General features: G+C 39.0%; 6 protein-coding genes across 9 annotated transcripts; 4 read left to right on the forward strand and 2 right to left on the reverse strand.

The window, feature by feature from the left end:
• Positions 1–30047: 30047 nt before the first annotated feature.
• Positions 30048–31147, forward strand: LOC138888460 (uncharacterized). Its single transcript, XM_070170326.1, has 2 exons — positions 30048–30268; positions 30877–31147. The coding sequence occupies exons 1-2, from the start codon at positions 30048–30050 to the stop codon at positions 31145–31147; spliced, it is 492 nt and encodes a 163-aa protein (XP_070026427.1).
• Positions 31148–36743: 5596 nt separating this feature from the next.
• LOC104234203 (kelch repeat-containing protein At3g27220) lies at positions 36744–41597 on the forward strand. Its single transcript, XM_009787739.2, has 7 exons — positions 36744–37128; positions 37200–37379; positions 37508–37737; positions 37911–38081; positions 39088–39193; positions 40023–40229; positions 41150–41597. The coding sequence occupies exons 1-7, from the start codon at positions 36934–36936 to the stop codon at positions 41315–41317; spliced, it is 1257 nt and encodes a 418-aa protein (XP_009786041.2). The 5' UTR covers positions 36744–36933; the 3' UTR covers positions 41318–41597.
• Positions 41598–42086: 489 nt separating this feature from the next.
• On the reverse strand, positions 42087–48803 carry LOC104234217 (uncharacterized). 4 transcript variants are annotated; one of them, XM_009787751.2, is made up of 9 exons: positions 48492–48802; positions 47925–48125; positions 47721–47823; positions 46197–46276; positions 46037–46114; positions 45358–45449; positions 42883–42994; positions 42592–42717; positions 42087–42500 (listed from the first exon to the last, which is right to left on the reverse strand). In XM_009787751.2, exons 1-9 carry the CDS (start codon positions 48741–48743, stop codon positions 42384–42386), a joined length of 1161 nt encoding a protein of 386 aa, XP_009786053.1. In that variant the 5' UTR covers positions 48744–48802; the 3' UTR covers positions 42087–42383. The 4 variants fall into 4 exon arrangements, 3 of the variants coding, with proteins under 3 accessions (XP_009786053.1, XP_070027358.1, XP_070027357.1); XM_070171257.1 differs by having other exon boundaries at positions 47925–48115; positions 48492–48746; XM_070171256.1 differs by having other exon boundaries at positions 47925–48120; positions 48492–48711.
• Positions 48804–54119: 5316 nt separating this feature from the next.
• LOC138888461 (uncharacterized) lies at positions 54120–61620 on the forward strand. The gene is made up of 2 exons (XM_070170327.1): positions 54120–54666; positions 61604–61620. The coding sequence occupies exons 1-2, from the start codon at positions 54120–54122 to the stop codon at positions 61618–61620; spliced, it is 564 nt and encodes a 187-aa protein (XP_070026428.1).
• A 5022-nt stretch (positions 61621–66642) lies between these two features.
• Positions 66643–69515, forward strand: LOC104234222 (beta-glucuronosyltransferase GlcAT14C-like). The gene is made up of 4 exons (XM_009787757.2): positions 66643–67310; positions 68115–68193; positions 68579–68694; positions 68805–69515. The coding sequence occupies exons 1-4, from the start codon at positions 66728–66730 to the stop codon at positions 69308–69310; spliced, it is 1284 nt and encodes a 427-aa protein (XP_009786059.1). The 5' UTR covers positions 66643–66727; the 3' UTR covers positions 69311–69515.
• A 36443-nt stretch (positions 69516–105958) lies between these two features.
• LOC138888462 (acetyl-coenzyme A carboxylase carboxyl transferase subunit beta, chloroplastic-like) lies at positions 105959–108182 on the reverse strand. The gene is made up of 3 exons (XM_070170328.1): positions 108113–108182; positions 107236–107602; positions 105959–107138 (listed from the first exon to the last, which is right to left on the reverse strand). Exons 1-3 carry the CDS (start codon positions 108180–108182, stop codon positions 106439–106441), a joined length of 1137 nt encoding a protein of 378 aa, XP_070026429.1. The 3' UTR covers positions 105959–106438.
• Between the last annotated feature and the right edge of the window lie 35997 nt (positions 108183–144179).

The following is a 144179-nucleotide window of genomic DNA, read 5'->3' on the forward strand; positions in this document are numbered from 1 at the left end:
ACCCAAACCGATGGACCGCGACGGGCACCCGGTACCTTACTCAACCGAGTACCAACATAATGTATCTTTCTTATTACATCATCATATACATATGACATACGGCCTAATAGGCCAACATAATCATTTATAAACTCAAACCATAGGCCGAAAAGGCCGTACAATCTTTCACGTACACGATATATGTTTACAAGCCTCTAAGAGTACATAAATGCCATAAAGGTCAGGACAAAGTCCCGTCATACTAAACAATACACATCTAAATCATACTAAGCAAACAAGCAACTCCAAAGCAAATGGAGCGCGCCAACATCTTCCGCTGAGATGATAGCCTACTTGGAGGGCTCTCGACCTGTCTATCAGAACCTACAGGCATGAAACGCAACGTCCCCAGGAAAAAGGGACGTCAGTACAAAATAATGTACCGAGTATGTAAGGCAATATACTGAAAGCTGAAACTGAATTGATAATATAATAACGGAGAGATACTGGGGGTCAAAGAAAATCTGAAGATATGCTCATCTGTTGATACCGACTCAACTCTCTCAATATAGTGCATAAAATAGTTGTCTGGCCCTATAAGGCTTGGTATATATATATATATATATATATATATATATATATATATATATATATATATATATATATATATATATATATATATATATATATATATATATATCGGCCATACTCTGCCGTAGTAAGCTCGCTCATAGGTGCTCGACCATACTAGGCTCTGTATCTCGACCAACTGGGGTCGCTCATAGGCACTCGACCACAGTAGGCTCCGTGATATCTTATCATCTGATCAGAGGTTGCCCAATAGGGGTTTGCCCATCGATTATAGCTCAATGGTAATGAAAATACTTTTAATACTATACATATGTAAAATCTCTGTTCTCTTGCACGGAAGAAGGAAATACTCAATTGAATATGAAGTCCCGATAAGGAGAATATCGTACTTACAAAACTAGAAAATATACGTAACTTGAGAGACTATCAAAATATACGTAAATTCCGGGATATAAATTTTTTTTTATGACTCGTTATCAAACTTGTGTAATTACGAGATCATGACAAATGAAAGAAGATCTTAGCCTTAACATACCTGAGTCAATTCTCTTGATAATACCTCTAATATACGTCAATTGCGATAACACATAACAGCAAGGTAAGAGTAGGAAAAAAACTGTATGATATTCTTTAGAAGGATTGCACCGTACTCCCTTAGAATCGCAAAATTCCGTTGTTGTTACGCAGCATAATTTCATATGAAATTTTTTATTAGAAAAATCTTGTCACTCTTATCTTACTTTATAGAAGAGTCTTATACAAGATATATGAAACGAGAGTAACTTTGTAAAATATCAATTGAGACATTTCACTGTAAGTATCTTGCTTACCAAATATATGAAAATCCATTGCCTTTTTGGATTGTGGCCTCACTTTTGGTGTTAACTTTATCCTAGTTTGTCCTACACATGCCTCCTACTATCAAGACCAAAGAGTCATTCCTATCTTATGTTAATTGTTGCCACGTAGGGATAGGAGTTATATTAGGCTTATCCACAAATTTAAATTAATTTGTTAACTTTCCACTCAAATCAATAATTAATCAATTATCCACATAGTTAAGAATTATCTCAAACTACTTAAAATGCTACTCACTTTTAACATACTTCATACACTTTAATATCATGGTCATATGGTACCTTCTATGGTACTAGTCCATAAATACCGGGTATTTTAGCTTGAGCCATATTTTATCCCAACATGCCAAACTTGGACAAAAATTCGTTTTCTTTGACTTGCTTCCCCTTTCACATTTATGAATTTACTTATTACTTGTTTGAAATAGCATAATCTTTATAATCTCCAAATAATCTTTTCCTTGGACTGATGTCAGTTACCCTATGACAAATTCAACATACAATACTACAGCGTGCAACATCGTCATAATATAGTACTGCGAGACATGATATCTCACTTCTGGCTCTCATTAATTTATTTATTGCGTATTTTCATGTACAAAAATATGGTGTGTAACATGCCAATTATACATACCTCTGTTACAATTGAAGGTACTCAAAATACTTATATTTCTCTGCTTGAATTGTATATACTGTTAATCTTCATTAACTGGGTATCTCGTACCCTTCTTCACTTGCTTCTTTTACTTGCTGAAACTTGTGTCTATCTTTTGATTCTCTTATTCCCTTTTACCATAAGAGTGGATAGACATTCTGGCCTTAGGTATCCTTATCAAGAAGCTTACACATCTTAGTATACACATGATCTAGTAAATACCTCATATTTATCCGTCGTAAGCATGATGCAAAATTGAGTTCCTCTGACTCAACTCTTCCACGACTATATCTCTTACCAACCGTCTTTCTGGATGTAGGCATCGTCGTATTATGAACAAGATAGAGTTTAGGAAATTGAGTTCTTACAACTGAGCTCTACCACATGATCTAGAGTAACAAGAAAGAGTGACAATCCTAAATTCCCTATAGCCTCCTGCTTATATGTGTGGTGCACAGCACACCAATAAACAAGACTCTACTAGACACGGCTTGTAGACTCCCTAGGACAGAACTGCTCTGATACTACTTTTGTCACGACCCAAACCGATGGGCTGCAACGGGCACCCGGTACCTTACTCAACCGAGTACCTACCATCATACTTGCCGACCATCGATGAACTGATCGGATTAACCAACTAAAGTTGGCTTCAGTCATTATGTATTGAACAGAAGCAAAAGCCTCAGTAACGGTCAGACGATAGTAAAAAGTCATAGCAAACCCAGTAGCTAACGTATCTTTCATATCATACTATCATAGGTAAATGAGCCAGAGCGGCTGTCATGAGATAAATACAATAAAACATGGAGAAATACTCGACAATGGACGATCCAACATGTAATCCAAACTTATATGTATAACGTACGGGTCTATAAGGCCAAAATAACCACTCATATACTAAACATAGGCCGACAAGGCCATACAATATTTTACGTACATGACATCTATCTACAAGCTTCTAAGGACACATAATTATCATAAAGGTCGGGATAGAGCCCCGCCATACTAAATAATACACATCTAAATCACACTGACCAAACAAGCAACTCCGGAGCAAATGGAGTGCACCAACATCTTCCGCTGAGCTGATCGCCTACTTGTAGGACTCTCGACCTGTCTATCGAGACCTGTGGGCATGAAATGCAGCATCCCCAGGCAAAGGGACGTCAGTACAAATAATGTACCGAATATGTAAGGAATGAAAATCAGTAAATAATAGACATGAGAGAAACATGGAGTAAAAGACTCAACATGTATATCTGGATAATTCTATAAATCATGAAATACTTATAGTGTCGTGCATATGAATGTCATGTCATGCATAGCTACATGTGTTCATAACATCATCAAGCCTCTGAGGGCATCCCATCATATCATCTCGGCCACTATGGGCAAAATCATCAACGTATACCAGCTGATCAGGTGGTGGTGTGTATATAATGTCATAACCTTTCCCATATCCCATATACATACATATATATATATATATACGCGTATATAACGCCATCTGGTCATTGGTTAATGTGCATGTATAAATGCATGAAGTGCATATGAAATACGTTAATAAAATCTCTCGGTACGTCATAAGACCATTATACCTTTGATTAATATCATGAAATAAACTTTATCAACTTACGTATTTTTTGAGACTCATGAATGAATGATAGAATAAAAATACATATAGGGAATCAAGAACATAGGAACCTCTAGTATTTCTATGAATAGAGTCATTTATGGAAGTTGTGCATTTGCTTGTTTCGTTTGTAACGTATGGATCATGACAAAAAGAAAGAAGGGATAACCTTAACATATCTGAGTCGATTCTCTTGACAATTCCTCTAATACACATCTTTTGCGGTACTCATGTAATGGCGGATCGAAGTAGGAGAAAATCCATATGATATTCTTGAGAAAGGTTGCATCGTACTCCCTTAGAATCACAAAATCCCAACATTGCTATTGTGCTAAGAAATCTTATTGGTTGAAAATATCACGTTGTAACATTAGAAGTGAAGAAATCACATCTGTTTGTAGTGCTTTTTGTAGGAATTTGTAGGAAATTAAGAAGAAATTACATTGTAACATTAGAAGTGAAGAAATCACATCTGGTTGTAGTACTTTTTGTAGGAATTTGTAGGAAATTAAGAAGAAATCATGTTGGCTAAGGTGCAAAGATTCACGTCTGAAAGTCTTAAGTGTTGTGTTTGAAAATCTTAGCTTTGAAGTATCTTGTAAGTAACATATTAGGTGGCTTATAATTAAAGTGTATTGTAACTAACCTATTATGGTGCCAGCTAATCTCAAATGACTAAGAGTCATTTGATTAGAAAGTGGCTTGGTGCCACCTAATCTCAAATGACTAAGAGTCATTTGATTAGAAAGTGGCTTACTGCTACACAGGGGTGGGGGAATTTAAATCTTTATCTACTAATTTATTAGGTAATGTCCCGTTACCCGGTAATTAATTAATTACCCATATAATTAAGAATCATCTCAAATTATTTAAAATACTACTCACTTTTAACACACCTTATACACCTTACTATTATAGTCATGTGGTACCTTGTATGGTACTAGTCCATAAATATCGGGTATTTTAGCTCAGGCCGTATTTTATCACAAAATATCAAAGTTCGACGAAATTAATTTTCTTCGATTTGCTTACCCTCTCACCTTCACGAATTTACTCATTAATTGTTTGAAATAGCATAAAATGCTTATAATCTTAAATCATCTCATTCATGAACTTACGTCGATTAACTTATGACGAAACTTTAATGTCCGAAAAATGCGGGGGTGTAATATGTCATTTCCAAGATTTCATCAGTTTACTTATGGCGTACTTTCACGTACGAAAATATGGGGTATAAAAATGGTGCACTTGGTTGGTCTTTTTGTTTAGCCTGCATGGCTGAAGTTCGTAATCGTAGTGATAACCCATTATACGAGTTGAAGTGTAGAAATGTGAAAATTGAGTTAACTTGTGAAATTCTTGGTATTTCTCTTTGTGATTGGTCTTGATATGTACAATGTTAGGATTGAGTTGCATGCCGCAATAGGAGGAATAAGGTAGGAAAGTAATTGTTTGGTGGGGACAGGTTGCACGCCGAACAAGGAGTAATAAGGGAGGACATGTGGGATCGGGTTGCGTGCCGCAACAAGGAGGGATAAGGGAGAGTGTTGATACTATTATTGTTGAATATTGATACTGTTATTGTTGAATTTTTGATACTGATGTTGTTTATATGGTGGGATTGGGATACGCGCCGCATCAGTTATGTTTCTAGGCATGTATTTCTGTTGAAAGTCTATTACTGAGATATTGAAAAGCTCCTAAGGATTGGTTATATCTGAAAAGTAGTAGTGGTACAGTTAGATTTCAGATTTATTTACTGTCAGTTATTATTTATGTACATTCTATATTTCCTTTCCATTTAGTATAAATTGTTATAGGTTGTATATGTTGTATGCCCGCCGTAGCCTCGTTACTATTTCGTCGAGGTTAGGCTCGGCACTTACCAGTACATGGGGTTGGTTGTACTGATACTGCACTCTGCACTTCCTGTGCAGATTTTGAAGCTAGTGGTTGATCAGAGTTCGAGGGTGCTACCTTCAGTTCAGGAGACCCAAGGTAGTCCTGTAGGCGTCCTTAGGTCCTGGCGTCCCCTTCTATCTTTACTATATTCTATTTTTACTTTTCCTTTAAAACAAATGTATATTTTTCTTTCAGACCATTATTTGTAGTAATCGTAGACAGTTCGTGAATTATGACTCCAGTTCTAGGTAGATGTTATTTCGGATTTTGTTAATGTTCAAGTTAAGCTTTTAAATTATTTCTTCCGCATTTATTTATGTTAATTCATCTTGCTAAGTCACTTATATTTGAAAGATAAAGAAAAAAAGTGTAATAAATTGTGACATTGGCTTGCCTAGCGAGTTCAATGTTATGCACCATCACAGCCCCGAAGGTGGGAAATTTGGGTCATGACAAGTTGGTATTAGAGTTCTAGGTTGTTAGGTCTCACAATTCATGGATAACCTAGGTAGAGTCTGAGAGATCGGTATGGAGACGTCTGTGTTTATCCCCCAAAGGCTACAGAGTTTAAGAAAACTTCACATCTATTCTTTCCTGTCGTGCGACTTGATTTCTCAATGCTAATTGAACTTCCACTCTGTTATTTCGTAGATGGTGAGAACATGTCCACTTTATCAGCTGATCAGCAGCCCAAGCCCCCAGCGGCAGCTCCTAAGAGGGGCAGAGGAAGAAGACGAGACTGTGCTAGAGGCCAAGGTAGGGGCAGGGCTTAGCCCAGATCTTGAGCAACAGCACCAGCGGTGGAGCCTCAAGTAGATTTTGAGGATGAGGTTGCGGCCCAGACAATTCCAGCAGGACCATCTCAGGTCCTAGAGGGGTTCATCGCCACCTCGGTACTCCAGGATGCTCTGGTCTGTCTAGTGGGCTTTACGGAGAGTGTCACCCAGGCAGTCTTACTTCCTGTAGCATCGACCATCTCTCAGGCTGGGGGAGGAGCACAGACTCCCGCCACCCGTACTCCAGAGCAGATAGCTCCTCAGTTTCAAACTCCAGCAGCTCAGCTAGTTGAAGCAGTTTAGCCGGGTGTGGTAGCTCAGACCGGTGATGGAACAGCTATGTCTGTTAATGCTTTGTGGAGGTTGGACAGGTTCACCAAGCTTTTTACTACTACCTATGGTGGTACATCTTCAGAGGAACCCCAGGACTATTTGGACAGTTGCCATGAGGTTCTTTGGAACATGGGGATAGTGGAGACCAATGGGGTCGACTTTACTTCTTTTTTCTTACCAGGTTCCGCCAAGAAATGGTGGAGGGATTTTTGTTTGGCTAGACCAGTTGGGTCACCTACTTTAACTTGGGATCAGTTTTTTCAGCTAATTCTGGAGAAGTTCCTTCCTGTCACTCAGCGGGAGAACTATCGGAGGCAGTTTGAGCGTCTCTAATAGGGTTCTATGACCGTCACTCAGTACGAGACCAAATTCATTGACTTGGCCCGTCATGCTCTTCTTACACTTCCCACCGAGAGAGAGAGGGTGAGGAGGTTCATTGAGGAACTCGCTCAGCCGATTCGATTGCAGATGACTAAGTAGACAGGGAGCGAGATTTCTTTTCAGGATGCGGCCATATGGCCCGACGAGTTGAGGCAGTTCTATCTTAGGGGAGTGGTCATGGGCCTGATAAGAGGCCTTGGCATTTGGGCAGGTTCAGTGGTGCCTCGTCTGGAGGCAGGGATTCTTTTGGTAGGGGCCATCCTCCCAGGCCATTTCACTCAGCACTTCAGGCATCTTATGGAGCTTCAGGGGACGTGATTCTTATGTACCTCCTTCAGGACAGCCAGCTCCTATCAAAGCACCTCCTCTTCAGAGCTATTACCATGGCCAGTCGGCCCGCCAGGGTCAGTCTCAGTTTCCTTAGCCGCATCATTCAGGTGGATATCTTAAGTGCGGTGAGTATGGTCATATCCGGAGGGCTTGTCCAAGATTAGTGGGTGTTTAGCCTCAGCAGCAGCAGAGTTATTGTGCCATGATTCCGGCACCACCCGCCCAGCCAGCTAGAGGCAGGGGTCAGGGAGAAAGAGGTAGAGTCAGCCCGCTAGAGGTGGAGGCCATGCTGTTAGAGGTAGAGGCCATGCTGCTAGAGGTGAAGGCCAGCCAGCAGGAGGTTGTCCTAGAGATATAGTTCAGGGAGGTGGGGCCCAGCCCCAGTGTTATGCTTTCCCAGCCAGGCTTGAGGCTGAGGCATCTGATGTCGTTATCACATGTACGGTTTCAGTATGCAGCAGAGATGCTTCAGTCTTATTTGATCCAGGGTCTACATACTCCTATGTGTCTTCTTATTTTGCTTTGTATTTAGTTGTGCCTAGTGATTCTTTGAGTGCTCCTATTTATGTGTCTACACCGGTGTCATACCTCCTCTTTACCAACCCCGGAAGGGGTATAAGGGAGTTTTTTTCCAATTTAAGTGATAATCGAAACGGGATTATTTATTTAAAATCAGAGTCGTCACTTGGGATAATTTATGGTGTCCCAAGTCACCGGTTTAAACTCCCGAATCGAGGAAGTTTGACTCTTATTTATGGTCTACCAATACATAAATTCGGGTAAGGAATTCTATTAATCTGGGAGAAGGTGTTAGGCATTTTCAGGTTCCGTGGTTCGAGCACGGTCGCTTAACTATTAATAATTGGCCTATTATCTGATTAATTACACATTTTTAAAACCTATTATGCATTTTAACTTTTTAACCGCTTTTAGTGTTCGAGGAATTATTTCAAGGTTATTTAAAACACATCGTAAGCCACGCTACATAAAATGCACCCGTGGTTCACGACACGTTCTATTTAACCTTGTTTGAAATTAGAATCGGGTCACATAAAATGTACACTCAGGTTTCAGTAATTAGAAATCACAACTACGTCACGGGAACCAATACCTGTAGCCATGATAATTATCTAATTGACGCGCCTAAAGCGAACTACGAAATTCATTCTTTTAGTATCTAAGTTACAAAATTAATATAAGGGTCATAGGTGATCTAATTAAGATGGCACACCTCACTCCATTTTTAAAGAACTGCACTTAATTGAGATGGCCTTATGATATCCTAATCTAGAATTGATACAAATTTAATGAGCAGCTATAGTAGTAAAGATTTTGAAGTACATGGTTGGGCCCTTAATTATTCGAAGCTTGATTTTGGGTTTGAGCTTAAACCAAGGAAATTATTCAAAGAGGGAAAAATTGGGCTCAAGAGAATGAGCCCCAGAAAAGTGACCGGGCAGACGCTTCTCCATTCCAAAAAGGGTCGCCGGTTCAGGCCTGATAGCACTCAAAGCGGGTTGTTTTTTGAAGCCCAGAAAATTCACATTGCAAGATTTAATAAAGCCCATTAGCATACAGATAAGTGATATGTTAGCCCAAACATCACAATACTTCGCTAGCCATGTTATACATCCTTTAAACAAATTGTTCTACTATTACTGCACCATATATATCTGAAGATTTAATGCTATTACCAATTTATTGCTGAAATCACACATGTAATTATTTGAACAGTATTGAAACTCTAAACACTTAGATTGAATATATACAATGGTGACGATGGATCCTAAATAAATCCAGGTGTTCAAAGCCAGTAGCTAAACCAACGAAATCATGATACGAATTTAAACCTGGACTAAATCCTTAATACTAACCTAAGCAATTTTAAACAAAATCAAATAAGAGATGTTCATCATCTAACCCCAATCCATACTACATGAAGTTTAAACAATATGCTGAATTCTGATGAATGTTTCAAAGTTTTTGGTGGAGAGAATGATGCTCAAAGTCTGTTTTGAGAGTGAAAGGCAGGGCACTACTTATAGGCCTCTAAGGCCATGTGCTCAAAACAGAATTGGGAATTATTCCCAGCCTGCAAAAGGCATCTTTCTTAACTAACTGGTACAGCTAGCTATCCCTTATTGGCTCAGCACATTTGTACTAACCAAATAGGGACAGCTGCCCCCTATTCTAGAAGCTTCTTGTAGGAATTTATCTGAAAGCCCTTGCCCTTATTTCCAACTTAACCCCCCTCCCTAAGTTCCTAGTTGTTCAATTAACCCCCTAAAGGTTTCTAACAATTAGCAAATTATGACAAACAAGAACAAAGCAGGAAATATTGAAGTAAAATCAAATAACATCAGAAATGCAGTTAGACCTTCAAACTAATCCTAAATTCGTTTAATCATGAACCAAATTAGCAATGAAACAGAAATAGAAATAACTCAAACCTAATACTCATATGAGCCTAGAACTAACAATGATGAACCATTATCTAAGAACTAACCCAAATTAACATACCAACATGCTAGGCCAAGGAATCACACTGATTTCAAAATAAAACTAATTAGGCGCGTACTAAACCGAATTAACAGGCCCTAACAAAACTACTGACTAAGTATGCACAATCAAGAAATAGAAAGAAAAAAAAGAAATGAAAACATAGCAAACCAGGATTATGGCTAACTAAACCTCCTCATTTTTCCGATCAAAGAAAGAGAAAACAAAAAGTAGAAGAAAAAAGAGTGATGCAACAGAGAAGAAGCTAAAGAAGAAAAGAAGGATGAGGAAATAGAAAGAGGAAAGAAGGATGGATATACCTACTGCATGAACGAACAGTGACTCCAGCGGGACCTATCCTTTTCCGATTTAAATCAAAAATAGATGTCAAATGACTATTCCCATTGAGAACAAACGAGTAACACCCATTTCCGACTGAAATCGTCTTGGAAGCTCATTTTAGGGTTTACATGTCCCCAGATTTGAAATTGGTGAAATTTGAGAGGGATTCGAGGGGATTGATTTGGGGATCTGGAAAGAAAAGGAGGTGAGGAGTGTTTGGTGTAATTTTGGAGTGATTTGGAGCGCCGGAATCGCCGTGAGGCAATTTCCGGTGGGTGGAATAAGGCAGAGACGGTGAGGATCTTAGGGCGGCAGCTAGGGTTTCTCATCTCTAAAGTTGAGAGACGAAAATGAGGGGGATTGGAATGGGGAGGGTTCTAATTCGGACAGTTAAACATAATATGGGTGCCTAATTCACAGTCGTTGGATCACATAAGATCAACGGCTGTGATGATAAAGACCTCAAAACGGTGTCGTTTGGTATGGGGTAAGGCTGGACCGGGTGAGATTTTTGGGTTGGGGGGTTGGAATGGGTAAGGGAAAATTTGGGCTTAACCTGAATTGGCCCAATTTCCGAATTTTAAAAACCCCATTCTCAATAAAACCTTAATTTCCTTTTCTTTTTCTTTTCCCTTTTTTATTAAAAAATCCTACATTAAAAGTCCTAAATTAATCTAAATTGCAAAACTAATCAGTTTCATATAATAAAAATCTTGATCCTAAATCAAAAGAGAAAAACTACTATTCTAAAATTAAAGCTAAAAATGCAACAATGGACCATTTTTGTTTGTTGATTTTCATTTTTTTAATAAAACAAGTAATTAACTAATTAACCTTAAAATATAACAAACACAACCTAAATGCAAATCATGGTATTGTTTTGCATTTTTATGATTTTAATGGAAATTAAATGTGCACAAAAATGCAAATAATTAATAAAATTTTACAAAAATCCTATAAAAGGGCAAATAACTGGAAAAAATTTATTTTCTTGGATTTTATAGGAATAATTCATATAGGGCAAAAATCACGTGCTCACAGCTGCCCCTCTTTGCTCGAAAACACGGAGAGTTTTGAGGCAAAGATAAAGTGAGCAGATACGAGCAATTTTTGCCCCTTTGAATACTCCGTGGGAAGAATTTTTGAAATATTTGACCGCACCTTGCTTCCGAGGTTGCCTACATATCCTTGGCTATAAAGGAATCAGGTCAGTGTAGTTCGGAAAGTTTTGGTAGCTGGGACTACGGGGAAACTGTGATTTCACTATTGCTGCTGCTATTACTGCTTGCTGAACTCCTTATTCCACCGAGGCAAAACAAAAAGAAGGTGGGCTAAACTATGATCTATGAACTACAAGAATCCTATCTACCATCTTCAAACTTGGTCTTGCTGCTTCTACAGTTTTGTTATGCGTCTTGAACTGTTGACCTGTACTCTCAAGGCAAATTTCTATTGTTGCTGACGCGAATTGAATTCTGAAATGGGTTCCCTTATTTTCCAGATGGGTGCCTGACTTTCGAAACTTGAACTGCATTCCCTTATTCTCCAGGTGGGTGCCTTATTGCCAAAACTTGAACTATATTCCCTTGTTCTCCAGGTGGGCGCCTGATTACCAAAACTTGAATTGTTTTCCCTTGTTCTCCAGGTGGGCGCCTGATTGCCAAAAACATGAAATATATTCCCTTGTTCTCCAGGTGGGCGCCTGATTGCCAAAACTTGAATTGTATTCCCTTGTTCTCCAGGTGGGCGCCTGATTGCCAAAAACTTGAACTGTATTCCCTTGTTCTACAGGTGGACGATTGATTGCCAAAACTTGAACTGTATTCCCTTGTTCTCCAGGTGGGCGCCTGATTGCCAAAACTTGAGCAAAGTTGGCCAAAACATACCAAAAATAGCATGATGCAAAGTGGAAAATAAGGTGTTAGTGAAAGTTCCATTGGTCGAGTGGTTTGGAAATTTTGTGGAGGATATAGAGGTTCGGATAGGAAGGACAGAAATGTAAAACAGCGGGTTGAGTGTAGAGCACTCGGGTCATTCAAGATCCCGTGGTTGAAATTCAGTCAGAAATGCAAACAATTCTTGGCCAGTTCAAGGCAGCCAGTCAAAACAAAGCACGGCAGTGAAAAGACAGCCTTTAGCAAGAATGCCGTAAACTAACCACCACATTTTTAAAACTAATAAAATTTTCTTTGATTGAAACAGGGGCAGGAAATTTTGTTTGTGCCGGAGGAATCCTCCATGAGGAAAGCATGTACCGGACAGGTTCGACCGTAAATCTTTAGGACCCTCCTAGATAATGAGATTTAATTTAAAAATTTTAGGGCCCTCCTGGATAATGGGATTTAATTTTAAAAGTTCTCAGGGGCTTCTGGATAATGAGACCTAGTTAAATTTCAAGACCTTCATAGATAACAAGGTTTAGCGTAAGTTTTACCTTTAGGAAATATAATTTAGCTTTAAAGTTGTCACTCTTAAGATGAGATTTAATTTGAAATTTTCAAGACCCTCCTGGGTAATGAGATTTAGCTTTTAAATCTTAGATATTTTAGGTAACATGATTCGATTAACACTCATAGATGCGCCCAGATACCAAACTGGGGCCGAAAAGTTTCTTTTGTTTTGTCTATTTTGTTGTAATGTCAGGCGCCCACCTGGAGAATAAGGGAATACAATTAAAGTTTTGGCAATCAGGCACCCACCTGGAGAACAAGGGAATACAGTTCAAGTTTTAGCAATCAAGCGCCCACCTGGAAAATAAGGGAATACAGTTCGAGTTTTGGTAATCAGGCACCCACGTGGAGAACAAGGGAATATAGTTCAAGTTTTAGCAATCAGGCACCCACCTAGAAAACAAGATAATACAGTTTAAGTTTTGGTAATCAGGTGCCCACCTGGAGAACAAGGGAATACAGTTCAAGTTTTGGCAATCAAGCGCCCACCTGGAAAACAAGGGAATACAGTTTGAGTTTTGGTAACCAGGTTCCCACCTGGAGAACAAGGGAATACAGTTTCAAGTTTTGGCAATCAGGCGCCAACTTGGAGAACAAGGGAATACAATTTCAAGTTTTGGCAATCAGGCGCCCACCTGGAGAACAAGGTAATACAGTTTCAAGTTTTGGCAATCAGGCGCCCACCTGGAGAACAAGGGAATACAGTTTCAAGTTTTGGCAATCAGGCGCCCAACTAGAGAACAAGGGAATACAACTCAAGTTTTGGCAATCAGACGCCCACCTGGAGAACAAGGGACTACAGTTCAAGTTTTGCCAATCAGGCACCCACCTAGAGAACAAGGGAATACAGTTCAAGTTATGGCAATCAGGCGCCCACCTGGAGAACAAGGGAATACAATTAAAGTTTTGGCAATCGGGCGCCCACCTAGAGAACAAGGGAATACAGTTTCAAGTTTTGGAAATCAGGCGCCCACATGGAGAACAAGGGAATACAGTTTCACGTTTTGGCAATCAGGCACCCACTTGGAGAACAAGGGAATACAGTTCAAGTTTTGGCAATCAGGCGCCCACCTGGAGAACAAGGGAATACAAGAGTCTGTGGTCACCATGGTGTTAGTTGACATTAGTTACAGTGCAAACATCTACCCTCTCTCTACTTTGAACAAGTTAAAAGTTGATAATGAGAGGATTCACAAGAACAACATATGCATCTGAGGTTTTGACGGGGGACGAAAGACTCTGTTGGCGACATCATGCTCGAGTTGACAATAAGACTAGTCGAATTCACCATAGAGTTCCAGGTACTGAATGTCACTGTTTCTTACAATTTGCTGTTGGGTAGGCCTTGGATATATGTTACCAAGGCGGTTCCGTCCACTTTACATCAGATGGTGAAGTTCGAATGGGATAGACAAGAAATCGTCGTGCATGGCGATGAGAATTTATGTGCTTTCAATGATACGTCTGTCCTGTTTATTGAAGCTGAAGAGGATAAGGGGTCGTGGGTCTATCAAATGTTTGAGACGGTGTTAGTTGAAAAAGTTCCGGAAGGGGAATATATCCCAGGTCCAAAGTTAGCGTCTGCAATCGTCATGGTAGCAACTGAGATGTTGAAAAATGGTTTTATGCCGGTCAAGGGTCTGGGTGCATCTCTGCAAGGTATCGTGCAACCAGTGTCCTTGCGTGAAAATTTGGGCACATTTAGTCTGGGGTTCAAGCCTACAGGGGATGATGTGAAGAAGACTCGAAAGCTGAAAAAGAAGGCATGGTCGCTCCCTAAGCCAGTCCCACGTCTCTCTAGGTCTTTCATCAAGGCAGGGGTTGTGAAGCGTCCAGTGTCAACAGTTCCAAGGCATGTGGTTGATTTTGATGAGGAATTGGTTAAAAGGTTCCAAAGTCTATTTGATGAGGTGAACATGGTAGAAATTGGGGAAGGTTCCAGCAAAATGAATGTATAGTTTATTGGGCCAAAAGTGAAGATTAACAATTGGGATGCCACTCCTCTCCCTACCCGGAAGGAGTTTTGGTAGTTTGCTTTTTTTTCCTTTCAGTTTATCTGGATTATTCTAGGGTTGTAATTCAAATTTTTATTTTCCGTCTATTTTGATGTACAAACCCTTCTATCCTTTATTTTAATGAAATGCAATTTCCCTTTTCCATTACCCCTGATAGTGTCATTTTCTCTTCTTTCTTTGTACAGTTCTTTTTATGCTGGTTTCAATGACATGACATGCATGAGGAATCTTCAGCCAAGTCTTAAAAGCCAATCTAACTCTGAAATAATAATCCAAGAGATAGAGTGTGATGATGAAATAGAATATGATGAAGAGGAAGCATTTGAGGAAATTAGTAAAGAGCTAAGTCACTCTGAAGAGAAACCCAAGCCTAATTTGAATGAAACTGAAGCAATCAATTTAGGGGATCCAGATAAAATCAGGGAGACCAAGATAAGTGTACACTTGGAACCACAAATCACGGAGGAAATAATCAAAGCGCTGTTCGAATATAAAGATATTTTTGCATGGTCATACGACGATATGCCGGGTCTAAGTACTGACTTGGTGGTTCACAAATTGCCCACTGACCCCACATTCCTTCCTGTTAAGCAGAAGTTGAGAAAGTTCAAAACTGACATGAGTGTGAAGATCAAGGAGGAAATCACAAAGCAGTTGAATGCAAAGGTCATTCGAGCCACGCGATACCCCACTTGGTTAGCTAATGTTGTGCCAGTGCCAAAGAAGGACGGCAAGACCAGGGTGTGCGTTGATTACCACGATCTGAACAAAGCAAGTCCAAAGGATAATTTTCCATTGCCAAATATCCACATTTTGATTGACAAATGCGCCAAACATGAAATCGGTTCTTTTGTGGATTGCTATGCGGGATACCACCAGATTTTGATGGAAGAAGAAGATGCAGAAAAGACAGCATTCATCACACCATGGGGAAATTATTGCTACTAGGTAATGCCATTTGGTTTGAAAAATGCCGAGGCAAATTACATGAGGGCAATGACTACTGTGTTCCATGGCATGATACACAAGGAAATTGAGGTTTATGTGGATGATATGATCATAAACACAAAGCAACAGGCCGACCATGCCGGAGATTTGAGGAAGTTTTTCCAGAGGCTCCGCAGGTACAATCTTAAGCTCACCCTGCCAAGTGTGTATTTGGTGTTCCATTCGGAAAACTTTTGGGATTTATAGTTAGTCGTCGAGGCATTGAGTTGGACCCATCAAAGATCAAGGCTATCTAAGAATTGCCACCTCCAAGGAACAAGACTGAGGTGATGAGTCTGCTCGTACGTTTAAACTACATCAACATGTTTATTGCTCAACTCACAACAACTTGTGAGCCCATATTTAAGTTGTTGAAGAAGGATGTTATGGTCAAATGGACTGATGAGTGCTAGGAGGCATTTGATAATATCAAGGGATACTTGTTAAACCCACCTGTGCTGGTCCCGCCGATACCTGGAAGGCCTTTAATTCTTTATTTGACAGTCTTAGACAATTCGTTCAGCTGTGTGTTGGATCAACATGACATCACTAGCAGGAAGGAGCAAGCCATATATTATCTCAGCAAGAATTTCACATCCTATGAGGTTAAGTATACTCCCCTTGAAAGGACATGTTGCGCCCTGACTTGGGTGGCACAAAAGTTGAAGCATTATCTGTCGTCATACACTACTTACCTCATTTCTCGCCTGGATCCTCTAAAGTATATCTTTCAGAAGCCTATGCCCACAAGAAGACTTGCAAAGTGGAAGATTTTGCTCACAGAGTTTGACATCATCTATGTGACTCGGACCGTGATGAAAGCCCAAGCATTGGCCGATCATTTGGCCGAGAATCTGATGGATGAAGAATATGAAAATTAAGAATGTATTTTCGCGATGAAGAGATTATGCATATTGACGAGGTGGATCAGGTCGAAAAACTAGATTGGAAACTTTTCTTTGATGGAGCCGCTAACATGAAAGGTGTCAGAATAAGGGTTGTGCTTATTTCTAAAACAGGGCATCACTACCCTGTTACAGCCCAGCTTCGTTTCTATTGTACCAACAACATGGCTAAGTACGAGGCATGAATTTTGGGATTGAGGTTAGAAGTAGATATGGGAGTTTAGTAAGTCTTGGTATTGGGAGACTCGGACCTTTTGGTGCACCAGATTTAAGGAGAATGGGAGACTTGGGATTTAAAGCTCATATCGTACCAGCAATGTTTGCATGATCTTTGTCAACGATTTCGATCAATAGAATTCAAGCATATCAAAGGATCCATAATGAGGTTGCCGATGATTTGGCTACCTTAGCATCAATGTTGAACCGTGGTTCCATGATATCAGGGAATACATTAGGATGAGGTATATCTGGTACAAGCCACAGGGGATCAAAAGAGAATAATTCGGCGTTTGGCTAGTGGATTTTTCTTGAGCGGGAGAATTTTGTACAAAAGAACTCCAGACCTTGGGTTGTTGAGGTGCATAGATGCTAAGCAATCCACAACTATAATGACTAAAGTACATTCCGGAGTTTGCGGGCCGCATATGAGTGGGTATGTTCTGGCAAAGAAAATTCTTAGAGCAGGGTATTACTGGCTCACAATGGAGAGAGATTGCATCAGCTTTGTGTGCAAGTATCATCAACGCCAAGTACACGGAGACTTGATCCATTCTCCGCCATCTGAGTTGCATACAATGTATACACTATGGCCTTTGTTTCGTGGGGCATGGATGTCATTGGACCAATTGAGCCCGCGACATCAAATGGACACAGGTTCATTCTGGTGGACATTGACTACTTCAATAAGTGGGTTGAAGCTAAAACTTTCAAATCTATGACCAAGAAGGCAGTGGTCGGTTTTGTTCATTCAAATATCATTTGTCGGTTCGGAATCCCAAAGGTAATCATCACAGACAATGGTGCTAATCTTAACAGTCATTTTATGAAAGAAGTATGTCAACAGTTTAAAATTACGCATCGAAATTCCACTCCATACCGCCCCAAGGCGAATGGAGCAGTCAAGGCAGCCAACAAGAACATAAAGTAGATACTTCGAAAAACGGTGCAAGGTTCCAGGCAATGTCATGAAAAGTTGCCCTTTGCTTTGCTGGGTTATCGCACTACTGTTCGCACTTCAGTATGTGCAACTCCTTATTTGTTGGTATATGGTACTGAAGCAGTGATACCCGCGGAAGTTGAAATTTCATCCCTTCGGATTGTTGCTAAAACCGAAATTGATGATGATGAGTGGGTCAAAACCCGTTTGGAGCAATTAAGTCTGATTGATGAGGGCTCAATTGTGTTCCGTACCCTCTAGAGGCAAATAGTCATTAGAGAATGTGACCCGTTTAGACTCAAATATCTTATTGACAATCTTCTCCACATGGTTCATAGCGATTTTGTCGGGGACATGAGCTTCGTTCAAAATCTTCATCAAGGCCCGGTGATGCTCATCTGAATGGATCAACAATGATAACAGGGAAATCTGAGTAGGAGTCTTTCTCAATTGTTCTATGACGGAGTAATCTTGTACCTTCATTTTTCTTAAAAACTCCTCCGCCTCTTCTTTAGTGACCGGCTTCTTCACTAGAACTGGATTGTCTCTAAATGTTTTAGCTTTCCTTAACTCTTCCGGGGCAAAGCATCTCCCCGAACAAGTTAAACCCTGGGCCTCAGTGACTTCTTCTTTCACTTCTTTCCCCTTATAGGTCACTATCACTCGCTCATAACTCTATGGGACAGTCTTGGTGTCAGCTACCGGTAGCTGGGTCACAGGTTTGATAATGATAGGGTCTGTGCAAGCACCTTCTACAATTATGACTCGTTTACTTGCAACCCCCGGTATGATCACCTTTGGCTTTTCTTACCTTGCTACAACATCACTTGGGGACCTCTTTTCAATTACAATAACTGGCTTATCATTTGGCATGCTCAACTTGTCCACCAATTCTTCAACTATCAAAGAGGTTGATTTTGTGACAACCCGGTCCTTGGCCGACTTACTTTCACTAGACCAGATCATCATGACAGATTGTGAAGGCTTCTTGGGCTTCCCATCTTTGTGCCCTATATCAATCATATGCATTTCAGCATGGCCGGCAATGGAATCTGATTGATGTTGGGTGCTTTTGGGCTCTGGACCACAATCTGGTTCGTATAAATGGGCTCTTGGATGGCGTTCTTCAAGTGACAACATTTTTCTATGTCGTGCCCTGGAGTATCAGAACAGTACATACATTTGAGAGAATAGTCTAGGTTCTTTAGATGCGGGTTTGGTAGGTTTTACTCAATAGGCCTCAGAACATCCAACTGCCTCAATCTTTGAAATAAGCTGGTATAAGATTCCCCAAGCGGGGTGAAGGTTTTCTTTCGTTGCAACCTTTCATTCCTGAATTCTGGCTTGGCTCGAAAATTTGGACCAGTGGGGTTTCGGTATGTTTGTAGTGGTGGGTAAGGGTTTCGTGGGGCTAGTGCATTCCATTGCGGGTGAGGAGGGGGTTGAGCATATGACTGTGCATGATGGACATGATATTGGAGTGGCCTGACGGAGTATTGAGGCTCTGGTGGTGGGAAGTAGTGCTGGGGTAGACTATATAGAGTTGGGGTATAGGTTTGAAGCTGGGTCGAGGTTGGGTGTAGTGGGTAGGAGAATCCCCTGGTTCGTGCCATGATCCTGAAACGACCATAGCGATATCCTATTTCTTCTTTTTCCCAAGAATGCCTCCGGTGCCATTCTGGATTGCCTGCGTAGTTGCTTTAATGGCAGAGTAGCTCATGATCTTGCTTGACTTGAGCCCTTCCTCTACCATACCTCCCATTTTTACTACTTCATTGAAGGACTTACCTATGGCCGAGATCAAATGACCAAAGTAAGTAGGCTCCAAGGCCTGAAGAAAGTATTCCACCATCTCGTTCTTCTCCATTTGAGGGTTAACCCTTGCTGCCTGTTCTCTCCAGAGAAAACTGTATTCCCTGAAACTTTCACTAGGCTTCTTCTCAATCTTAGTCAAAGACAAACGATCTAGAACGATCTCGATATTGTATTGGAAATGACGAGCGAATGCTTGGGACAAATCATCCCAGGTATACCATCTATTGTGATCCTGACGAGTGTACCACTCTAATGCTGCGCCACCCAGACTCTGGCTAAAGTATGCCATTAACAACTCATCTTTCCCACCGGCTCCTCTTATTTTACTGTAGAATCCCCTTAAGTGGGCCACGAGATCTATGTGCCCGTCATACAAGTCAAACTTGGGCATTTTGAACCCAACAGGTAGATGTACGTCAGGGAACAAACATAGATCTTTGTAGGATACACTTACTTGACCTCCCAACCCTTGAATGTTTTTGAGCAATTGTTCCAAGATTCTCACCTTCCTAAACATCTCCTCCTGTTCTGGGTTTTTAGGTGGTTTCTCAGTCTCAACGGGGAGGTCGAAATGAGGAGTGTATGAGTAATGATCTGGGGCCTTGAAAGTAGGATCTGGGGGATAGTACTTATTATCTTAGGTCTGGAATAATGACTCGCTGGAAAATCGATGGAGTGTAGCTGGTGGAGGTGCTACGAAAAAGGGGTATCTGGTGAGGGGGTATGGTGTTGTTTTGGCTGGTAGAGCTTGTATGGTTTTGGAAGTGGTGCCATGATAGTAGTGGTAAGCGGTGAAGTTTGGTGCATGTTGCGGGTATGAATCTGTAGTGGGAGGTTCTTGGGACTGAGCCAGCAGTAGGATGAAAGCGGGGTTGGCGAGGTATGATGGCGGGGGATGTCCTTTCATTCATGCCTGGTACATCTTTGCCATTTGGTGTTTCAACTTATGTAACTCCTCTTTCAGACCCGATTCAGTTTCCTCCACCTCCCTCAGTGGATCAATAATGCTTGCATCCAGTTCTTGGCCAGTCATGATCAACTTGTCTTTGGACCTAGTGTTGTACAGGTGAGTTGCCAAAAGGCCACACAAACTAACCACCTTCATGTACTTAATGACAACAGTGTACTTGTCAGTGTTAAAGATTTAACAGATAGGCAACCGCACATTTGGGATGCAATGCACCCAGATAGTTAAAGCTTCTATCGTGCATTTGAATGGCTGCATGCTTCATCCCTGCTTTTAACTAACTCTTCACATTTTGCTCTCTCTCTCATTTCTTCTTTTTTTTTTCTTTTCTTTTTGTTCTAATCCCTCTTTGATCACTATTGGCCTTTCCCACTTGTTTTTGTTACTTCCCTTTTATTTTGCGCTCGTTTTCTCTCTTGTTTTGCCATTACTTCCTTCCACTCAATTTTCTTTTCTTTTATTCCCTTTCCATTTTTCTCTTTTTTTTTCTCTTTTTCAGTTTTCCTTATTTTAGGGTTATGATCGAATCCTATGGGGATTACCCACGTATCATGATGCCACATGAATCAGATCATTACGTAGTTCAGGGGACAAGTGCGAAATAAAAGAAAGATACATTTTTTGGGTTTTTCAAATTTTCATAAAATAAATAAATAAAACATCCTGATTACAATGACTTCCCCTATAGATTCAAACATAAAAACTGATAGACTCAACAAGTGGACTCCAAAAAAAACTGAAAATATAGACTCGAAATGAACTAACAAACTCTAAGAAAAACTGACAATACAAACTTGAACAAATAAAATCAAGAATACATAAGTGCTTCAACTACTTCTCCAGGGGCCTGCGGGACATCAAACGGTCTCGTTGCGGGCGTATGCGCCATATCTTCTTGGAGGCAAAATAGGTCATCTATGATCTACCGGACAAAAATCATAATGGAAGCGAAGAACATGGACCTGGTCATGTCTTCACATTCGTTGCACTTCATCATAATGTAGTCCGCAATCCTCATAACCCTTTCCTTGATAATACCCTTCTCTCATAGCAACCGTCCGATCTGCTGAGATCTAGCCACCAAAACTTGTTCGGTTGTATGACTTTGCTTTTGAAGCTGCTGCGGGTCTTTTTCTAGCTGCGACATCAGGGCATAGCAGTTTTCTCTTTCTATTTCGAAGCTCTTTGTTTGTTTGGCCATCTCATTCTCGAGGGTAGTTAGATTTTTCTTCAAGTTGGTGGATTCTCCCTCATATTTCCTTTTCAATTACTGGACAAACTCTGCCCGTCCCTCTACGTTCTTCGCTAACTGTGCCCAGGATCTCGCCAGACTACCCTTGGATTTTCCAAATCATCCTCGTACTCAGCTATTTTCCTCCTAAGACCATTTATAAGTCTTTCATCCTTTCGGCTCCTTTCCTGATTCTCAGCAGCTATCTTTAATTTTTGGATTTGGGCTTGAAGGGCTTTATTTTCTTGGGCCAACTTTTTCTTCTCCCCTTCATCAGCAGCGGCCTGTACACTTTTGTCAAAATTAAGATCTCTAATTTTCCCCTTCAATTTGCTTATTGTGGCTCTATAGCTTGTCTCTTTTGCCAACCAATCCAATTGCTCTTGTGCCCCATTAGTGAATTGTTGAACATGAGGTCTTTTGGCGGGCCGTTCGGGCTTTTGATAGACTTGAGACCTTTTACCATACCAAGTTGTGTGACTAGACTCCAACTCGCCTTTGGATAGATCCCGTACTGAGTCTTTGGCTCCAGGAACCTACACTGATGCCAAATTCGGCGCACCTTTTCTTCTGAGAATACAGCTTTTGGCCCTAGTTCAATGACTTGTCGACTCAAATCTTCATCATGTGGGATTGTTTGGTACCTGCCTAGCTGGCGCAGAACCCTGTGTGGGGCATAAGGCTGAATGCTCCGGAGACCCATTAATAGAAGAAAGCACACTTCGGCCGGCATGTAAATGACTTCAGTAACCGGGAGCCACTCGAATGTCCACTCAATTTTGCTTGCGGTCAGAGAGCTCAAATGGGCAAACCATGCATCCGTACCTTCCGAAAACTCATGACCCTCCACCCGATTTTCATGTTCTTCAATGCATTTAAGACTGGTCATACCATAGTTCATGTACCCCGGACGATGACAGAGATGTTCTTCCATCCAAAGTTGTAAGAGCATGTTGCAACCTTTAAAAAAAATTCCCCCTCCTCGGCAAACAGTTAGAGCTTGATAAATCTCAGCTAGGATCATCTGTACAATGGTGCCATTAGCCTTTTTAGTCATGAAGTCGGCTATTCCCACAAGCCCCAACTCTATATTTCCATCCTTTCTTGGGCAAATTAAGATGCCCGGGAATGTCACTATAAAAGCCAGTACCCGTCGGGCTTCCCATTTACCTATGTTCCCTGAATGAGTTAGACCGGTATCTGGAGCCTCAAAACTATGGGGATCCCCGTAACGTCGGTACAAGAAGTAGAATGTGTAGATTCCCTCAACCAAATTTCCGTCTTTAACTTCCCGACTAATACTTAGAAGATCCAAAAAATTATTAGGAGTCACCGTTCTAGGTGCCACTAGGTATTGATTTCTGAGATTCCCACTAAAACCAGCATAGCCCGCTATTTCCTCAAGCGTAGGGGTTAGCTCAAAACCAGCAAAATGGAACACATTATGCGTCGGGTCCCAAAAAGGTATCAATGCCTCAATTATATCCAACCTCGGCTTAATCTTCAAAAGACTGATGAGACCGCCTAAAGCTTTTATCACAGTATCTCTGCTGACTTTCCCTAAATCATTCCACCACATATGGAGTTCTAACGGGATTTTCTCGAGGACTATGAAAGATTCATTTTCAATAGTCCTCATCCTGCACATTTATTTAAAGTGATCGGTTAAAAGACCATGATTTATTTTGACTCAAGAGAAAATTATCAATTTTTAAAAATTGCAATTTAAAACAAAACACCTTTGAAAATACGGCCCTTCAGCACCTCAGGAAAGAAGATTTTAGGGCTATGTTTGCTAATCGACCAAATATTTGAAAGAGGACCATAGGTGACTATTCTTGCAAAAACAGTCTTCCGGCGCCCCTTGGGGAATTTTGGCTATTTTAAACAAGAACGACATCACCTAATTTTATTTATGACAAAATAACAACACTTCATATTTTTGGGTTATTTTTGCGAAAATGGAATTGGATCCGGTAAGGGTTGCCTACATATCCCACATCCGGTGAGAATCAAACTTGTGTAGTTCGGTCGATTTTGACGCAACAGAAAAACATAAACATTTTGAAATAGCTTTTCCCATTTTTTCAAAAATTTCGGCAGAGTTTCGGGATATTTGGACACCAAGGTTTTTCACAGGCGGGTAATTTCCTCTCTCTTGCCTCAATTTGGTTTTTCTCAATTTTTCTTCCCTATTCTAGAAGCCGGTCAGCATGATTTTTGAGTCAAATAAATGTGCAAATATCAAGTAAAATGCATCAGGATGGTCTTTTGATTTCGGGTACACCTGTCCTAGACGGACCCAACCCCTGTGTTGAGTCCCCAAAGTCAAATGCACGTGATGCAAACAAGCGTTCCTACTAGGCATCCGGCATGAGGCTGTGTTATACTATATTTAAAACCTGAGTTTATTTGTTCTAGACCTAGCTTACCCGAGCGGACAGCTCGAGCCGGGAGGAGTGGGGCAGCGTACCGGGAATACAGAAGCTTCACCGGCTTTGCAACTTGTCTGAACCTCGTTCTAAAATTGGGATATGACTCTAACAGAAGAGAAGCTACACGAAGTGCAACCTTCCTAGATGATTTAGAAGACTCAGAGAGAGGAGGGTTTAGTAACAATTTATAAATAGAAGTTCTGGGTTCTTTTCCCCAGCAGAGTCACCAGAGTTGTCACAACTCCTCTTTACTACCCCCAGAAGGGGTATAAGGGAGATTTTTTCCAATTAAATGATAATCGAAATGAGATTATTTATTTAATATCATAGTCGCCACTTGGATAATTTATGGTGTCCCAAGTCACCGGTTTAAAATTCTAAATCGAGGAAGTTTGACTCTTATGTATGGTCTGCGAACACAAAAATCCGGATAAGAAATTCTGTTAACCCGGGAGAAGGTGTTAGGCATTCCCGGATTTCGTGGTTCGAGCACGGTCGTTTAACTATTAATAATTGACCTATTATCTGATTAACTACACATTTTTAAAACCTATAATTCATTTTTAGCTTTTTAACCACTTTTAGTGTTTGAGGAAGTATTTCAAGGTTATTTAAAACACATCGTAAGTCACGCTACATGAAATGCACCCGTGGTTCACAAAACGTTTTATTTATCCTTGTTGGAAATTAGAATGGGGTCACATGAAATGTACACCCGGGTTTTAGTAATTACAAATCACAACTACGTCACGGGAACCACTACACATAGCCATGATAATTATCTAATTAACGCGCCTAAAGCGAACTACGAAATTCATTCTTTTAGTATCTAAGTTACAAAATTAATATGAGGGCCATAGGTGATCTATTTAAGATGGAACACCTCACTCCATTTTTAAAGAACTGCACTTAATTGAGATAGCCTTATGATATCCTAATCTAGAATTGATACAAATTTAATGGGCAACTATAGTAGCAAAGAGTTTGAAGTACATGGTTGGGCCCTTAATTATTCGAAGCCCGATTTTGGGTTTGAGCTTAAACCAAGAAAATTATTCAAAGAGGGAAAAATTGGACTCAAGAGAATTAGCCCCAGAAAAGTGACCGGGCATATGCTTCTCCATTCCAAAAAGGTTTGTTGGTTTAGGCCCGATAGCACTCAAAGCGGGCTGTTTTCTTATGAAGCCCAGACAATTCACATTGCAAGATTTAATAAAGCCCATTAGTATACAGATAAGTGATATGTTAGCCCAAACATCACAATACTTAGCTAGACATGTTATACATCTTTTAAACAAATTGTTCTACTATTACTACACTATATATATATATATATATATATATATATATATATATATATATATATATATATATATATATATATATATATGAAGATTTAAAACTATTACCAATTTATTGCTGAATTCACACATGTAATTATCCGAACAGTATTGAAACTCTAAACTCTCATATTGAATATATACAATGGTGACGATGGATCCTAAATAAATCCAGGTGTTCAAAGCTAGTAGCTAAACCAATGAAATCATGATACGAATTAAAACCTGGACTAAATCCTTAATACTAACCTAAACAATTTTAAACAAAATCAAACAAGAGATGCTCATCATCTAACCCCAATCCATGCTACATGAAGTTTAAACAATATGCTTAACCAAGGACTTTCTAGCCAAATCACAAACTAACATAATAAGCTAAAATCCTAAACTAACCTTGACAATGATATACAACATCAGTAGTATGAATGAATGAAGAGAACACATAAAATAAAACTAAACTTAATACAGCAATTGGATAAACCTTTAAGAGAACACATGAAATAACATTTAGCAAACTAATATTAATCTTTAAATCTCCACACTTGTATACATGTTTCAAACTTGCACTTCACATATCATTCAAGGTCCAAAGGATATCTGTATGTCAAAATAATGCAAAACGAGAGTGAGGATTTTAGCAATAGCAAAACAACAGCCAAGCAGCAAATCAACAGCAGGACTCAACCCCTTTTAGACCCTCTTTAAACCCAGCAAAACAGAATTTCCATGAAGAGAAAGAATGCTCTTAAAGTTGTAGAAAGGAATCAGAAAAAAAAACTATCCAGTAATGCAGAAAACCATTTGTGTATTTTCTAGGGTATTTTCAGAATGCCAAATCTCCAATGAAGAAAGCAGTGCAGGAACTTTTCTTTTTTTCTTTTTTAAGGTCTGAATTCTGATGAATTTTTCAGAATTTTTGGTGCAGAGAATGATGCTCAAAGTATGTTTTGAGAGTGAAAGGCAGGGCACTACTTATAGGCCTCTAAAGCCATGTGCTCAAAACAGAATTGGAAATTATTCCCAGCCTGCAAAAGGCATCTTTCTTAACTAACTAGTACAGCTGGTTGTCCCTTATTGGCTCAGCACATTTGTGCTAACCAAATAGGGACAGCTGCCCCCTATTCTTGAAGTTTCTTGTAGGAATTTATCTGAAAGCCCTTGCCTTTATTTCCAACTTAAATCCCTCCCCCCCCCAAGTTCATAGTTATTCAATTAACCCCCTAAAGGTTTCTAACAATTAGCAAATTATGACAAATAAGAACAAAGCAGCAATATTGAAAAGCAAAATCAAATAACATCAGAAATGCAGTTAGACCTTCAGACTAATCCTAAAGTCATTTAATCATGAACCAAATTAGCAATGAAACAGTAATAGAAATAACTCAAACCTAATACTCACACGAGCCCAGAACTAACAATGATGAACCATTATTTAAGAACTAACCCAAATGAACATACCAACATGCTAGGCCAATGAATCACACTGATTTCAAAATTAAACTAATTAGATGCTAACTAAACCGAATTAACAGGCCCTAACAAAACTACTGACTAAGTATGCATAATCAAAAAAGGGAAAAACAAGAAACGAAAATTTAGCAAACTAGGATTATGGCTAACTAAACCTCATCATTTTTCCGGTCAAAGAAAGAGAAAATAAAAAGTAGAAGAAAACAGAGTGATGCAACAGAGAAGAAGTTAAAGAAGAAAAGAAGGATGTGGAAATAGAAAGAGGAAAGAAGGATGGATATACCTACTGCATGAACGAACAGTGGCTCCGGCGGGACCCATCCTTTTCCGATTTAAATCAAAAATAGGTGTCAAATTACTGTTCCCATTGAGAACAGACGAGTTACACCCATTTCCGGCTCAAATCGTCTTGGAAGCTCATATTTAGGGTTTGCATATCCCCATATTTGAAATTGGTGAAATTTGAGAGGGATTCGAAGATTGATTTGGGGATCTAGAAAGAAGAGGAGTTGAGGAGTGTTTGGTGTAATTTTGGAGTGATTTGGAGCACCGGAACCGCTGTGAGGCAATTTTCGGGTGGAATAAGGCGAAAACAGTGGGGATTTTAGGGCGGCGGCTAGGGTTTCTCATCTCTGAAGTTGAGTGATGAAAATGAGGGGGATTGGAATGGGGGGTTCTAATTCGGACAGTTAAATATAATATGGGTGCCTAGTTCACAGTCGTTGGATCATATAAGATCAACGGCTGTGATGATAAAGACCTCGAAACAGTGTCGTTTGGTATGGGGTAAGGCTAGACCGGGTGAGCTTATTGGGCTGGGGTTTGGAACGGGTAAGGGAAATTTGGGCTTAACCTGAATTGGCCCAATTTTCGAATTTTAAAAACCTCTATAATCCATAATTGTTGTCGTGGATTGACTCGCATTTGTATACGATGTAACACTGGAATTTAAATCTCAATTAAACCTTATTTTCCTTTTCTTTTTCTTTTCCCTTCTTTTCCGTTTTTTAAAATTAAAAATCCTAAATTAAAAGTCCTAAATTAATCTAAATTACAAAATTAATCAATTTCATAAAAATTATAAAAATTCCTTGATCCTAAATCAAAAGAGAAAAACTACTATTCTAAAATTAAAGCTAAAAATGCAATAATGGACCTTTTTTTCTTCATTTTTTTTAATAAAACAAGTAATTAACTAATTAACCTTAAAATGTAACAAACACAAACTAAATATAATGCATGGTATTTTTTGGCATTTTCATGATTTTCAATGGAAATTAAACATGCACAAAAATGCAAATAATTAATTAATTCTACAAAAATCCAATAAATGGGCAAATAACTGGAAAAAATTTACTTTCTTGGATTTTATAGGAGTAATTCATATAGGACAAAAATCATGTGCTCACAAACGGTAGGTGATTCTATTGTTGTAGATCGTGTCTATCGTTCATGCGTGGTTATTATTGGGGGGTTTTGAGACTCGTGTAGATCTCCTACTTCTCGATATGGTAGACTTTGATATCATTTTGGGGATGGATTGGTTATCCCCTTATCATGCTATCTTGGACTGTCATGCCAAGATTGTGACTTTAGCATTGTCGGGGTTGCCTCGTTTGGAGTAGAGAGGGACTCCTGGTCATTTTTTTTACCAGTAAAGTTATCTCATATATGAAGGCTCGGCGTATGGTTGAAAAAGGGTGTTTAGCCTATTTGGCATATGTTCATGATTCTAGTGCTAAGGTTCCTTCTATGGATTCCGTGCCCTTTGTTCGTGAGTTTCCAGAGTATTTTCTTCAAACCTGCCGAGGATTCCACCCGACAGGGATATTGACTTTTGCATTGATTTGGCTCCGGGCACTCAGCCCATTTTTATTCTGCCATACCATATTGCCTTGCCAGAGTTGAAAGAATTGAAAAAATAGTTGCAAGACCTGATTGATAAGGGCTTTATTAGACCTAGTGTCTCACCTTAGGGTGCGCCGATGTTGTTTGTCAAGAAGAAGGATGGATCGATGAGGATGTGTATATATTATCGGTAGCTGAACAAGGTCACCGTCAAGAACAAGTATCCATTGCCGAGGATTGATGATTTATTTGATCAGCTTCAGGGCGCCAAGGTATTTTTGAAGATTGATTTGACATCTAGATACCATCAGTTGAGGATTAGGGCGTCTGATGTCCCTAAGAAAGATTTTTGCACTCGGTACGGGCATTATGTGTTCTTAGTGATGTCATTTGGGCTGACAAATGCCCCAGCAACTTTTATGAATTTGATGAACTGGGTATTCAAGCCTTATTTGGATTCCTTTGTGATCGTCTTCATTGATGACATTTTAATCTACTCCCACAGTCGGGAGGAGCATGAGCAGCATCTTCGAGTCGTTCTTTGGACTTTGAGAGACAGTCAAGGACTAGCCTAAACCCACATCATCTACAGAGATCCAGAGTTTCTTGGTTTTGGCGGGTTATTACCGTTGGTTTGTGGAGGGGGTTTTCATCTATTGCAGCCCCGATGACCAGGTTGACCCAGAAGGGTGCCCAGTTCAGGTGATCGGACGAGCGTGAGGCGAGCTTTCAGAAGCTCAAGATAGCTTTGACTATGGCGTCAGTGTTGGTTTTGCCCACAGGTTCAGGGCTATATACAGTGTATTGTGATACATCTCGTATTGGACTTGGTGCGATGTTGATGCAAAATGGTAAGGTTATTGCATGTGCTTCGCAACAGTTGAAGATTCACGAGAAGAATTATCCAGTTCATGATTTGGAGCTAGCAGCCATTGTTCATGAGCTGAAGATTTGGAGGCATTATTTATATGGCGTGCCATGTGAGGTGTTCACGGATCACAAGAGGTTGCAGTATTTGTTCAAGCAAAAGGAGCTCAATTTGAGGTAGAGAAGGTGGTTGGAGCTATTGAAAGACTATGATATCACCATCTTGTATTATCCGGGGAAGGGCAATATAGTGGCTGATGCTTTGAGTAGGAAGTCAGCCAGTATGGGCAACCTTGCATATATTCCGGTCGGTGAGAGATCGCTTGCTTTGGATATTCAGGCTTTAGCTAATCAGTTTGTGAGGTTGGATGTTTCTGATCCCAGTCGTGCTTTAGCTTGCACAGTCACTTGGTCTTTATTATTTGAGAATATTAGAGATAGGCAGTATGATGACCCTCATTTGCTTGTCTTAGAGACACAGTGCGACACAGTGGTGACAAGCAGGTCATAGTTGGAGATGATGGAGTTTTGAGGATGTAGGGTCATATTTGTGTGCCTAATGTGGATGGACTGCGTGAGTTGTTTCTAGAGGAGGCCCATAATTCCTAGTATTCCATTCATCCGGGTGCCACTGAGATGTATCGGGACTTGCAACAACAGTATTGGTGGAGAAGGATGAAGAAGGATATTGTTGCGTATGTAGCTCGATGTTTGAATTGTCAGCAGGTAAAGTGCGAGCATCAGAGACCTGGTGGTTTGCTTCATAAGATTGAGATTCCTGAGTGGAAGTGGGAGCATATCACTATGGACTTTGTTGTTGGACTCCCACAGACTCAAAGGAAGTTCGATGTGGTATGGGTTATTGTTGATAAGCTGACCAAGTCAGCGCATTTCTTTCCTGTGGCAGTCTCCTATTTTTCAGAGAGGTTAGCCAACAAGTTCGTGAGGTTGGATGTTTCTAAGCCCAATCGTGTTTTAGCTTTAGCCAATCAGTTCGTGAGGTTGGATGTTTCTGAGCCCAGTCGTGTTTTAGCTTGCACAGTCGCTTGGCCTTCATTATTTGAGCATATCAGAGATCGGCAGTATGATGACCCTCATTTGCTTGTCCTCAGAGGCATAGTGCGGCACAGTGGTGCCAAGCAGGTCACAGTTGGAGATGATGAAGTTTTGAGGATGCAGGATCGTATTTGTATGCCTAATGTGGATGGACTTCGTGAGTTGTTTCTAGAGGAGGCTCATAGTTCCCGTTATTCCATTCATTCGGGAGCCACTGAGATGTATCGGGACTTGCGGCAACATTATTGGTGGAGGAGGATGAAGAAGGATATTATTGGTGGAGAAGGATATGTAGCTCGATGTTTGAATTGTCAGCAGTTAAAGTGAGAGCATCAGAGACCTGATGGTTTGCTTCAGAAGATTGAGATTCCTGAGTGGAAGTGGGAGCATATCACTATGGACTTCATTGTTGGACTCCCACGGACTCAAAGGAAGTTCGATGCGGTATGGGTTATTGTTGATAGGCTAACCAAGTCAGCGCATTTCATTCTTGTGGCAGTCTCCTATTTTTTGAGGTTAGCCAATCAGTTCGTGAGGTTGGATGTTTTTGGGCCCAGTCATATTTTAGCTTTAGCCAATCAGTTCGTGAGGTTGGATGTTTCTGAGCCCAGTCGTATTTTAGCTTGCACAGCCGCTTGGTCTTCATTATTTGAGCATATCAGAGATCGACAGTATGATGACCCTCATTTGCTTGTCCTCAGAGGCATAGTGCGGCTCAGTGGTGCCAAGCAGGTCACAGTTGGAGATGATGAAGTTTTGAGGATGCAGGATCGTATTTGTATGCCTAATGTGGATGGACTTCGTGAGTTTTTTCTAGAGGAGCCCATAGTTCCCGTTATTCCATTCATTCGGGAGCCACTGAGATGTATCGGGACTTGCGGCAACATTATTGGTGGAGGAGGATGAAGAAGGATATTGTTGCGTATGTAGCTCGGTGTTTGAATTGCCAACAGGTAAAGTGCGAGCATCAGAGACCTGGTGGTTTGCTTCAGAAGATTGAGATTCTTGAGTGGAAGTGGGAGCATATCACTATGGACTTCGTTGTTGGACTCCCACGGACTTAAAGGAAGTTCGATGTGGTATGGGTTATTGTTGATAGGCTGACCAAGTCAGCACATTTCATTCCTGTGGCAGTCTCCTATTTTTCAGAGAGGTTAGCTAAGATCTATATCCGGGAGATTGTTCGTCTTCATGGTGTGCCCGTGTCTATCATTTCCGACCAAGGTACGCAATTTACCTTACATTTCTAGAGAGCAGTTCAGCGTGAGTTGGGTACAGAGGTCGAGTTGAGCACAACATTTCATCCTCAGACAGACGGGCAGTCCGAGCATACTATTCAAATTTTGGAGGATATGATTCGAGCATGTGTTATTGACTTTGGAGGTTCTTGGGATCAGTTCTTGCCATTAGCGGAGTTTGCCTACAACAACAGTTATCAGTCGAGCATTCAGATGGCTCCCTATGAGGCACTATATGGTAGACGGTGTCGATCGCCGGTTGGGTGGTTCGAGCCGGGAGAGGCTCAGTTGTTGGGTATGGATTTGGTCTAGGATGCCTTGGACAAGGTTAAGATCATTCAGGATAGGCTTCGTGCGGCTCAGTCCAGGCAAAAGAGTTATGCCGATCATAAGGTTCGTGATGTGGCATTCATGATCGGAGAGCGAGTGTTGCTTTGGGTATCGCCCATAAAGGGCATGATGATATTTGGGAAGAAGGGCAAGCTAAGCCCTAGGTTTATCGGTTCTTTTGAGATTCTTGATCGAGGGGGAGATGTGGATTATAGACTTGCGTTGCCACTGGGTTTATCAGCTGTGCATCCAGTGTTTTATGTGTCCATGCTTTAGAAGTATCACGACGATCCATTCCACGTGTTAGGCTTCAGCACTGTCCAGTTGGACAAGGACTTGACCTATGAGGATGAGCCGGTGGCTAATCTAGACCGGCATGTTCATTAGTTGAGATCAAAGAGTTTCCCTTCAGTTCATATGCAGTGGAGAGGTCAGCCTATTGAGGCAGCGACCTGGGAGTCCGAGTCCGAGATGCGGAGCCATTATCCCCATCTTTTCACCAACTCAGGTACTTTTCTATGTCCGTTCGAGAACGAACGGTTATTTTAGAGGTGGAGAATGTGATGACCCTAAAGGTCATCTCTTGTTTCAGAAGTCAAAACTATGTTTCGAGGCCTTAAAAACCTTTTTTAGTCTCACCTCGATTTGCGTGCGCAGTCCGGACACGTTTTTGGAAAGCTTTTATGTGAAATTTTAGAAAATAATAAATTTGGCCCTTAAAATTGATTAAAGTTGACTTTAGTCAACATTCTTGGTAAACAGACCCGGACCCGGGATCCGGCGGTCCCCTAGGGTCCATAGTAAAATATGGGACTTAGGTGTATGTCCGGAATCGAATTCCGAGGTCCCAAGCCTGAGGAAAGAATTTTTAAAGAAAATTGTTTGCTGGAAAATATAAAAGCTTTTAGAAATGAAATGATGCATTTTCTTGATAGTATTGGGCCCATATATTGTTTTCGGAGCCCGATACAAGTTTAAAATAATAATTAAGTTGAATCTGTGGAATTTGGTAAAAATCGGAATTGGTTTGGAATAAATCGGACATATAGTTGAGAAAATAGAATTTTCAGTGTTCTTGGGTAATTTCATAAATTTGAGGTTTGATTCGTAGTTGTTGATGTTATTTTGATAATTTGATCGCATGAGCAAGTTCATATGATGTTTTTAGACTTGCGTGCATGTTTGATTTGGAGCCTCGAGGGCTCGGATGAGTTTTGAATAGGCCACAGAGTGAATTTAGACTTAGAAAAATAGCTGTTGCAGGCTCTGATCTCGCAATTGTGAGCCCAACAGGCTTGGCAATTGCGAGGGGCTGATCGCAATTGCGAAAAAATGCCCTGGCCATCCTTGCTCGCATTTCTTCACAAATGCGAAGTTCTCAGAAATTCCCAGCAGTCGCAAATGCGAAAGTAGCAGAAATTCTCAGGGTTTGCAATTGCGAACCCCTGGTCGCAACTGCGACATCTGCACTAGACAAGTGGGATTTTTGACGGGATTTCATTCAATTTTCAAACTCTTTCAAACCCTAAACTCTCTTGGGCGATTTTCCAAAGAAAGAATTTTATCCAAATCATTAGTAAGTAATTTCTAACTTATTTTCTTCAATCTATAACATCTTTTTACATGATTTCATTCCAAAATCAAGAGTTTTTCATGGGAAATTGTGTGTTTTTGGGTAGAAGTTAGGATTTTTAAATTTTGGGGATTTGGACCTCGATTTGAGGTTCGATTTCAAAACTAGTTGCATATTTGAGTTTGTGGGTCAATGGGTAGCCGGTTTTGGTTCGAACTTCGAGTTTTGACCAAGCGGGCCCGAGGGCGATTTTTGACCTTTTGGGAAAAACATTTGAGAATTCATATTCATGCATTAGAATTGGTTTATTTAGCATTTATTGATGTTATTGAATTAATTATGATTAGATACGAGTGAATTAGTGGTGGAATCGAGAGGTAAAGCGGTGGTTGAGTGTTGAATTACCCGTTGGCTTGAGGTAATTGTCTAACCTTGACTTGAGGGAATAAGAATCCCCGGCTTATTTGCTATGTGAAATTTCATATGTGTGGCGTATAGGTGTGGTGACGAGTACCTATGCGCCACCAAAATTATCATGTTTAGCTGTTTCCCTTCCCCGTTTCCTATTATATCATTCCTTGTCTTAATTGCTACCTACTTAACTGTTCTATGCTTTAATTGTTATTTGCCATAAATGTCTCCATGACTAATTGCTTTATATTAACTGTTGTCCTCGTACTTGGAGTGTTTAATTGTTTCATGGTTCCGCTTAGTTATATTGTTAGCTTGTGTTGAGTTGTTGGTGCCTTATGGTGAACTTGGTTGGTCTTGTTGTTTAGCCCACATGGGTGAAGTTCGTAATCGTAGTGATAACCCATTATACGAGTTGAATTGTAGAAATGTGAAAATTGGGTTAACTTGTGAAATTCTTAGTATTTCTCTTTGTGATTGGTCTTGATATGTACATATGTTGGGATCGGGTTGCACGCCGCAACAGAAGGAATAAGGGAGGAAAGTGATTGTCTGGTGGGATCGGGTTGCACGCCACAACAAGGAGTAATAAGAAAGGACAGTTGGGATCGGGTTGCGCGCCGCAACAAGGAGGAATAAAGGAGAGTGTTGGTATTATTATTGTTGAATATTGATACTGTTATTGTTGGATTTTTTATACTGATGTTGTTTATATGGTGGGATCGGGATACGCGCCGTATCAGTTATGTTTCTAGGCATGTATTTCTGTTGAAAGTCTATTAATGAGATATTGAAAAGCTCCTAAGGATTGGTTATAGCTGAAAAGTAGTAGTGGTACAGTTGGATTCCGGATTTATTTACTGTTAGTTTTTATTTATGTACATTCTGTATTTCCTTTTCGTTTAGTGTAAACAGTTGCAGGTCATATATGTTGTATGCCCGCCGTAGCCTAGTCACTACTTTATCGAGGTTAGGCTCGGCACTTACCAGTACATTGGGTCGGTTGTACTGATACTACACTTTGCACTTTCTGTACAGATTTCGGAGCTAGTGGCTGATCAGAGTTCGAGAGTGCTACATTCAGTTCAGGAGACCCAAGGTAGTCTTGCAGGCGTCCGCAGGTCTTAGCTTCCTCTTCTATCTTTACTGTATTCTGTTTTTATTTTTCCTTCGAAACAAATGTATATTTTTCTTTCAGACCATTATTTGTAGTAATCATAGACAGTTCGTGAATTGTAACTCCAGTTCTAGGTAGATGTTATTTCGGATTTTGTTAATGTTTAAGTTAAGCTTTTAAATTGTTTCTTCCGCATTTATTTCTGTTAATTCATCTTGCTAAGTCACTTATATCTTAAAGATAAAGGAAAAAGGTGTAATAAACTGTGACATTGGCTTGCCTAGCGAGTTCAATGTTAGGCGCCATCACGGGCCCGAAGGTGAAAAATTTGGATCGTGACACAATATCACACACACAAGAGTTATGCTCTTTAGGGGAGTGACGGGTTGAGACGCGGACTTTATATGGTAATGTATAGAAAATAAAGTATAAATAAAACTAGATATACGTACATAAACTCAATTCTAAAAGTGCTTACTGGTGTCCTAATTACAGTTATTACTGAAAAGGGTCATTTATGCCAGTGAACTATGCGAATTAGGACAGATATGCCCGTCGTTAATTGTTTGACACAGATATGCCCAATCCGTCCAATACTTGTTCATTTATGCTCTTAGTTTAACAGAACCACTCTTCTTAAATAATTAATAACCGGACCCAACCAAAATTTGTTGTCCCGATCCATTAGTACCCCGCACATCCTTATTTCAAAGATATTTTTTGATATATTATTTTTGTTTGATTGAGAGATTGTATGATAATCATATTTATTTATTTGAGTATTTGATAATCGATTTTTTTTGTTATACATTATTTCGGGAAGTAATCGTACTAAAAGTAGTAATATGATTGAAGAAAGCACAAACTAATTCGAATATTATATTATTAAAATAATAAATAAATATCGATTACTACTTTTACTAGGATTACTTTCCGAAATGATGTACTTGCTCAAATAAAAAAATATGATTATCACACAATTTCTCAATCAATCAAAAATAATATCTTTGAAATGAGGATAGGTCGGATCCTAACGGATCGGGTCAGCAGATTTTGGTTGGTTCCGATTATTAATTATATAAGAAAGACAAAATAGTGGTTCCGTTAAACTATGGGTATGAATGAGCAAGCATTGGATGGATTGGGTATATTTGTACCAAACTATTAAGGACGTTGATATTTGTCCTAATTTGCATCACTTACGTGACCCTTTTCCGTAATTATAAAGATACATATCTAGAGAGAGTAAATACAGTAAGAAAAAAAGAGTTAAAGAGGAGATGGCAGCGGTACTGAAGCCAAACAGAGCTCGTAAACATTTTACTTAAAAAAAAGGGGAGTGGCAGAGTGTGTCTGGAAGTAAAGTTGGGATTGGGGATCAAAAAATTGGGTGTGGTCAGTAGTGTCGTACCGAGAGGACAAGATCTGGGGATTGGGCAATGAAATGAGAATAGGGAAAGCAGCAGCTGGTTCTAAGAGTAGCACCACCACCAAATTGGTCTTTATTTGCGTGGCGCTGTTGGGGGGATTTCTTCTTGTAGATCTGCTCTGGGCTTCCTCTTCTTCTTCCTCTTCCTCCTTCAACTGGCCTCTCCCAACATCCAATGTCCTTGTCTTTCCTAATCAGACTCTCCCCAAGGTAAATCAACTGCGCATTCTTCACAGTTTCGTTTTCCCTTCAACTATCCTCTCAATTTTAATTATTATTAGGCGAAGAAAGACGGAGATGCCGGTCCCCAGAGGATATTATCAGCTACTTTTGCGGATTTGCCAGCCCCGCAATTGAAGTGGGAGAAGATGGCCACATCCCCTGTGCCTCGCCTTGATGGTGCTGCTCTCCAGATCAACGACCTTCTTTACGTCTTTGCTGGTTATGGAACCATTGATCATGTCCGCACATCACCCTAATAATTTTCCTTTGGCCGTCATTTTCTTTTTTATTACGCGAACTGCCGGATTTTCTCACCTTCTGTCTGTAATGAAATTAAATTGATTTCCCCCCCCCCCCTTTAAATTAGGTTCATTCGCATGTGGATATTTACAATTTCACGGCCAACTCATGGGGAGGGACATTTGATATGCCCAAAGAAATGGCTCATTCACACTTGGGTATGGTAACTGATGGCAGATACATTTACGTTGTTACTGGGCAATACGGTCCCCAGTGCAGGGGTCCTACTGCTCGCAATTTTGTTCTCGACACTGAGACGAAGCAATGGCAGGACTTGCCTCCTTTGCCAGTCCCAAGGTACTGAATTTATCGCCAGGCTTGCAGAAATGGCTCTTTCACACTTATGCTTTCTCTTTGCTTTCTGAATTTGAGTTTGATGTAAAATTCTATAAGCTTATTAATTAGGTCACTGTACTGTGTTTGAGTTTTATGTAAAACCATATAAGCTTATTAATGAGTCTGATTCTCAGGTATGCGCCTGCAACACAGCTTTGGAGAGGCAGGCTTCATGTAATGGGTGGGAGCAAAGAGAACAGACATACCCCAGGATTAGAGCATTGGAGTATTGCTGTTAAGAATGGAAAAGCTTTAGAAACAGAGTGGCGGACTGAGATACCCATTCCTCGTGGTGGACCTCACAGGTTTTCGACTGATTTCATGCAGATATTATTATAAGCATAATATAATATATGTGGCAGATTGCATAAGGCACTCTCAGAAGGAAAAGTCCGGAAAGGGAAATCTTGATGGGCAGTGTGAAGGGTTCATCTTAGAAGGAATGAATGAACACCTGATAGCAGCAATAATACTTTGCACAATCTAATTTAAGTTCAGTATAGAGCTGTTAGTGAATAGTAACTAGGGTCTAGGAGCTTTAAATTCAAAATAACAAAGATGAGAAATGAGTTTTTCCTACTAATCTTTCTAAGGTGATGAGAACTTTGGCAGTTTAGTGATTTGAAATTCACAAGAGTGCACAGTTATTTGGGGATAACATGGGATAAGGAGGGAAGTTGCATGCCCCGTTTTCTTTTCTATTCAGGGAGATGTTATGTCCATTTTGATGTTATAGTTTGTGGTGTTGTTTTTGTTCTCAAGCTTGTCCTTTCAGTTTCAACTGCATGATGCTTTCATTGTTCTTTTGGGTTTGAATTTGTATAAAGCGATTGTGGTACTGTGGAGAACTCTTTCGTGTATTCTAGCCTGGTTTTTTGGTGCTTGCGAGATACCCCTTTTGGTGTGCTTTGAACAGGAATAGATGTCTGCATATCGTTAAGGCAGAGGATGGGAAGAGAGAAAAAGAGGAGGAGAATATCTGTGCTGGTGATTCAATTAGTATTTTTTTCCTAGAATATACTCTTGTGGATGAGTGAACTGATTAACAAATTTGATAAATCACTATGCCCCAAGTCTTGGTTGCTGGACTCAAACCTTTTTCAACTAAACAGTTGGTATTTCTAAAGCTTTAGGTTTCAATTAGCAAGAGAATAATCAAATGCAAGTGACATATGTGGAATGTATATCCAAATTTGCTTTGTGTGATGTATTCAGAAGTTAGCCAGACATGTATGTTTATGTTAACCTGATAAGTTTTTAGGAGTGCATAATTGAATAAATTTTCTGCTTCTTGCTTGAACTTTCATGCAGGGCCTGTGTTGTGTTTGATGATCGACTTTATGTCTTTGGTGGTCAAGAGGGTGATTTTATGGCTAAACCTGGATCACCTATTTTCAAATGCTCGCGTAGAAACGAGGTAATCGGACTGTGACTTGGCTTCTGTAAGTCGTATATTTTTTTGATAAGATAAGGAAATTTCATTAATAAAGTACCAGTGAGGTAATACAAAAATACGAACAGGGGATTACAGCATTGCTGTTCCAGTTACATTCCCAGAAGTTCCTGAAAATTAAAATATTGAGACCAGTTTTCTATCATGTTACTCCTAAAACAAAAGTATAAATTCTGTTGGCGTCTCTTTTTTTTAAAAGGGAAATATGGTTTTTATTGCCCTTCAAAGCATCTCTTGTTCCTCTCCAACCAATGTGTAAGTCGTCTATTGGTTTAAAAAATTTTAAAAGTTATGTTCCAGTTAAGCTTTGGGCATTAATGACTTTTTATGGGATTTTATTTTGCTTTGCATGAAAAAATTTGGCCAGATTAAGACATGTATTTTTCTCACTTTGGGTGTAGACAGCTAGTCATTGTCCCAAAGGATCTTCCTGTTAGCTGAAATTTGCCAAATGGAAGGTCATATTTCCCTTTGTGGCATATTATTATTTAAAGAAAGAAGAGGTTCTTGACTAGTTGATTCTTTGGCTAAACCAGCAACAATTGAAGGATATTAGTGACATCAAGTTTATATGATCATTCTCATCTTTGTTCTCTACTATCCAGATCCTTTGCAAATTGAATAACAATATAGCTAAAAGATGAAAACTGGAAGAAGGGTGGGGGGTTGATAAAAGCAGATCAAGTCTCACACTCCCAAAAATACTGAGAATTGGAGCTGATGTAGGGGTTGAGAGTGTGTTTACTCTAATGTCGTTTTGGCTAAATCTAACAACGGAGCTTGGCTTTTACAGGTTGTATATGATGATGTTTACATGTTAGATGATGACATGAAATGGAAAGTGTTGCCTCCCATGCCAAAGCCAGATTCCCATATAGAGTTTGCTTGGGCTATTGTCAACAGATCTCTTGTAATTGTTGGAGGAACTACTGAGAAGCACCCAAATACCAAAAAGATGACCCTTGTTGGAGAAATATTCCAGTTTCAGTTTGATACACAGGTATTGTTTCTTGTCTTCGACAAATTGCAAAAAAGGTGTATTTGGTTTATCTTAGAATTTAATGATTCCTTATAACCTGTCACTTTAATCAGCTTCATTTAGCTTAGCAGATACGTCGATCTGCATGATGCACTTAAACGTATCCATTCATTTCAATTTATGTTCACTCTGCACAAAAGGTACACAAAGGATCTAGAGTGTCTTATTAGGATCTTATTGATACCCTCCCCTCTTTCCTCGCCCAACAGTCTCCTATAGGTCTGTTAGAGGGAAACTGTTCAAAAACATGGTGTAGCAGTTACAAGTTATCCTTTAGCCGACTCATAACTCATCAAAGATATGCCTGAATATGGCTATTATCTATTTCAATTCCACATTTCTCTATCACATAGATTCCACGGGGACAGAACAAATACAATGCAAATTTAGATCTCAACAATTCCTTTAATTTGGTCCTCAAATTTGACATTGCAAGGTTAAAATTGGCTATGCAAGTGAAGATTCTTATTTGTTTTTTTACAAGTACATGAACTTCTTTCTCCTTTTATCAATAATTTGAACTGTCTACGTGTTGGTGATGTGTCAAATACTCTGCCCTGGCATCTTAGCTTCACATCTTTACCTTATGATCATCACACTCAGTAAATCTCTTTGGTCACCTTGGTCATGCAGTTACCTTGCCTTGCTCCTACGTGTAGAAATCAGGTATCACCACAATAGAATGCATGCTTTTCACAACAATGATTGATGTTAGACAATTGATATTTTAACTCTCCACTTTACAATTGTGTCAAGTCAAAAGTGAAAAGGTAAATTAGGATGAATGGAATTAACGTGATGTGATTCTAGAAAACAACCTGTTTCTTATGTGCTGCTTTTTGTATTCTTGGTTTTTACCTGCTGGTTTTGATCCAAAGCAGAAATGGAAGGTTATTGGCAAACTTCCTTACCGTGTAAAGACAACTCTTGTTGGCTTCTGGAATGGATGGTTGTACTTCACATCAGGACAAAGAGACAAAGGACCGGATGATCCAGCGCCAAGGAAGGTCATTGGAGAGATGTGGAGAACTAAATTAAAGTTGTTATGAGCTCATATTTTTACCTAACCTTCTGCCCTCATAGAGAAATGTTATAGTGTAAATTAATGCGAGTGCTTTTGTTACTTTCTCTTTTTTATTTGTTTCCATGCGATTTATTTTGGTCCAACCTCATTTAGCCATGGGTGGAAACCAATTACACAGTGGAGAGTGGGCAGTGTTATATTCTTTTAGCTTCAATTTGTTTTTTTTCTTTCTGGAAATGGATACGTGTTAAAAAAAAAAAATCTCCTCTCCTCTGGTCTGGTGGTTCTACCACACGCCGTCATAACCTTGAGTTTCATTTTTTTTGGTGGGTGCTTGAAAGTGACAAGAAAGAAGGTTGTTTGTCAGTCTTTTCTGTAGAAGAGAAATCCTTTCAAATATCATCTCAATCCCAGTGCTTGCTATAGGTGGAGACGCCATTTTTTTTACTTTATATAGAATGTTCATCATCTGAAATGAAGTAGCCAATCTGACCAAACTTAAACCTTTGGTCTAGCGTAACAATTTCTTTCCCAAAGCTACATACCTTTTGGGCTCTCTCTCTCTCCGCAAGTAATTCTGACCAACACTTTGCAAGAACTATTCATTGGCCATGTTGGGGCCAGACCATACTTCAAAATTAGCCAATTGGCAATACATTCTTTCTTCTAAGTACAATTATGTGCATAGATCAAGACATGACTTTCATAACTAAAGTGCGCAATTTTACATTTTACTGGTTTCCAAGTCGGCAGTTCAATACGGTTCCAGGTACATGAATCATGAAGATACCTAATTTGCAAATAAAAGAGTGTATTGGCTTAATCTATACCAAAATATTTCAGATGCTTGGGAACCTCCATCTGCAATGAAACCATAGAATTAGGTGGACGGGTTACGTTTTCTGATAAATAAAATAAATAAAAACCTCACCCGCAAACACCCATAACCTTTGTAAGTTTTACAAGTTCATGCTTCCCCAGGAAAATTTAATGATCTCACAGTCTTGCAACACAACTATTCTAGCACACATGGCCATTTCACCTAGTTTTCTAACATCCTTGAGTTACAAACGCATTCCGTAATGGTAATTTCATTTCTCCATATTGTACAATCGACCTCCATTTACCAGTTTCCACAGTGCTGCTTTTGCTTCTTCTAGTGTTTCAACGGACTGACCTCCTTCAAAAGATATTCTCTGAATGTTTAACTGCAGGAAATTTTTAGTGAAAACACTTGGTTACAAGGGTAGAGGGCAAGGCAAAAGCCAATAACATAAACAAGTAGTACAGAGAAAGTACCTGTGCACCCTGGCGGACACGGATATCAGTTCCCTTGCTATCTACTGATATTATGGCAGCATCATCCACCTCAGCTTCTCGTGACAAAAGATCCTTTAGAGGCTTTGAAAAAATTGCATTTAGCTCCTATAAGAAAAAACAACTTGTTTTCAGACTTGCTCCGAAAAAAGGAAGGAGAAAGAGGAACTTATGAGCTGCTACTTCCACAAATACCTTCATACATATAGCTGCATAAAAACATTAATCTAGTAGCCTAAATGCCACCGATTTCTCGAAATGCCAAAAGCACACCTTAAGATTTTGTTCACCTCCATCAATAGCAATCTTGTCAGGCTGCAAAGTTTCATAATCCTTGACATCCACCCAAGCAACTGTTCCAAAGCCTCCAATGAAATATATATCACTGTTGTAGGTGACAAGGCAGGTTAGTGGTATTAGCTAGAGAATTACTAATCATCTTAGCAACAACACGAATCTTGATTTTCAAAAATACATTGACTAAAGGAACGTGAAACATGTGGATTGAATCTTCCTATTGATGTACTATGCTTTGCAACAAAATAATTGGCTGAGGAAAACAAAATGATGGGGCCAATATAGAAGCTCGCAGGGGGTAGCCTAAACCAACATCCACAACAAAATAAGTGATGTCGTGCGATAATTCCATGTATTTTGACGTTATTTGCCCTACTTGCTTGTTTTTTCGATGCTAATTTGTGTGACAATTGTGCTTAATAGAGCTTATTTCACGTGTTGGAATGCTTGGACATGAATTGAAGAAAAGTTGCACGAAATGGTACCTCAGAGCTACAAAATGGAGCAATAAAAGAAGACGTGCAAGGCAATGAAAAGTCATGGCCATAGACAGTGCAAGGCATTGTCCAGGGCACTGTCATTGGCACCCCAAACAGTGCCTCCCGCAGAAACATTGGCGCCATAGATATTGCCTCGCGCAGAAATATTGGTGCCCCAGACAGTGCCTCGTGCCGACGATGCTTTCCGAGCCAATTTTATTTCCTCCTTAGTTTTGGACGTGGACACGTTAACCCTAACTTATAAATACCTCTTAACGTTGTTTTTTAGAAGGGGAGGACACTATTGGAGAGTCAAGAAGGCTACGGGAACACTTGGAAGCAACAAACCACAAGAGTTTTCTCTTCCGTTCTTCCTTCATCTGTATTTTAATGCTTTCAATTATTATCATGATTGTTAGTATGGTTATGAGTAGCTAAACTTTCTTATCTAGGGTTTGATGGAACCTATTGGACGATAATTCTTCTTACGTTTTAATATAATTTTGCCTTTGAATATCTCTACTTGTTCAACTACGTGTATATTGTTGTTGACTGAATGACTATCATTTAACTGTGCCTATTTATTATGTATTGCTTGAGAAAGAATGCATATTTAGGTTTTTGTCAAACAACGTCACTCTCAAGGTATATGAGAGATCAATACGGCGGGTTTAAAAGTGGAATTAGAGATAACGAAGTTTTGACGTGATCATAGTGCGCGGTGAAAAAGTGCGAGCTAGCGTAGTTCGAGAGAATATGTCTAGTAAATTGTGGTAGTTGCTCGAGAGAGAATTACGATACCTGAAAAGCTCATGACCAGTGGGGAATACTTAGGCGATATTATAGAAGACGTAGTCGGAAGGATTCCGACAATTGGAGAAATCATAACTCTAGGTCTCCTTAATCTTGTTCCCAAAACCTTAGTATCTTTAGTTGTTAATTTACTATTTTAATTTGCTAGTTAATTAGTAAGAAAACAGAATCTTAATATTTATAAATTAGGAATTGTTCGAGCTTGCACTCTTAGTGATACTTAACAGTTACAGTAAAACCTTAGTTCTCTGTGGGATTCGACTCCGGACTCTTAGACCGGATTATATTTGCAGCGACCACTTATCCTTTTTAAGACTAGAGTTGGGCGTGATCAATAAGACAAGCCCTTAGAAGATCTTGTACACAGCCAAATAGTTAATAGTTCAGAGATCAATTGTATTGAAATTTGGCATATGCATACAAATTGAGGCATATAGAGTGCAAAAAGAACGGGTACGACTAAAAGTAACTTTTACATGGATGTTCTAAAGGAAATAGTTACCAGTAAAGTTGCTTAAGGCACGCAGATTATGACTATGTATACAAGAACAGTAAAAACACACTAAACGTGTAGCAACACATAATTATCTGATTTGAGATGCAAGAGACTCAACTGTTGGCAAGTGGGTAATGCCAACAGACAGAAAGATTCCTACTTTTCCCTAGCATTTTAGAATAAGCAACATCTCTATACTTGTACTATTTCTCAACATCAACATAATTCAAAACCACTTGGGTCAAAACTAGGTTTGCTAATGAGGAAATATTTGGCAGCAAAAGAACTCATTATAAGCGGTTACAGACAGTAAAGGATTTTCATGTAATAGAGCTGATATCATCCAAATTAAGCAGTACCCCTATACAAATAAAGACTTATATGAGACACCAAAAAGGTTGCATAAGAATGGAGGCTTACAAGTTACAACTAAGTATGAAAACTCTGAGTTCACAGAAACCTTTTTCTTTTCTTTTCTTTTTGTAGGTATTAGAAGGGCTGAAGATATCACACAATCCATTTTCTAATGAAGAATTTCCCCATATTGCCAGAATATGCAACTGGCAACTCAAGTCTCTCTAGGAGAAAATGCATTCAACAGTAGAACCAAAAGATAAAGATGCTATACGAGGAAAAAGCTACTCAAAGGAAAAAAGTGATAACCTTATATTTTGCATGCGAAAGTAATAAAAGTTTCCCCATTGTTGAGAAGCTCCTTGCTGATGTTTTGATATATACTGCTTATGTGCCCATTCCTGTGGAAACAACCGATATTGTTTTCGAAGATCACTCTAACATTTACAAATCGGAGATATTATTACCGAAAGTCAGAAGAAAGAACAAAATACAAAAAGGCATGTGCAGCTCTGAGCCTCTGATATTAAACACTAAAATTAGAGAAACCAACATGCCACTGAAATCTGAATGCAGGATCAAACAACAGAGAACACAATTAGTCCAAGTCAAGCACGATAAACCAACAGGGACAACAACTATTCCCTAGTCAAAAGGGAAACTGACGGAAATACATTGAGGCATAATGAAAGAAATTTTATGCTTCATCTGGATGTGCACCTCTCCCTCCCTCCCTCTCTCTCTTTCTCTCGACCCGATGCTTTTCTTCTTATTTTATGATTAATATCATACAGATTGTAAAGGAGATATACACAAGATAGTTAGGAGAAAGTCCAAATGTCTCCAGGGTCACGAGTCTATAAGCAACAGTAACAATTTCAGGACGTCAAAAGAAAGCCTTTATCTAACAAATTCCTGGTGCAGTAAGAACCAGTTTATTCGACAATAGTTTATGAATAAATCACTAAAATTTGAAGAAGGCAGCTACCTGCTGATCTTCTGGGAGAGGATAGACATCACCGAATATTGTTACCCTTGCATTAGATAAACAACTCCAACCCGGGATCTAAAAAGCAAAAGTTGAAGAAACTCAAAGGCAGAAGATTTCAGTCAAACATAAAGAATGATTGTGGAAATACAAGACTAACCTGTACAACCAGTGTGCATCTAGGGTCAGCTAGCAGGTTCCTTGTGTGTATAGCTAACGGTGAGAATGAAAATATTGGGTCTGAAAGTAGGACAGATCCATGTTGGAGCATTATTGGAAGATGGATTTGATGGAGATAACCTTGAACAAGTATTTCACACCAAGATTTTGCTTTTCTTTTTTTATTATTATTCTTTTTGTATTCCATGTTCAGCTTTTAAACAATGTCAGGAACATTAAACTAGCAGGATTATTTAATTTACTTTGAAATTTACCCGAATTTTATTAGGCGTGCTTTTTCAGGCAAAGTCTTGTCAAACAGTAGAAGCACTTGGATAAATTGTTTAGTGGTACTGATATGCTACAGTGAAACTCAAATCACCAAGATAAATACCTCTATGTCACAATTGTAACATTCAATTGTGTAATCGGTGCAGTCAAAGAGAAAAAAATACGAGAGGAACCTCCCATTATATCTTTTGTTTAGCATTCTGTTTATAATTTATACAATCAATTAGTAGTTAAGCCTGATGTTAAATTACAATCTGCTTGTTTAGCAAGCCTTCCTAGCCACCAAAAGTGCAATTTGTTTGCCAAGGACCATAAGTAACCCAATGCTCTGTACGGGAAAATGAAAGAAGAATTATTTCAGATCATTTGTGGTCTCCTCTTGGATCCTTATCGTATTTTCTCAATCACGGAACTTTGCCACTATCAGATAGGAACTAAAAAGATGCCTTTGCAGCAGGACAATATTTTTTAGCTTTTACAATAATCCTATTCGTAATAAACTAGAACAATGGATTTCTCACAGTCCATCACTATTCGTCAGAAACTAGAGTTTATTGACTATTGGTCAGAAACTAGATATAAGGAATTCAATATTTCAAATAATTAGGTTGGTTGCTGGCCATGGAAATTGATTTGGAAGGTTAAAATTCCTTATAAAGTGGTATGCTTTACATGACTGTTGGCAAAGGAGGCAGTCCTAACCTAGGATAAATCGGTAAGGAGAGGAGACCAGCTTTGTTCTAGATGTTACTTATGTGGAGAGGAGGCAAAGACAATCAGTCATCTTTTTCCGCATTGTAGGGTGACTTCAAAATTATGGAGGATGTTCATCAATTTGAGGGGATTATTGTGGGTTATGCCAAGAAGAATTCTTGAAGTTCTAGCATGCTGGAACAGAGAAGATAACCCTTCCAGTCATAAAGAAATATGGAAGATTCTTCCTACTTGCATCTGATGGACAATTTGGAAAGAAAGAAACCGTAGATGCTTTAAAGATAGATCCAGAAACATCCAGAAGATGAAAATGAAATGTTTAGTTCTTTTTTTATTTTTTGGTGCAAAGAAGAATACTTAGAAGATCATAAATCTACTATTGATGGATTAGAATCCTTATGAGAAGAAAAAGGATTAGGAGAGTTTCTCCTGCACTTCACCTTGTAATTATGGGTGACTCCACAGTTTCCTTATGTGTAGTCTTTTTATTTATAAAAAAACAAAGAGTTTAGTGACTTACGTCCCATGGCATCTGGTGCAAAATCTACGAGTGAGCCAAAGGGGTAACCTTCTCGTCGATGATGCATCCGAGACATAACGGTGCATAAATGAGCAAACCTAGCCTACAATGATGGATATACAGGGTGGAGGAAAAACTCAAGAAAGCTTTTAGCTTTACAAACTTGTGAGGAACACAACAAGATATCTGGTACATGGGAGTTACCTGCTCCATTAAGTTGCGAACAGCTAAGGCTGGTTTAGGTAGGCCATGAGCTGAGGTTGCACTTTGTACACCTCCAGATATGGGAGTTCGGAAAAGCCCAGCCCTTGTACCTCCACCAGTCGTGCTGAGATCAGGGGGTGTAACGGACTTTGTTGATTGATCCAAACTAACCTCATTTCCTTGTCTTTGATCTGAACTATCCTTTAGAATATGAGAGAGGCCATCACAATTCACAACAAAAATGAAGAAGCTATTTCGAATTTCCAGTTATGGACTATATGGTGGAAAGAGAAGCAAGATTCATCGTGCCAAAGACGAAGTGCATCTAAGGTGTTTAAATTAATAATACTGAATGATGTCAAAAAGTTCAAGGTCTATTGTCTATCTATATCACCTAATGTAAATCTGCCTCTGTCTCAATCTGAAAAATCTACCTTTATCCTTTTTCCCGATCTAATACTCCATTACAAGAATGAAAAAGAGTAAGAAAAGGAACAATTTTAGATGATGTACAAGGGAAAAGGTAGAATTTTTAGCACTATACTACGACAAGGCGAGTTTAGTTACCTGTGACAAAGAAAAAGTGCCTTCAGAAACTAGAAAACCATTATCATTGTCATCCTCTTGTTGGGCACGGGCAAGCGTCAGGTTGGGGAAGCGGCAGCCGAAGTAACTCGTTCGCAGAGACCCCGAACCAGGCTCGTTAGTTGGTCGAATGGATTGAAAAGCAGATGGAATAGTCTCTGAAAACCTAGAGAGAGAATGGGAGCTTGATAGGGCAGCATCCATTGATGAAGAGATAGAAACTGACGATGTCATCTTGTCTGTTGTTCTACTCAGTTGGAGGGAAGACGTTGACCGAAAAGCTACACTAGTACAGTATTTGTCGTATTTCAACAAGTTTTAGCATTAGCGGTAACATGAAATAGCACGGGGCTAGCCATTTTTTGAACCGATCATTAAAAAATAGTCGGTACTTGCAAAGTTATTGAAAAATAATTATTATTTTGCTGCAACAGGGATCGGTCCAGCATAATATACTGAAAATCGGTATATCTGTATATGAACTTCCAGCATATTATGCTGAAACTCCAACACGCGAAAAGTTCCAGCATAAGATACTAGAGATTGGAGTACGTGTGTATGAACTTGCATCATATTATACTGGAACTCCAGTATATTATGCTGGAGTTCTAATATATTTATGTTGGAACTCCATTATAATATATTGGAGTTCCAGTATACTTTTGCTGGAACTCCTGTATATTATGCTGGAGTATTTTTCGGATTTTGAATAGTGTTTTCGTTCAGATTTATCTTTACATGAAAAGTGGCTAAATTAATTACTTTTAAAATTATGGCTATTTTTGAATGACCACTTGTAAATTTAACTATTTTTGCATTTCTCGCGATTTTGATAGGATGGACAAAGTCCAGGCCTAGTCTCAGTTACGAGCCCAACTTATTTCCACAAAGACTTGATCCATTACACGTATTTTAACTTGTCCTTTAGTTCACGTTCATTGTATTATATTGGATCGGTATATTATATTGGAACTCTAATATATTATGCTGGAGTTCCAGTATACTTATGGTGGAACTCCATTATAATATATTGGATTTTCAGTATACTTTTGTTAGAACTCCGGTATATTATGCTGGAGTATTTTCCGGATTTTGAATAGTGTTTTCGTTTAGATTTATCTTTACATGAAAAATAGTTAAATTTCGATTACTTTTAAAACTGTGACTATTTTTGAATGATTACTTGTAAATCTGATTATTTTTGCATTTCTACCGAATTTGATAGGATGGACAAAGTCCATGCCTAGTCTCAGTTATATGCCCAACTTATTTCCACAAAGACTTGATCCATTACCCATATTTTAATTTGTCCTTTATTTCACGTTCATTGTATTGTAAACATATATAGTGACATATTGTATAGAATTTTTTGGACAAATCATTCTTTAAGAGAAATTTTCATAAAACACTATCTTTTAATGGTAATTAGCTATCTATAGATATCATTTGCTATAGTACGGATTGTAGATACATTTTCTGTTGTTATAAAATATCTTAAATGTGTTTAAGTTACTATATTCATGAATACGAGCAAAAATAGGCGTGAATTAGGGAAGTCCAGCTAATCAGTTGTTGTATTCGAGTGTATTCGACTGTATTCATGGCGTGAAACATGGGATTACAGCTGGACACATTCGATTGTATTCGACTGTATTCACGGTGTGAAACAGGGGATTACACTATTTTTAAACAGAAAGTGAATCAATTAACATAATAGACTCATAATATAACTCAACAAACTCAATTATAACACACAAAATTTGTATTTCCAGTTATAAAAAAGATTCTCAACCGAAAAATACTCCAAAAACATAGCAATCTTCAGAAAAATTATATAATACATATGAATACGTAAATTATATTAATTAAAAAAAACATATGACTACATTCATGGCATATAGCGAGACAATGAATACAATAAAATACATAGAATACAACGGGATAGATTGAAATACAATGAAAAAAAGATAGTGAATACAATGAAATACATGGAATACAACGAGATATATTGAATTACAATGAAAAAAAGACAATGAATACAATGAAATACATACAAATACATCGTGATACGTTGAAAATACATTGAAATATATTAACAGAAAATCAAGTTGCTTAGCCTCAAACTTCGTCGTCTTTGTTCAAGAACAAACCCTAATTTCCGGCGAATCTGCCGACGAGCAAAAACCCTCAACTCTTTCGCCTCTTTCTCTTCATCGAATATCCCTGTAACTCATTAGAACAAATGAAAAGAATGGAAAAACCCTAGCACACAACTAGAAATTAGAGGCACCGCACGATATAGACATAGTAATTCACATTATTCACTGACACCACCAAAAACACATCTGATTTTTCCTCATTACCACCATCGCCATTTTAACTCATAAATCTAATACAAACACTTTTCCTGTACAAATACAAACTGACGTCTTTAGTCAAAAAATTCCTCGGATTAGTAAAAGAAAAAAAAGGGTTCCGAGCGAACAAAGAGGGGTTTTAGTGCAGAGAGGGGGGGGGAGATTAGATAGAGTAGACGATAAGGTTTTGCACAAAATTGAGGGGAAAAGTCAGAGAAGTCTTCGTGGTATACTAGGCAAAATCACCATTTGTGACTATTGGTAGGTGATGTGAGTGAGAGGAATTTTGAGATTGAGCATCGTGTTTTCAGGGAATGGGGGAAGAGAATGACATATATCAAAGTAGAGAGATAACGAAAATAGTGTAACTGAATAACATATTTAGTGGCTTCGGTGTAGGAGCTAACCAAAATTAGATATTTTGCTATAAACATTAAAATGTTTCTATAGAATATAATTTTTTTAAATAGAATTTATTTAAAATAAATAAGGTGTTAACATTTGCTATATAGATCTTCTATCTTTGCGAGCACCGAATAATGTTAGGACTGCTGAAAAAAGAGTGGAAATGGTATTTGGGCCAATTTTAATAAACTAAGGAATTTTTACCTCCTATAGCATAGCTTTACACCTTATTTATTATAAATAAATGCCGTTTTATAAAATTATATCCTATAGTTACCTTTTAGGTTTTATAGCAAATTATCTATTTGTGGTCACTTCCTACTGTTAAGCCGTTAAATACGCTGTGAAATATTTTTCTCTCTCATACTTTCTATTCTCTCTCTCCCAATAACACCGGTATTGTATACAATTTTGTTAAACCCACGTTATCTCTCCACTATCTCTCTCCCAACCCAGTATCTTCCCCACGAATACAGCTTCCATTATCAACTGATTCATCTCCATTCTCTCTCTCAATTTTCAAAATTGTTTGCCCAAAAAAATTGTGGTAAGTGTTAAACTTGTTAGTTTTTCGCTGGAATATGTATTATTCTGTATAATTGTACTTTTTTTTAGAAACAATCACCATTGTTATCTTTTTACAAAAAACTCGAATTTTCTTCTTCAATGGCGGATTTAACTCCTTACAAGATGGTTATCCGAGGTATACCGACCAAAGCACTCAATTTCGAAGGGCCATCTTTCGATTTGCAAATCACTCAAGCAGAACATGTATTTGCAGGTTTAGCAGCAAATACAGTTGCAAAAAAGAGAACAAAAATATGCAATGACACATCGAAATAAGCCCAATTTGAGAAATTTCCGAAAGAATCAACACTTTCACTGTTTGTTTTTAGATGTATTTAAATGTATTTAGATATATTTGGGTGTATTTAGATGACTTTGCCTGTTGTACTTATGAATGTGTTATATATTTCAAATACACATATGTATTTTACTGATAAATAATTATTACAGTGTCTTTCACTGTTTGTTTTTAGATGTATTTAGTTGTATTAAGATGTATTTAGATGTATTTACAAGACTTCCATTGTTGTACTTATGAATATGTTATGTATTCCAAATACATGTATTCATCTAAAATGAGTACATGTTTTGAAAATCTACAAAATGATAGCAAAGAAAAATGAGGGATTGAAAATCTAGAGATTGCTCTGTTTTGTGGTCTTTTTTGCTTGGGAAATCTTTTTTTTTAATGTAAAATACAGATTGTGCGTGTTATAATTGAGTTAGTGGAGTTATATTAGGAGTCTATCGCGTTAATTGATTCATTTATTGTTTTAAACAGCTGAAAAGATCATTTTTACGAAGTTTACGTTACTGTATTCACAAATACAACTCGCGAATACAGTCGAATACAATCGAATATAACCGTTGCTTAGCTGGAATTTCCTGTTTCATGCCGAGTTTTGCTACTGTATTCATGAATACAGTAGCTTAAATACATCGAATACACTCTATAACAACTGAAAATATAGCTATAAGAAGTAATTTAGTAAATGGTAGTTATAGCTAGCTAATAACCACTAAAAATAGTGATTTGTGAAAATTTCTCATAAACTAAGTACATAACAATGCAGTAGTTTGAAGGGATTTTTACATTCCTATACACTATTTGAAACCTTATTACTATTATACCCCATAATATTCCGTCGATATTACGTCCTGCAGTATTATATTACGATGAGGTTACGCTTCGCAGTATTAAATTACAATGATATTACACCATGTAGTATTGTATGTTGAATTTGTCGTAAGGTAATTGACATCAGTCCAAGGAAAAGATTATTTGGAGATTATAAGGATTATGCTATTTCAAACACGTAATGAGTAAATTCGTGAAGATGAGAGGGGGAACAAGTAAAAGAAAATGATTTTCGTCCAAGTTTAGCATGTTGGGATAAAATATGGCCTGAGCTAAAATACTCGATATTTATGGGCTAGTGCCATACAAGGTACCATATGACCATAATAGTAAAGTGTATAAGGTATGTGAAAAGTAAGTAGTATTTTAAGTAATTTGAGGTAATTCTTAACTATGTGGGTGATTGGTTAATTATTGGATAATGGAATATTACCAAATTAATTAAGGAATTAATTATTGGATAATGGGATTCTTAATAATGGGATATTAGTCATCAATTATATTGCATGAGGGATAGATAGCCATCTTAGAGAGTCCGTGGTAGAGGTCAGACGGGTGAATGATAGACTAATGACTATTAAGTTGGTGGTAGGTGAGGGTACTTTAAATGTCGTTAGCACGTACGCACCGCAAGCAGGCTTGGATGAGGATATTAAGAGGTGCTTTTGGGAGGGATTGGATGAGATTGTTCGTAGTATACCGCCTTCTGAGAGGTTATTCATAGGAGGAGATTTCAATGGTCATATTGGGTCATCTGCAGGTGGGTACACTGAGGTGCATGGCGGCTTTGGTTTCGGAGAGCGGAACGGAGGGGGCATTGCGCTGTTGGACTTTGCCAAGGCTTTCGATCTAGTCATTGCGAACTCGAGTTTTACGAAGCGGGATGAACATTTGGTTACTTACCAAAGTTCGGTGGCGAAGACTCAGATTGACTATCTCCTCCTCAGGAGAAGCGACAGAAGGTTGTGCGACGACTGCAAGGTTATCCCAGGTGAGACCCTCTCAACGCAGCATAGGCTTTTAGTGATAGACATTTGTATTAGGATAAGGAGGAAGAAGAGGTCAGTACAAGGACGCCCCAGGATTAGGTGGGGCGCCTTAACTGAGGATAAAGCTAAGGAGTTGGAAGGAAGGTTATCGGCAATGGGAGCTTGGAGGAGTGGTGGGGACGCGAACACAATGTGGTCGACGACGACGGACTGTATAAGAAAGGCGGCAAGAGAGGTGTTAGGGATATCTACGGGCCTCAATGGTGGTCACAAAGGAGATTGGTGGTGGAATGCAGTTGTCCAAGGTAAAGTGGAAGCGAAGAAGGCGGCTTACCTGCGGTTAGTAGGGAGCACTAACGAGGAGGAGAAGCGAGAGAACAGTCAAAGATATAAGGTAGCTAGGAAGGAGGCAAAGATGGCAGTGACGGAGGCTAAGACGACAGCGTTTGCTCGTCTGTATGAGGAACTAAGGAACAAAGGTGGGGAGAAGAAGTTATTCCGACTCGCTAAGATGAGAGAGAGGACAACTCGAGATCTAGACCAGGTGAGGTGCATAAAAGATGACGACGGCAAAGTTTTGATGGGAGATGACCAGATTAAGAGGAGGTGGCAGACCTACTTTCATAAACTTCTAAGTGAAGAAGGAGATCAAGATATTAGACCTGGGGAATCGAGGAATGCCGATAGTCACCATGAATTAAGTAATTGTAGGGACATTGAGATCGATGAAGTCATAGAGGCAATGCGTAAGATGAGAAGGGGCAAAGCTACCGGGCCAGACGAAATTCCGGTGGAACTGTGGAGGTGTGTGGGTAGAGCAGGCTTGGAATGGCTTACTGTATTGTTTAGTGTTATATTCAAGACTAATAGGATGCCGGAAGTGTGGAGGTGGAGTACAATGGTCCAGTTGTATAAGAACAAAGGTGATGTCCAGAGCTGTAACAACTATAGGGGCATCAAATTACTAAGTCATACCATGAAATTTTGGGAGAGAGTGGTAGAAATGAGAGTGCGAAGGACGGTGTCTATTTCAGACAACCAGTTCGGGTTCATGCCGGGGCGATCTACCACAGAAGTTATCCACCTTATTAGGAGGTTGGTGGAACAGTACAGGGATAGGAAGAAGGACATTCACATGGTGTTTATTGATCTGGAGAAAGCATACGATAGGGTTCCTAGGGAGGTCTTATGGAGCTGCTTAGAGGATAAAGGGGTCCCGATTGACTATATTAGGGTGATTAAAGACATGTATGATGGAGCTAAGACTCGGGTTAGGACAGTAGGAGGCGACTCTGAACACTTTCCAGTTATTACGGGGTTGCACCAAGGGTCTGCGCTCAGCCCATTCCTATTTGCCCTGGTGATGGATGCACTGACTCATCATATTCAAGGGGAGGTGCCATGGTGCATGCTATTTGCTGATGACATTATTCTAATTGACGAGACACGAGGCGGCGTCAACGAGAGGCTAGAGATTTGGAGACATGCTCTTGAGTCTAAAGGTTTCAAGTTGAGCAGGACGAAGACGGAATACCTCGAGTGCAAATTTGGAGTTGAGCCGACGGAAGCGGGAGTTGAAGTGAGGCTTGACTCTCAAGTCATTCCCAAGAGGGGTAGTTTCAAGTACCTTGGATCGGTTATTCAGGGGATCGGGGAGATTGACGAGGATGTCACACACCGTATAGGGGTGGGGTGGATGAAGTGGAGGTTAGCGTCGGGAGTCTTGTGTGACAAGAAAGTGCCACCGTTACTAAAAGGTAAGTTTTATAGAGCAGTGGTTAGGCCTGCCATGTTATATGGAACTGAATGTTGGCCGGTAAAGAACTCACACATCCAGAAGATGAAAGTAGCAGAGATGAGGATGTTGAGGTGGATGTGCGGGCATACAAGAATGGATAAGATTAGGAATGAAGATATTCGAGAGAAGGTGGGCGTGGCCCCCATGGAGGACAAAATGCGGGAAGCAAGACTCAGATGGTTCGGGCACATTCAGAGGATGAGCACTGATGCACCGGTGATGAGGTGTGAGCGATTGGTTGTAGTGGGCACGCGGAGAGGTAGATAACGACCTAAGAAGTATTGGGGAGAGGTGATCAGACAGGACATGGCGCGACTTAGGATTACTGAGGACATGGCCCTTGACAGGGAATTATAGAGGTCGAGTATTAAGGTTGTAGGTTAGGGGAGAGTTGTGAATATTTCTACAGCACAATAGAGTGAGACTAGCCAGTTAGGAGTTGGACTAAGAATGTCATTGGTCGTCTATTGATGCAGGGCTTTACCTGCTAGTTTTACTATACCAGCCATCTTTTTCGTATTTTGTATTCTGTATTTCATATCTATTGTATTGCTGTTATTTTATTATGTATTTTTATTATGCATTTTTATTATGCATTTTTATGGTACTAATATATCGGCTTCTGTTGCTTTTGAGCCGAGGGTCTCCTGGAAACAGCCTCTCTACCCTTCGGGGTAGGGGTAAGTCTGCATACATATTACCCTCCCCAAACCCCACTTGTGGGATTATACTGGGTTGTTGTTGTTATTGTTGTTGTATATTGCATGAGGTGACATCCCCCCTGCAAATTGAAATGACTCATGTTATAACATGAAAGGTGGCATCTAAAGTGCCATAGGTATGACACTTACGTAAAAATCTACCAAGGCATAAAGGTTTGGATTGTGATCTTCATTAGACTTAAATTAATCAAAGTAAGCTTATAAGCTTCCTTGCTAAATCCAAGCCTTTTCAAGAACGGAAGGAAATCTCACTCTAACAAGAACGAATATTAATCTTGAAACAAAACAATTACAATAAGATTTCTTAGCACCGTAGCAACGTGAGATTTTGCTATTCTAAAGGAATATGGTGCAACCTTTTCCAAGAATATCATACAGATTTTCCCTACTCCAGGTATGTTAAGGCTATCCCTTTTTCTTTTTGGCATGATCCATACGATACAAATGAAACGAACAAATGCACAATTTCCATAAGTGACTCTATTCATAGAAATATTAGAGATACTTATGTTCTTGATTCCCCATGTGTCATATTATTCTATCATCTGTTCATGGGTCTCAGAAAATACGTAAGTTGATAAAGTTTACTTTAAGGTATTATTCAAAGGCAAAATGATTTTATGACACTCCGAAAGATTTTATTGACGTACTTCTCATGCATTGCATTCATATATATTGAACCATGACCAGATGGCGTTATATATGCGTATATATGTATATTATATGTATATGGGATATGGGAAAATGTTACTGCATTATATACGCACCACCACCTAATCAGTTGGTATACGTTGATGATTTGCCCATAGTAGCTGAAATGATATGATGGGATGCCCTTAGAGGCTTGATGATTTTATGAACGCATATACTCATGCATGGTATGCCATTTATACGCATATGCATGATATTATAAAAATGAAATGATTCACAAAGCTATGCAAAAGTACATGTCGAGTCTTTTACTCCATGTTTCTCTCATGTCTATTATTTACTGATTTTCATTCCTTACATACTCGGTACATTATTTGTATTGATGTCCATTTTTCCTAGGGACACTATGTTTTATGCCCGCAGGTCCCGATAGACAGGTCGAGAGCCCTCCAAGTAGGCTATCAGCTCAGCGGATGATGTTGATGCACTCCATTACTTCGGAGTTACTTGTTTGGTTAGTGTGCTTTAGATGTGTATTGTTTGGTATGGAGGGACTCTGTCCCGACCTTTATGAAAATTCTGTATTCTTAGAGGCTTGTAGACAGATGTCATGTACGTATAAAATTGTATGGCCTTGTCGGCCTATATTTAGTGTACGAGTAGTTATTTTGGCCTTATAGGCCCGTATGTATTATGTATAAGTTGGTATCACATGTTGTATTCTACTTATCTCACAGCAGCCTTTCGACTCAGTTATCTATGATAGTATGATATGAAAGATACGTTATGTTGGTACTCGGTTGAATAAGGTACCGGGTGCTCGTTGCGGCCTATCAGTTTGGATCTTGACAAAAGTGGTATCAGAGCAGTTCTGTCCTAGGGAGTCTACAAGTCGTGTCTACTAGAGTCTTGTTTATGGGTGTAATGTGCACCATACTTATTAGTAGGAGGCTACAGGGCATTTAGGACTATCACTTTTTCTTCTTACTCTAGATCTTGTGGTAGAGCTCAGTTTTAAGAATACAATTTCCTAAATTCGACCTTATTTGTAATATGGCGATGTCTACATTTAAAAATATGGTTGTTAAGAGATTGAATGTAGTTGTGAAAGAGTTGAGTCAGAAGAACCCAGTGAGCTTCTGGAAAAGGAGCCTTAAGGCAAGAATATCTATCCACCTTTATGGTGAAAGACAATGAGAGATTTAAAGATAAATACAAGTTTCAACAAGTAAAAGAAGCAAGGTAAAAGAGGATACGAGGTACCCAGCTAGGGAAGATTATCCTTATCTACTATTCAGGAAAAGAGATATAAGCATTTTGAGTTACCTTCAACAGTAACAGAGGTATGTATAATTGGCCACACCGGTCTAAGTTATGCTCTATGGGAGCTAACAAATATGGTTTAAGAGAAGAACATAATATCATGATCCGGCTAGGGTTGGAGTGACCCAAAATGGTGAATGAATTATTTGCATTAGTTCACATTGTCGAAGGATATTGCAAATGTGCTAATAGATCTCCTTGTGAGACACCCAGATGGTGCACTTTAGAATATTACAATTAGATGTAAATACTAGCATGATCAAAAAAAATTCAGAAGATAGGCATTGAAAGCCTGGAAGAGATAAATATTACCTTAGTGTGACTCTCGTCCCCAGTAGAGCGAGGATGTTGAGCAACCCGAAGAGCCGATGAATGAAGCAAGGCGAGCTAAATGCGAAAGAATATCATGTTGAAGTTTTCACAAGAAAGGGATGGGCAGAAATATTAGCAGAGTAATGAGAAGAGAGATAAGGAAGAATTATAAGTGAGATGTGATACATGGATGACAACGGTAGAGTGTTACAGAACCTATAATCAAATGAAGAAAGAGACGAAAGGTGATGGGCCTTAAGACAACAAAAGAGTATAGGCCATACATTCACATTCTCATTTCGAGAAACAAGTTCGCTGCTCTAACGTGATTAATAGAAGGAAAAGTTAGACCCCAGAGTAATAGAAATCAGTATGGACTGATGAACAAGATAAACTAAACATGAATTAGGAACTAAGTGATTTGATAATAGTCAGCATTATTAAAATTTCATATTGCATTCTGGCAATAATATAATGGACAATATAAGAAGATCCATGATGAATTCAGAGAATGGTCATTTAGGGATACGCTTCCCTAAAGCAAACAATATAAGCAAAGTTAAGCTTAAAGGACTGTATGTGCCAGTTACACTAAGTGTCACTATCGCGAGTAAGGAATTTTGTTATCCTTGGTATAGAAGGATTACTGCAAGGCAAGTAAGGGTCATTGATGATGTGAAAGGACACCAAAGATGAAGAGGAAAAACATCTATAGGCAGGTCGTCTAGCTCCAAGTCTTAGTACTCCCCTAAATGGGGGAATATGGAATGATAAAGGAAGAATGCAATAAAAAATGAGAAAGGGATGAGATTGCACTTATCTAAATGTTATATATATGCTATGATTCCAGAACGTTATGTAAGCACGACATCAAAGAAAAAAAGGGAGTAAGGGTTCTTGCCCCGGATGTTATTGATAGATAAGGAGCTAGTACGTGAGGTAAGTTAAGACAAGGAAATAACCCAAGAAATATTACGCGGAATATGGATATGAGAATGGGCCAACGAGTAGCTAGTAGTTGATTCAGGAAGAGCCTAGTCATGACTAGACAAAAAGTAACAGACAAATCAACAGATCATGCAAGATAAATGTAGTAAACCCCAACATGGAGAATTCCGCCTCGCAGTAATGTCATTATAATACTTGAGATATATTCAAATAGTAGTCGGGGTAGTTAAAGGTACCGTATGAGTGCTACGGGGATAAAAGAAAGTACCACTGGGAGGTAGTCAAAATATCAGTAACCCTACAAGTGCAAGGGCACAGAGGTAAGCAACTACGGATGATTATAGGCAAGGAAGGACATCAAAAGGTCCGTAATAAGCTCATAGCTTTACGAGACTCAAGAGTTCTCCCTCAGTACTACAATGAAAGACTAGATAAGGAAATAAGGAAGAAAGCTTCAACCTAAGCACAACGACCTAAAAAGGAAATGGTCGTGTAACAACAGTCTCACAACAACATTGTAAGCACTCCAAAGAAAAGTGGCACCTGATCGGGTCCAATCCTACACCACTACAAAGTGGAAAGAGCGGTCGAAACAGCTTTTACTCGAGATGGTCGGGATCGAATCCACAGGGAGCTAGATTGGTTGGGATTTCGATTCCTATCTAAACTAGCAGTGCGTAGTGCTCTTGATTAAACTTCCAATCATAATTGTTTGTTTGTTACGTCTAATTTTATACTAATGAGATGCTAAATTAAACTAAGAATAATTGCTTGTAAGGTTTTCTAAATGGATAACGAGGCACTAGAGAAGTGACTCTCTCCTAAGTGAATACTTGATGAGATATAAATCCTAAGGCAAAGTTGTTATATTGGGGATTGCGATATAGTCAATGCATGGAACTACTCACTCTATACCTCTCGGTAGCTTGAGTGACTTTTCCCTAATTGACTTTCTCAAGACCAATTGGGCATCCAAATTATGCAAGCAATTTAGGCTCAAGTCGGGTATTACTACCTCTAGGTTTAACCCTTTAATTGGTCTATCAATCTCTTGAATATACCCCAATTCCTTATTGGACTGATTTTCCTAGACTCAAACTCTCTCTCTCAAGAAGAGCCCAAGTCAAAAAGGCACAAATTAGTGTTTGCAACCACTAATTCAACATGGAAAACATAAATTAGTTCAAATATCAACTACCCATAAACATCTAAGCCTTAAAACAAAAGACTCATCAAATATCCACACTAGGGTTGAGCCACAACCCTAGCTAATGGGTCTAGCTACTCATAATAATGGAAGAAAACAAATAATTAGATGAAGAATAACCCATATAATATGTTTACAAGCTAAGAAATAAAGATTTAATGTTAAACTAGCCACAAAATTACTCAAAATAGGTAACGGCCTTCACGTGCTCAACTATGAATTAGATACCCTAAAAATCTGAAAAAGAACTATTTATACAATATCGAATTTTCTGGACAAAAATACCACTGATGGAGGCACCGCGGACCGTGGAAAATGCACCGCGTCCATGGTGAGGCTTTTTGGCTTGATTTCTCAGTTTCTGAATCTGGCCATCGCGGACCGCATAAAATGCACCGTGGCCGCAATGTCTTCACTGCGGTCCGCACAAAATGGACCGCAGACCGCAATGGCTTCCATCTTTAAAACTTCCAGCTCTCTGAATCCCCTCTCCGCGGACCGCATAAAATGGATTGCAGCCGCGAGAAATCCTCCGCAGACCGCACTGCTTGAAGCCCCCAAAAGTGCACATCCACCGCGGACCGCACTAAATGGTCTGCGGCGGCGGTGGGTCTGTTGCGGCTGCAGTTGATTTTATGCTGCAGCAGTGCCTTAACTTGCTCTTGGTACTTGTGCAGGTTTCACTCTTTTTTGAGCTGGTTTTGACTACTTGTCACTTTTTTTAACCAAACCCTGCAAAAAAGTACAACATGCAAGCCTTTGGGACTATTTTTTATACATTTTTAATTAAACTCAAGTAAAAAGGAGTGTAAAATAAACTAGAATCCCTAGTTATCAGCACCTACCGTGGCTAATAAACGGGAAGTAAAATTAAAAGTAACATTCGAGATCATATGAGTTGGCCGGAAACTCTGGCATGTGTGGGCACTAAGATAAGCTAAGTATGGATGCAACAAGGGGGTAGAAAGACCAGGAAAAGTAATAGCTTACATTGAAAGAAAGCTAAGATGGAACGAAAGAAACTATTTGATCAATGATCCAGAGTTGGTTACGTTATGAACGCACTTAAGGGTTCGGAGTTTTATACATGCATAATATACAACCTTAGAAGATTCTGGTATACGTTAAAAGAAAGAATTGAGCTCAGGTCATACCATGAACCACAGATCGAGAGATAACTTAAGCCGATATAAAGGCCGATCAGAAGAAGAAGGAAACTAAAAAGTTACATCAACAAAGTTAATCAGAAATCTGATTATTGGACTCAGAAAATTATAAACCTCGTGTGAGAACATTGCAGGATTACTCTTAATATCCGAGGTACAAGAGGGATAGTACAGTTGCCATATTCTATAACGGCCCTATATATGTTAAATTTAGCTAGTTAGAATAGTACTAGTCTCGTAAGAAGTCAACAAGAAGCTCCCACCGGATTGTGTATACACTAGAGGTGCAAGTATTATAATAGAGCTTCAAGTTATGGACGTGAATTATACCTATGCGGAAGGGAGATCATGAAAGAGATAGAAGATACGATACGCGATTTTAAGGTAAGGTAAAAGGTGAATAACGTATGGGATACTCAAATGCAGAAGGTTGTGAATAGTCCATACTTCGGATAAAAGGCTAGAAGCACTGGGATTCAGTATTGATAGTGGCGTCGCCAGTGGCATATCTTCCAACCTGCAGTTTCTCGGTATCGAGAAGGCTAATTAAGAGAGTAAAGAAGAGTTAGATGCGATGTGATGTCTCGCTTGATGTTCCATAATGACATAAGGAAATCTATGATGCAAGAAAGTTGAAGGAAGGTTGCGAGTAGTATAAATAGATATATGTAGGATGCAAGCTAAAGTATGGTAAAGCGACAAGGTTGTAGAAAGACAGGAATAAGGACAGGAAAGGGTGAGTGAGAAGGTGACGAGAAACGAATAAGTTCTCAGGATTAAACCCGTGAAAACAAGAGAGCTGATGATTTCTCGAAGTTATAGAAAGCTCAGTATAGCCCGAATAAACTCAAAGGAGTTACTCATCATAAGTAGCTTTTAAAAGTGATGAAATGTTGTCGTGATGGTAGAATAAGGGTATAATTGTGGTAGATAAAGGATGACGTTTGAGCCTTCGATTAAGTAATGATTTGAAGAATGGGATTTCATGAATTGTAAGGGACTAAAATACCCATATAAGGTGAGTCATATTGGGATGCTATAAAGTACGGTCATGGAAGTATAATATCACCCCTAGGTGGATCAATCTAATTACTCTAGATATCCCCGATGAGACGCGAGCCCTAGCAGCGGTGTTACATAAAAGATCAAGTTATCAGTGGTAGATGATGAATCAACAATAGATGGATAAAAGTTCGACAGTGTGAGATAAGATTAGACCATCAGTCTTAAGGATAAGCAACGAGAGTAACCTGAAGTTGGTCGCAGACCTCAGTAACGATAAATCGAAGTAAGAATTATGGTATAGCATGACCTACATAGATGCAGTAAAGTCATACGAATGGATAACCAGATCTATGAAATAAGATATGGCCATATTCGCAAGTTCTGCAAACTACCGAGCGAAGAACTTCAGTACACCAATAGATGCCCAGAGAGGCATCCTATTAAGCCTTGTATATGTTTACACTGTAAGGCCTAAAGATTGGCTAAAAGCTGGAGGAAAAAGGAGAGAAAAGTCGCATAGGCACACTTACAAGGTCAGTATTGTAGATGCTGCATGATAGAAGGTAGCAACAGTTCTGAGATTGCAAGGAATTCGATCACGAGTCATGGCGTGGGAAAGAGGCCTAAAGGGGGGAATGCCTTGGCCTTTGGATTTATTCACAAAATAACTGCCTAAATGGAAAGTGGAGTATTAAGGTATTCACAAGAGCTATAAGTTATGAAAATGATAAGAGCATCAGTCAACATTCGAGGACAAATGTTCCAAAGGGGGAATGATGTTACGCCCCGCAATATTACGTCGATATTACGTTGCGCAGTATTACATTACGATGATGTTACGCTTCGCATTATTAAATTACGACGATGTTGCACCTTGTAGTATTGTACGTTAAATTTGTCGTAAGGTAATTGACACCAGTCCAAGGAAAAGATTATTTGGAGATTATAAGGATTATGCTATTTCAAACAAGTAATGAGTTAATTCGTGAAGGTGAGAGGGGAAACAAGTCAAAGAAAATAAATTTTCGTCCAAGTTTGGCATGTTGGGATAAAATACTGCCCGAGCTAAAATACTCGGTACTTATGGACTAGTGTCATACAAGGTACCACATGACCATGATAGTAAGGTGTATAAGGTATGTGAAAAGTGAGTAATATTTTAAGTAATTTGAGGTAATTCTTAATTATGTGATTGATTGGTTAATTATTAGATAATGGGATATTACCCAATTAATTAAGAAATTAATTATTGAATAATGTGATTTTTAATAATGGGAAATTACTCATCAATTATATTGCATGAGGTGGTACCCCCCTCCTGCAAATTGAAATGACTCATGTTATAACATGAAAGGTGACATCTAAAGTGCCATAGGTATGACACTTACGTAAAAATCTACCTAAGGCATAAAAGTTTGGATTATGATCTTCAATAAACTTAAGTTAATCAAAGTAAGCTTATAAGTTTCCTTGCTAAATCCAAGCCTTTTCAAGAACGGAAGGAAATCTCACTCCAACAAGAACGAATATTAATCTTGAAACAAAACATCCAACAAGATTTCTTAGCACCGTAGCAACGTGAAATTTTGCGATTCTAAAGGAATACAATGCAACTTTTTCCAAGAATATCATACGGATTTTTTCCTACTCCAGGTATGTTAAGGCTATACCTTCTTTCTTTTTGGCATGATCCATACGATACGAACGAAATGAGCAAATGCACAACTTTCATAAATGACTCTATTCATAAAAATATTAGAGATGCTTATGTTCTTGATTCCCTATGTATCATATTATTCTATCATTTGTTCATGGGTCTCAGAAAATACGTAAGTTGATAAAGTTTACTTTAAGGTATTATTCAAAGGCAAAATGGTCTTATGACACTCCGAAAGATTTTATTAACGTACTTCTCATGCGTTGCATTAATGTACATTGACGCATGACCAGATGGCGTTAGACACGCATATATATATATATGTATATTATATGTATATGGGATATGAGAAAAGGTTACAGCGTTATATATGCACCACCACCTAATCAGCTGGTATACATTGATGATTTGCCCACAGTGGCTGAAATGATATGATGGGATGCCCTCAGAGGCTTGATGATGTTATGAACGCATATACCCATGCATGGTATGACATTTATACGCATATGCATGACATTATAAAAATGAAATGATTCACAGAGCTATGCAAAAGTACATGTCGAGTCTTTTACTCCATGTTTCTCTCATGTCTATTATTTACTGATTTTCATTCCTTACATACTCGGTACATTATTTGTCCTGACGTCCCTTTTGCTTGGGGACGCTGCGTTTCATGCCCGCAGGTCCCAATAGACATGTCGAGAGCCCTCCAAGTAGGCTATCAGCCCAGTGAAAGATGTTGGTGCGCTCCATTTGCTTCAGAGTTGCTTGTTTGGTTAATATGATTTAGATGTGTATTGTTTGCAGTGGCGGATCCAGAATTTTAAAGTTATGGGTGCTCGCCCATAAAAAATCCGAAAGAAGAGGAAAAAAGAGTTTAGTTGTGGGTGCTCATTCAATATTTATCTAAATATTTTTATAATTACGTATGCAAATTTACTAAATCGGGTCAAAAGTAATGGGTGCTCAAGCACCCACATGTGTTCATGTAAATCCGCCACTGATTGTTTGGTATAGCGGGACTCTGTCCCGAACTTTATGAAATTATGTATTCTTAGAGGCTTGTAGACAGATGTCATATACGTAAAAGATTGTATGGCCTTGTCGGCTTATGTTCAAAGTACGAGTGGTTATTTTGGCCTTATAGGCCCGTATGTTTTATGTATAAGTTGGTATCACATATTATATTCTACTTATCTCATAGCAGCCTTCCGGGCCAGTTATCTATGATAGTATGACATGAAAAGATACGTTATGTTGGTACTCGGTTGAGTCAGGTACCGGATGCCCGTCGCGGCCCATCAGTTTGAGTCGTGACAGTTACCCTCCCTACTCAAGTTTCAATTTAATTACATGGTCATATACAATTTACTAACTATATACAAATAAATTTGAAACGAGTGTATAGGAACGAAAAAATCCCCATTTTGAATCTATGTTTTTTGGGCCTAGAGGAGCACGTCCAAGTCGACGGTGGGAAATTCAAGGGTTACGTTCGAGAAGCAGATCTATACAGACTAGTTGATACTACTTGGTCCAGCTTGCTTCCCTTATCTTGGACCTTTTCCTTGCTCTTTTACTATTCCTTCACTTTAAAATTATTGCGTCCCGTCGTCTCTGAGTTCCTGTTTGAAATGGCTTTTACTTGTCATTAGAAAAAAACGCATATATTGAAGTTTGGTATTGTAGTTGTGGCGTAAGCTTTCATCCATTTTCTAATAATCATGTCACTCATAACCAAACTCATTTAATTTAAGATGTCACTCATGACCTGTTTGTTTGGTTTTGGTACCCTATTTTCCCCCAATGGGTCCCACAAACCAGCTTTTTTTACTAGTTCTGATAAGCAAATTACACCTCCCTCACTTCAAGCCTTTAATTTCTTTCCCAGAGATAGATAATTATACAATTAAATTAAGATCAAATCTTGCACTATTAAGCTCATCAAATATATTACTACGTTACTATCAAAGATGATGCTTAAGATGTTTATTTCCTGGAATTGGAGAAGTCGTCAAGGTATTCATCAACGGCTTTCTACTTTGGTTGCAGCAGCTTTGCTACTTTTAGTTGTAGGACTACTCTGCAGCAGATTTGAGTACAGTATGACGAATATTCCAGATCACACTACTACTATTGTAATCGATGATACATCAACACAGAGAATAAAGATAATTCATCCGTCAAAAGGGCCTGGTGACCCTCCAATCCTCGCGTATTGGATTTTTGGTTTTAGAGGGGAAAGTAAAAGAATGTTGAGACTGTTAAAAGCAGTGTATCACCCAAGAAATCAGTACCTTTTACACCTTCTCGATGGGGAAGACGAAGAGACGATGGAATTAGTTGTTTCTCTTGAATCTGAAAATGTGTTTAGGGCTTTTGGAAATGTGAACGTCGTCGGTAAAAGTTATGCAGTGAATTATCACTATATGGAATCGGGCGCCTCTGCTCTCGCTGCCATGCTTCACGCTGCCGCCTTGCTCCTTCGAATTAGTTCATTATGGGATTGGTTTTTCACCTTAAGCTCTTCCGACTACCCACTCTTTACTCAAGACGGTAATTTTCCTGATTAGTCGCTCCGTCTCTCTTTCATATGTTCCTTAAGAAATATTAATTAGGAAAGATATTTGACTATTCTATCTTTAATTATGTCATAAGATATAATTTTTCTTTATTTAATATTTATTTTATTTATGTGTTATCTGTTTGACTCAAAAGATTTTTAATTCTTTTTAAGCAAATCAATCAAAGATGAAGGGGTAAATCGTAATCGAAGATAATAAACTCTAGGATGATTGTAGTAGAGAGATAACAATAATGGAGAGAAGGAGAGATTGATAGAGAGATAATAAAACTAGAGAGAGATGATATTAATCTTGTATATTCCGAACTCTGTCTATTACAAAGCTAAAACCCCTCTTATATACTAAGAGGTTTCCCTTCATTATGAGGACGATAAATTAAGATATATCTGCCCTACCGGACCTAATGCTAATGCGACAACGTCTTTCCTTTCGCCTCTGGGTCATACCCTTGTGTCGACTCGTGGGTTTTCGGCCACTTATAATACTCGCTATAGGCCGCGATCAATCAAATTCGAACCCATACATTATCTTCATTTTCAAGAACAATTATTATTAAGGGTAAAAAAAGAAAAAAATAATTAATTTTATCTTAAATTTCTAAAATGATAAGTAATTTGAGATAATTATTTTTAGTAACCACAACAGTTAATATGAGACGGAGAGAGTACCAGTTAGCACAATAGTACTAATAAACTACTGTTAGAGTTTCCTTAAATTTTTGGCTGCTACTAGTTGATGATATAATAATTGCGCACTGCTTTACCATTAATTTCAGATATCTTGTTTGCTTTCACTTCCTTGCCAAGGGATCTCAATTTCGTCGGCTTCACCAATAGGACTACTGACCAAACGGGGTAAGGTGACCATTAATGTTTCTAGATAAATACAAATCTACATGCAATTGGCGGGGTGTTGCACATGTGAGTTCAAATTATAGGGTGGGCAAATTATTTACATATCTTTATATCATCATTGCATATAACTTAATTCCCGCACTCAATGACGTAGCCACATATAATGAATAATGATTAGTTTATTACCCTTTATCAAAAAATTATATCGTATATATAAGAAATTATATTGATATATGAATGAAAAATAACTTTTTATACACATATATTAAATCTTGAACACCTTTAATACAATTCTTGATTTCGCTATTGCCCACACTTAATCTACATTTTGACTAACTAAGACTGTGATTTTTAACGTTTTCCCAAAAATGTAATGTTATTGCAGGCAGCATAATTTCAATCGGATTGTTGTTGACCCCAGCCTATACTCAAAACGGGTTACTAACCTTCACTATGCTGTAGAGACTAGAGAATTGCCAACAAGCTTTGATATATTTGGAGGTAGGGTTCCAGCTTGCTTCTTAATTATATGGTAGTACATGTAAATTTAAAAAATGATCTTGTTTCTTGTGAAATTTGAATGGGTGAATGAATTTAATTTCAATTTCTAGGTTCCCCTTGGATGGTACTGAGCAGAGCCTTTATGGAACACTGCATCAAAGGTTGGGACAACTTTCCTCGGAAATTACTAATGTACTACGCCAATGTTGTCTCTCCTCTTGAATCATATTTTCAAACAGTGCTATGCAATTCCCCAGAATTTAGAAATACCATAGTAAACCAGGATCTCAGGTGCTCCGTGCCTATAAATGTCTCAAACTACGACAATCTTGTGCACAAAGTGAGGGCAATATTTGCTAGGCCATTTAAAGAAGGTGATCCTACTTTAGACAAGCTCGACAGGTATATCTTAAATCGCTCGCAGCAGGGGGTGGTGCCCGGGAAATGGTGCAACAATATAGAAAACTATTCTTCTTGTTCTAATTCTACTATTTGGGATGACATTGATTCATTGGACCCTGGATTTTATGGCCAAAAGCTTCAAAATATTCTGTCCAATTTTACTGCTGGAAAACGTCATATGGTAATCAATCATTGTCACGGTATTTCACATTAATGTACTCCATATTCTTCATTTCCAAAATGATGTCTCCTCTACTTTTTATTTTTTTTATTTTAATGATGAATAATTTTCAAATCTTAGAAATCCTAATATTGTATGTTTCGACTATTAAACCTTAGATTAATTTACCGTAGGCCCTTGTAAATTTTGTAAATACCAAACATTTCATGTTGCTTTCTATAGATATTCATTGATCGTATATGACGATGTCTTGTTTCTTTTTCCTGTTGGTACACTACTAGAAATCCGGTAAAAAGCGACCACAAAAAGCGACCAAAGTTGATTGCTTATAGGCCTAAAAGCGACCAAACATACCTGGTCGCAATATTGCTGGTCTCTTTATTTTAGGGACCAAAGTTGGTCGCTAATTAGCGACCAACTTTGGTCTCTAAGGTAAAAGGACCAAATATTCCGGGTAAAGACTATAACGACCAAATTTTAATAATATAATTTTGGCGACAAAAGTTGGTCTCTAATGTAAAATACGTTATTTATTTATCATAAAAAAGCGACCAACTTTGGTCTCTAATCCAAATATTATATTTTAAAATCTGAAAAATAGAGATCAATGTTGGTCGCTTTTTTATTAATTTTTTTTAAAAAATAAGCGACCAACTTTGGTCGCTATTTTCAAGATTTTTTTTAAAAAATATAAGCGACCAAAGTTGGTTGCTATATTTCCAGAAATTATTTTTTTTAATGGAATAGCGACCAAGGTTGGCCGCTTTTTGAGAATTCTGGGTAAAAAGCGACCAACTTTGGTCGCTATTGCCCAAAAAATTATTTTTTTAATAGAAAAGCGACCAAAAAGAGACCAAAGTTGGTCGCTTTTCTGGGTATTATTTTGGCAGAAACTGCCTGTTTTGGCAGCTACACCACCTGCCAGTCATACCAAATCCATATTACAAGCAACAACAACAACACAAAAACAACATTAAAACTAACATTAAAACTAACAAAGTTTAAAGTTCAATAGAACTACCACATTAAGCTAACCAAACTAAGTTAACTCTTATTACAAACCCATTCGAAAACCGATTCTATTTGTCTAGTTCAAAGTTTATAAAAGTCAATGAGTGTTGTGTACATCATTATCATCACCGTCTGATGAACTTTCATCACCATGACTGTATTCAGAAGGGTCTACTTGTCGAGGACGGGAAGAACGATCACGGGGAGGACGGGAGGAACGAGCACTTGGAGGACGGGAGGAACGAGTACGGGGAAGGCGCTCATCTGGCGATGACTCACGAGACCGGGGGATCGGAATACCTCCAGAAGCTAGGAGAGATTTGAGTTGCTCTTGCATTCCCTGGCACTGAGCGACCACGCCAATGTACTGAGCATCTCTAAGCTTTTCTCTTTCCTTGGATGCTTCTAACTCGGATGTGAACTTTGTCACAGTCTTTCGCATAGCGGAGAGGCTCTCCCCATCAAGTTGCTCGGCTTGCGAGGAAGTCCCTATTCCTTGCATTCCACACTTATAACGATGGAATTTCTTAGTAGGAAACCCGTATACCTTCCCCCATTTTGGACTGCCTGCAGCCTCCGTCCACATTCTTTCAGCATCCTCGTCCGAAGGTTGGATTGGCTCGCCCGACTCATTAGGTGGCTAACTGCGTATGAATTCCTCCACTTCAGTTGTGACGCGACCCTATAAGATAAATTACATTGAATTAGTATTTCAAAATTTATATAAAAGTAAATCAAAATACTTAATGAAAAGTGAAAACTTACATGTACAGTCGAGGCTCGTCCCTCGACCCACCTTTCTTGATCCGTCTCTTTCTTCTTCTTCACAATATGAGTCTCCTTGAATAGCTCATCTTGGTTCATCAGACGCCCCAATTTCTTTTCCTAAAAACTCATAAATTTTAGTTAATAAATAGAATAGATATACTTTGAAAATTAAAATAAATGAAGCAATTATATAATCTCTGTGATGGGTTTCCAGATTTTTTCAGGCAAACCACAAAATGCAATAGGCACTAAGGTCTCCATGAAAACATGACAGTCATGACTTTTTAAATGGCTCAACTTCCCTACCTCCATATCAACTTTTTCCCCAAAATTCGACGCATAACCCTCAGACATCTTCAATTTTGTTACCCAATCACAAATTTGCCGTCTTTCCTCCAAAGTGAATGTGTAACTTGCTTTGGGCTTGAATATATTACCATTGTTTGTTGTCTTCAAGTATAATTCAGGTCGCCTGCAATATTCTTGTAAGTCCATTCTAGCCTTCGGGTTATCCTTTGTCTTACCTTTAACATCCATCACTGTGTTGAACAAATTATCAAAATAATTCTTCTCAATATGTAAGACATCAAGGTTGTGACAGAGAAGATTATCCTTCCAATAAGGCAACTCCCAAAATATACTCTGTTTCGTCCAATTATGAGTAACACCGTATCCGGGGAATCTATAAGGTGGAGCTTCAGTAACTTTACTGAAGTTCTGGACCCTCTCCTAAATTTCCTCACCGGAAAGTATCGGAGGTGGAGAATCATATTCCATTTTATTCTTTTTGAATGCATTTTTCATCCTTCTAAACTCATGATCAGGAGGCAAGAATTGACGATGACAATCAAACCATGATTGCTTTCGGTCATGTTTCAAAGTGAACGCTTTACTATTTTCCATGTAGTAAGGACAAGCTAGCTTCCCAGCAGTCATCCACCCAGACAACATTCCATATGCAGGAAAATCATTAATTGTCCATATTAAATTAGCACACAAATTGAAATTCTGCTTGGTTGATATGTCATATGTTTCAACACAATCGTACCACAATTGTTTCAGCTCATCAATCAAAGGTTGCAAATATACATCTATCAAACTTTTCGGATTACGTGGACCGGGGATAATACAATTTAAGAATATATATGGACTAGTCATGCACAACTCGGGTGGTAGATTATAAGGTGTAATAAAGACAGGCCAACATGAATACGGTGTCGCAGATACAAAAAAAGGCGTGAAGCCATCCGCACACAGACCTAACTGAATGTTCCTTGGTTCACTAGCAAAATCTGGATATGTCCTATCAAAGTGCTTCCAAGCTTCTCCATCTGAAGGGTGACACATAACACCAGGTGGTCTTCTATTTTCAAAGTGTCATCTCATATGAGGAGCAGAACTTATCGACGTATATAACCTCTTTAGCCTAGGTATAAGAGGTAAATAATGCATCGCCTTGATAGCGACCATCTTCCTGCTGGAAAGCCTCTTGAAACGAGGCTTTTCGCAAAATTTACAACTGCTTAAATTTGCATCATCTTTATAATATAACATGCAACCATCTTCACAACAATCAATTCTCATTGACGAAAGTCCTAACTTAGAAACTAATCTCTTTGCCTTATAAAAATCACCAGGTAATTCGATATCAGGGTCAACTAGTTCACGCATAAGGTCAATGAAAGAGTCCATGGCTCCTTGAGAAATATTTCAATCAGATTTGATACTTAGTAATCTAATTGCAACAGACAACTCAGAGTGCAGACTTCCTTTACGTAGTGGACGACTAGCTTCCTCTAATCGTTCATAAAAACGTTTTGCATCATCATTAGGAGTTTGTTCAACATTTTCATTGGGCTCACCCCCTAAGTGCATTCCAAAAGCATCCGTAACCATATCATGAATTCTGGAATCATGATTTGTATTCTCCACCGACCTACTACTTTCATCCACAACCATGTTATGAAATATCCCATGGCTACCTTCGATCTCTCCATGATTAGTCCACATAAAGTAATTTGCTATAAACCCCTTACTATAAAGATGAAGCTTAACTTCCTCCGGTTTCCAAACTTCATACAATCGCACCTAACACAAGGGCACCTAATTACTCCTTCATTTTGGTATGGCGGAAGTGACATTGTATGTCTAATAAAGTCATCAATCCCTTCTACAAAATCCTCCCGCAATCTCCGCCGATTAGGATAATTCCTATTGTACATCCAAGTACGATGTTCCATCTATACAAATAAAATAAGAACAAATTAATTTAGTTAATTCATATCCTATTCTTTTTTTAGTTAATTAATTTCATATCTTAAAATTTCAATGCATATCCTAAATTTTCAATTTACAAACTAAAAGTTCAATTCATAAACTAAAAGTTCAATTCATATCCAAAAAATTCGATTCATACACTAAAATTTCAATTTATATCCAAAAAGTTCAATTCATAAACTAAAAGTCCAATTCATATCCTAAAATACTCAATTTATAAACTAAAAGTTCATTTCATATTCTAAAAGTTCAATTCATATGCTAAAATTTTAATTTATAAACTAAAAGTGCAATTCATATCCAAAAAGTTCAATTTATAAACTAAAAGTTCGATTCATAAACTAAAAGTTCAATTCATATCCAAAAAATTCAATTCATACACTAAAATTTCAATTCACATCCAAAAAGTTCAATTCATATTCTAAAAGTTCAATTCATATCTTAAATTTCAATTTATAAACTAAAAGTCCAATTCATATCCAAAAAGATCAAATTCATACATTAAAAGTTCAAAAATATCCTAAAATTATAATTTATAAACTACAAGTCCAATTCATAAACTAAAAGTCCAATTTATATCCTAAAATACTCAATTTATAAATTAAAAGTTCAATTCATAAACTAAAAGTTTAATTCATATCCGAAAGGTTAAATTCATATCCTAAACCCTAGATTCTAACTAAACTATCAAGACAATACAAAGTATAATTGAAACAAAAACTAGAAATAACAAAGATTCAACCCATACCCTAAAAGTTCGATTCACAAGAACAAATCATAAACCCTAGATTCTAACTAAACTATTCAAGACAACACATAACAAATTTAATAGGAATTAGTAGGGTTTAGGGTTTCTTCTCTTCAAACCATTTCTTCCCCAAATTAGTAGGTAAAACTAAATATTTTAGCTACTAACAATTATCATAGATTTAATTTAGCTAAGAACAATTAATTTTTACAAATCAAACTAGGAGAAATTAAACAAAATCAGTGTATTTCGGAAAAAAACAAAGAAAGGAGAGAGAAACATACCTGGGCAGTGGAGGACGCCGACGGTGGAGCTGATGCCGTCGGTGGCGTTGGTGGCGCCGCTGCTGCTAGGAGTCAGGGGGGGGGTTGAGTGTGAGAGAGAAAAGAGAGAGTTTGGGGAATTTTTTTGAAGAAACTAAGAGAATAGGAGGGGAAACCCGATTTTGACATTGTTTTTAGAAATAATGACCAACTTTGGTCGCTATTTTGGTAGCAAAATGAGTTTTGACTATTTTGACCAAAATAGCGACCAATGTTGGTCGCTAATTTCTGACCGTTTGACCAGAATAGCGACCAACGTTGGTCGATATTTCTAAAAAAAATTAAAACTTTTAATTCAATTTAAAATTATGTACGTATGTAGTATATTATAGTATAGTATAGTATATATATATATATATATATATATATATACACACACACACTATACTATATATATATATATATATACTAAAAGTTGGTCTCTATGTCGATGAATCAAATTACAAGTGTATCAATACCTAAAAGAACTTGTCCCTGTGTTCCGAGCGCTTCATGTTCTTATATATACATATATAGACACACATGCACGCTTCGTAGTACTGCTTAACTGCATATATAGCATGTTAGAGTATATTTTAGTCTATTCTTCCTTTGTATTACAAAAGTGTTAACGGGTTACATTTATATTATTTAGATAGTAAATACAAAAGTGATTTTTAATTTGGACCATTGTTGACCTGAAAAGAGACCAACTTTGGTCGCTAAATATACATAAATTTAAATTAGCGACCAAAGTTGGTCGCTAAATTTAAATCGGATTTATTTATATTTTATATAATATTTAAATAATAATATAATTGTTAAACGTTAGAACTGAGTCCCAGATTAGCGACCAAAGTTGGTCTCTATTTTTGTAAGCGACCAAAGTTTAAATTATATTTTTTATATTTTATAATTTTTTTAAATAAAAATATAATTATTAAAATTTTATAATTGGGTCCCATTTTAGAGACCAAAGTTGGTCGCTATCTGCTTACCCCTTAATTAGCGACCAACTTTGGTCGCTAATTTTAAATTATATTTATTTATATTTTATAATTATTTTTAAATAATATTATAATTATTATAATTTTATAAGTGGGTCCCCCTGTAGCGACCAACGTTGGTTGCTAATCTCAGTATACCTTTGACCAAGCAAGTTTGACCAGTCCGGTCAATATTTTGACAAAATTAGCGACCAAGTAGCGACCAACCTTGGTCGCTAATGTATATCAAATAATTATTTTATTATTTTCGCCAATTTAGCGACCAACTTTGGTCTTCTTGACAGACCAACTTTGGTTGCTAAAGTTTAGTCGTTTTTTTCCGGAATTCTAGTAGTGGTATTATTTAAAATTTAATGTGCCTTTTGAATATATAAGATTCTTGTTGATTTGTGAAATAGAACATAGCTACATAAATTTTTAAAATGTTCAATCTGTTTAATGTAAAAAGACATTAACTTTGGAACTTATCTAGTCATTAATAGAATATGTCAATTTTTTTTCTCCATCGGAATATGTCAATTGATTAATGTAAGAAATTGTTCATCTCTAGTTTTCCAACAGACATGCCATTAACAACATTTAATCGCCTATGCATCACTACATAAAATGTTTGTATTGATAGGTGATTAATGTTTTCCAATTCAATATTGAAAATAGCTACGAAGTATTTAAATTTATTAGACCACCGAGCCTGTGACGTAATAGTCATGTCTTGTTGTTGATCTTAGTCATAGTCATACCCAAAAAAAAAAAAAAAAAATCATCTGACCAACAGATCTTTCTAGGATTTAATTATTTAAGTTAATTTTAAATTCCTGGGCTGTCAATTTATGAATTTCTTTTATGGGGAGAGTTGACACTTGGAAGAATTTCGTGTATAATATTGCTCTAGTAAGATTATTGGCCGACTGTTCCATGTGGTAAACGCATCAATATTTGCTTAATGAATGAATTAGAATAAAATAAGAGTAATTGTACTGCCGTTATGTATATGCAGTGGAATAGAGGAGCCGAAAGAGTCGGAAAGGTTGAAGCCAACCGAAATACTGAATTAATTAGAGACCGAGGTGCTAGAAATTTATAATGATGTACTTGGAGAAAAGGAGGAGAGTTAATTAAGAAAATGATTTTTTAAAATATTTTATGTGTAAAGTAAATCTCCTATGTTAAAAAAAAAAGAGATAGAATCATAAAACTAAAGGCAAGTTTGTAAATAGCCAAAAAATTAATTGAGCCTCAAACATGTATTGTCATGTGATGACCCGCCATGTCATCATGCCACATAGGCACCATTTGATATATATTAATGCCATGTGGAAGCTTACATAAGAAGAATGCTAGCATTTGTGAGAAGATTCTAGAGAAGTATGTACATTTCTTTAGGAAGAACCTAGATCCTTATGGATTTGCTAGGAAAGCCCTTGGAATCTTCTAGGCTTGTAGAGAATTCTAGAGAAAACCCTTTATCTTGTAAATATTAAGGACTTCTGTAATAATTAATATTTACACACTAGCTCCTAGGAGACTAGTATATAAAGAGGGTCATTCATTTGTAATTCACCAAGAAAATAATTAAAGTTCTTTCTAATACAAAGCTTCCTTTAACAATTCTCTTGTGTTCTTTCTTCCATTCTTAGCGATCTTGAGTGTAGTAAGGCTAACTTGGCATAGCAAGAATGTGAACAAGTTGTGCAAGATAGTGAGCGAGTTGTCAAGTGCCGCACGTGTACTTAGTTAACAACTAAGAACGTGACAACGTGGTATCAGAGCGAAGGTTCAACTAAGGGAATGGTGAACGACTGAGAAATTAACGTTGCCAACACCCAAGCCAACATCATCCAGGATGCTGCTGGCAAGAGCGGCCGTAGCAAAAAGAGGAATGCTACCAATAAGAGCTAGGAGGTGCCGCCCGAGATTGTGCCAAACGAGGGGTTTACATCCCAAGAACCATCTGCCACTGAGGCGAGCGAGGGTGAAGTGGAGGTCCTTCTAGAGGACGTCTCGCTCGGTAAAGAGTGGGTGATGAAGATGAACGCAGGGATGGACACCGTGGAGATCTTTGGCCAACACTTGGGAAAGGTGGAAGGCACCCTTAGCGTTCTTGAGGGGCATACTCTTGAAGAAATTGGGAGTATCCGAAATGACATGGAGGGACGTACAAAGACTGAGATGGAACTAAGGCAAACCATCACTGCCTTAGAGTGCAGACTCATGGAGGCTTTGAATACTATCGATGCTATGAAGGCAAAGATGGAGTCACTCGAGGAGCATGTCGATGCTGGCATGACCGAGGTAGCCAAGAATGTTGTGGTGACGAGGGAGACCAAGATCGAGGCTCCCAAACCCCCGGTGTTCAAAGGTGTCCGTGATGCACAAGAAGTGGAAAACTTCCTTTGGCACTTGGAGAACTACTTCAGGCACGACAAAGTGAGGGACGACGAGGCCAAGATCAACACTGTTGTGTTGTATCTCTCAGAGACTGCCATGCTATGGTGGAGAAGGAATATGGCCGACGTGGATAAAGTTCTATGTACTATTAGCACGTGGGACCAGTTCAAAGCCGAGTTCAAGAGACAGTTCTTTCCAAACAATGTCTTGTACGAGGCAAGGTGCAAGCTTAGGGAGTTGAAGCAAACATGGAGCATACGTGACTATGTCAAGGAGTTCACCACCTTTATGCTTCAAATCCCTAACCTGACCAATGATGACTTGTTGTTCCACTTCATGGATAGGTTGCAAAATTGGGCTAAGCAAGAGTTGCAACGTTGGCAAGTCACAGATATAGACCAAGCCATAGTGGAGACCGAATCATTGGTAGATTTCAGGCATGACAAGCACAACAAAGGCAAAGGCAGGAGTCAAAAGTTAACAATGTCAAAGGTGGGGGAGACCGTGGAAAAGGCAAGGAGATAAAAAATCAATACTCCAAGACTCAAGATTCAAAAAAGTCGAGTGGCAGTCAGGGCTACACCGAGAAGAAGGCGTAGGTCGAGAAGAAGGGATGCTATATATGCGGAGGGCCACATGGCTTTAGGAATTGTCCTGACCTCAAGAGCCTCAATGCCATGGTCCATGAGCAGAAGGAGCAACCACAAGGAGAGAGTCCAGGAACCACACAGTTGGGTATGATCGGATTATGTGGTGCTATCACGAAGCAAGCTATCCAACCTACCGAGAATAGCAATCAGTACATGGATCTCACCATCAACAACAAGCTCGCTCATGCAATAGTGGATACTGGAGCAACTCATAATTTTGTGACTGAGGCTGCCGCAAAGAGACTAGAATTGAAGCTTGCTCCAACCAACTCTCGCGTCAAGACCGTGAATGCCGAGATACAGAATGCTCGTGGGGTAGTTAATGGAGTTGGTGTCAAATTCGGAACTTGGAAAGGTATGACAAACTTTACCATAACCGCTATGGATATCTTTGACATCATACTGGGGTAGGAGTTCTTTAGACATTTTCATACTTTAATCGATCCCTACCTCCAATGTCTCTTGGTTATGGAGCGAGAAGGAGCTTGCATGGTACCTACAATGACTATTCCACACGGACAGATCCAAGCACAACTCTCAGCTATGCAGGTTGTCAAGGGGATCAAGAAGGGAGAGCCGACGTTCATGGCAACCATTGAAAGTCTAGAGGAAGACAAGAATTTTCAAGAGATAGTGCCGCCTTGCATAGAGAAGTTGCTTGAGGAGAACAAAGATGTCATGCCCGAGGAGTTGCCTAAGCACTTGCCGCATAGGCAAAAGGTGGATCACAAGATTGAGTTGGAGCTAGGGGCTAATCCACCCGCATTTGCCCCATATCGTATGGTACCGCCCGAGCTAGAGGAGCTCAGGAAACAATTGAAAGAGCTCCTAGATACTAGTCACATTCACCTATAAAAGGCACCTTTTGGCGCACCAGTATTGTTCCAAAAGAAGAAGGATGGATCGTTACATTTGTGCATAAACTACCGAGCACTTAATAAGGTCACAGTGAAGAATAAGTACCCGATCCCGCTCATTTCTGACTTGTTCGATAGACTTAGGCAAGCCAAGTACTTTACCAAGGTGGATCTTCGAAAGGGCTATCACCAGGTTCGCATTGCGGAAGGGGATAAGCCAAAGACAGCATGTGTGACGAGATATGGAGCCTTTGAGTGGTTGGTAATGCCTTTCGGTTTAACCAATGCACCGGCCACATTTTGCACCCTTATGAACAAGATTTTCCATCCCTACCTTGATCAGTTCGTGGTAGTCTACCTAGACAACGTATCATCTACAACAACATCTTGTAGGAGCACATGGAACACTTAAGGAAGGTTTTCCAAGTCTTGCGGGAGAACGAGCTATACATCAAGAGGGAGAAATGTGAGTTCGCACAATCAAAGGTGCACTTCTTGGGCCATGTCATTAGCAATGGCGAGCTACGCATGGACGAGGCTAAGGTACGTGCTATCCAGGAGTGGGAGGCACCTATAAAGGTAAATGAGTTGAGATCCTTCCTTGGCCTTGTTAACCTATCGTCGGTTCATCAGTGGATACTCAGAAAATGCCGCACCATTGACTGAGTTGCTAAAGAAGAACAAGCCATGGGTTTGGGTGGAGCATTGTCAAAAGGCGTTTGAATGCCTTAAGGCAGCTGTAACAGAGGAGCCAGACTTGGCGTTACCTGACTTTGCCAAGACATTTGGGGTGCACACAGATGCCTCAGACTTCGCCATTGGGGGTGTCCTTATGTAGGATAAGCATCCCATAGCATTTGAGAACCGCAAGTTAAATAAGACGGAGCGGCATTACACGGTGCAAGAGAAGGAAATGACTGCCATTGTGCATTGCCTTCGTACATGGAGACATTATCTACTCGGGTCGAGGTTCGTGGTCAAGACTGATAATGTGGCTACTAGATACTTTCAGACACAGAAGAAGCTCACACCAAAGCAGGCTAGGTGGCAATTTGGCCGAGTTTGATTATGTGCTAGAGTATAAGCCGGGCAAAGGTAACGTTGTAGCCGATGCCTTGATTCGGAAAGCCGAGCTTGCTGCAATCACTTCAGCGAGATGGGACATTCGGGAGGCTATAAAAGAAGGCATGCAACATAATCCAGCAGCTAAATAGCTTATCGAGTTAGCCAACAAAGGCAAGACGAGACGGTTTTGGATAGAAGATGGCCTACTACTTTCCACAGGTCGGCGGGTCTACGTGCCTAAGTTTGGAGACATTAGACGACGGATCATAAGGGAGAGTCATGACACAATATGGGCTGGTCATCCAGGTCAACGTCGCACTAAGGCCTTGGTTGAGTCAGTCTACTATTGGCCACGCATGCGAGATGACATAGAGTACTATATGCAGACTTGTTTTGTCTGTCAACAGGACAAGGTAGAACAACAACAACCCGGAGGACTTTTGGAGCCACTACCAGTTGTAGAGCGTCTACGGGAGACCGTGATTATGGACTTTATCACTTGCCTACCGAAGTTCGACGGTTATGGTACTATTATGGTGGTCGTGGATAGATTTTCTAAATATGCCACCTTCATGCCCGCCTCACCGGGTTGCAAAGCTAAGGAAGCCGCCAAGCTATTCTTTAAGTATGTGGTAAAGTATTGGGGCTTACCAAGGCACATCATTAGTGATCGAGACCCCCCGCTTCACTGGAAACTTTTGGAGAGAGTTGTTCGACATACTTGGCACGGAACTGCACTTTTCTACTAGTTTCCACCCACAGATGGATGGACAAACGGAACGGGTCAATGCCTTACTAGAATGCTACTTGAGGCATTATGTAAGTGCGCATCAGAAAGATTGGGCTAGGCTCCTAGACATCGCCCAATTATCTTATAACTTGTAGTGGAGTGAGTCCATGGGGTGGACACCATTTGATATAGCCACGGGCCAACAACCACAAACTCTACATTCATTACCAGTCGCATTCGAGGGAAAGAGTTTGGGGGCTTATCATATGGACAAAGGATGGGAGGACCAGCTTGACACTGCTAAGTCCTACTTGGATAAGGTAGCTAAGAAGATGAAGAAGTTTGCGGACGGTAAGCGGTGTCCCACGGACTATAGAGTTGGGGACATGTTCATGGTGAAGTTTAACCCAAGACAGTTCAAGGCACTACGGGGCATGCATCAGAATCTGATTCGCAAGTATGAGGGGCCATTTAAGATCGTCGCCAAGGTAGGCAAGATCTCATACAAGATTGACATGCCATCGTATCTTAATATCTACCCTGTCTTCCATGCTAGCATGCTTAAGACATATCATGAAGATAAGAATGATCCGAGTAGGGGCCAATCAAGTCGAGCGCCAACGACTATCACCGCCTCGCATGATCGGGAGATTGAGGCTATCATAGATTACCAGGACAGGTGAAAACAAGGGCAAAAAGCCATCGCTATGTTCCTCATCCATTGGAAAGGGAAATCATTGGAGGAGGCCACGTGGGAACGATATGAAGACTTGTGGCAATTCAAAGATAAGATCCGAGAGTTTATGCAACAGCATTGTGCCGCGGTCGTATCAATATTAGGTGGGGGAGAGTGTGATGACCCTCCATGTAATCATGCCACATAGACACCATTTGGCATATATTAATGCCATGTGGAAGCTTACATAAGAAGAAGGCTAGCATTTGTGAGAAGATTCTAGAGAAGTATGGACATTTCCTTAGGAAGAACCTAGATCCTTATGGATTTGCTAGGAAAGTCCTTGGAATCTTCTAGGCTTGTAGAGAATTCTAGAGAAAGCCCTTATCTTGTAAATATTAAGGACTTGTGTAATAATTAATATTTACACACTAGCCCCTAGGAGACTAGTATATAAAGGGGGTCATTCATTTGTAATTCACCAAGAAAACAATTCAAGTTCTCTCTAATACAAAGCTTCCTTTAACAATTCTCTTGTGTTCTTTCTTCCATTCTCTTAGAGATCTTGAGTGTAGTAAGGCTGACTTGGCATAGCAAGAACGTGAGCAAGTTGTGCAAGATCGTGAACGAGTTGTCAAGTGTCGCACATGTACTTAATTAACAATTAAGGACGTGAAGTCATCTCTAAAACCCTAGGGGAATATGTCTTCCCATTCTAATGACTCGCTAGAAATAATCTTAAAATGTCACACTATCTAACAGAAATATAAAATAAAATAAATTACTCTTAAATTTTTTTAGGAGAACGGAAAAAGAAAAAGAAAAAAAGAGAGGAGAATATTCGGGATCAAGGAGAACTTTCATCCCAGCCTTCCTCCAACAACACTTGACGTCGTTGCTTGCTAGCTTTTATGAATCTTTGCAGCTTTACTTCAGTGGCTAGTATTAGCTTAGCTGGTCCACCAGAGATATGCTCCACACTCTTCACGGATTGCCACATCGAATGTGTCAATCTCAAACCAAACCAAAGACTCTACCGCAATGCACACTCGCAACAGCCAAACCCTCAATCGGTCCAAGCCAGTAGCGGAGGCAGGATTACCGTCAAGGGGTTCATAAAAAGGTAAAAGTTATAAAGGTTGTAGTTGGTGGGAATAGAACCAATGAACTTATAAAGATTTTAAACCCCCTTGATCACTAAATTATGCTTAAGTTATGTCAAGAGGATTCAAAACATAATATATAGAGGTGAAAAATAGATTTTGTCTTACATATACAATATGATTTTTCGGCGAAAGGGGTTCGGATGAACACCCTTTCGCCTCCTAAATCCTCCCCTGGTCCAAGCGTAAGGCCAAAGCATCACGCGTCATTCGTACTGCACTTTCCTCGTCGTACAACCCAAGCTTATTGCACCAATGTAGGAACACATCTTCCGTCCTCGAGTCTAATCTAGTAGTAAGAGCTCCATTTTTCAAAAATATGGATCGCCTTTGACTGGGCTTAGTGGATGAAGTGACTTCGCCGGAAGAAACATTGACGACGACCGATGAATCCCAAAAACTTCCAATGTGACGGCGACGATCGAAGTACTCTATTCTCTTTTGATTTGTAGAGGACTGTATGCAAGCGGAGGACGAGGAGGAGAGAGAATGAGCTGGTTTTGGGGAGCAAGAGCAGGAGTAATTTGCAGTAAGAGAGTTGTATTTAAGGCTGAGGGTAATACAGATATGGCAAACAACAAGGAAGTTAGCGCTATGGACCTTAGTATCGCAAGCGTAACATATGAAAGCACAATCGGAGGTACAAAAGACAATGGTGTGGGCATAACATAGCTCACAAAGCTTAGTATTATTAGGTTCAACTTCTTTCATTCTTGTATACACAGAAAATACGTATGTGATATACTTAGTATGAATTATTAAGAAGTTTGGTGTATAGTTGTGTGCTTTAGTGAATATAGACAGAGATGGCAGAAGAAGAAAGGAATTGTGGATCAAGATGATGGTACGTAAATGAAGCAGAATTTAAGAGTGATTCCTTTGTGAGGATAAAAGGTAATGGTGGGGATAGGAGAGAGAGAGAGTGAAGAATTTGCGGGGTTTTGTGGCTTGTAAAAGAGTAACAAAAATAATGTAAATTAAATTGGAGAGATTAGAGGAAAGCCAAGTGTTGCGCATTTGTGGACTTCTTAAAAACGTAAGTATTGGACTCCTTTCACAAACTTACGCACATATTGATATATCATACGATCTAATATGCGACATATGGCAACCTTCTTTTTTTTTTGAAAGATAACATATATATTACTAGTGAATATGTACAGAGAGTTGGGGCCTAACTGGCTCCTTATTACAAGCCATAGTTCTAGATCAAGCCATAAGTTACTACTACTATTTACAGTTGTCATGGTCATCCTATTGGGATTATCATCATGACAACTAATTACATCATAGGATAGTTGAGCCATGTTGCCACTATCATTATGCCAAGAATTTTGCTGGCCTGATTGACTCTGATCCATACAGGCCCTGTCTCTTTCAAAAACTGGTGCAACAAAAATGGGAACAGCTTCAAACACTCTTGGCAACCATGCATCTCCAAAATTGTGGCCTACTTTAGCTAGTTGGTCTGATACCATATTTTTCTCTCTGTACACATGTTTAACTGTTGGGTTACCTAGTAGGCCCAGATAGTACCTGCAATCAACAATTAAGTTAAAGAGGCCAAAATTTTCAGTATGAAGTAATAATATAATATCCTTTGCATCCACCTCCACCTCAAGAGGTGTGATATTTCTTTCATATGCATATCTCAAACCCTGCATCAAAGCATAAAGTTCTGAAAAAATGGCAGATTTACATGGAGCAGCTCCTGCAAAGCCCAAAATCCATTCAGCTTTAGAATTCCTAATGACCCCTCCTATACCTGCCTTAGTAAGTGAATAAGCCCTCTCTGTATTAAGCTTGTACAAATGTGCATTAGGAGGATTCCACTTGATATCCTTGTGCAGTTTGGTTGTGTAATTAGTCTTATGTGAATAGGCTATTAAAAAAGAATATTCAATTGCTTGTTGAGTAACTGTTTTTAGATGGATACTATCCCTGATCTTATTGTGAATGTTTTTATTACGAGTAATCCAAATGTTCCATAAGCTAAGTGGTAAGTATGTGTTAGGGTTAATATTAAAAGGAAGGTGAAAGTTCCTATAATTAATAAGATTATGAACCCAGGTATGTGTGCATGTGGAGTTCGTAATGTGACGAATAAGTTGCGCAGCTCCTAAGTCATTCCAGAATCTGCTAGCATTCTCACACTCCAGGAAGATGCGTTTAATTGATTCATTGTCCTTTTGACAATAAAAACAAGTAGCATCCGGAATGATGGTAGTTTTTTTTAAATAAAGTCTCGTTGGTAACCGGTGATGGCATAAGAGCCAAATAAAACTCTTAATTTTTGGATGGATAGGGAGCTCCAAATCCATAAAAAGTTTGTTGACTCATTTGTAGGTTGTTGAGCTCCCAACTCAAGAATATTATACATAGAATGCACAGTGAAATTTCCCCTTTGCGTTAAAACCCCAGTAAATGCAATACCCATGATTTTTCATTTGTGAAACATACGTAGCATTTATCATGCGAGTAATACTTTGTCCCAAATCAAAATTAATTAGTCCCGTATTCCAACCTGTGGTTCTAAGTAGTTGAGAAACTGTTAAATTATTTTGGTCCAAAGTTAACGGTCGTGAATCATCGAACGTAGTGTTGTGCCTGGCCGTAACCAAGGATCATTCCAAACACTAATATGCTTACCCTCTCCTATCCTCCATTGAAGTCCTAATTGGCAATGCTGCCAGCCTTTCAAAATGTTATCCCATGTATGTGAATTATTAGTAACATTGCATTTATGGAGGTATTTGTTAATGAGAATCCTTGACCACATAGTTTGTGGTGATTGAAAAATTCGCCAAGCAAGGCCTGCTAATAAAGCCTTATTCTTTGGCTTTAAGTTTTGAATTCCCAGCCCCCTTTATCTTTAGGGCTTGATACAATATTCCATTTAAGAATATCTAAAAAAGAAGATGAAGGGAATTTTCTCTCTCTTGTCGTGATAAAGAAGAAAAATAATCCGGTTAAAGCTAGAATGGCCAAAGTGTGCATATTGAATGTAAACCATGCTTAGGTCCACAAAATCTTGTTTCGCTCGAGCTACATAGTAATTAAGCATTTGAACATATACTCCCAATTTATCATTTAAGAAAAAAAGAATTTTTTGAGACTTATGATTTAAAACATAAAATAAATATTTGTTATGCTATTATTTGTCACGGCCCAAAATACTCACCATCGGGACCGTGATGGCGCCTAACATCTCACTTGCTAGGCAAGCCAACGTTAGAGTATTATTAAACAATTTCCTTTACGTTTCAATAATTAAGAGTAAACAAGTTAAAACAAGTAGAAATAATTACGGAAGTAAGTAAACATCCTCTATGTTCATATACTATTACTAATACTATTACCATTACTATCCAGAATCCGGTGTCATAATTCACGAACACACTATAATTTTCTACAAACATCAGTCTGAAAGAAATTACAACTGTTTTGAAAATAAAGAAAATAAGTAACGTAGAGATGTAGAAGGGGACGTCCAAACCGTGTAACCTGAAGCCAACCTCTCAATCAGCCACTACCTGCTCCAAAATCTGTACAGAAAGTGCAGAGTGCAGTATTAGTACAACCGACCCCATATACTAGTAAATGCCAAGCCTAACCTCGACGAGGTAGTGATGAGGCTACGACGGGGCAATTACAACATAACCTGCATATAGTGTATAATTAAAGCAGAAAGAAGAACGGAACAAAATGAAACAGTAACTTGCAAGGAATGAATATAGAACTCACGTGTCTTATCAGTATCCAGCTATAACCAATCCTTAAGTGAAGAGCAAAGCTACAGAATAACTTACACAGTAGAAGAAAGATACATAAACACTTAAACTGATGCGGCGCGCATCCCGATCCCATCATATAACAATATCCATATAAATATTCACCCTTATTACTCCATATCAATCCACCCTTAGTCCTCCTGTTGCGGCGCCGTACAATGGCATTTCACCCTTATTCCTCCTCAATATATCACCTTTATTCCTCATGTTGCGGCGCACAATCCGATCTCACTAAATAATAGCATTTTGCCCTTATTCCTCCTCAATGTATCACCTTTATTACTCCTATTGCAGCGTGCAACCCGATCCCACTATATCAGTACCAATTACACAATAAGAATAGAAATTTTACAATTTAATTCAAAATTCTCCACAATATTTAAACCTCAAACCAAAGCGAACGGAAAGCTTGTACATTATGAAACTTCACAAAAATAATACTACTGAGCGAAACCAATCTAAAATATACCATAAAATACCGATAAACCAGCTTATGCCAATAATCTGAGATAATGATACTATGAGATATCTAATACCTTCAACAACGAAAAATAATATCTGACAAGTAGCAATTAAACATGCAAATACCAGTAAAGCATGTAACAGTTAAGGCAGGGAAGATGATATAATAAGAATGGGAAGAAAACAGGCAAAACAGATAAATTGGCGGCGCATAGATACGCGTCACATCACCTATACGCCACTCACATGGATTTTTATATAGCAATTAAGTCAAGAATTCCTAATCCCTCGAGTCAAAGTTAGACACAATACTTACGTCGCTCCAACGGCCAACTCAAAGCTCAAACATCATTGTTCCCTTCACACAAGCCTCCAGACCAATAGAATCTAGCAAATCACCAACCAAACAATTTAATCTAAGCCTTAGGAACTATCCATGATTGCAAGGAATTCAATTTAGGTCATTTTTAAAAAGTCAACACCCGGGCCGGCTTGGTCCAAATCTGGATTTCGAACCAAAACCCGATTATCCATTCACCTCCGAGCCCGAATATATAATTGAGTTTGGAATCCGACCTCAATTTGAGGTTTAAATCCCCAAATTTCAAAATCCTTAGCTTCTATCCAAAAATTTTCAATTTCACCATGAAAATCTTAGATTCTAGATTGAAATCTTGTAAAAAGAGGTGAAATATTGAAAGAAACTAGTTAATTATCACTTACTTATGATTTGGGGAAGGAAAAGTCTTTGAAAAATCGCCTCTTGTGTTTTAGGTTTTTGAAAAATTTAAGAATGAATGAAAAATCACGTTTTTCAACTATTTGTTCAGTTGCAGATATCGCATTTGCGATATGGGGTTCGCAAATACGACCCCCACAAATGCGAATAATTACCTAGGCCTGCTATTGTCGCAAATGCGACCCCTGGTTCGCAAATGCGAACAGCCAGGATCGTAATTGCGATCAAAGTTTCACAATTGTGAAGCTGTCCCTCCCTTCCCATTGCTCGCAAATGCGATGCATTCTTTGTAAATGCGAGGCTCGCATTTACGAGCCTACCTGAAGCATACCAACAAAATTTTCTAAGTTCAAATCACTCTGTAGCCTACACGAAACTCACCCGAGCTCTCGGGGCTCCAAACCAAACATGCACACAAGTCTTAAAACATCATACGAATTTGCTCATGCGATCAAATCGCCAAAATAACACCTAAAACTACCAAATCACATGAAATTCTTAAGAACACTTTGAAATTCCCATTTTCACAACCAGTCATCCGAATCACGTCAAATCAGTTCCGTTTCTCACCAAATTCCACTGATAAGGTATAAATATTATTTTGGACCTGTACCGGACTCTAGAACCAAAATACAAGCCCGATACCAGCAAAATCAAACATTAACCAAATTCTTAAAACTATTTAATTTTCAGCTTTTAATTTTCATCAAAAATTCATTTCTCGAGGTAGGGACGTCAGAATTCGATTCCAGGCATCGCCCAGGTCCCATATTTCGGTACATACCCACCGAGACTATCAAAATACAAGTCCGAATCCGTTTACTCAAAATATTGACCGAAGTCAACTAAATAAACTTTTAAAGGCAATTTTTTCTTTTAATTTTTAATATAAAAGCTTCCCGAAAACATGCCCGGACTACACACACATATCGAGAAGGAATAAAATAAGGTTTTGAAGACCTCAGAACACGAAATCGAGTTCTAAAACATAAGATGACCTCTTGGATCATCACATTATTCATGTTGTGAACTCATTTATATCGTATTACTATTTGGATTTGTTTATTATGTTAAATTTGTTAGTTCATCTAGCTGGTGATTTCTTGAGTTGCCTTGATGCATAAGCAACCACCTTGTCACATTGCATTAGGACACATCTGTAACGACCTGGCCGGTCGTTTTTAGAATTAACGCCCCGATCCCCTAATAACTACATTCCCCATGCTTATTTCTACTATTGTAAGTTGACGGAAGGATTCGTTTTGATTTTCGGAGTGTTTTGGGATACTTAGTCCCTAAATGAGAGTTTAAGCTTTAGAATTTAGACCGTAGTCGAAGCAGTGTAAATACGGCCTCGAAATGGAATTTCGTTGGTTTTATTAGCTCCGTTGGATGATTTCAGGCTCAGGGGCGTATTCAGATTGTGTTTTGGAGGTCCATAGCTTATTTAGACTTGAAATGTTGAAAGTTGAATTTTTGAAGTTTCCCGATCAATAGTGAGACTTTGAAATCAGGGTCAGAATGAAATTCTGAAAGTTAGAGTAGGTCCATTGTGTCATTTGGGATGTGTGTGCAAAATTTCAGGTAATTTAGACGAGGTTTGATAGACTTTTTGATCAAAATCGGAAATTGGAAGTTTTGGAAATCCTTAGGCTTGGATTGGAGAGTGATTTGTGGTTTTAGCGTTGTTTGATGTGATTCGAGTGTGGGAATAATTCGTATGATGTTTTAGGATTGGTTGGCATGTTTGGTTGAGGTCTTGGGGGCCTCGGGTGAGTTTCGGGTGCTTAACGGAAGTTTATTTTGGTCTTAGGCAAAAATATGAGTGTTGAACCTGTCATAACCGCACCTCCGTATGTGGGACCGTAGGTTCGGCACCGCAGAAGTGGTTGGAGGACCGCAGGTGTGGTCTAAGGTGATTTGGGGTTTGGTCGCAGATGCGGCCCATTTACTGTAGAAGCGGCATCGCATCTGCGGACAAGAGATCACATGTGCAGAAGCTGGACTTTAATGAAAAGTCGTAGGTGCGGTCCATTTGTCGCAGAAGCCGGACCGTAGGTGCGGTCCCATGGCCGCAGAAGCGGATTCACTGATTAGAAAAAGGGCAGAATTGAGGGTTTGAACTCAAACTTTGGAAATTGACTTGGGAGCTCGGGGATTGGCGATTTTTGGAGAGATTTTCACCTGGGTGTTTTGGGTATGTAATTCGTATTCGGTTTTGACTAATTTCTACGAATCTATGCTTAAATTTATCTTTTAAATTCGAATTTGGGGTGAAAATTTGGAAAAGTTCTTAGGCCTAATTTTGGGGTTTGGATCAAGATTTTGATGTTGGATTGGAATAATTTTGGTATGTATGAACTCGTGAGAGTGTGAGGATTCTGACTTCGTAAATTTTACCGATTCCGAGACGTGGGCCCGTAGAGGATTTTTAGGTGTGTTCCTATTTTCTTGTCTTAGCTTCGTTTACTTTAGCTAAATTAGTTTTTAGTTGTATTTACACATTGGTATTAATTTGATTAGATTTGGGCCATCCGGAGTTGGATACTCGCGGCAAGAACGTGATTTCGAGTTGATTTTTGAGCTGGTTCGAGGTAAGTGTCTTGCCTAACCTTGTGTGGGGAACTCCCCTTAGGATTTGGTATTGTTGATATATGAAATGCCTTGTACGTGAGGTGACGAGTGCGTACATGTGCTAATTATTGAAAATGATGCTTTCATTAAGTAACCATAACCGTGTTTTTTCCCCTCTTTATACTATTTGCAATTTAAGTCTATTGTTAGCTTAGGGAAGCATGTCTAATTAAATTAATTATTTTACTTGCTCAAACTGCTTTATTTGAACTCTATGCAGCATGCTAGGTTAGAAATACATGTTTTACCTTGGTATGAAATTTGGATTGAACTGGATATTCTTTGTGTTGCTACTGTGTTTTTAATTTCGGACTACGGGTCGATATCCCGATAGATCCCCCTGCATGTTTACTTTGGGACTACAGATTTGTATTTCGGTAGATCTCCCCTGCACATTTATATTGGAACTACGGGACTGCACCCGGTAGATTCCCTTAGTACTGGGTATTTACATTTGGGACTACGGATCGGGATTCCGGTTGATCCCCATGCACTGTGAGTTGGAATATGGGACGACACCCAAGAGATCCACTGAATATTTATATTTGGGGACTACAAGACAGTATCCTGGGAGATCCCCGATTGCTATCTCTGTGTGGAGTTATATTCTTTCTATGATTTCTCTCTCTGTGTAGTTATTGTTATCCTTATTATCCTGTTACTTCTTACTGTTTCATTTCCTTATATATATATAACCGGTAGGGCCCTGACCTTCCTCGTCACTACTCGATCGAGATTAGGTTTGACACTTACTAGGCACCGATGTGGTGTACTCATGCCCTTTCTTGCACATGAAAATCCAGGTTTTTTGACTCGGCCCTACTATCCTTGAGGCAAGGCGATTCTTTAGAGACTTCGATGTATATCTGCTGCGTCCGCAGACCGATGAGTCCCTCTCCATTCTCTCTTATAGTTATAGCCCTTATGTATTATTTTAATTTAGATATTTGGAGTTAGAATGCTATGTAGTATCTATATCTTGTGATTTCATGAGATTCTAGGTTTTGGAAGTTGTTTCTGTTTGAGAAGTTATATATTGTATATGCCGAGCGACATCTTAAACGTTTTATTATGTTTTATCCCCAGTTTTTGACTAATTTTATTTATTATTCGTTCCTTTTCCGCAATTTGTTAGGCTTACCTAGTCGTAGAGACTAGGTGCCATCATGACATTTCATGTAGGGCTAACTGGGTTCATGACTAGTTGGTATTATAGCTCTAGGTTCATAGGAGTCATGAATCACTAGACGATTTATTAGAGTCTCGCGGATCGGTACAGAGACGTCTGTACTTATCTACGAGAGGCTATGTAACTGTTAGGAAAAATTCCACTTCATTGATTTTCTTGTCGTGCGAGATTTTTGATATCACAATTCTAAACTTGTGTCTTTTATTCTCTCACAGATGGTGAGGACACGTGCTACCAGAGATGATCAGGCACCCGCGCCCCTACTGGAGCCATTAGAGGTCGAGGCTGGGGTAGAGGCCGAAGATGTGCACGCAGTGCAGCCAGAGCACCCGCGCGAGCTGCCATCGAGGAGCCACCAGCAGCTCCTACCGGAGCCCGGGAACCTGATACACCTACTGCTACTACTACTCCATCTCTTCAGGAGACCCTTGCACAGTTCATGAGCATGTACACCACTCTGGCTCAGGCAGGGTTGCTTCCCCTTACTGCAGCCACATCTCAGGCTGGGGGAGGAGAACAAACTCCTGCCACCCGCACTCCTGAGTAGCAAGTGCATGTTGATCAGGTCCTAGAGATTATTCTAGTATAGCCTACAACCCTAGATCAGCCCGAGGATAGGGCAACGGTTTCCGAGGATGAGCAGCGGAGGCTTGAGAGGTTCAAGAAGTACAAGCCTCCTATATTCAGTGGTCTAACATCAGATGATGCTCTAGGATTTTTAGAGGAGTGCTACCGTATCCTCCATACCATGGGTATATCAGGATCGAGCGGGGTTTCCTTCACTACCTTCCAACTTCGAGGAGCCTCCTACGAGTGGTGGCGTACTTATGAGTTAGACAGTCCAGATGAGGCAGCTTCCCTGACTTGGACTCGATTTTTAGATATGTTCTTGAGAGAGTATGCTCCTTAGAGCCTCAAGGATGCATGTTGCGCAGAGTTTGAGCATTTACGCTAGGGTATTATGACTATCTCGGAGTATGCTGTCCGTTTCACTAGCTTGGCTAGACATGCACCAGCTTTAGTTTCTACTGTTCGCGAGAGGGTTCACCGGTTTATTGAAGGGCTCATTCTTAGCATCAGGTCTAGTATGGATCATGAGTTGGAGATGGATATTTCTTATCAGCAGGTGGTGAGCATTGCTAGGAGAGTGTTGGGTATGCATGCTCGGGATAGAGAGGAGAGGGAGGCCAAGAGGTCTCGAGATTCGAGCCATTATTCTGGTTCTCGTGCTCCAGCTGTAGTTCGTCACGGTAGGGGTTATATGAGTCACCTCATTCATTCAGCTCTTCTAGTAGCTAGTGGTATTCCAGCTCCTCCTAGACCTTAGAAGCCTTATTATGCATCTCTAGTATCTAGTGCGCCTCCTGCATGGGGTGCTTTCAGGGGTCAGTCCAGCACACCTGGCCCGAGCTAGTCACAACCACCACGTCCTACCAAAGCTTGTTTTGAGTGTGGTGACATGCGCCATATGGTGAGGAATTGCCCCAGACTTAGGAGGGGTGCACTTCCACAGACTTCTCAGCCACAGCGTGCTCCGCAGAGTTCTCAGGCTATGATCACAACACCAATTGCTACCCCACCTGCTCAGCCAACTAGAGGTGGAGGTTGGGGAGGTATAGGTCGCCCTAGAGGGGGAGGACAGGCCAGATATTATGCCCTTCCTGCCCGTACCGAGGCCGTCGCTTCCGATTTTGTCATCACATGTATTGTCCAGGTTTGTCATAGAGATGCAACGATTTTATTTGATCCAGGCTCCACCTATTCTTATGTGTCTTCTTATTTTTTCCCACATTTAGTGTATCTCGTGATTCTTTTAGTTCCCCTATTTATATTCTACTCTTGTGGGAGATTCTCTTGTTGTGGACCCGTGTTTATTGGTCGTGTTTGGTTGCTCTTAGTGGTTTTGAGACCAAAGCCGATTTATTATTGCTTAGCATAGTGGATTTTGATGTTATCTTGGGCATGGACTGGTTATCGCCCCATTATGCTATTCTTGATTGTCACGCCAAAATCATGACGCTGGCTATGGCGGGTGTACCGCGAGTAAAGTGGAAGGGTACCTTAGATCATACTTCCAGTAGAGTTATTTCATTCCTTAAGGCTCAACGTATGGTTGAGAATGGGTGTGAAGCATATCTAGCTTATGTGAGAGATGTCAGTATTGATACCCCTATAGTTGATTCAGTCCCAGTAGTACGAGATTTCTCTGATGTGTTTCCAGCTGATCTTCCAGGCATGCTGCCCAATAGAGATATTGATTTTGACATTGACCTGTTGCCGGACACTCATCCCATTTCTATTCTTCCATATCATATGGCCCCTCCTAAGTTGAAGGAGTTGAAGGATCAGTTACCGGAATTGCTTGATAATGGTTTTATTTGTCCTAGTGTATCACCTTGGGGTGCTCCTGTCTTGTTTGAGAAGAAAAAGGATGCTTCTATGCAAATTCGCATTGATTATCGCTAGTTGAACAAAGTTACAGTGAAGAACCGTTATCTTTTGCCTTGTATTGATGATTTGTTTGACCAGCTATAGGGTGCACGAGTGTTTTCTAAGATTGACTTGCATTCAGGTTACCATCAGTTGAAGATTCAGGAGCCAGATATCCCGAAGACTGCTTTCGGGACTCGGTGTGGTCATTACGAGTTCCTTGTTATGTCATTTGGGCTGACCAATGACCCAGCAGCCTTTATGCATTTGATGCACAGTGTGTTCCGGCCATATCTTGACCCGTTCGTCATTGTTTTTATTGATGATATTCTGGTATACTCCCAGAGTCAGGAAGATCATGAGCAACACCTGAGGACAATGCTTTAGACTTTGAGAGAAAAGAAGTTATATGCAAAGTTCTCGAAATATGAGTTTTGGTTGGATTTTGTGGCATTCTTGGGCCACGTGGTATTGAGTTAGGGTATATAGGTGGATCCGAAGAAAGTGTAAGCATTGTAGAGTTGGCCTAGACCATCCTCAGCTATAGAAATCCACAGTTTTCTTGGCTTGGCGAGTTATTACCATCGATTTGTTGAGGGGTTTTCATCCATTGCAGCACCTATGACCAGGCTAACCCAAAAGGGTGCTCCGTTCCAGTGGATGAAAGAGTGTGAGGCGAGCTTGTAGAAGCTTAAGACAACTTTGATTATAGCCCCACTTTTGATATTGTCTATAGGTTTAGGGACTTATACTATCTATTGTGATGCCTCGAGTATTGGCCTTGGAGTAGTATTGATGCAGGACGATAGGGTGATTGCCTACGCGTCCAGATAGTTGAAGGTACATGAGAAGAATTATCTTGTCCATGATCTCGAGTTAGCTGCTATTGTTCACACCTTGAAGATCTGGTGTCATTGTTTCTACGGTGTTCCTTGTGAGATCTATACTGATCACCGGAGTTTGCAGCATCTATTCAAGCGGAAAGACCTTAGTTTATGCCAAAGGAGGCGATTAGAGCTGCTGAAGGACTATGATATCACTATTTTGTATCACCCGGGCAAGGCCAATGTAGTGGCTGATGCTTTAAGTCGCCAGGCGGAGAGTTTAGGGAGTTTGGCTTATTTACCAGCAGCGAAGAGGCCCATGGCGATGGATGTTCAGGCCTTAGCCAGCCAGTTTGTGAGATTGGATCTTTCGGAGCCCAGTCGGATCCTTGCTTGTGTGGTTTCTCGGTTTTACTTGTTTGATTGTATCTGGGAGCGTCTGTTTGATGACCCTCATTTGCTTGTCCTCAAGGACAAGGTCCTGCATGGCGATGCCAGAGATGTGACTATTGGTGATGACGGGGTATTGAGGATGCAGGGTCGGATTTGTGTACCCAATGTTGATGGGCTTCGGAGGTTGATTCTAGAGGAGGCTCCTAGTTCGCGGTATTCCATTCATCTGGGTGCGGTGAAAATGTACCAGGATTTGAGACAACATTATTGGTGGAGGCGGATGAAGAAAGATATAGTTGGGTTTGTAGCTCGGTGCCTCAATTGTCAGCAAGTGAAGTACGAGCACCAGAGAGCAGGTGGGTTGCTTCAGCAAATAGAGATTTTGTTGTGGAAGTGGGAGAGGATCATCCATATTCGTAGTTGGACTCCCACGGACTTTGAGGAAGTTCGATGCCATTTGGGTGATTGTGGATCGGCTGACAACTCCCCACACTTTATTCCTGTGTGTACTACCTATTCTCTGGAGCGGTTAGTGGAGATTTATATCTGGGAGATTGTTCGTCTGCATGGTATTCCAGTTTCCATCATTTCAAATAGAGGTATTCAGTTCACATCACGGTTCTGGAGGGCCGTATAGCACGAGTTGGGTACTTGGGTGAAGTTGAGTACAACATTTCACCCCTAGACGGACGGAAGTCCGAGCGCACTATCCAGATTCTTGAGGATATGCTTCGTGCGTGTAATAGAGTTTGGAGGCTCTTGGGATCAATTCTTGCCATTGGAGGAGTTTGCCTACAAAAATAATTATTAGTCCAACATTCAGATGGCACCGTTTGAGGCCTTATATGGTAGGCGATATAGATCCCAGGTGGGTTAGTTTGAGCCGGGTGAGGCTAGATTATTGGGTACAGACTTGGTTCCTGATGCTTTGGAGAAGGTTAAGGTGATTCAGGATAGACTCTGTACAGCCCAGTCTAGACAGAAGAGTTACGCGGACCGGAAGGTTCGTGATGTTTCCTATATGATTGGAGAGTAGGTCTTGCTTCGGGTTTTGCCTATGAAGGGCGTTATGAGATTTAGGAAGAAAGGGAAATTGAGTCCGAGGTTTATTAGTCCTTTTGAGATACTGAAACGTGTTGGGGAGGTTGCTTACGAGCTTGCCTTACCTCCAGCTTGGCAGGAGTTCATCTGATATTTCATGTTTCGATGCTTCGAAGGTATCACGATGATCTGTCGCACGTGTTGGATTTCAGTTTAGTCCAGTTGGACAAGGATCTATCTTATGTTGAGGAGGCGGTGGCGATATTGGACAGGTAGGTCCGAAGGTCGAGGTCAAAGAACATTGCATCCGTGAAGGTTCAGTGGCGGGGTCATCCGGTTGAGGGGGTGACTTGGGAGACCGAGTAGGATATACGCAGCCATTACCCTCATCTTTTCTATGCTTCAGGTATGTCTCTATGCTCGTTGTCGCGCCCCCTTTTTCCTTACGGAGTCCGGGTTTCGACATTCATTAGGAACAACTCGTTTCCTTTTGGGAATTGGGTATTTGAAGAGTCGCCACCTAACGGATTAAGGTGCGCTAGGGCACCTAGAGCAATTAACTCCTGTAACCAGTTTGCATTACCAAAGATTAGGGTAAGGGCTTGAAATAACCTTGAGGGGAAGGTGTTAGGCACCCTCGCAGTCCACAACGGCGTGTCCCAGCCGAACTCAGTTATGTGCATTAGTCATTTAGCAGGTAAGCAGCCTAAGCACACATTTGCAAATAAGGGAAGTTTATGCAGTCTAAGCACACATATAAATTAAGAAAGTTTGGACAGTCTAAGCATACATACGTAAATTAAGGAAGGGAAGTCCTAAGTTGGTTAGCCTGTAGGATCACATATGTACAATACCCGGTAAACCTTTCTCAAATAGAGGGGTTACACATGGCATTAACGTACATGTCATAATAACCTTTTACTACCCATTACCCTCCCCTTAGTGGTTATATAAGCGAGTTTAATTAACAAACTCTAATCGTGCTTTACCTGTCCCTTCCTTGTGGTCCCGGAGGTGTTTAGGACCTCTATACTTAGGCAGTTCTAGACACTCCTAAGGTATTTAAAAGGTAAAATCTAAGCGACAACAAAGAACACGTAGGACTATCAAATAGGGAAGCAATTAGGGGCTCATGTTTACCTTCACACATAAACAAATATGTAGCACTTCTCAAACTACTGATTTTAAAGAATTTTAGAAGGCCCTAGAACATGATATCTAGATGAACATCACAAACACAGAATATGAAACATTTGTTTTAAGGCGAAGTGGCAGAACCCTTATTAGCTTGCCTACTGATTTTATAGCCTGTTAAACCTGGACAATTTCACGCATAAACAGAGCTTGATTTCATAGTTATAAGATCATTAATTACCTAAGGCTTGCCTAGGCGTGGGTCTGTATGCAATCATAATTCTGGGAATTGGTTAAGGCAACTTGAAGTCATTCAATCCTATAGGCATACTGATCTAGGCGATTAATGTTACAGAACTGATTTCATGCATGTTTACACTAGCACATGATATCTATGTGTTGGACTATTTTTAAACCTTTTTATAGATAGTTATTCATTTAAGCGATGTAGACATGATTTAGAGCCAATGCAAACCTAAATCAGGATTTCTAATGCACAGAGAGAGATGGTCATTTTATTAAGCATGATTACAGTAGTAGTTTAATGACATGATTTTCAGGTGATAACAACTTATGCAGAATCAGAGAAAGAAGTGATGAACTTATAACATGTTTCTAATATGGAAAATATAAACGTGAGCATCCTAAGGCATGGTTTCTAATGCAAACAACACGAACCTAATGCATGATTCCAATTTGCAGATGAGCACAACATAGTCCTAAAGCATGATTTCTATCATAATATAAACCTAAAGCAGGATTTCTTCTCGGCTTCCACACAAAAATCATATAGGAACCCTCCCCTTTTTACTAATTACCCAAATATCTGTTTACAAATAATATTATTACAGAGCAAGATCAAATAAATTACATAAGTAAATGAAACTATATTATAGGGAGCCTAAATCAGGCCTAAAGAATGCCATGCCTTCAATAGAGTCTCAGAAGCCAAAGATCTCACAACCAATAATGTATGTCTTGGTGTATCAGAGTTCCCTAAGGACCCAAAGGATCCCCGGCAGTGATCACACGAAGACCTTTCTCAAATGTGGATTGTTTATGTACAGTGTGGAAGGGCCAGCCCTGATGTGCTAGAGTTTAGAGGGATATCAAGGATCCCTAAGCAGTACACACACCAGAGGGGCAGAACTTAGTAGTCTAAGAGTAGGGTGAGAGTGTTTGACATAGTTTTGAAAGATCTAGTAAAACAGTGTAGAGAAAAGATTCAGAAAAGGAAAACAATTTTTAAATATGCTAGGAGTGACTAGTTTTGAGAAGAATACTAAGAGTAGGAGCAACAATTTTGAAATCATTTTTTGAGAAAAGCATACTCAGCAAACAACCCAATTAATCATAGAATACCCAGATTCACTTAACAAGTAGACTTACAAACAGGGGGTGAAGGGGATTGGGAACATATATGGTTGAAACCGCATAAACAGGGAAATATTTGATACAACAAATGTACAGAACAACTCTACTGAACAAGTTAGTCATGGTAATAGATAGTTAAGACATAGAGAAAGAATGTAGCAGGATCATGTTGAAGACAAAGATGTGTTGAACAGAATTGGACATACAATCAGGATCAATCGAATGCACTAGAAGACTAAGTAACTACCATGGTCATACCAATTGGGGGGGGGGGGTAAGGGAACTAAGTAAACATGCTATACAAGTATCAAAGAACCAAAAGTGCAATTTAGACATACTGATTACACTTTGAACATGAGAAGGTAGAATTTAGACATCCTGAAATAAGTAGTAAATATGAAAATAAATTGGATACATAGACAATTAAACTAGTGTAGGAATGGAACACATTGAGTTTCAAAATTTAACTTAGAGACATACCAGTTAAAGAATTAAGTGTAGAGTGTAAAATAGGTATAGTTCCAATGTCTAGCCCTGGCTTTCAGCCGGCTAGACCAATAATGATCACAAGTAGCAGAGAAGGAAGAAAGAGTTTGAGTGTGAGTGTGTGTTCTGAACTTAGTGTTCGTGTCGAAGGAGAAGAATGCGAGTGCTTATATAGCAGTTCAAGAGTAGAGCCAATAAGGTAAAAGAATCAGAAATCAGCAATTAAGGGAAATCAGAATCCAATCACATAAGGAGATCAGAATAGGCTCCTTTAATTAGGGGTAATTAGCAAAACTGTAATAATAAGGAGTCTAATTGAGGAAAGAAGTTCAAATGAAACCAAATAAAGGAGTCCAGAATAAAGTAATTAGGGTTCTAATTAAGGGAAGAATCATGTAAAGGAATTAGTAAATATACAGGTAATCAAATAAGGCAAGAATGACTAATTAAGGTCGTAAATAGGGAAACATGCAAGACTTAGGCATACAAATCTCTAACAGAGCAAATCAATCAGCCAAATTTCAAAGTAACAATGATTTTTGGAAAGAATATATCAACTCCCATAAATAGAAAATAAACTAAGTAAAAACTTCACAAAAATATAGAAATTAGCCAAAAAGGCAGATCTGAACCCTAATAGGGCTCAATTAGGGTAAAATTACAGAATACTAGATTTGACAAAGGAAAATCGTGTAACTCAAAAAATATAGGATGAGTTAATACGATTGGTAACACTAAAAGACTCAATATAGAAGCAAAAAATTAGAAGATCAACGTTTCACATAAAATCGACTATGGTTTAAGCATCTTTTGCACAAGTTAGTCAAGAAGATGAAAAAAGGATTGATTAAACATTAGAAGTCAGAAAACCTTTGGAAAACAACTCGTAATGAACCATAGCTTTAGGGAAAAGTAAGAATAGTCGATTAAAACCAGAAATTTTAAGAGAAAAACATGAAATAGTGCTCGATTCATCTCGGATCTATACAGATCTGGAAATTATCGAAGGCAATAGACTAGGGTTTTTAGAAAACATAACAAAGATGAGAGCATAGGTTTAGAAATCATAGATTCGTAACAAAACAAAGAGAAATCTCTTACTTGTGGTCGAACAATAGCCTGAGGCAGGCTAACAAGCAACGTTTTGAACCAGAACCAACTAGGTTCTTTGAGATCTTCTCAAGGATCCAAGAAATCAAGGAGCCATGGCGTGTAGGAGACCATGTCTGGTCGAAGAAGACATAGAAGCAATATAGGAGGGGTTCACGCCAGTGACGACATTTTAGGGTTAGGGTTGTTTCTCAGAGAGATGGAGAGGATTAAGGATTCTAGGGCAGCTGTTTGGTAAGAATGAAAGGGTTTAGGGGGTCGTTTGTGATTAATTTTGGTAAGAAAGGTTGTGGACTATTGATCTAAAAGTTCAACGGCCATGATCAAATGGGGCGTTAGGTCGGGTAGGTGCAGATTGGGCTTAGGTTTATTTGGGCTGATTTTAAAGGGGTTATTTGGGCTGGTCTGATGGTTTAGATCCGAAAATATTAGGGATCAAATAGGCTATTTGTTAAATACCAAACAATTGTAAAAAAAATATTTTATAAAATAACTTAACATATTATAAAAAATAATTTTCGTGTATACAAATGTTTTAAAACAATTACTATATATTTAGAAAATACAATGGGCTATTTCTGTTAAAATAATATAATAATGTACACATGGGTTATAATTGCAAAATTATTGTAATTGTAACCAAAAGGTATAAATCTGGCCATTTGTAAAATAATTTGAACTTAAATACGACCATAAATAGTAATATTAAATCATGGAATGTTATAAAGTCGTTTGTGATGCAATTTTGAAATTATTTATATAAATAAAATATTATAATAAATTAATTTTAAAAATATAGAAATTATGGAAAAATATCAATTGATGTTAATGCATAGTTTTGAAGGTATATATGCACTTAAGAAGTGTTATATTCGAGGACGAACGAATATTTTAAGAGAGGGAGGATGTAACGACCCGGCCAGTCATTTTTAGAATTAACGCCTTGATCCCCTAATAACTGCATTTCCCGTGCTTATTTCTACTATTGTGAGTTGTCGGAAGGATTCATTTTGAGTTTCGGAGTGTTTTGGGACACTTAGTACCTAAATGAGAGTTTAAGCTTTAGAATTTGGACCATAGTCGGAGCAGTGTGAAGACGGCCTCGGAATAGAATTCTGTTGGTTTTGTTAGCTCCGTTGGGTGATTTTGGGCTTAGGGGCATGTTCGGATTATGTTTTGGAGGTCCATAGCTTATTTAGGCTTGAAATGCCGAAAGTTGAATTTTTGAAGTTTCCAGATCGATAGTGAGATTTTGAAATCGATGTCGGAATGGAATTTTGGAAGTTGGAGTAGGTTTGTTGTGTCATTTGGGACGTGTGTGCAAAATTTCAGGTAATTCGGACGAGATTTGATAGACTTTTTGATCGAAAGCGAAAATTGAAAGTAGTGGAAATCCTTAGGCTTGGATTGGACAGTGATTTGTGGTTTTAAAGTTGTTTGATGTGATTCGAGGGTTGGAATAAGTTCGTATGATGTTTTAGGATTGGTTGGCATGTTTGGTTGAGGTCCCGGGGGCCTCGGGTGAGTTTCGAGTGCTTAACGGAAGTTGATTTTGGACTTGGGAAAAAATCTGAGTGCTGAACCTGTCATAATCGCACATGCGTGTGTGGGACCGCAGGTGTGGCACCACAGAAGCGGTTGGAGGACCGCAGGTGCGGTTTGAGGCGATTTGGGGGTTTGGTCGCAGATGCGACCCATTTATCGCAGAAGCGACATCGCATCTGCGGACAAGAGGTCGCAGGTGCGGAAGCTGGACTTTAATGAAAAGTCGCAGGTGCGGTCCATTTGTCACAGAAGCGGTACCGCAGGTGTGGTACCATGGCCGCAGAAACGGATTCACTATTTTTAAAAAGGGTAGAATCGAGGGTTTGATCTCAAACTTTGAAAATTGACTTGGGAGCTCGGGGATTGGCAATTTTTGGAGAGATTTTCACCTGGGTATTTTGGGTAAGTAATTCTTACTCAGTTTTGACTAATTTCCACGAATCTATGCTTAAATTCATCCCTTAAATTCAAATTTGGGTGAAACTTTGGAAAAGTTCTTAGGCCTAATTTTGGGGTTTGGATCAAAATTTTGATGTCGGATTGAAATAATTTTGGTATGTATGAACTCGTGAAAGTGTGAGGATTCTGAATTCGTAAATTTTACCGATTCCGAGACGTGCGTCCGGAGAGGATTTTTGGGTGTGTTCTTATTTTCTTATCTTAGCTTCGTTTCTTTTAGCTAAATTAGTTGTTTGTAGTTGTATTTTCGCATTGGTATTAATTTGATTAGATTTGGGCCACTCAGAGTTGGATACTTGTGGCAAGAACGTAATTTCGAGTTGATTTTTGAGCTAGTTCGAGGTAAGTGGCTTGTCTAACCTTGTGTGGGGGAACTCCCCTTAGGATTTGGTATTATTGATATATGAAATGCCTTGTACGTGAGGTGACGAGTGCATACATGTGCTAATTGTTGAAAATCCTGTTTTTATTAAGTAACTATAACTGTGTTTTCTTTCCTGTTTATACTACTTGCAATTTAAGCCTACTGTTAGCTTAGAGAAGCGTGTCTAATTGAATTAATTATTTTTTACTTGCTCAAACTGCTTTAGTTGAATTCTGTGCAGCATGCTAGGTTAGAAATACCTGTTTTACCTTGGTATGAAATTTGGATTGAACTGAATATTCTTCGTGTTGCTGTTGTGTGTTTACTTTGGGACTACAAGACGATATCCCAAGAGATCCCCCTGCTTGTTTACTTTGGGACTACGAATTTGTATTCTGGTATATCCTCCCTGCACATTTATATTAGAACTACGTGACTGCACCCGGTAGATTCCCCCAGTACTGGGTATTTATATTTGGGACTATGGATTGGAATTCCGGTAGATCCCCGCGTTCTGTGAGTTGGACTGCGGGACGACACCCGGGAGATCCATTAGATATTTACATTTGGGGACTATAGGACGGTATCCTGGTGGATCCTCGGTTGCTATCTGTGTGTGGAGTTATATTCTTTCTGTGATTTCTCTCTCTGTGTAGTTGTTGTTATCCTTATTATCCTGTATTACTTCTTACTGTTTCATTTCCTTATATATATATATATATATATATATATATATATATATATATATATATATGTGTGTGTGTGTGTGTGTGTGTGTGTAATCGGTAGGGCCCTGACCTTCCTCGTCACTACTCGAATGAGGTTAGGCTCACACTTACTGGGTACCGCCGTGGTGTACTCATGTCATTTCCTACACATGTTTTTCGTGTGCAGATATAGGTTCTTCGACTCAACCCTACTATCCTTGAGGCGAGGTGATTCTTCAGAGACTTCGAGGTATATCTGCCGTGTCCTCAGATCGAGAAGTCCCTCTCCATTCTCTCTTATAGTTATAGCCCTTCTGTATTTCTTTTGATTTAGACATTCTGGAGTTAGAACTCTATGTAGTATCTATAGCTTGTGATTTCATGAGATTCTGGGTTTTGGGAGTTGTTTCAGTTTGAGAGGTTATATATTGTATATGCCAAGCGGCTTCTTAAACGTTTTATTATGTTTTATCCGCAGTTTTTGACTAGTTTTATTTATTATTCGTTCTTTTTTCGCAATTTGTTAGGCTTACCTAGTCGTAGAGACTAGGTACCGTCACGATAGTTCACGAAGGGCGAACTGGGATCATGACAACATCCAAGTTAACTCTTGAAATATCACAATACAATACAAACTCACCCGCACCCTTTTATGATATCCTCAAGGGATGAAAGACTACATTGAACCGCACGATGAAGGATTGTGACACTCTTTAAAGCTAAAAATTCTTATTTATCGATCTTTTCCCTTGATCTTTTGCTTTTTCTAATTTTTGTGATGTTTTTGAAACTCCTACAATAACCTCATTAATCCTAAAGGTCACTATTAATAAAATAATTAAAGATAATTATACATGAAAGGAACTATGACAAAAGAAAGATAGTATAAAGGGCTAAATGTTCCCAAGTATAGCCCATATAAATGAAAAATGAGCATAGTTTGTGATGTACTTTTTTAAGAGTTCAAACATTTTTTTTTAAGAATACCATCATCATATACATCAAGGTATGCATAACCAGAGTTTAAAAAAATATGTATAACTAGAGATCAGCCTCCCCGGATGTAATTATTTAATTAAGAAAAAGTTTCATGTTTGAAAAATAGGGTCAAAGATGAGTGGTAAGACTTTATTAAATTATTATGGTTCCTGCTCACCTCCCCTGGTAAAGTCCATTCGTGGGAAGGGGTTACTAAGTGACGATTCAACTCTTTCCAACATAAACTCAAATTTTCATGCCTTTTTAAAACTTCAATGATGTAATTCAATTAGGGGTGGAACTGTATTTTGTTACTGTCAATTTTTTGGTAATAACATAACAACCACGCTTTCTTGTATATGTGATGGGCTCAGTGCTCATAAGAAATTACCTATAAGAAGAGAAATCAAAGAAGTATCTCTTATACTTAAAGTTAAAATATGGAAAGAAGATTGAAGAAGAGTAACAAAAAATGTAAAAGTTTTTACAAAAGATTAATTCAAACTTTCTAGGATGGTATTTGGGAATAGAGCTAAACTTCATTGTATTATATACAAAAAATTGAGCGAAAATTGGCAATCACTGACCATGTAAATTGAATTGTATTTTCTATTCTCTAGGACCTCTACAGGTATTAAGAGTAAATTGTCTTTAGGTGCTTCCCGAGAGTCATGACAGTGACCAAAATGGATGAAAGGATCATACATTAAGGATATCTGTTAGTATTTGTAAAATAATTTTGGAGAAAATAAAATAACATATAAACAGAAATATAAACGAAACATAAGTTAATCCGAGCCCACTGAATTCACAGTGTTTTCTTAAGGAATTTAACTCCCACCTAGTACCCAAGGTTGTGGATTATTTCCTCCCATGATAGAACAAATTACACACTGGTGTAGTAGTACTTCAAACCCCATTGTTTTAGCGAACATAAAGTTTGGTAGCAAATCACACTTACTGTTGCTTTCTTTCAAGTTAAAACAATGCAAAAGAAAGGAGGAGAACTCAGAAAATCGTATGGAAAATCTGAGAGAATGGACTGGTATTTATAGCCAATGTTGAGCTCAAAACTGAAGATGTGCAACTCTTCAGAATGGTTATTTATGTAAATAGCCATAACATAAATGGCTATTTACACAACAATAAACTGAAAATTGAAGAGGAGGCTAATTTTCAGTTACAAAATCATTAAGAATTTGAATTCTAATTACTAATAAGAAATTAAATAATATTTATTATTAATAGAATTTGAAAATTTTGAAATTCTTAGTATAGATCTAAGTATCTATATATCTTAATCTAACTGAGTAGGTATAATAAGTGCAAAGAGTGTAGAAGTGTAAAACAAAATAAATGGACTTATTCATCTCCTACATGAGAAAGATATGTATCATAATAAACTTTATTATTTTTCTTCATTTCTTTGTCTTTTGTTCTTGTCTTCTAATTTTCTAAAAATAGATAAAGAGTTTCTTACAGATTATCGAAAGATTCGTTCGAATCCGACCCAACATGAATTTTTAGCTAAAATGGTTTTTCGGGAGATAGAGAAAGATACAAAACTCTATTATCTATATTTGAATTTCAAATTATATACCTAAGACAAGAAGAAGAAATTCGTTTTATTTTCCTAATTTCACGAAAGGAAGAACTCACTCTTGTTGATAAAGGCTTCTTGATTCGTAATCAGGAATATAGGTCAAAAAAAGAGTTATCCTCAACTTTAGTTTTGATTCTTTCTACAATTAGATCTTCTATCACCAAAGAAAGCGCCATTATTATCTTATTTACTTTGATTCCGACAAACTAACTACTTTTTTGCTACAAACACAAATAAAATAATTGAACTTAGTGCTCTACTTGATTTTGCTTGACTTTTGATTCAAAGGAAAAAAGGCGTGGAGCTTAAATAACTCACTCAGAACGCTTTTTAAAAGATTACGTGGTACAATTAGGTCGAATAAACCCTTCTGGAATAAGTATTCAGCTGCTTGTGAACCTTCGGGTACTGTTTTATTCAATGTTTGTTCAATTACTCTTTTACCTGCAAATGCAATGTAGGCGTTGGGTTCGGCAATAATGATATCCCCCAACATACCAAAACTAGCTGTCACTCCACCAGTTGTCGGAGATGTAAGGATTGATACATAAAATAACTTTTTATTTAATTGATAATCATATAAAGCAGACGATATTTTAGCCATTTGCATCAAGCTCAAACTTCCTTCCTGCATGCGCGCCCCCCCAGAAGCACACACTATAATAAGGGGTAAAATTTGATTGGCAGCGTATTCAATCAAACGGGTGATTTTCTCTCCGACTACGGATCCCATACTACCCCCCATAAACTGAAAATCCATAACCCCAATTGCTACGGGAATGCCGTTTAGTTGGCCTATGCCTGTTTGAACAGCCTCGGTTAATCCTGTCTTTCTTTGATAAGAATCAATACGATCTTTATAAGGCTCCTCCTCCGAATGAAATTCAATGGGATCTAGAGAGACCATGTCTTCATCCATAGGATCCCAAGTACCCGGATCGATCAAAAGTTCAATTCTATTGTCATATATGACGAGATTTACCGTTATACATATTTCTCCCAGCCCTTCCAATTGTCACTTGACTATTGCAATGTATACATATTGGTGTCAACGGTTTGGGCCAAAATGGAATGTCTTCCAAGAAATTTCGGAGCCATTCAACCTCTTCACCGACTTTATCTAAGGTTATAAACTCAGACTCCATTGTAGAGTGGGCAATACAAGTTTGTTTGGACGACTTCCAAAATACCGCTCCTCCACCAATAATGAATACATATCCATTTGTGAATTTAAAATCAGTTGAACCGGTGATCCAATTTGCATCACAGTATCCCTCAATCATTACAAGATATATATTGTAGTGTAAAGCAAAGTCCTGGGTATGTTCTAAATATCCCAAAACTCGTTTCATTGCTATCCAATGAGATTGACCTGGATTGCTCGTGTAACGACTCAATTCACTTATAGCACAAGCTATATCTGGTAGTGTACAATTCATGATATACATTAAGCATCCCAACACACGAGCATAATCCAATTGTGATATGCTTTGGCCTTTGTTCTTTGCTAATGCAACATTCACATAAATTGGAGTCTTTGCAACTTTAAACCCTAAGTGCTTGAATTTTTCAAGTACCGTCTTAATATAATGAGATTGTGATAATGTCAGACCTTGAGAAGTCTTATGCATCTTAATCCCCAGAATTAAATCAACAACTCCCAAGTCCTTCATATCAAACTTGTGAGTTAGCATATGCTTAGTCGCATTTATGTTGGCAATGTCATTACTCATTATCAGCATATCATCCACATATAAGCAAACAATGACTATGTGATTTGGAACATTTTTAATTTATACACATTTGTCACATTCATTTATCTTAAAACCATTTGACAACATTATTTGGTCAAATTTTGCATGTCAATGTTTGGGTGCTTGTTTTAGTCCGTAAAGGGACTTAACAAGTCTACATACCTTCTTTTCTTTACCTGGAACCACAAACCCTTCAGGTTGTTCCATGTAAATTTCTTCCTCCAAATCTCCATTCAAGAAAGTCATCTTAACGCCCATTTGATGAATTTCAAGACCATACACTGCAGCTAATGCTACTAATATCCATATGGATGTAATTCTTATAACTGGAGAATATGTATCAAAGTATTCAAGACCTTCTCGTTATCTATACCCTTTGACTATAAGTCTTGCCGTAAATTTATCAATAGTGCCATCATCTTTCATTTTCCTCTTAAAAATTCATTTAGAACCCAAAGGTTTATTTCCAAGAGGAAGATCAACCAACTCACATGTATGGTTGTTCAATATGGATTCTATTTCACTATTGACCGCCTCTTTCCAAAACAATGATTCCGAAGAAGCAGAGCTTCTTTAAATGTTCGAGACTCATTTTCCAATAAGAAAGTCACAAAATCTGGTCCAAATGATGTAGACGTTCTTTGACGTTTACTACGTCTTAGATCCTCCTGATTAAATGTACTTTCTTTTGTTTCTTCCCAAGGTCGTTTAGATCCTTCACCAATCGACTAACATTCCTTTTTATACGGATATATATTTTTAAAGAACTCAACATTATCCGATTTTGTAACTGTATTATTATGAATTTTGGGATTTTCTGATTTATGAACAAGAAATCAATATGCTTTACTATTGGTCGCATATCCTATGAAAACAAAATCAACAATTTTCGGTCCTATTTTTATCCTTTTGGGTTTAGGAACTTGTACTTTTGCCAAACACCCCCACACTTTAAAATAATTCAAGTTAAGCTTCCTTCCTTTTCATTTTTCATATGGAATGTATTGTGTTTTGCTATGGGGTACTCGATTTAGTATCCGGTTAGCCGTAAGAACGGCTTCTCCCCACAACTTTTGTGGCAAACCAAAACTTAACAACAATGCATTCATCATCTTCTTTAATGAACGATTCTTTCTTTCCGCAATCCCGTTGGATTGGGGAATGTAAGGGGCCGTTGTTTGATGAATAATTCCATATTCTAAACATATTTCTTCAAAAAGAGATTCATATTCACCACCCTTATCACTTCTTATCATTTTGATTTTCTTGTTAAGTTGGGTTTCAACTTCATTTTTGTATTGCTTGAATGCGTCTATTGCTTCATCTTTACTATTAAGTAAGTAAATATAGCAATATCGAGTACTATTGTCAATAAAAGTTATGAAAGACTTCTTTCCACCATGAGATGGTATTGACTTCATGTCACAAATATCTGTGTGAATTAAGTCTAAAGGATTTGAATTCCTTTCAACTGACTTATAAGGATGTTTAACATACTTAGATTCTACATATTTGACATTTTGATTTGTCGCATTCAAACTTAGGCAATACTTCTAAGCTAATCATTTTCCGCATGGTTTTATAATTGACATGACCCAAACGTATATGCCATAATTCATTTGACTCAAGTAAGTAAGACGGAGCTGTAACGCCTCCTTTTTTACCTGAGGGCGGATATAAGAGAGTTTTTCCTTTAAGTGACATTAATCGAAATAGGATTATTTTATTCAATTCAGAGTCGCCACTTGGAATAATTTACGGTGTTCCAAGTCACCGGTTTATTTTTTAATATTACAAATCGAGGAAATTTGACTCCGTTCAAAGTCTGCAAAACCAGGAGACCGGGTAAGGAATTCTGTTAACCCGGAGAAGGTGTTAGGCATTCCCAAGTTTCGTGATTTTAGCACGGTCGCTCAACTATTATTAATTGGCCTAATTACCTGATTTATTACATATTTAAAGCCTATTGTGCATTTTGCCTTTTTAAACCGCTTTTAATTATCTATTAAACACTTTTCGGTATTTATAGGATTTATTTGAACAAGTCGCGATAATCGTACGCTTGTCGTTATGGTACACATTGCAAACCGCGCCACATGAAATGCATCCACGATTTACGACATGTTTCTTTTATTACTATTAAAAATTGTGGTCGGGTCACATGAAATGCACACCCGAATGGAATTTACGTATCATGACCATGCTACGTAAACCGTACCCATAGTTACGATAATTTGTTTATTTTAAGTGCCGAAAGTAACTAGCAATGTGAATTATCTAAAGACTATTTATGAAAGGAATATGGAGGGCATAAACAATAATTTTGATGGCATATTAATTCTTATCTAACAATCCAAATTATGTGTACTTTTACAGAAAAGATAAACTATTTAATATCTATGTATTTACTATTACCACTGGAGGGTTTGTCTTGAATTAGATATGCTAAATCACAAAGTCACAGTAACGTAAATCAATTAGCTCAGGAAAACCACAAGCAATTTTCAATTTGCAATCAAATAGCCATAGAGTAACGAATAACATTCTAGACCAAGTTAATTGCAAAACTCGTGGCCCGTTAAAGTTAATAATTTCAGATTCTTTCCACAATAAGGAAAATATTATTTTACTTAAAGAACTTAAGACCCAAAACAAAGGAAAAACTTTGTAAATCACATGAATTTTTAAAATCAACAGAAAGTATTCATAAAAAACAAAACAAGTTCATCTACATAACCAATAAATTCATAAATAAACAAATCATCAATCATAGGCGGTACAATCACAAGCATAATACAAATTGAAATAAACACTCAAAGTAGGAATTTCATTTGTTCAATATCAACAGTAGGATAACTTAAAGAAACACATAACAAAGGATAAACATGGAGAAATCCGACCTTTATTGATGAATTCAAATTGCAACTCATAAGACCAAACCGGAAAACGACCATAACCGGAACAGTAAACAGGGGCTCGACGACCTTCGAGGAACTTTGAGCTCGCCAAAAAATTTGAATTAAACTAAACTAAAGAAATCGAAGACCATCATGAGATTAGAAGTGCTTTCAATTTGTCCCACGTTGAGTCTGAGTTGCTCTCAGTGTAAGCAATTGCTGCTACATATGTAAATGAGGGGCTATTTCTTCACCCAATGAATCAGGATGCTTTTGGGCTTTTGCTTTTTTGGGAAATTTTGATTGAATGAAATGAAAATACTGATAATGAGTGAGCGGAGCGCTGTGTATGTATGTGGCGGTGACTTGAAGTGTGGGGCTGGCGGCGGCAGTAAGAGGGTGGAAAAATGGGTGATGTGGCCGGTGGTTGCTCCTTTTGAGTGTAGAAATTTTTGTTTTCGCTAGGTCTAGGTTTAGGAATTGAAAACTTACGGTAGAGTTTCTATAATTGAGTATTTTATATGGAGGTGGGAAAGGATGATGACCATTGGATTAGAAGGAAATAGATGGCTAGGATTAAATCTTGCACTTAAGTGGGCTAATGGATTGAGAAGAATAGGCTAAGAGTAATTGGGTTGGATCATGTCCTTTTGGGTTTGAAGTTAGGCTAAAAAGATCAAATAATACAATGTATCTATAAAAATGTAAAAATCACTCTAAATTAAAATAAATTAATATAAAACTAAATACTACGCGTGAAACTAATTTTTTTTTTATATTTTCAAATGTTATAATACTATAAATATAAATATATTAACTGACTTTAACCTAAAGATGAATATATATATATATATATATATTTAACTTTTTATTTTTTGTGATAAAAATAAAGTAAAGAAAGTGATATTAAACCTAAACTAAATATTTATGCTAAAATGTGTTAATCTTGGGGAGGGTCAAAAATTACATGTCTACAGCTTCCCCTCTTTGACTGGAAACGCGAAGAGTTTTCAGACAAAGAACGATGAGACAGGTTTTTTGACCCGACCCTTATTTAGAGAGACCAAAAACTAAGAGAAAGGAGAATATGACCGAGCCCTGGTATCTGAGCTGCCTACATATCCTTGACTATAAAGGAATTAGGCAACGTGTAGTTCAGAATTAGGAAGAGCGATGGAGTACCGAGGTGGATAGCCGATTGAGGTGATGTCGAGGTTCTGGTCCGTAGTCCTGTTATTACATCAAAATCAAAAATGAAAAAGACTAACTAAGCCTATCAGTTATGAGTTACAAGATTCCTATCTATGAGTCTTCTGAAGCATGATCTTGAGTCTTGGTTGGTTCTTCATGCGGACTCTGATCCGAATCTTGATGCTTGTTAGTTGCAGGTGTTGGTTCATTCCTTTTTCAACTTCTCGGATCAAGGCGAGATATGCAAAGTTTGTGATTTAAATCACGTCTTGAGCAGTCCACATCTTTTCTCCGTTTCTGCACTTTGAGTTCACTCCTTTTTCTTTTTCTTCTTTTTTCTTTTATTCTAGATTGAGACTCATTCTTTTGGTAGTCTCGAACCCCGTGCCTCGAGGTAAAACCTGCTCAGATACCAAAACAAACAAACGAACGAAATTTTTCTGCCCCAGTTTTCACTAGGAAAATTTCGTGAGTTATTGTAACAAAATTCTAAACTACTTCTTTATTGAAAGCAATAAAAGTAAGGATGGTGTATCCTTGGAAAAAAGAGATTAGGGAGTGAAGACCCTATATCTAAAATGAAATCAACTGGGGATTGAAGGCCCTAAGTTGGAAAGATTACTAGGTTATGCTGGTATCAACTAAGGAGTGAGACCATATATTGGAAAAAATTACCAGGTTATGCTGGCATCAACTAGGGAGTGGTGACCCTATATTGGAAAAGATTGTCAGGTTATGCTGACATTAGTTAGGAGTAGGACCCTATGTTAAAAAGGATTACCAGGTTATGCTGGCATCAACTAGGGAATGTGACCCTATTTTGGAAGAGAAGACTAGGGAGTGGAGACCCTATGTCTAAAATGAACCAAGAAATATTTCTTTTTTTTTGGAAGTTTTTTTTTGTGTTTGAGTAAATCATTGTTTTAAATAAATTGCTCAAACGTTTTTTTTCAAATGCATGAACAAATGACTTTTTTTTTCGAGACATCCTCTTTTTTTTTTTTAAGAAATTATTATCTTAGGAAAAAATTCATCAGAATAGGTTTTTTTTGTATCTTAGGAGAAAGATTCATCAGACTAAGATTCTTTTTTTTTGGTATCTTAGGAGAAAGATTCATCAGACTAAGATGTTTATCCTAAGAGAAAATTTATCAGACTAGGTTTTCTATCTTAGGAGAAAGATTCATTAGAGTAAGATTTCTATCCTAGGAGAAAATTCGTCAGACTAGGTTTTCTATCTTAGGAGAAAGATTCATCAGACTAAGATTTTGATCCTAGGAGAAAGTTCATCAGACTAGGTCTTCTATCTCAGGAGAAAGATTCATTAGACTAAGATTTTTATCCTAGGAGAAAATTCATCAGACTAGGTCCTTTTTTGTTATCTTAGGAGAAAGGTTCATCATACTAAGACTTGATTCTAGGAGGAAGTTCATCAGACTAGGTTTTCTTATCTTAGGAGAAAGATTCATCAGACTAAGATTTCTATCCTAGGAGAAAGTTCATCAGACTAGGTCTTCTATCTTAGAAGAAAGGTTCATCAGACTAAGATTTTGATCCTAGGAGAAAATTCATCAGACTAGGTCCTCTATCTTAGGAGAAAAATTCATCTGACTAAGATTTTATTGGGAAAAAATCCATCAGACTAGGGCTTTTTACCCTAGGAGGAAAAATGTGAGTGCAATCTCTTCTCTTCTTTTTTTTTTTCTTTCTTTTCTTCTTTTTTTTTGAACCACTTTCCTTGCACTGCTTTGTTCCTGTTTCACACAAAGAAAAATTTGTCGATTTTGAAAATGGTGGTCGGTTTGTGGCCTTGAGTCTTGGGCAGCTTGGCTTTTGCTCAATCAGCTTGAGTCGATTTCAAGAGACTTTTGCTCTGCATCAACCCTGATTGTTTCACACCCTGCACCATTTGTATTTGTGGCTCAATCAGCCTTATCTCAACTGGAGATCTTTGCTTAGGTGACCTTTTCTGATATCTTGAATGACTTCCTGCTTTTTGAGCAATTGGTATGTCAGAGAGAATCACAAGTTATCTTTCCTTGAGCCAAGTAGGCTGACAAAAAGTCTTTTGGGGGAGCCTTTTGCATGAATCCTCAAGGCACGTTGACAGTAACAACCGAATGTGCTGGCCAAATTTACTTTGTGCAACTGAAAAGCTGGTGGCAGATTTTAAAATCTTTTCTTGCTTGTTTTGACAAGGACTGATTCAGAGTGAAGGACACAATGATGCAAAGAAACAATATTAACAAGAAATGCCCCTGTCAAGAAGGATAGAAGGAAGGTTTTTTTTTTCAATAACTAGTATTAATGATCATGCCATGCATTTTGGACTTAACGGCATGATCTATCGAATTGATCTAATCTTCCCTTTTACCATTGTGAGCACGTGATTTTTGCCCTATATGAGAATCACTCCCAAAAAATCCAAAATAAAATAATTTTTCTTTGCGTACAGTTTTGAGAATTTTTGTGACATTTTGGATAATTATTTGTATTTGTCTGCGCACGTTTATTTGTTAAATTAATAAAAAATACAAAAAATATGTCGCATTTTGAATTTAGGATTTAATCCTACAATTGTTAGTAATTAAGTTTGTTTTACAAAAAATGAAAAAAAATCATAAAATAAATGTATGTTGCATGTTTAGCATTTAAACGTCAAAATTGTGCGATTTTTGTCGTTAATTGCTATTTAAATGTGCAATAATTATTTTTAGAGTTAATTAGTTTTTTTTAAGATAGTTTAGTTTATAATTTAATTTAGAATTTTATTTTTATTAATTAGGAAGTAAAAGAAAAGAGAGCAAAAAAAAATACAAAAAAATCGGAATTGGGCCTCTTTTTCAAATTCAAGCCACAAACCCAAAAAATACCCAATCTTCCCAAACGACCCAGTCTATTTCGAACTGGGTCGACCCAGTCCATAACCCAAAGAGACCCAAACCCCCTTTTCTTTCATTTTTCATAAAACAAAACAAAACAAAAAAAAAACCAAGAAAACCCTAAAACTAAGCTATCCGCCACCCCCCTCATTTTCCTTCTTCTTCCTCAAGCTCCCCTCCCCAGCAGCCATGGCTGCCCTACCCCTTCATCCCCACGACCACCCCCCTCACAACCGCCCCCTTCACACACACACGCATCAACACATACACACACATACACAACAACGCACACACTGTTGCGTCGTCTTCCTCATCGCCGACCACCTGAAGCGACCACCCTACTGCCATCACCACCTTCATCAACCTCCCCCCCCCCGTTTCCCGTCGTCATAACCAAATGACCGCTGGAGCAGCCTCACGTCCACCACTGTTGCTGCGTCTTCTTCTAGTCATTGTTGCTGCTACTGCTGTTCCTTCGTAGTCCATGGCTACCCTAGCTGCTCCCTCATCTCCGTCATTGCCCAGACGACCTCTAGGAGACGCAGCAGCAGCAAATGTTGTTGCTCCGGGTTGCTGTTGTCTGCTTCTTCTGCTCCTTCTGCTGTGAGCAAAATGACCCAACGCCATTGCTGCTCTTGTGAGCTTCTCGCATCTTAATGGATCTGATCTTCATCGTCGATCAAGGTTTTGTTGCTCTCTTCCTGTCACACCTCCTTTTTGCGCGCCCGGCCCCGAAGGGTTAAATGCGCGGGTGGAGTTTTTCCAATTTAAGTGACAATATTCGAAATGGGATTATTTATTTAATTCAGAGTCGCCACTTGGGAAAGGTTTGGCTTTTGGTGTCCCAAGTCACCGGTTTATCTTGAATCCCAAATCGAGGAAATTTTCGACTTTTCCAAATGAAGTCTGCGAACCAGAAATTCTAAGTAAGGAATTCTGTTGACCCGAGGGAAGGTGTTAGGCACCCTCGAATCCCGTGGTTCTAGCACGGTCGCTTAAATTGTTATAATGGCTAAATATCTGATTTAAATACATGTTGTGACTTATGTGCTTTTATTAAGTTTAAACCGCTTTTATTATTATCATTTATTTTTATAGAATTGCAACGTCGTGAAAATGCATCTCGAACCACGTCACAATCAATGCACCCGTAGTTGTTAACACATTTCGACTCCGTTGAGATTTGAATTTGGGTCACATAAATGCGCACCCGAATTTAAGAATGTAATTTAATTAAGTCGCGCCTAAAGAGTCTAACGCGTTATTATCTTTGGGGAAGGCAGTGAAATTCACTAAACAGCCTAGCCCGAATTCTAAATATTATGATTAGTTGTTGAAGGCCCCCGCAATTTGCATTTTTTTCTTTTATTTGGCGAGGCTCGTCTCATTATTTTAAAGAAATGGATAAAACCTATAATGACTACATTTCTTATTGTTTTCGTTTCCAGAAATAGAAGAAGGAAAGATGTATGCTAATTGAAATATATGTTTTGACCAAAAACGGATTACTATCAATTTCTAATCACTTATAAAATGAAAAGACGCCATACCTTATGAAATATTTTTGGTTGAACAAAGAAGCTATATGGAGGTGGATGGAATGCAATACTTAATCCGAACATTTTCTCGAATCGAGCTTAACTAGACTTATTTAAGCTAGGTTAAGGAAATTGAATGCTAGGCATTGTTACTAATGGGGATTCGAACATGTACCTATATGTTGCCTAACGGTCCTGATAAATGGAAAGAAAATAACACAGAACATTATTGTGTAGGTGGAAATATTCTATCCTATACATGTCATTAGTTGACGGGAATCCAGTCGAAAGTTCTATGCCAATTATCCACACCTTCTATATATTATACCATTACATCTTGTACTTAGCAAACAACTAGAAAATACGATGCAAAAAGCTAAACTTGATTAAGTATTGTCTAACTAATCTTTCACTACTGAATCACACTAATCAATTTATACAACAGAAATCAGTATATCACAAGCAGTACAAAACAGACATCTGAATCTTCTTCAAGAACTTCTTTCATTTCATGCTTTTGAACTGTTACAGTTAACACCAAAGTTGGATTTGAAATGTGTACCTGGAAAACACTGAATACTGAAATGCAAAGAAGAAGTGAAGCAGAAAGGTCAGCAGCAGCAGGAAACCAAATAGCAGCAGCAACAACAGGTAACCAAATAGAAAGCAAAATCCCAGTGCAAGATGCAGCTGGAACCAATGAAAGATGACAGAGTGTGGCAAGTTCCCAGTAATATGAATCAAAATTTAGGCAAAACAGATCTGGGGATGCACTGATGCTACACACAATTAAAAATCTCAAACAGAACTCAAAAGAAATCGATATGGAACAGAGAAATCCGGCCAGATGAGAATCAAGACAAAGAGGAAAGATGCAGTTCCTCTTTCCTGTGTTATCCTCCCTCTATCTATTTCTGTCTGTGTGTATATATCTGTATGTATTTCCACTCTCTCTTTCAAAAATTCCTCACAGTGTGTGTCTTTTCTCTTCTCAAATCTTCAGGGTTCTCTAGCCTCTAATCCTCCAGGTCCCCTCCAATTCTCTCCATGTGCCCCCTTTATAAGCCAAAACACTACTCCTTTTAACAACCTCTTTTTAATATCACATCACCCCTCCCATGTGCCCTTTTTCATTTTCAGATTCCAATTAGTTATTTAAATATTAACCCCCATCAACATTCCCTGGCAGACTTAACTTTTAAAAGGTTTAATACTTTTAAACTAAAGCAAGGTATGAGCAGTAGCATCTATCTAACAGCATATGCTGTCAAACTATTTAAATCTTAACAAAAACCTTTATGCAGGCCACAGGTTGTGCACAAAGCACATGAGGTGCACCACTGCATATGCTGTGCACGAGTGCACATGCCCTCCAATTCAGCATTTAAACCAAACATCCTTTTTACATTACTGATCCAAATCAAACAAAAATCAAACAGCTATAAGTAAACAAAACTGGTTCTTAATTGATTCAACAAATGCTTAGCAGAAGTAAGTCGATTTGTTATTGTTCGGACAGTTGAAACTAATTGACGACACATGTCGACTCGACTATATTAGCATTAACATACACAAGCGTAGCCAAAAATCAGACATTCAAAAGCATGGGACACATGACTCGACTGATACTGATTAAACAGAATTATACTTCAAGGAATCAGTTAGTCAGTACAAATTTGGAATACAACCAATGCACATGCCTTATCAGAATAGGAGGGGGGATTCAGACAAACACAGAGGTTCAAGTAAAATGGACAAACAGAAGTTGGTAAAAAATTCAAAGATACAAATTGAAACAAAACATGAACAGACATTTAATCACTCAAATGGACCAAACAGAAATAAAGAAAGCAAGCAAGACTTACCTCAAATCTTGAAAAATCAAAACCTTGACTCGGACTTGGACAGACTTTCTTAATTTGAAGATTCGAATCTTCCTCTAGGTCCTCGAATCTTCATTTGAAGATTCGAGTCAAAACTCGATCTACACCGTTTAACCCCAGCTTCACACCAGACACTCCCCAGACCCCCTTCGTGACCAAACCATACTTGGTTTGGTCCGAATCTGACCAGGGAAGCATGAATCCCGGATCTGAGTTTTGGAAATGTTGTAGTTCTTCGTCACTGGTTCATACCCGTTCGAGCCAAAGAAATTAAGGTCTAAGGGACCTTAATCGAAGTGTTTCTCATCTGAGAAACACTTCGATTAAGGTCCCTTAGACCTTAATTTCTTTGGCTCGAACGGGTATGAACCAGTGACGAAGAACTACAACATTTCCAAAACTCAGATCCGGGATTCATGCTTCCCTGGTCAGATTCGGACCAAACCAAGTATGGTTTGGTCACGAGGGGGGTCTGGGGAGTGTCTGGTGTGAAGCTGGGGTTAAACGGTGTAGATCGAGTTTTGACTCGAATCTTCAAATGAAGATTCGAGGACCTAGAGGATGATTCGAACTAAACGGTCAACAGGTCTATGTTCAGGGTGGTGAGGGGGTTCTATGGTGTTCAGGGCGAGGTCACCGGCGTTCATGCCGCCGGTTTTTCATGGTGAAGAGTACAGGGGCGGCTCTAGGGTTTGTGGGTTTGGGTGAAGACGACGAGGCTGGGGTATTGGATAGGGGGTAGGGTACGATTAGAGACTTATATAGTTAGTGGGTGGGCAGATCTCGACCGTTGGATCAACCGAAATCGATGGCTTGGATCTAAGGGTTTAGGGGAAACGGTGTCGTTTCAACTAATGGGGGTTTGGGTTGGTCTGGGTGGAAACGGGTCGGGTTTATTGGTGGATTATGGGGAATTGATCTTGGCCGTTGATCACTCTGAGATCAACGGCCCAGATCACACTGGACCAAAACGGTGTCGTTTGGATACCCTGGGTATCAGCTGGTGTTGGACCGGGCAGGCTTGGTTTTGGGCTGTTTGTTTGGGCCAATTTAACAAATTGGCCCAATTCCGGAAAGGAAAAAGGGACCTTTTCTTTTCTCTTTTTTTATTTATTATTTTTTATTTCTTTTCCTTATTTATTTTAAAAACAAAACTAAACAAAAAATCAAAAATTAAATACACACTCAATACAATTATTCGCACACACACTAAAATATTTCAAAACAAGTAAAATCAAACAAAACAAAATCACGGACAAAGATGCCTGTTTATGCCTTTCTATTTAAACCATGTTACGGTTCAGATTATGCATGACACGTACACATTTTTTTGAATTTTGTTTTAATAAAATAAATAAATAAAAATGGGCCAAAGTCACAAATAAATCAACAAAGTGCCGCACAAAAATCTAAAAATTGTACAGCAGGACAATTTTTATTCTTTTGGAGCGACTGTCGCGCAAAACAAAAATCACGTGCTCACAGCTGCCCCTCTTTGTTCGGAAACACGAAGGGTTTCCGTGCAAAGATTAAGTGAGCGTGTATGAGCGATTTTTGCCTATGGGCCACTTCGTATGAAGCATATTTTTTGAAAGATCTGACCGAATCTTGCTTCAAAGATTTCCTACATATCCTGGGCTAAACAGGAATCAGGTCAATGTAGTTCGAGAAGTTTTGGTAGCTGGGACTACCATGGAACTGCAATGCTTGCTGCTACTGCTGCTGCTGTTGTCACTGCTACGTTACTGACCGCCTTATTACAACCAAACGAAAATTGGAAACTGAACTAACTACTTATATGCATGTCAACTGCTAGTTACAAGATTCTTATCTATGATTCTTTTACGACTTGATCTTGGGTCTTAGCTGATTCTGCTTGTAGACTCCGATCTGAATCTTGATGCTTGCGAGTTGTGGCGACCTATTTAACCTCTGGGATACTGAGTGAGACGCGATTGGCAGGGTTTAGGACCTTAATCAAATGTTGGAGTCGATCTTCTCTCCATTCACTCTGATATCTCGGGATGTCTTCTTTTGTCTTTTTCTTCTTTGATTCTGAGTTGAGACTCATCTCGTGGGTCATTTCGATCCGTGTGGCTCGAGGTTAGATCTGCGGGAGAAAACAAACGGACGAAATTTTCTGCCCTAGTTTCACTAGGAAAATTTCGTTAATTATTCACCAGGAAGTTCATAAAATTGATGAAAGAGGATATGCATGCTCAGTTCAGGGTTGGAGCCCTAATACCGACTAGATGGGGAAAGGTTCAGTTTAGGGTTTAAAACCCTAATGCCGAACAAAGGAAGAGTTCAGTTTAGGGTTTAAAACCCTAATACTGATTAAAGGAAAAGTTCAGTTTAAGGTTTAAAACCCTAATGCTGATTGCATGGAAAAGCTCAGTTTAGGGTTTAAAACCCTAATGCTGATTGCATGAAAAAGCTCAGTTTAGAGTTTAAAACTCTAATGCTGGCTGAAAGGAAAAAGTTCAGTTTAGGGTTTAAAACCCTAATGCTGACTAAAAGAAAAATTCAGTTTAGGGTTTAAAACCCTAATGCTGATTGCATGAAAAAGCTCAGTTTAGAGTTTAAAACTCTAATGCTGGCTGAAAGGAAAAAGTTCAGTTTAGGGTTTAAAACCCTAATGCTGACTAAAAGGAAAATTCAGTTTAGGGTTTAAAACCCTAATGCTGATTGCATGAAAAAGCTCAGTTTAGAGTTTAAAACTCTAATGCTGGCTGAAAGGAAAAAGTTCAGTTTAGGGTTTAAAACCCTAATGCTGACTAAAAGGAAAATTCAGTTTAGGGTTTAAAACCCTAATGCTGATTGCATGGAAAAGCTCAGTTTAGAGTTTAAAACTCTAATGCTGGCTGGAAGGAAAAAGTTCAGTTTAGGGTTTAAAACCCTAATGCTGACTAAAAGGAAAATTCAGTTTAGGGTTTAAAACCCTAATGCTGATTGCATGGAAAAGCTCAGTTTAGAGTTTAAAACTCTAATGCTGGCTGAAAGGAAAAAGTTCAGTTTAGGGTTTAAAACCCTAATGCTGACTAAAAGGAAAATTCAGTTTAGGGTTTAAAACCCTAATGCTGATTGCATGAAAAAGCTCAGTTTAGAGTTTAAAACTCTAATGCTGGCTGAAAGGAAAAAGTTCAGTTTAGGGTTTAAAACCCTAATGCTGACTAAAAAAGGAAAATTCAGTTTAGGGTTTAAAACCATAATGCTGATTGCATGGACAAGCTCAGTTTAGAGTTTAAAACTCTAATGCTGGCTGAAAGGAAAAAGTTCAGTTTAGGATTTAAAACCCTAATGCTGACTAAAAGGAAAATTCAGTTTAGGGTTTAAAACCCTAATGCTGATTGCATGTAAAAGCTCAGTTTAGAGTTTAAAACTCTAATGCTGGCTGAAAGGAAAAAGTTCAGTTTAGGGTTTAAAACCCTAATGCTGACTAAAAAGGAAAATTCAGTTTAGGGTTTAAAACCCTAATGCTGATTGCATGGACAAGCTCAGTTTAGAGTTTAAAACTCTAATGCTGGCTGAAAGGAAAAAGTTCAGTTTAGGGTTTAAAACCCTAATGCTGACTAAAAGGAAAATTTAGTTTAGGGTTTAAAACCCTAATGCTGATTGCATGAAAAAGCTCAGTTTAGAGTTTAAAACTCTAATGCTGGCTGGAAGGAAAAAGTTCAGTTTAGGGTTTAAAACCCTAATGCTGACTAAAAGGAAAAAGTTCAGTTTAGGGTTTAAAACCCTAATGCTGATTGCATGAAAAAGCTCAGTTTAGAGTTTAAAACTCTAATGCTGGCTGAAAGGAAAAAGTCCAGTTTAGGGTTTAAAACCCTAATGCTGATTGCATGGAAAAGCTCAGTTTAGGGTTTAAAACCCTAATGCTGATTGCATGGAAAAGCTCAGTTTAGGGTTTAAAACCCTAATGCTGGCTGAAAGGAAAAAGTTCAGTTTAGGGTTTAAAACCCTAATGCTGACTAAAAGGAAAATTCAGTTTAGGGTTTAAAACCCTAATGCTGATTGCATGAAAAAGCTCAGTTTAGAGTTTAAAACTCTAATGCTGGCTGAAAGGAAAAAGTTCAGTTTAGGGTTTAAAACCCTAATGCTGACTAAAAGGAAAATTCAGTTTAGAGTTTAAAACCCTAATGCTGATTGCATGGAAAAGCTCAGTTTAGGGTTTAAAACCCTAATGCTGGCTGAAAGGAAAAAGTTCAGTTTAGGGTTTAAAACCCTAATGCTGACTAAAAGGAAAATTCAGTTTAGGGTTTAAAACCCTAATGATGATTGCTTATTGCCAAAATGTTTCTTGTACCCGTGTACCTTCTTCTTTGGGCGACAACCGCTTCTTGCATGGTTGTCTTGGATTATTCCTGTTTCAACTTTTCAGACAAAGAACAATTGTTAGTTCGGAAACGACGGTTGGTTCGGTGACCTTGATCGTTCCCAATTGCTTTGTTACGTCTCTATTTCTGTTGCGAAGTCCCGCCATTGATTTGATTCGAATGGCGAAACCTTTAGACTGCTCAGGCTTGTATTTCCGGATTCTGTGATGATTTGCCTCGTAAGGCCTCTTTTTTTTTCTTTTTGTCCCGTTTTGATTGAAGGTTCTCAATGGGGATTTTATTGGAGGTGTTCTGTGGGAACTTGTACAAAAGGAAGCTATGTGGGGGGAATATTTACAAAGTGGATTCTTTGTGCGGATTCTGTACAATGGGGTATGCTGGGTTTTTGTTTCAAAACGGGTTTCCCAGGGTTTGTTGGGGTAAGCTTGTTGGGGAATATTTACAAAAGGACTCGCTGGGGATGTGCTGATGAAATTCCAACGGGGATTTTTTTTATACTGGGGAGACTTTGTGGGAGATTGTACAAAAAGAGAAACTCTGTGGGGTTTTGTACAGGGGAAGACTCTGTGGGGATTTGTCCGAAGGTGGACTTGCTGGGGAAGATTTCAAGATTTCTCTCTTTCTTCTTTACTCCGAAACACCATCAAACGTCATGATTCATCATGCTTGGGTAATCATATCAACGAGATGAGGTGCTTTCCTTCATGAGACGGGATTCCGTGCAAACAAACCTGCCACCTGTCCTTTCCGGTGTGTCCTGAACTCGGGGTTAAAATGCAAAAGGGATTCGGGAAGAAACAAAGAAAGGGGAAAACAAATCGGAAAAGGAATACCCTTTTCGGGACGAGAGAGACTTATCTGAGGAAGATAACACTGGCTTTAAATGACATGACATGCTCTTTGGACTGGACGTCTGACCTTCTAAGAGCTTGCGTTTTCCTGAACCAGAACGGATCTTTGTGATTCCAAACTGGTGGCACTCTGCCGAAACTTTCTTGGGGTGGCGTCATTCTTTTTCGGCCAACAGCGCCCTTTGCGGGTTTTCGCTGGCTGACCTCTCTCATTTCTCTTCCTGTCATCGCTTGATAGCACTCTTTGCGAGTTTTTACTAAACAAGCTCTCTCATTTTGGTTTCTCTACTCCCGTCGCCTCGTGGTGCCCGAAGGTTTTCACCGCCGAGACTCTCTCATTTTATCTCTCTCAAATCAGAGTGTGCTGGTCTCCATTTGTGACGCTTATTGGTTCCCCACCATATTTGGTAATTGATTTGAAGGCTTGTTCTTGGTAAAGAAAGGTAGATGATACTAGCTTCTCAAGTGCTCGACGTGCCCCGGTTTTCAATTTCAGGGTGAATGGGATTTTATTGTTGGTGTGACTGAACCTCAGGGAGAGGCTGCCTATGTATCCTTTCTGAATCAAGTCAAACGTAGTTCAGGCCTCAATCAATGTTTTGTTTTGTTTTCTCTTTTTTTTTTTTTTTTGTTTTGTAAGCGGCTCAAAAGTTGGTAGAGAGAATTGGGTAGTGTTTGGGGAGTAGTGGGGAATAAACACCTTCGCCATTTTCAAACGTGTCAGGACCACTGGAGTATGATTTAGACGTACTACCTCTTGACTGCATCTGCATTTACTACTGTGTCGGGGTCATTTCCTTCGATATCACCTAAATACAATGCTCCTCTTGGCAATATTTTCCTTACGATGTATGGGCCTTTCCAATTTGGGGCAAACTTTCCTTTTGCTTCTTCATGATGCGGCAGAATACGCCTCAGTACCAGCTGACCTACTTCGAAATTCCGGGGTCGGACTTTCTTGTTGTAAGCACGGGCCATCCTTCGTTGGTATAACTGTCCGTGACAAACTGCGGCCATTCGCTTTTCATCAATCAACGTCAATTGCTCTAACCGAGTCTTAACCCACTCGCTGTCCTCGATTTCTGCTTCGACAATGATTCGAAGCGAAGGAATTTCTACCTCTGCCGGTATTACAGCCTCGGTCCCATAAACCAAAAGATAAGGAGTCGCTCCCACCGATGTGCGTACCGTAGTGCGGTACCCTAATAGTGCAAATGGTAACTGCTCATGCCACTGTCGGGAACTTTGGATAGTCTTCCTCAAAATCTTCTTGATGTTTTTGTTTGCCGCTTCCACGGCACCATTGGCCTTTGGCCGATAAGGCGTGGAATTCCTATGCGTTATCTTGAATTGCTCGCATACATCTCCCATCAAGTGACTGTTCAAGTTTGCTGCGTTATCTGTAATGATAGTCGCAGGAATACCGAAGCGACATATAAGATTTGAGTGTACAAAATCCACCACAGCTTTCTTAGTGACCGACTTGAGAGTGACAGCTTCTACCCATTTTGTGAAGTAATCGATGGCTACCAGTATAAACTTGTGTCCATTCGAAGCCTTTGGTTCAATCGGTCCAATGACGTCCATGCCCCAAGCGACAAATGGCCAAGGGGCGGACATGGGATGCAGTTCCGTGGGAGGTGCATGAATCAAATCACCGTGCACCTGACACTGATGACACTTCCGGACAAAGCTAAAGCAATCCTTTTCCATGGTCATCCAATAATAACCTGCTCGGAGGATTTTCTTCGCTAAGACATACCCGTTCATGTGAGGTCCGCACACACCTGCGTGTACTTCGTGCATGATCTTTCTCGATTCCTCGATATCGACACATCTTAGGAGATTGAGGTCCGGGGTCCTCTTATATAACAATTCACCGCTCAAAAAGAAACCACTTGCATGTCGCCTAATGGTCCTCTTTTGATCTCCAGTAGCGTGCTCGGGGTATTCTTGCGTCTTCAGGAACCTCTTGATGTCATGGTACCAAGGCTGCGTATTTGATCCCGCCTCGATTACACTGCAGTAACCGTGTCTTTCCTTGATTTGGATTTCCAAAGGATCGACGTGGGCGTTGCCCGGGTAGGGTAGCATTGAAGCCAAAGTAGCAAGTGCATCTGCCAGTTCATTGTGACACCTCGGAATATACCTGAACTCTATTGATGTAAAGCGCTTGCTGAGGTCCTCCACATGTTGTCGGTATGGGATAAGTTTGACATCCCGAGTTTCCCATTCGCCTTGAGCTTGCCGGAGGATCAGGTCAGAGTCTCCCATAATCAGTAAGTCTTCGACATCCTGATCGATTTCCATATGCATGCCCATAATGCAGGCTTCATACTCAGCTGTATTATTTGTGCAAAAGAAACGAAGTCTAGCTGTGGCGGGGTAATGCTGACCGGAAGGCGAGATCAAAATTGCCCCAATCCCTACACCCTTGGCATTCACGGCTCCGTCAAAGAACATCTTCCAAACATGAGCTTCCTCCGAGATCACTCCTACGGTGTTTACCTCTTCATCTGGAAAGTAGGTATCTAACGGTTGGTACTCCTCATCGACCGGATTTTCGGCCAAATGATCTGCTAACGCCTGGGCTTTCATTGCCGTGCGAGTGACATAAACTATGTCGAATTCCGTAAGCAAAATTTTCCATTTAGCCAGTCTCCCAGTAGGCATTGGTTTCTGAAATATATACTTCAAAGGATCCAACCTGCTTATGAGGAATGTAGTATGGGCTTGGAGATAATGTCTTAGCTTTTGAGCAACCCATGTGAGAGCGCAACATGTCCTTTCCAGCAGAGTGTATTTGGCTTCGTAGCCGATGAATTTCTTGCTCAAGTAGTAAATTGCTTGTTCCTTCTTTCCGGTTATGTCGTGTTGCCTGAGGACGCAACCGAAAGAGTTCTCCAAGACTGTTAGATACAAGAAAAGTGGCCTTCCCGGTTCTAAAGGGACCAAGACCGGGGGATTCGAAAGGTACTCTTTGACTTTATCAAAGGCTTCTTGACATTCGACTGTCCATTTGATCGCCGCGTCTTTCCTTAACATCTTGAAGATGGGATCGCACGTGCTCGTCAGCTGGGCAATGAACCGACTGATGTAATTCAACCTGCCCAACAAACTCATCACGTCCTTCTTTGTTCTTGGGGGAGGTAAATCTCTGATGGATTTTATCTTAGTTGGATCTAGCTCGATTCCTCTCCTGCTTACGATGAAGCCCAAAAGTTTGCCCGACGGAACTCCGAAAGCGCATTTGGCTGGGTTTAGCTTCAAGTCATACTTCCTTAATCTCTCGAAGAACTTCCTCAAGTCTTGGATGTGATTGTCTTGCGTCCTGGACTTGACTATCACGTCGTCCACGTACACCTCTATTTCCTGATGCATCATGTCATGGAAAATGGCAGTCATGGCCCTCATGTAAGTAGCCCCAGCATTCTTCAAACCAAATGGCATGACCCGGTAACAGTAGGTGCCCCAAGGCGTGGTGAAGGCAGTTTTCTCGGCGTCCTCTTCATCCATCAATACCTGATGATACCCAGCATAACAATCTACAAAAGACTGTATCTCGTGTTTGGCGCAATTATCAACGAGGATGTGGATGTTGGGCAGCGGGAAATTATCTTTAGGACTTGCTCTGTTCAAGTCTCGGTAATCTACACATACCCGAGTTTTCCCGTCCTTTTTCGGTACTGGAACCACATTCGCCAACCATGTTGTATATTGGACTACCCGGATCACTCCCGTTTTCAGCTGCTTGGTGATCTCCTCTTTAATCTTGTCACTGACCTCCGTTTTGAACTTTCGTTGCTTTTGTTGAACTGGAGGACAATCAGGATGAATCGGCAATTTATGAACCACTAGATCAACACCTAGTCCCGGCATGTCATCATATGACCAAGCAAACACGTCTTTGAATTCAAAAAGAAGTTGAATTATCGCCTCTCGCGTTTTCTTGTCCGTGTGAATGCTTATCTTGGTCTCCCGGATTTCTTCCGGGGTTCCTAAATTTACCGGTTCAGTGTCATTCAGATTTGGCTTAGGTTTATTCTCGAAATATTCCAACTCTCGGTTTATCTCCCTAAAAGCCTCTTCCGCATCATATTCTGGTTCTGGGTTCATTAATTCGCAGTTAAATAACTCATTGTGATCCGGGCGTGAAGTCCGCAAGCATGTCATATTTAAAGCCGCATTATTAGGACTGAAAAGGAAAATAAAAGGAAAAATGATAAAAATCAGAACAAAAGAAAGAATAGGAAAGCAATGATGATTTTTTTTATATTTTCTTTGGAAAGTTGGAAGACAACAATGTTTACAACTAGGAATTCAAAGCAACAATTGAAAAGAAGAAAACGTTCAAGTTATGTCCTGGAGATAACTTGTGACACAGGAAAAGTGGCAGCACAGGTCTACCCGGACTTCCGTCTAGTCGGGAATGGCGTAGCCTCCCAGTTTTGGAGTTGGGCGTTCGGCCCCATGTACAGCATCCCAGCAGTGCTTGTGCCTTCACCTGGTTGAACCATGTGGACCTCGTAGAGCATCTCTCTCATTGCCCCACATATCTCCTCGATTTCCTCAGCTGTGAAGACCTCATCATCTTCTTCTTCAGTGTACCTCGGCCTGATGAAGGTTGCATATAAATCCGGCAGTGGTTGAGGTAACTTCCAACCCTCATTTCTCCTTTTCTTTTCCCATTCTTCGTCTGCTGGAGTAGGTTTGAAACCTAGTCCAAAAGGTTTTTTGATGACTGGCAAAGTAATGGGTTCTGTTATTCCCTGAAGGGTTCGTCCAAGTCCCTTCCCTGGCCTAAATCCGTGTCGGATCACCTCTTTGGCCACCATAACCGAAGCGTTAGACAAGAAAGGCTGGGGGCAGGGTATTCCCTCTTCGTGCTGCTTTGCCAGTACAATCTCGAAAGCTTGATAGACCGTATGTTCGCTTCCTTCTCTCGATTCAAGGTACGGGATGGATGGATCCCGATAAATGGCATGCTCATCTTCCCCGTGGACAACGATCTCTCGGTCTTCGTACTCGAACTTCACCATCTGGTGAAGAGTGGAAGGAACGGCTCCTGCCGCATGGATCCAAGGTCTGCCAAGGAGAAAGTTGTAGGATGTGTCCATGTCGATCACCTGGAAGGTTACTCGAAATTCGACTGGTCCTATGACCAATAACAGGTCTATTTATCCCATGGTATCTCTCTTGATGCCGTCGAAAGCTCTTACGCAGACATTGTTGGGTCGGATTCTTCCTGTCCCAATTTCCATTCTTTGTAGCGTGGAGAGAGGGCAAATGTCAACACCTGATCCCCCGTCCAACATTACCCGCTTGACATAGTAGTCCTCGCATTTAACTGTTAAATGCAAGGCCTTGTTGTGTGCTGCTCCTTCCGGGGGTAAATCGTTTTTGCTGAAAGAGATTTGGTTGACAGCGAAGAATCTTTCTGTCATCCGCTCTAGTTGTTCCACCGAGGTTTCAACTGGTACATATGCTTCATTCAGGGTTTTCAATAGGATCTTTTGATGCTCAGTCGACCTCATCAATAATGACAGCATGGATACTTGCTCAGGGTACTTGCGCAGCTGATCTATCACTTCGTAATTCGGCATCTTCATTTGTTGGAAGAATACTTCCGCTTCTTCAACACTCACAGGCTTCTTTGGAGGGAAGCGCCTTTGTGTGGCGTTATTCAGTTCTTGGGTATTTGAGTACCCTCCAATGAAAGTATTTCCTGGAAGTTCTCCCATGACCTCTTTACCTTTGTACATTACCAAAGTCTTTTGATAATTCCACGGTACTGTGGACGGGTTGGTCATTGGCTTTTGTGGCACCGCGTCCGATAACCACTGGCTCATTCAGCCGAGGTGGTTGAATCGTCCCCCGGACCACATAGGCCCCTTTCGGCACGTACATAGGTTTTGTCTTTTTGATCCCGAAGTTCTGCGTCTTTTCGGATTGACCTCGTGGTATGTAAAGAACTCCACCCTTTGCTGGTACCACTTTCTTCTCCACCTTCTTTTCAGGCTTGCTCTCTGCAACCTTGGCCTCCTCCCCCTTTTCTGATTTTTGGTCTATTTCAGGCCTCTTCCCCGTGTCGACAATGGCAATTATGGCTTTCAAAGCAGGGTCGAACTCTTTGTCTTCACAAATCATGCCGATCAGCGGCCCATTATTGTGAGCGGGCAATGGATTGTTAGTCACATTTGGGATCTCTTCGTCCCTTAGCACTATTTTCCCCTGCTCTATCAAATTTTCGACCACTCTTTTCAATGACCAGCAGTCGTTTGTATCATGTCCCTCGGCTCCTGAATGATAGGCGCATCTGACTCCGGCTTTGTAAGAAGGCGATGTTGGGTTTTGCCTTGTTTGGGGAATTGGTTGCAAGAAACCCAACTGGACTAGCTTAGGGAACAACGTAGAGTATTGTTCACCGATGGGCGTGAAAGTCCGCCGTCGGGGTGGCTCCTGGGGGCGGTAGTTATTCTGCGGGGGTTGTGGGTTATAGTGGTTGCGGTAAGGAGGCTGATTTCTGGGAGGTGGAGCTGGGCCTCGGTTGGTTTGTTGTGGTGGATGGTTATAAGGTTGGGCATTCATGATCATATAAGGTTGATGAGCATATGCCACATTTGAGTGGGGGTAGTAGTGTTGTGGGGCTCTTTCCGGAAAATGGGGCCTGGGGTGACGATACTCCCTTGTTTCAGAGGCTGCCATAGTTGCTTCTTCCTTCTTCTTCCCCTTGTCGTTCCTCCAGACCCGCTTTGGACGGCCTGAGAGGTTGCCCTTATGGCTGCTTGACTCAAAATCCTTCCCGTTTTCAACCCATTTTCCACCATCTCTCCAATCTTGATCGCTTCCGCGAATGGCTTACCCATGGCCGACATCATGTTTTGGAAATAGTCAGACTCTTGAGCCTGGAGAAAGGTAGTGACCATTTCCACTTCATCCATGGGAGGCTTCACTCTCGACGCCTGTTCACGCCACTTAATAGCATACTCTCTAAAGCTTTCTGAAGGCTTCTTCTTCAAATTCGACAGAGAGTTTCGGTCTGGCGCAATGTCGATGTTATACTGGAATTGTTTTACAAAATCTCTGGCGAGATCATCCCATATATGCCATCGGGACATTTCCTGATCCATATACCATTCCGAAGCTATCCCTACTAGACTTTCCCCAAAGTATGCCATTAGCAGTTCTTCTTTTCCGCCGGCTCCCCGCAATTGGTTGCAGTATTTCTTAAGATGTGCAATGGGGTCACCGTGCCCATCGTATTTCTCAAACTTGGGGGTCTTGAAACCCGTTGGCAGGTGCACGTGAGGAAACATGCACAGGTCGGCGTAAGAGACGCTCTTTTGCCCGCTCAATCCTTGCATATTCTTCAGACTTTGTTCAAGGCTTCTCATCCTTTTGGCAATCTCATTTTGTTCTGCAAATCTGGGGTTCTGATCCTGCCCGGGTGCAAGCTCGCACTGAGGCGGTAGAGGATTAGTATTGGTAGCGAACCTAGTTGGTTCCATTGAGAACGATGGGGCTTGGAATGTAAAAGATGATGAGTCAAAGCTTGGCTTGTACGTGGTGGGTTGTGCCGTAACCGGGCAAGGCGATGCAGCAAAGATGTTCATGCTTGCATCGGTGGCTGACATTCGGGGATGAGGCTCAGAAGGCGATCCAGCAGAGAAGGCTGAGGTGGCTGGGTACCCGAATGGGGTAGCAGGATAATTTATGGGGACATTAGAAGTCCCACTTGACCTGGAGAATAATTCAGGGAATCCGGGGACGACACTTGGCGGCTCTTTCCCATTATTCCAGTCGTCCAGCATTTCCAACATGCGGAGCCGTAGGATTCTATTTTCCTCCGCAGTTGCGGATTCAGGTGTGAGGACGGCTGAGATTGAGCTCTCCTCAGAAACAGGGATCGTTTGCAATGGAATTTCTGAAGACATTTCCACACTTCCTTTGACCTGGTGAAGTAAGTGTGAGTGCTGCTTCTGGCCCTAACAACAGGTAGTCGAACACTTCTCCTTGACCTCGTGAAATATGAGTGCGAGGCCAGACTTTCACCAAACCAACCGTCTTTTCAAAAACCCTGGGAACAACTCAATGACAAACGCACGGTTAATTTTGTAGCAAATAACATATATTTAATCTCACGTTGGGCATGATGCATCTATACAGTTAAGTGGATTACTATATGTTTGCTACGAGAGCATGCGTCATTCCGGCAATTTTATTAGTTTTCTTTTTTTTCTTTCTTTTCTTTTTCTCTTTTGTTTTTCTTTTATGTTTTTTTTTATTTTGCAGTAAAAGAAATGCGACCGGTTCCGATGAGGATTGCCTACGTATCACGATGCCTACGTGAATCAGATCATTGCGTAGTTCAAAAAACACAAATGAGCGTGAAAGAAGTAAACTATTTATTATTGAAGCAGTCTATTACAAACTACATTCTGCAAAAGAAAAATCAAACTTTGAAAATAAACCTAGACCCGAAAAATAGACTAAAAATCACCCTGATGGAAAAACAAACAGAAGACGCTAAGATACAGGCTTGACTTATGAGTGAATTATGGTTTTGAAAATTCGTGTCCGCGGGGCATCGTTCGGCCTTGCCGCGGTCCTAGGTGTGAGATCCCTCTCAAGTTGCTCCAGCTCATGCATAGTCTGCTTGACATAACCCATTACTGCCGAGAGGACGGTAATGCTGGACATGTTCTCACATCGTAGACATCGTCTAGTGATGGCGCGGGCAATGGCCTTGATCCTATCTCTGGTTTGCTTCTTTTCTATGAGTAGGCGTTTTATCTGATCGCTGCATATCTCGAACACTTGAGTATCCTGTATATGCTGATGCTCCAATCGCCGTACTTCCAACTTCATCTGGGCCATTGAGTCGTTCCAGTATCTGCTCTCAATTTGGAAATCCTTGGCTTGATTAACTGCTTTGATCTCAAGTGCAGCCATCTCTCTCTTTATCTTAGCAACAGTCTTCTCGTGGTCGCCTTCCAATTGATTTAGGTATCTGCGATGCTTATCTGCTCTTGTATCCCACTGTGCCCTGAGCTCTGCTATGATGTTTTCAGATTTCTCCAAACCATCTCGCCATTCCCTGATTTCACCTTTTAACCTTTTTATCAGCTGCTCGTCTGATCGACGCCTTGGTTGTCTATCCGCATCCACCCTTATCTGTTTGATTTGGGCTCTGAGCATTTTATTTTCTTGAATTAACCTGTTCCGCTCTCCCAGATTGGTAGCAACTTGCACGTTGTGCTCGTATTTCATGCCTTCTACTTGTTGCTTTAACCTGCTGATTTCGGCACAATAGCCTCTTTCCTTTGCTAACCAATCCCAATGCCTTTGCGATGACTCGGTGAAATTCCGGATGTGGGGTCTCTTAGCTGGCCTTTCATGCTCAAGTTCCCTTCTGTACCATGCAAGGTAACCTGGCGCCGTTTCTCCTTTGGCTCGATCCCGCACGCAAGTATCTGATTTCAAATATTGACCCTCATTCCAGATTTGGCGAATCTTTGCTTCTGGGAACTGTCCGTTAGGACTTATCTCAACTGCTTGAGTGCTTAGATCTTCCTCATGAGGTACTGTCTGGCATCTTCCGAACTGTCTTAAAACTCGGCAGGGTGCGTAAGGTTGAATGCTCTTAAGCCCCATCAGTAAGAAATGAGTTTTAGCTGCGGACATATATAGGATCTCATCAACGGGCAACCATCCCAACGTCCATTGTATTTGGCTGGCGGTAAGAGCTTGAAAGAACGAGGTCCATGCCAGGACTCCTTTGGGCAAACTGATCTCTTTGGTTCTCATGTAAGATTCTTCTATGCGGGTCTTTTCCGGGGAACCATGGCTCAAAATCTCGGAATGATGGCAGAGGTGCTCGGTCATCCATATCTGTAGGAGCAAGTTACAACCTTCGAAGAAATTTCCCCCAGCTTTACAAGCTGTGAGAGCTCGAAAGATGTCGGATACCACCATAGGCGCGAGAGTACTGTCACTTTGCGTGAGTAAAGTGCTGACGACCCCAGATATCTTCAAATCAATGTTTCCATCTTTCCTTGGAAATACCAGAAGGCCCAGGAACATCATCATGAATGCTACCCGTCTGTGCTTGTCCCACTTCTGACGAACTCCCTTGCTGCACAGTTTGTTGATTGGATTATTGAATCCCCCTCATGACCGTACCTATCATATATGAAGCATGGAGTACAAAATCCGGCCGCTAGATCCGGGTTGTGGACTGTTCTAGGTATTTTCAATGAGTCTAGGAACCGATGTACCGTGACGACTCTCGGGGCGACGAAGTATTTTTCCCTCAACGGAAGTTCAGTATTCCCGATGTATCCGGCCATTTCTTCCAAAGTCGGGGTGAGCTCAAAATCAGAGAAATGGAAAACATTGTGCGCCGGGTCCCAATAGGTAACCAAAGCTCTTATGATATCTCCCCGAGGCTGGATTTCCAACAGACCCACAAGACCTTTCAGATATTTCTTAACCTCATTTTGTCCTTCAACACCTAGATCATTCCACCATAGCCGTAACTTGACAGGGATTTTGGTCATTATTGAAAAATGTTCATTTTGCATCGTGCTCATCCTGCACATTTATTAAGGTGATTTTAACAAAGATGACTGACTCAAAAAATATTTTTACAGAGGGGATCAAGTTTTGAACGCTGCCTTTAAACACTTCGGGGACGAAGATTTTAAGGCTGCGTGGGTCAACAGGACAAAATGCTAAACAAGACCCAAAGGTGGCTGTTTATGCAAAGTCAGCCTTCCGGCGTCCCTTTCGGGAACATTCGGCTATTTATGACAAAACAACGTCGCCTGATTTATTTTCGACTCTCTTTTTTTTAGTTTGAAACGCATTTTTTTTATTTTGGCTATTTTAGCAAAATGGGGGTTGAACCCGACGAGGGTTGCCTACGTATCTCACATCCGGTGAGAATCAAACCGGCATAGTTCGGGATATCACGAATAGAGAAAATCAAATAAACCTAGAAATCAAGAATAAGTATTTTTATTATTTCTTTTTTAAAAAAAAGATAAAGACTAAAGAAAAATATATTTTTTTTGCAATATTTGGACTATTAGTCTGAATTTTAAAAAAAGGCTACTACAAAGAAACAACACATTTTTGAATTAGGAATTTTCCATTTTTTTTATTATTATTATTTTTTTAAAATAAATACCTTTCTTTTTTTTTTGATTTTGGACATGAAAGAAAAAAAAAATTTATATTTTTTTTAATAATTCAAACTAAGAAGACCAATTTTGTTTTTATTCTCTTTTTTTTTTTTTAGAAAAAAATTCCGGCGAGGTTTTGACAATACTTGGACATTGTCTTTATTTTTCCAAAATAAGTAATTATCTCCCTGCACTGCTATTTTTTCCATTTTTAGAAACCGGTCAGCATGCGGAACCGAAGCAAATAAATGCACAACACATATAGGAATGCAGCATGATGGTCTTTTTCATTTCAGGTTGCCTGTCCTAGACGGACCCAACCCCTGTGTTGAGTCCCCTAAGTCAAATGCAACATGATGCAAATAAGCGTTCCTACTAGGGATCCGACATGAAGTCAAGTTATTCTAGGTTCGTAACCTGGGTATTTGTTCTAGACTGTGTACCCGAGCGGACAACTCGAGTCGAGGAGGGGGCTACGTACCGGGGACCCGCGAGATCGTCCGGCTTTGTAACTTGTCCGACCTCTTTCTTATTTCAGGTATTGACACTAACAGAATAGGGAGTCTCGACCAGCGAGCTTCTCCCCGGAGGTAAGAAAAGAAGGGTTTCGGCACAGTTTATATACAGTTCAGATAATATCAAAAGCGGTAAAAGACAACATTTAGCACTTTTATGCAAAACATGTAATAAAGATCAGATAATAAAGCCAAATATAACAATTATTCTAAGCTCGAATTCTTGAACCCTGAACCAGTGGTTCTGGGTTACAACATCCCCAGCAGAGTCGCCAGAGCTGTCACACCTCCTTTTTGCGCGCCCGACCCCGAAGGGTTAAATGCGCGGGTGGAGTTTTTCCAATTTAAGTGACAATATTCGAAATGAGATTATTTATTTAATTCAGAGTCGCCACTTGGGAAAGGTTTGGCTTTTGGTGTCCCAAGTCACCGGTTTATCTTGAATCCCAAATCGAGGAAATTTTCGACTTTTCCAAATGAAGTCTGCGAACCAGAAATTCTAAGTAAGGAATTCTGTTGACCCGAGGGAAGGTGTTAGGCACCCTCGAATCCCGTGGTTCTAGCACGGTCGCTTAAATTGTTATAATGGCTAAATATCTGATTTAAATACATGTTGTGACTTATGTGCTTTTATTAAGTTTAAACCGCTTTTATTATTATCATTTATTTTTATAGAATTGCAACGTCGTGAAAATGCATCTCGAACCACGTCACAATCAATGCACCCGTAGTTGTTAACACATTTCGACTCCGTTGAGATTTGAATTTGGGTCACATAAATGCGCACCCGAATTTAAGAATGTAATTTAATTAAGTCGCGCCTAAAGAGTCTAACGCGTTATTATCTTTGGGGAAGGCAGTGAAATTCACTAAACAGCCTAGCCCGAATTCTAAATATTATGATTAGTTGTTGAAGGCCCCCGCAATTTGCATTTTTTTCTTTTATTTGGCGAGGCTCGTCTCATTATTTTAAAGAAATGGATAAAACCTATAATGACTACATTTCTTATTGTTTTCGTTTCCAGAAATAGAAGAAGGAAAGATGTATGCTAATTGAAATATATGTTTTGACCAAAAACGGATTACTATCAATTTCTAATCACTTATAAAATGAAAAGACGCCATACCTTATGAAATATTTTTGGTTGAACAAAGAAGCTATATGGAGGTGGATGGAATGCAATACTTAATCCGAACATTTTCTCGAATCGAGCTTAACTAGACTTATTTAAGCTAGGTTAAGGAAATTGAATGCTAGGCATTGTTACTAATGGGGATTCGAACATGTACCTATATGTTGCCTAACGGTCCTGATAAATGGAAAGAAAATAACACAGAACATTATTGTGTAGGTGGAAAATATTCTATCCTATACATGTCATTAGTTGACGGGAATCCAGTCGAAAGTTCTATGCCAATTATCCACACCTTCTATATATTATACCATTACATCTTGTACTTAGCAAACAACTAGAAAATACGATGCAAAAAGCTAAACTTGATTAAGTATTGTCTAACTAATCTTTCACTACTGAATCACACTAATCAATTTATACAACAGAAATCAGTATATCACAAGCAGTACAAAACAGACATCTGAATCTTCTTCAAGAACTTCTTTCATTTCATGCTTTTGAACTGTTACAGTTAATACCAAAGTTGGATTTGAAATGTGTACCTGGAAAACACTGAATATTGAAATGCAAAGAAGAAGTGAAGCAGAAAGGTCAGCAGCAGCAGGAAACCAAATAGCAGCAGCAACAGCAGGTAACCAAATAGAAAGCAAAATCCCAGTGCAAGATGCAGCTGGAACCAATGAAAGATGACAGAGTGTGGCAAGTTCCCAGTAATATGAATCAGAATTTAGGCAAAACAGATCTGGGGATGCACTGATGCTACACACAACTAAAAATCTCAAACAGAACTAAAAAAAAATCGATATGGAACAGAGAAATCCGGCCAGATGAGAATCAAGACAAAGAGGAAAGATGCAGTTCCTCTTTCCTGTGTTATCCTCCCTCTATCTATTTCTGTCTGTGTGTATATATCTGTATGTATTTCCACTCTCTCTTTCAAAAATTCCTCACAGTGTGTGTCTTTTCTCTTCTCAAATCTTCAGGGTTATCTAGCCTCTAATCCTCCAGGTCCCCTCCAATTCTCTCCATGTGCCCCCTTTATAAGCCTAAACACTACTCCTTTTAACAGCCTCTTTTTAATATCACAGCACCCCTCCCATGTGCCCTTTTTCATTTTCAGATTCCAATTAGTTATTTAAATATTAACCCCCATCAACATTCCCTGGCAGACTTAACTTTTAAAAAGTTTAATACTTTTAAACTAAAGCAAGGTATGGGCAGTAGCATCTATCTGACAACATATGCTGTCAAACTATTTAAATCTTAACAAAGACCTTTATGCAGGCCACAGGTTGTGCACAAAACACATGAGGTGCACCACTGCATATGCTGTGCACGAGTGCACATGCCCTCCAATTCAGCATTTAAACCAAACATCCTTTTTTACATTACTGATCCAAATCAAACAGCTATAAGTAAACAAAACTGGTTCTTAATTGATTCAACAAATGCTTAGCAGAAGTAAGTCGATTTGTTATTGTTCGGACAGTTGAAACTAATTGACGACACATGTCGACTCGACTATATTAGCATTAACATACACAAGCGTAGCCAAAAATCAGACATTCAAAAGCATGGGACACATGACTCGACTGATACTGATTAAACAGAATTATACTTCAAGGAATCAGTTAGTCAGTACAAATTTGGAATACAACCAATGCACATGCCTTATCAGAATAGGAGGGGGGATTCAGACAAACACAGAGGTTCAAGTAAAATGGACAAACAGAAGTTGGTAAAAAATTCAAAGATACAAATTGAAACAAAACATGAACAGACATTTAATCACTCAAATGGACCAAACAGAAATAAAGAAAGCAAGCAAGACTCACCTCAAATCTTGAAAAATCAAAACCTTGACTCGGACTTGGACAGACTTTCTTAAGGCTGAACGGACTTTAATCGAAGTGTTTCTCAGATGAGAAACACTTCGATTAAGGTCCCTTAGACCTTAATTTCTTTGGCTCGAACGGGTATGAACCAGTGACGAAGAACTACAACATTTCCAAAACTCAGATCCGGGATTCATGCTTCCCTGGTCAGATTCGGACCAAACCAAGTATGGTTTGGTCACGAGGGGGTCTGGGGAGTGTCTGGTGTGAAGCTGGGGTTAAATGGTGTAGATCGAGTTTTGACTCGAATCTTCAAATGAAGATTCGAGGACCTAGAGGAAGATTCGAACTAAACGGTTATCAGGTCTATGTTCAGGGTGGTGAGGGGGTTCTATGGTGTTCAGGGCGAGGTCACCGGCGTTCATGCCGCCGATTTTTCATGGTGAAGAGTACAGGGGCGGCTCTAGGGTTTGTGGTTTTGGGTGAAGACGACGAGGCTGGGGTATTGGATAGAGGGTAGGGTACGATTAGAGACTTATATAGTTAGTGGGTGGGCAGATCTCGACCGTTGGATCAACCGAAATCGATGGCTTGGATCTAAGGGTTTAGGGGAAACGGTGTCGTTTCAACTAATGGGGGTTTGGGTTGGTCCGGGTGGAAACGGGTCGGGTTCTGTTCGTGGGTATGGGGAATTGATCTTGGCCGTTGATCACTCTGAGATCAACGGCCCAGATCACACTGGACCAAAACGGTGTCGTTTGGATACCCTGGGTATCAGCTGGTGTTGGACCGGGCAGGCTTGGTTTTGGGCTGTTTGTTTGGGCCAATTTAACAAATTGGCCCAATTCCGGAAAGGAAAAAGGGACCTTTTCTTTTCTCTTTTTTTTTTTTTATTTTTTATTTCTTTTCCTTATTTATTTTAAAAACAAAACTAAACAAAAAATCAAAAATTAAATACACACTCAATACAATTACTCGCACACACACTAAAATATTTCAAAACAAGTAAAATCAAACAAACAAAATCACGGACAAAGATGCCTGTTTATGCCTTTCTATTTAAACCATGTTACGGTTCAGATTATGCATGACACGTACACATTTTTTTGAATTTTGTTTTAATAAAATAAATAAATAAAAATGGGCCAAAGTCACAAATAAATCAACAAAGTGCCGCACAAAAATCTAAAAATTGTACAGCAGGACCAATTTTTATTCTTTTGGAGCGACTGTCGCGCAAAACAAAAATCATGTGCTCACACTTCCTTGCTCTGATTTAGATGTTACTTTTACTTGGTTTCCATTTGTTAGGGTTTGGATAAAAGTAGTAAACGTTTTGGATTTGGTGGGAAATGGGTTTGTGCGATATTTGTTTCCGGGCATATTTGTTTGCGTTCGAGTTCATCATCGTTCCGATCTGGTTAGTTGGTTTAAGTTTCGTTCCCATCCGTAATTCGTTTGATATTTTTCGGATATGAAATCATTAAATGTTTGATTCTTGTTCTTGATTTTTATTCAGTTGTTTTATTTTTCTTGTTTATTTTTGTAGAAATTGTTAGTTTGATTAATTATATTGTTGATAGATTTAAGTTGAAGCTTCAATTAAATTATTTTTCAGTTTGTTTTATTAATTTTAAGAGGATTTAGTTTTAATATAGAAAAGTGTTAGCTTAAATCGTTTGAATCCGTTATTTGTTGTTAATATAGATTTAATTCGTATTCATTTTTTTTAAGTTCGTTTTTAATTCAGTGATTTAATGTGAAGTTATGTTTTGGTTTTAATTTATGGATCATGTATCTTTGTTATAATTTTGTTGGATTTAATTTAAAAAGATTAATTGATTATTTGAAGATTAGTGATTTGAATATATTTATTTGTTTTGTTTAAGTTTAATTTGAAGTTTGAATAAAGCTTGTTTGTTATTGTTGTTGAATCTTTTCATTTATGTTCATACTTTGTTTGATTGATCTTGAATCCGAAATTTGTATAGTTTGATTTTCTTGTTTGTTGTTTATCATTTATGATTATTTCTTCAGCTTGCTTCATGATCTTGTTTAGTTTTAATATAGAAATTGTTGGTTGTAATGTTGTTAGATTTAATTTTAAGTTCAAATGATTATTGAATTTAGAAATCTGAATATACATGTTTGTTGGTGTTGAATCTGAAAGTAGGTTTGTTTGTTGTTAAATATGTTGTTCAATCAAGATAATCTTTGTTGTTCATCATTTAGTTTGAATTTGTTGTTGAACATTGTTAGAAATTGGTCATATTTGCTATATTTTGATTGAAATTGATTAAGTGAAGTGGTTATAACTGATGGGGGTAGTTTGGTAATTTGCAGTACGTTCAGGGGTAAAATGGTAATTTCAGTAAGGGCAGAGGGGTATTTTTGGAATTAAAATTCTGAATAATTATTTATTTTGAGTGTTCTTTCTATTAAAATTAAGATAATATTAAAGTAATTAATAATGGGGGGACAAGATATAATGGTGGGGATTAATGCATTTATTTAATATAAGCATGAGGGACAAGATATAATGGGGTATTTGTTTAATAAGGTGGGGGACAAAACATTAGATAGTGGGATTAAAAGGGGGTTGAGTGGGAAAATAATGGGTTTTTATGTTTTAAAAATGTTGAAAGATGGGGATAAAATGGAGAGACTTGATCAGATTTGAAAAAAGGAGGAGGGACATATAGAGAGAGAGAGAAAAAAAAGAGCTGAATATTTAAGAAAGAAAGAAAAATTCCGAAAAATATTAAAACTTTCAAGAAAAAAAAGAAAAGAAAAAATACAAATAAAAAAGGAGCTGGAAATTAGAAGAGAGAGTAGTACACACTTGATAAATATTCTGATATACGGGTTTAGAAATTAAGGGTTAAACATTGTAAGCACGTGATTTTTGCCTTATATGAGAATTACTCCCAAAAAAAAATTCAAAAATAAAATGATTTTTCTTTGGTGTGCAATTTTGTGATATTTTTGTGATATTTTGAATAATTATTTGTATTTGTCTGTGCATGTTTATTTGTTAAATTAATAAAAAATACAAAAATATGTCGCATTTTGCATGTAGGATTTATTTCTACAATTGTTAGTAATTAAATTTGTTTTACAAAAATTAAAAATTACAAAAATAGGCATCGTTTGCAATTTTAGCATTTAATGTCCAAATATACAATTTTATGCTTAATTATTACTTAATTGTGCGTTAATTGTTATTTGGAGTTAATTTGCGCTTTTATAACTTAATTTAGTTCTTAATAATAGTTTAAGTATTTTTATAATTTAGTTTTAGAGAAATAAAAGAAGAAAAGAGAGCGAAAATATAAGGAAAGTCGGAATTGGGCCTCTTCTTCAATTTCAAGCCACAGGCCCAAAAAATGGCCCAATCTTCCCTACGACCCAGTCCATTTCGAACTGGGTCGACCCAGTCCATAACCCAAAAGACCCAAACCCCTTTTGTCTTACATTTTATAAAAATAAAAACAAAACAAAACAAAATGAAGAAAACCCTAAAAATTGCAAAATCATCCGCCACCCTCCTATCTTCTTCTTCTTCCTCAAGTTCCAAGTTACCCTCCCATGTCCGCCCGTCGACCACCGTCCAACAGTTGACGCAGCAACAAAGCTGCTCTCCGACCACCCATGGCTACATCGTCTTCATCTTCTTCTTCTTCTTCGTCCGAAATTCCTAGCCATATCCGCCATTGACGAAGCTCGTCGAGCTCAAGCTTGAGCTCGACGCTCAAGGCTGACCATGCTGCTTCTGTGTCTCAACCAAACAACCAAACGAACACAGCCCTCGACGAGTCAGCTGTTGTTCGAAGCTCCCATCGCCGCTGCTCGTCACGACCAAGCCCGTCGCTGCCCTCGTCGTCCAGCTCATTCCGCCATGGATGAGCTTGAGGCCAGCTGCTTCCGTCGAGTAGTTTGAGGCCAAAACAAGCCTCAGCTGCTGCTGTTCTTCTTCGTCTTCTTCAGCTTGAGCGTCGCCATGGAAGCCGTCTCCGAGCTGCTGCTTTTGCTTCACGTCCATGGCGTCCAAACGTCGACCAGCTGCTTCCCGTTCCACCTTCTTCTTCACTTCCAGCTGCTTCCGTTCATCACTTCTCCTTCGTTTCAGCTGGGTTGAAGCTGCGGACTGCTGCTCCTTTCCCTCCGTCTTCTTCGTTTTAGTCGAAGTCGTCGAGCGTCGTTTTGAGTTCATCAAAGTTTACAAGGAAGGTGAGTTCGTCGTTGAGTTCGTCGTCGAATCCGGACAGATTCATTCCCATTCGAGGTTCGTCGAAACAGTCCGTACATATTTCATTTCGATCCGGTTAGTAGTTTTTGAGTTTTATTTTGTCCGTATTTTGCTTTGATATTTTCGAATCTAAAATCGGCAAATGTTTGTTTTGTTTATCGTTTGAATTAATTTTTAGTTCATGCTCATGTGTTGTTTGTTAAATTAATTTTTCAGATTTCAAACGAAAGATTAATTAGTTATGTTTCATGTTTATTTCATGTTTGTATTGTTGTTTAAGTGAATATTTGTTAGTTTGATGTTTGTTAGATTCAAATTGAAATTTAATTAACTATTTCTTCAATTTGTTTCATGTGTTTATGTATTGTTAGAAATTGTTAATATTGTTAAGTTCAAGTTTAAGTTCATAATTGTTTCTTCGTCGATCTTGTTATTTGTTTAAAGAATTTAGTTGTGTTAGAGAAATATGTTGGTTTAATCGTTTAAATCCATCATGTTTGTTGTTTAAAATAGATTTAATTCATGTTCATACTTTGTTTGATTGTTCTTGAATCCGAAATTTGTATAGCTTGATTTCTTGTTTACCATTTGTGATTATTTCTTGAATTTGTCTCATAAAGTTTAATATAGGAATTGTTGGTTGTAATGTTGTTAGAGTTGATTTTAAGTTCAATATTATTGAATTTAGGAATCTAAATATACTTGTTTGATTGTTGTTGTTGTTTAAATCCGAAAAATAGGTTTGTTGTTGCCAAAAATATTGTTCAATCAAATTTTAGTTGTTCTTGGTTGTTCAATTTGTGTTCATGTGATTTGTTGTTGAAATGTTGTTAAAATCATGTTCATGTGATATTGTTGTTATGATGTTCATCCGTGTTCATATTGTTGTTTGAACATTGTTAGAAATTGATCATATTGTCTATATTTTGGTTAAGTTTGATTAATTGATGTGTTATAGCTGATGGGTAGTTTGGTAATTTATAGTACTTTCGGGGGTAAAATAGTAATTTGCAATAGGGTCAGAGGGGTAGTTTAGGAATTGTACATTTTGTAATTGTTTATATGAAGCATGGGGGACAAAATAAAATGGGGTGGGTTGTGATATAGTTGTTTAATATAAAGGGGGGACAAGATTTAATTTAAAGGGGGAATCTTGCATTATTTTATGTTAGGCATGGGGGACAAAATATAATGGGGTGGTGTGATATGTTTATTTAATGTAATGGGGATGAGTGGGAAGATAATGGGTTGAGTAGAGAAAAAGTATGGATTTTAATTAATTGAAAGGTTTATGGGATGGGTTATAAGAAGAGGTCTTGAAATCAGAATATAAGAGAAACATACACGAGATAGAGAGAAAAAAAATGGATAGAGAGAAAAAAAACGGACAGAGAATAGAAGAGAGAAAAAAGGGCTGAACATTTAAGAGAAAGAAAAATTCCGAAAAATATTTAAGCTTTCAAAATAAAAATAAAAACTAAAAAATCTTCTGCTTTCTTTCTTTGTTTGAAATTAGTATTAATGGTTGTTGTTTCATTCAAAGCTTAAAGCTTTTGTTTTTGGGATTACTACTCCACCGGTCTGTTACTGGGTTGTTACTGTTGCTGGGCAGTTGTTGCTGTTACACTGTTATTACTTGTTGCTGATTTTCATCTTCATTTTCTTTTGCTTCCAATATCAGGTACATATCTTTTAAACTCATGTTGTGAAGAGCTTCAACATGGCAAGTAAATGAAGTTTGGA

Source organism: Nicotiana sylvestris, chromosome 3, assembly GCF_000393655.2.
Source record: "Nicotiana sylvestris chromosome 3, ASM39365v2, whole genome shotgun sequence".
Taxonomy (NCBI): Eukaryota; Viridiplantae; Streptophyta; class Magnoliopsida; order Solanales; family Solanaceae; genus Nicotiana; species Nicotiana sylvestris.

Excerpts from the sequence above, each read along its gene's own strand:
- LOC104234217 (XM_009787751.2), bottom strand. The coding sequence starts at position 48,743 with ATGACATCGTCAGTTTCTATCTCTTCATCAATGGATGCTGCCCTATCA. Across the intron at positions 46,115-46,196 it reads GATGCACACTGGTTGTACAG|ATCCCGGGTTGGAGTTGTTT; the intron begins GTTAGTCTTGTA and ends TTTGCTTTTTAG. Across the intron at positions 42,718-42,882 it reads GAGGTGAACAAAATCTTAAG|GAGCTAAATGCAATTTTTTC; the intron begins GTGTGCTTTTGG and ends TTTTTCTTATAG.
- LOC104234222 (XM_009787757.2), top strand. The coding sequence starts at position 66,728 with ATGATGCTTAAGATGTTTATTTCCTGGAATTGGAGAAGTCGTCAAGGT. Across the intron at positions 68,194-68,578 it reads AGGACTACTGACCAAACGGG|GCAGCATAATTTCAATCGGA; the intron begins GTAAGGTGACCA and ends ATGTTATTGCAG. Across the intron at positions 68,695-68,804 it reads AAGCTTTGATATATTTGGAG|GTTCCCCTTGGATGGTACTG; the intron begins GTAGGGTTCCAG and ends TTCAATTTCTAG.
- LOC104234203 (XM_009787739.2), top strand. The coding sequence starts at position 36,934 with ATGAGAATAGGGAAAGCAGCAGCTGGTTCTAAGAGTAGCACCACCACC. Across the intron at positions 39,194-40,022 it reads AATGCTCGCGTAGAAACGAG|GTTGTATATGATGATGTTTA; the intron begins GTAATCGGACTG and ends TGGCTTTTACAG. Across the intron at positions 40,230-41,149 it reads AGTTTCAGTTTGATACACAG|AAATGGAAGGTTATTGGCAA; the intron begins GTATTGTTTCTT and ends GATCCAAAGCAG.
- LOC138888462 (XM_070170328.1), bottom strand. The coding sequence starts at position 108,182 with ATGACTTTCTTGAATGGAGATTTGGAGGAAGAAATTTACATGGAACAA. Across the intron at positions 107,603-108,112 it reads TGAAGGGTTTGTGGTTCCAG|ATATAGCTTGTGCTATAAGT; the intron begins GTAAAGAAAAGA and ends GTACACTACCAG. Across the intron at positions 107,139-107,235 it reads ATTCCATTTTGGCCCAAACC|AATTGAACTTTTGATCGATC; the intron begins GTTGACACCAAT and ends ATATGACAATAG.
- LOC138888460 (XM_070170326.1), top strand. The coding sequence starts at position 30,048 with ATGGGCAACCTTGCATATATTCCGGTCGGTGAGAGATCGCTTGCTTTG. Across the intron at positions 30,269-30,876 it reads GACACAGTGGTGACAAGCAG|AGGCATAGTGCGGCACAGTG; the intron begins GTCATAGTTGGA and ends GCTTGTCCTCAG.
- LOC138888461 (XM_070170327.1), top strand. The coding sequence starts at position 54,120 with ATGGGAGCTTGGAGGAGTGGTGGGGACGCGAACACAATGTGGTCGACG.